We start from the raw sequence: 144,179 nt of genomic DNA, 5'->3' as shown, positions 1-144,179 counted from the left end.
CCTTTAAGAGATCATCTTAATTGGTAGAAGTCCAATGTTCCTGGTAAGGCTGCTTTCACACTTGTGTTGTGCAGCATCCGTTGCAATCCGCCGCCTTGAGGAATTACGGTAACCGTTGCAGGAAGCAGTTTATTCCTCATAGGCTTCTATTAAGGGTGGATTGCAATGGATGGTCTTGCGTTGCATCCGCCTCGCGGCGCATCAATTGTTTTGTCGCTGATCGTCAGTGACCGTCGGGCAGAGGGAACGCTGAATGTAGCGTTTTTTGTTGCTGTAAAAACAAAACGCACTCCGCAGGATTCCATTGGGATCCGTTAAGAGGCATAATGAACGTCTATGGTGCTGGATTCCGTCGCCATGCATTTGGCGACGGATTCCAGTGCAGGATTCCGTCAAGTTCTACTGAGCATGCTCAGCATATCCAGCAGAATGTTCTAAATCGTTTAAAATCACTCCTGGTCTCTCTCTGTCTGTCTTGTCTGTCTGTGTTGGTCGGTCTCTATCTCTCTCTCTCTCTGTCAATGTCGGTCTCTCTCTGTGACTGTCTCCCTCTCTCATACTCACCGATCACTGGCGCGGCTGTCACACTGCTCTGGCGGCTTTTCCTCTTTTGAAAATGGCGGCCGCTCATTATTCCATCTCGTATTCACTGCTTTCCCCGCCCACTGGTGCCTATGATTGGTTGCAGTCAGACACGCCCCCACGCTGAGTGACAGCTGTCTTACTGTAACCAATCACAGCCGCCGGTGGGCGGGTCTATATCGTGCAGTAAAATAAATAATTAAAAAAAAAAAAAAAAAAAGACGTGCGGTCCCCCCCAATTTTGATACTAGCCAAGGTAAAGCCACACGGCTGAAGGCTGGTATTCTCAGGATGGGGAGCTCCACGTTATGGGGAGCCCCCCAGCCTAACAATATCAGCCAGCAGCTGCCCGGAATTGCCGCATCCATTAGATGTGACAGTCCCGGGCCTCTACCCGGCTCATCCCGAATTGCCCTGGTGCAGTGGCAATTGGGGTAATAAGGAGTTAATGGCAGCCCATAGCTGCCACTAAGTCCTAGGTTAATCATGGCAGGCGTCTGAGACACCCCCAATGATTAACCTGTAAGTGAAAGTAAATAAACACATACACCCAAAAAAAATACTTTATTTGGAATAAAAGACAAAAAAAACACCCTGTTTCACCACTTTATTAATCCCCAAATACCCCTCCAGGTCCGGCGTAATTCTCACAAGGTTCCACGATGCTTTCAGCTCTGCTACATGAAACTGACAGGAACCGCCGTGGAACACCGCCGCTCTCTGTCAGCTCCACGCAGCAACTGAAGTGAATCGCACTGTCAGCGGGGATGTCAATCAGGTAGTGCCAGTGTGTACGGTGATGATGGGTGCGGTAGTGCCGGGGTGTGTGCGGTGATGAGGGGGGGGCAGTAGTGCCGGGGTGTGTGCGGGGATGATGGGGGCGGTAGTGCCGGGGTGTGTGCGGGGATGATGGGGGCGGTAGTGCCGGGGTGTGTGCGGGGATGATGGGGGCTCTCGGCTAAAAAAAAACAAAAAAAAAAACTACCGCAACGTGTTATTTCACAGGAATCCGTTGCCTTTATTATTACACTGTTTACAATGCATCCGTCACATGCGTCACACAACGCACTGTGATGGATGCCAAACGACGCAAGTGTGAAAGTAGCCTAAGAAAGAAAAAGGTTCTTACCAGCGTTGGTGATTATAGTTGTATGTGAATAGAGCATGCATCACTGGATGCGATAGTGTTGCTAGGGGAAGTTGCTCAAGTATACCAGTGCCATTAAATAGCCCTGCGTTGTATGTCAGATCCATACTCTGATCCATACAAATGGAATCTGCATTACTGCCATGAACATATGAATCAAGAGAAATTTAGCTACTGAATTGATCAATGCAATAGAGCCCCAACACTACGCCAAAGTATTTCTCTACGTTGGGGTCCCTAGCTTGTGTGTGTCCTCTCATGCAGTTAAAAAACTTACCGTGTATGGGAAGCTGAGACCCAGGCTATTTATGCGTATGATATGGATTGGCAATAGGTGTGGTTGGGGAGGGTTCACAAACGAAAAACTACTAACAAATAAGGAATAACGTTTGGAACACTATTCTAAGTCTGAACTGGGTGCAAAAACCTAAAAAAAAATCACTATTTCGTTTGTGAACCCTCCCCAACCACACTTATTGCCAATCCATATCATACGCATAAATAGCCTGGGTCTCAGCTTCCCATACACGGTAAGTTTTTTTAACTGCATGAGAGGACACACACAAGCTAGGGACCCCAACGTAGAGAAATACTTTGGCGTAGTGTTGGGGCTCTATTGCATTGATCAATTCAGTAGCTAAATTTCTCTTGATTCATATGTTCATGGCAGTAATGCAGATTCCATTTTTCACATTTTCACTCTTACATATAGCTATTGGATTTTTCAAGTCAGTATTCACACAGCAGTTTCTGCTATTTCATGTATTCCCCTTACATAGTCACTGGTGTGCATACCTTATCTCCCCATAGTGATTTTTTTTAGGTTTTTGCACCCAGTTCAGACTTAGAATGGTGTTCCAAACGTTATTCCTTATTTGTTAGATCCATACTCTAGACCAGAAGGGACGTCCGTGGCTGGCAGTGCTACTCGTGGATCAGGCAGCATGTATCAGCTGTCAGGTCCCCTCTATCATTACAATGTTAATGATAAGCTTTCTAGTTCATATGTAAACATTGTTAATGAAAAACTGAGTGGAAAAACTGACTCACTGATAAAAATTAAATTAAAAAAACTGATCAAATGTGTACTTTTTTTTGCATATGAGAAAAATCAATGAATGAGGCCTAAGGCTGCTTTCACACTACGTCTTTTTAACATGCGTCCTGAACGTTTTTTTAACGCAGAAACGGATCCAGTGCAAATGCGTTTTCATTTCAATGCATTTGCAATGGACTCGCGTCAACATGCGTTCACCTGCGTTTGCATGCGTTATAGTGAGGATCCAGCGACTTGCAGTTTAACATCTTTCAAAAACGCTACTTGTAGCGTTTTTGAGCTGCGTCCAACTTCTGCAAATTGCTGGATCCTGACTAAACAGTACGCAAACGCATGTGAACGCTGGCGTGCTGATAGGCAGGATCCTGCTTGCTCTACTGAGCATGCCCAGAAGCCAGCCTCGCGTGATCAGTCCCTCTCTCCTCGTCCCTCCCTCTCTCTCTGTCTCTCCCCCTCCCTCTCCCCCACCTGAGAGCTGCGGACACTCGTAACCAAGGTAAATATCGGGTAACCACTTATCTTAGTTACCCGATGTTTACGTTGGTTACGTGTGCAGGGAGCCCGGCTCCTAGCAGCTGCAGACGCTCGTAACCAAAGTAAATATCAGGTATCCAAGCAAGTATACCCGATGTTTACCTTGGTTACGAGCCTCGCAGCTGTTAGATGCCGGCTCCCAGTCTGGCACGTTTAGTTCTCCTCACTCCCGATCACATGACTCCAATGCCCGCCCCTAAACATCCAGTGACAGGATCCTGCAAAGTAACACATGCGTTAGCATGCGTTTTTTGCTGTAAAAGCAGGATCCGCTTTTGCAGCAAAAAAACGTTCAGGACGCATGTTAAAAAGACGTAGTGTGAAAGCAGCCTTAGCTACATTTCTCATCATCCTGCAAAGAACTTTATTTGCATAAAACCTCATTAATTGTTAATCTGTTGCATATTTTGAGTCCTATTCTTTATAGGGTCACATTATTACAGTTTTTATCTACTCCATCAGATGAATTGTATAGCAGAAGAGGTAAATTTGTCACCCAGTTACATCCATTATTCGGAGCCACTCTACATAAACTGCTTACATTGCATGCTTTGAACTCTGTTGAGCTTTGGTCCTGTCATTTTCAGTCTGTGCTGATGCAGCATTAAGGGCTTATGACTTGATCTGGCTGAGTCATGAGCTCTGAAGCAACTGACCCGGTGACCGGTCTATGGTCTGAGTCAGAGGCAGGTGCCGAACATCCCACCTTACATTAAACGCCGATTAATGTAAAAAGATCATTCCTCCAATGTACAGAGACGAAGCTGTGATTTTATAAGTACCATATTTTTTTGTTTAATAAGACTTACCGGATTATAAGACGCACCCCAAATTTATAGGGAAAAAAGGAAAAAGAAAAATATGGGCTCTGTTTTATAATCTGGTGGTGTCATAACGGGGAAAAGGGGTGACCACAGTCGTGGAGCGGGGGGGGGGGGGGTCACAGGAGGCAGGGGCAGTGCTGGAGTTCGGCAATGCTGTGGGCGGTGCAGAGGGGGGAACTGTCCTGGGGCTGCGAGCACTGCTCTGTGCTGGTGCTCGCTGTAGGTGGTGAGGCACGGTCCATTCTGAAGATGTCTGCTGTGCAGGCTTCAAAGAAATGGCGGCCGAAGTCGGCACGTGCGCAGATTAAGTTATTGGCTCAATGACAAGCTGAGATCTCATTTGCACACGTGTCATCTCCGTGCGCCATTTTCCTTAACCCCTTCAGCCCCCAGCCTGTTTTCACCTTAAAGACCCGCCCATTTTTTGCAATTTTGACCAGTGTCACTTTGACAGGTTATAACTCTGGAACACTTCAACGGATCCTGGCGATTCTGACATTGTTTTTTCGTGACATATTGTACTTCATGTCAGTGGTAAATTTAGGCCGATATGTTTTGCGTTTATTTGTGAAAATTTCGGAAATTTGGCGAAAAGTTTGAAAATTTCGCAATTTTCAAAATTTGAAATTTTATGCCCATAAATCTGAGAGATATGTCACACAAAATAGTTACTAAATAACATTTCCCACACTTGTCTGCTTTACACCAGCGCAATTTTTGAAAAAAAAAAAATTCCGTTAGAAGGGTTCAAAGTTCATCAGCAATTTCTCATTTTTCCAACAAAATTTACAAAAAACTATTTTTTAGGTACCACATCACATTTGGAGTGATTTGAGAAACCTAGGCGAAAGAAAATACCCAAAAGTGACCCCATTCTAAAATCTGCACCCCTCACTCTGCTCAAAACCACATCCAAGAAGTTTATTAACCCTTTAGGAGCTTCACAGCAACCAAAGCAATGTAGAAGAAAAAAATGAAAATTTTACTTTTTTTAACACAAAAATGTTACTTTAGCCATAAATATTAGTATTTTCACAAGGGTATCAGGAAAAATGCATCATAAAATGTATCGTGCATTTTTTCCTGAGTACGCAGATACCTCATATATGGTGGAAATCAAATGTTTGGGCACACGGCAGGACTCGGAAGGCAAGGAGCGCCATTTGAATTTTTGAGTGCAAAATTAGCTGCACTCATTAGCGTATGCCATGTCTGGTTGGAAGACTCCCTGAGGTGCCTAAACAATGGAGCTCCCCCATAAATGACCCCATTTTGGAAACTAAAGCCCTCAAATATTTTTTCTAGATGTTTGATGTGCACTTTGAACCCCTGGGGGCTTCACAGAAGTTTATAATGTTGAGCCGTGAAAAGAAAAAATTTTTTTTACCACAAAACTGTTGCTTCAACCAGGTAGCTTTTTTTATCACAAGGGTATCAGGAAAAAATTCACCATAAAATGTATTGTGCATTTTCTCCTGAGTACTCACATACCTCATATGTGGTGGAAATCAAATGTTTGGGCACACAGCAGGACTCTGAAGACAAGGAGCGCCATTTCACAGCAAAATTGGTTGGAATTATTAGCGGACGCCATGTTGCGTTTGGAGACCCCCTGAGGTGCCTAAACAATGGAGCTCCCCCACATGTGATCCCATTTTGGAAACTAGACCCCCCCCCCATACAAAAAAATTAGTTTGGCAAAATAAAAAATACAGACATCAGTAAACAAAAAAAATGAATAAAAAAGAAAATATGAGCGCCTGCCACTAAGACCAGTGCCAAACGTGAGAGCAATGCATGAGTCTCGCATCGCATCATCCACTCTAGTCTGGAAGCGAGCAACTGCGCTGGATAATGCGATGCGAGAGGGCGGGGCGGCAGATGAGAAAGGGCACAGCGGATGGAAGATGGGAAAGTGCGCAGCGGATGGAGGAGCGGCAGAGGATGGGAAAGGGCGCAGCGGATGGAGGAGCGGCAGAGGATGGGAAAGGGCGCAGTGGATGGAAGATGGGAAAGTGCGCAGCGGATGGAAGATGGGAAAGGGCGCAGCGGATGAAGGAGCGGGAGAGGATGGGAAAGGGCGCAGCGGATGGAAGATGGGAAAGGGCGCAGCGGATGGAGAAGCGGCAGAGGATGGGAAAGGGCGCAGCGGATGGAGGAGTGGCAGAGGATGGGGAAGGGCGCAGCGGATGGAAGATGAGAAAGGACGCAGAGGATGGGAAAGGGCGCAGCGGATGGGAGATGGGAAAGGGCGCAGCGGATGGAGGAGCGGCAGAGGATGGGAAAGGGCGCAGCGGATGGAAGATGGGAAAGGGCGCAGCGGATGAAGGAGCGGCAGAGGATGGGAAAGGGCGCAGCGGATGGAAGATGGGAAAGGGCGCAGCGGATGGAGGAGCGGCAGAGGATGGGAAAGGGCGCAGCGGATGGAGGAGCGGCAGAGGATGGGGAAGGGCGCAGCGGATGGAAGATGAGAAAGGGCGCAGAGGATGGGAAAGGGCGCAGCGGATGGAAGATGGGAAAGGGCGCAGCGGATGGAGGAGCGGCAGAGGATGGGAAAGGGCACAGCGGATGGAAGATGGGAAAGGGCGCAGCGGATGGAGGAGCGGCAGAGGATGGGAAAGGGCGCAGCGGATGGAAGATGGGAAAGGGCGCAGCGGATGGAGGAGCGGCAGAGGATGGGAAAGGGCGCAGCGGATGGAAGATGGGAAAGGGCGCAGCGGATGGAGGAGCGGCAGAGGATGGGAAAGGGCGCAGCGGACGGATGATGGGAAATGGCGCAGCGGATGGAGGAGCGGCGGAGGATGGGGGGGAGGGAGGTGAGATGGGGATACCTACCTTACAGGATGGATCTAGGCAGCAGGATCACAGCAGACAGAAGAGGCAGCAGATGGAGGCAACAGATTGAGGAGTGTGAGAGGGGGCAGTAGATGAAGAGGATGGGAGAGAGCAGGCAGCAGATCGGGGAGGGGGGCAGAGTCTGATGGGAGAGAGAGATGGCATATGGAAGAGGGGGGGCCCCGGGGGGAGGGGGGCCCCCAGAACATGGAGGGGGGAGGGTGGCTTGCAGCACATGTGGGGGGAGGGTGGCTTGCAGCACATGGAGGGGGATGAGGTGTAGTGGCGATGGAGAAGGGGCAGGCGATGGAGGCAGCGGCGGCCGATCGGGAACAGTGGGGGCTGATTCGGGGGCAGCAGCAGCTGAAAAAGGTGGGTGCGACGGCGGCGGGGACAGTGGCGGCGGGGACAGCGGTGGGGCTGGCGGTGGCGATCGGAGACAGCGGTTGGGCTGTCGGTGGCGGGCGGGGCGATCGGAGACAGCAGCGAGGCTGGCGCTGGCGGGCGGGGTGATCGGAGACAGCGGCGGGGCTGGCGGTGGCGGGCGGGGCGATCGTAGACAGCGGCGGGGCTGGCGGTGGCGGGCGGGGCGATAGAAGACAGCGGCCGGGCTGGCAGGGCGATCGGGGACAGGGGCGGGCGGCGGGGGCAGCAACTTACCGATGGGCACCCGTAGAGACCGCTCTCCTCGGCTTTCAGGGACGGACACAGGTCACCGGCACCAGATCCACGGTAATTGGAGAGATCGGTCACAAGACCGGTCTCTCCAATCAGAGCTGGTGGCGGGTGAAGCACCGATCACCCAGCTCCAGCCAATGGCCAGTGCTACAGCAGCACTGATCAGGGCTGGATTTCAATGTTCCAGCCATTTTCTATGGCTGGAACATTACAGTGACTGTAATTGGCTGAGCGGCGTTCGTCAGCCAATCACAGCCTCTGTAGGTTCGGGGAGGAGGCACCACCCCTCCTGAGGTCAGGCAGAGGTCCCCTCCTTCCCGAATCTACAGTTTAATTAAACAAATTTCACTCCCCGGGGCTCCGGGACCCCGATTTCGCCATGACGTACTGGGTACGTCAAAGGTCGGTAAGGGGTTAAGTCCGCTGCTGGGACATCGATGGGCCGGATGCGGCGCATGCACAGATAAGAGCTTGAGCCCATAGCTCCTTCTGCGTACTCTCCTACTCTGGGTCTGGGCACCATTATTTGAAGCCCTCACTGTCGACATCTTCAGAATGGCCCGTGTCTCATCACCCGCCACACAGCAGCGCCCGCAGCACAGCATCACCCCTGCTTCCTGTGACCCCTCTTCACTACCCCCCGGTAAGCTACATTCGGATTTTAAGCCGCACGCCTCATTTTCCTCCCAAATTTTTGGGAGCAAAAGTGCTTCTTATAATCTGTAAAATACAGTAAGTGTGTATTTATACCAGTGACCTCTCTAATAATACGAAGCACTTGTGAGGGAACAAACAAAATTTGACATATTTCTGATCGTTTTATTGCCATAGATTTCTCACATTTTTAGGCTATGTGTCCACGTTGCTTTTTACCTGCTTTTTTGCTGCTTTTTCAACTGCAGCGTTTAATGCCAAAATGGATGTGTTCTGCTTTTCAAGCAAAGTCTATGGGAATTTGGGTTTCTTGTGCCCACTATGCAGTTCAAACTCCAGCCTTTTTCTGGCAGAAATTTGGGCAAAAACTCTGCTTTGCAGTTCAAAACGCAAATGGCAAAAACAATTGACATGTCAATTGTTTTTGCCATTTGGGTTTTGCACTGCAAAGCTGAGTTTTTGACCAAAGTCCTGCAACAAAAAGGCTGCAGTTTGAACTGCATAGTGCGGACAAGAAACCCAAATTCCCATAGACTTTGCTTGAAAAGCAGAACACATCCATTTCGGCATTAAACGCTGCAGTTGAAAAAGCAGCAAAAAAGCAGGTAAAAAGCAACGTGGACACATAGCATAAGGCGGGTTCTTTTTGCATACCAGGGAGCAGTAACACTATGGACAAACATCATGATCTACCTTGATCTACAATATTATTTTGTGTATTTTTTTTTAAGCCTTTAAAAAGGTCCTGACAGTCCATATACTAGAGATTTACCCCATAGCTACATTTAAATAACCATATTTGTGGGCCAAATGAAATCCATGAAAAAAACCTGACAGCACATAGACCAATAATATTCAATAAGGCTGTTCAAAAAGGCAACATTTTTGTATCTGCCGTGTTTTCAATAAAAACTAATTGGAATAAAAAAAGGCAACATTTTTCAATAATGGCAAATTTAATGAGATTTCTGACATTTTATTCACACAATGTGCCCTTTTTACTTGTATTTTTTGACATGTGATGCCTTTTTTTTTCTCTTAAATGCATCCGATCAGTTCTTATTACATTTTGACTGCAGTTTTTCCTATTGAAATCAAAATAGGTTTAGTAAAAATAAATTAAATGCAGCAATAATTAATGAAAAAATACATCTAAACACTTCAAATTTCTACTACAGTTTTCCAGTCATTATCTCTGTATCATAGAGAAGAAAACCTGTGTGAAAATACCCTTAATGGGCGCATGGTGGCTCAGTGGTTAGCAATGCAGTCTTGCAGTGCTGGGGTCCTGGGTTCAAATCCCACCAAGGACAACATCTACAAGGAGTTTGTATGTTCTCCCTGTGTTTGCATGGGTGTCCTCCAGTTTCCTCCCACACTCCAAAGACATACTGATAGGGAATTTAGATTGTGAGCCCCAATGGAGATAGGGTTGTCAATGTATGGAAAGTGCTGTAGAATTAATAGCGCTATATAAATGAATAAATATTATATACACTGGAGATTAAAATTAGACAACAACACACATTTTGCTAAATGTTAAGGTAGTGCTAGGCAAAAGAAATGTCATGCAAATTCTTCATTCATGAATGACCATTCATAAGAATTATTTCTCACCATAGATGGTACCTATCAGAGTGGACAGTTTACATTGAAAAGGATGGTGTTTCATTAGGACAATGAAGATTTAATTTGGTTAAAGGGAATCTGTGAACTAGTTTTTCCTGCCGCATCTGAGAGCAGTATAATAGAGCGACAGCGACCTTCATTCATGCATCATTTACTGGGTTGCTTCCTACAGTTAAGATATAAACCATTTTATCAGTTCTCTGAATGCTGAGCTCTATATAACCCTGCATACATCACTGATTGGCAGCTTACTGTGTGCACTGTGCAGTGGCAGAAAGCTTCCAATAGGTAGTAATACACCTTTTACACTTTAAAAATTATAAAAAGGAAAATGGGTCCATGCAAAAGTTTGGACATCTTTAGAGATTTGTGTGCTCAGATAATTTTAATCAAGGTTTCAGACCATAATTTATCCTGTTGGGGTTATGGCTTGTTGACTATCATCATTAGGAAATGGCAGGTTAGCAAATTTCACAGCTTTATAAAAACCCAGCCTCCTCTAACCTTGTACAAACAAACAGCAACCATGGGTTCTTCTGAGCAGCTGCCTAGCACTCTGAAAATGAAAATGGTGAAGGCCCATTAAGCAGAAGGCGGCTATAAGAATATGGCAAGTGGTTTCAAGTTGCCTTTTCCTCAGCTCGAAATGTAATTAAGAAATGGCAGTTAACAGGAACACTGGGAGTTAAGATAAAGTCTGGAAGACCAAGCAAAATTTCTGTGAGTGCTGCTCATAGTATTGCTAGAGAGGCAAATCAGAACCCCCACTTGAATGTAAAAGACCTTCAGGAAGATTTAGCAGACTCTGGAGTTCTGGTACATTGTTCTACTGTACAGAGACACCTGCACAAATATGGCTTTCATGGAAGAATCATCAGAATAAAACTTCCTGCATCCTCTCCATAAAATTCAGGGTCAGAAGTATACAAGAGCACATCTAAACAAGCCTGATGCATTTTTGAAACAAATCCTGTAGACTAATGACGTTAAAATAGAACTCTCTGGCCACAATGATCAAAGGTATGTGTGGAGAAAAAAAGAATTTCAGGATCGAACATATCACCAACCATTAAGCATGGGGGTGGATTAATCATGCTTTGGGGTTGTGTTGCAGCCAATGGCATGATGAACATTTCACAGGTATAAGGAAGAATGGATTTAATAACATTTTCACAAATTCATGATGCATACACAACACCATCCGTAAAAAAAAAAAAAGCTGAAGTTGAAAAAAGGATGGCTTCTACAAATGGATAATGATCCTAAACATTCGTCAAAATCTTGAAAAGGCGCCAGCGGAAGGTTTTTCACAGTCCCCTGATCGGAACATCATTGAAAATCTGTGGCTAGACCTCAAAAGAGCGGTGCATACAAGACGATCCAGAAATATCCCAAAACTGGAAGACTTTTAAAAGGAAGGATGGATGAAGATCCTTCAAGCAAGAATTGAACGACTCTTGGCTGGCTACAAAATGCGTTTCCAAGCTGTAATACTTGCCAAAGGGGCTGCAAACTACATACTAACCATGCAGAGTGCCCACACTTTTGCATCGGCCTATTTTCTTTTTTTCTTAATTAAAAAATATAAAAGATTAACATAGTTATCATGACAGACACAATTACAATGAAAAGAAACAACTGTATTCATAGTAGAAAATACAGGACCCACCATTGACAATAGACATTTGTCACCGCTCACATTCACCCTGTCATTTCACATTCACTTACCCAGATCAGAAAATGCTTAATTGTTATTTTTATACAATTCAACAGGATCAGATTCAGACTATTGGAACAGGAAGTATGTGTCTTATATTGGGTCTAACAGTCTATTTGAAAATTGAAAATTTGTTTTGTTCTTAAAAAAAATAAACGCACAGACACAGCGGGTGAAATAAGTATTACATCATCAATACATCATCAATTTTCTAAGTAAATATATTCCTAAAGGCGCTATTGACATGAAATTCTCACCAGATGTTGATAACCCAGCCAATCCACACAGCCAAAGAAATCAAACCACAGATCTCCATAAATTTGTGGTTGTGTAATAATGAGAAATGACACAGGGAAAAAGAATTTAATACTGGAGGATAGAGAAGTGCAAAAAGCTGAGAAAATTCTAAATATACTAGATTGTGGCCCGATTTTAGCACATCGAGTATTCTAGAATATGTATGTAGTTTATTTATAAAGATTTAAGAATAATGCAATGAATATACAGGGTAAAATAGATACATTATCATTAAATGTTATTGTTCATAGAACTTAATACAAAAGAACGAAATTATTAAACAGATCATCAAAATATATAAACTATTACATGAATATCTAACTATTTAAATAAATCATTGGACAGAAGAAGTACATGGACACTATAATATATTAGTTAACAATATCAACCTAAAATATTTTTGTACACCACATTTCTTGTGAATACCTTTTGACTATCTATAAGCAACTTTCCTTGTAAAGGGGTATCAAAAACTTGAACCCTGACGTTGGATCTCATTTTAACATTTGAAAATGCAACGTCACGCAGCAATCATTATTTTCCCCTGCATTTGCTAAATTTCCCCTCTCCCCTCCATTTGCTCTCTAAGGCCGGGGCCACACGGGGCACTAGTGCGATGCTCGCATGACACTCGGCTCGCGCTGGCAGTTCAGCAGGAGCCGAGTGTCATGCTAGTATCCCTGCGACTGCGGTCCGACTGTGCGAGCGGACCTCAGCTGCGGAGGGCGGGCTGGCTCTCAGCAGGGGCGGGCCAGCGCTGCGGAGGGGAGAGCTGTTACAGAGGAGGAGAGGGAGGGATTTCTCTCCTTCTCTCCTCCATAGCCGGCTATTCCGATTCTCGCTCTGCACGCATGGTACACCGGTGTCCCGCGAGTGCAATGCGATTTTGCTCTCGACCCGTTTCCTTGAATGAGGGCAAGAGAAATGAGTCTCGCATTACAGACGCAGCATGCTGCGATTTTTTTCTCGGTCCGATTAGGGCTGAGAAAATAATTGCTCATGTGTGCTGATACAGAGGCTAGAATTGGTCCGAGTGGAATGCGATGTTTTATCGCACTCCACTCGCACCGATTTTCTCGCCGTGTGGCTTAGGCCTAACACAGGTTCTTTGACAGTCTGTGCCACTTGGTAAGGACGCAGTTAGGTATCTAAGGGGCCTGCCCGCTCCACTTCCTCAGTAACACACATCCAATCCAGAGGCAGCTGAGCAAAGAGGTGGGCGGGACATGCTGAGGAGGAAATAGGAAGCAGCCGCATCTCCCAGCCTGCAGGGCCAGTGAGGGGAGGGAGAAAGTACTACAGAGTACGAAAAGAGAAAAAACTGCAAGGTGAGTATAATAGTTTTTTGGGTTTTTTTACTGTGTGCTGGAGGCTGCTGCTGGGGTGTATATGCTGGGGTTTATATAGAGGCTTCTGTGTGTGGCGGTGGCGGTGTGCGACGAATCTCAGAAGCGTGGTTCAAATCCCTCGCCAATTCGCAGCCAGACTGCGCCTGTCACTGATTGGTCTCGCCAGCCGCCCGCAACCAATCAGCGACGCAGGATTTCCGTTACACACAGAATTAGACAATTATATATATAGACTAGAAGGTGGCCCGATTCTAACGCATCGGGTATTCTAGAATTTACGTATTGTGTAGTTAATGTATGATTTCTGTTATATATATATATAGATGTTGTTGTGTATAGTTGCCAAGTGTTTGTGTAGGGCGCTGTACATGTTCTGGGTGTGGGGGGGTGTGAGGGCGGTGTTGTTTGTGTGTTGTGTTGTGTGTGTTGCGTTTGTGGAGCGCTGTGTGTCTGCAGTGTTGTCTGTATGTGGTGCTGTGTGTGTTGCGTTGTGTGGGTGTGGCTGTGGGGTGCGTGTGTGTTTTGAGGGGAGGTATGTTTTGTGCAATGTGTATGTGTTGCACGGTATGTGCGTATATTTGTGTATGCCGTGGTGTTTGTGTGTTGGGTGTTGTGTGTGTGTGCGGCGTTGTCTGTGTGTGTGGGTGTCTGTGTGGGGCGGTGTTTGTGGTTCCCAGTGGGTGTGTGGTGTGTTGTGCGGTGTGTGTGTTTTGGGGGGAGGTGTGCACCCCCATCGTGTTCCATCCCCCATGCTGCGCATCCCCCATCGTGCTCCATCCCCCATGCTACGCACCCCCCATCGTGTTCCATCACCCATGCTGCGCACCCCCATCGTGCTCTATCCCCCATGCTGCGCACCCCCCATCGTGCTCCATCCCCCATGCTGCGCACCCCACATCGTACTCCATCCCTCATGCTGCGCACCCCCCGTCGTGCTCCATCCCTCATGCTGCGCACCCCCCGTCGTGCTCCATCCCCCATGCTGCGCACCCCCCATCGTGCTCCATCCCCCATGCTGCGCACCCCCCGTCGTGCTCCATCCCCCATGCTGTGCACCCCCCATCGTGCGCCATCCCCCATGCTGTGCACCCCTCATCGTGCTCCATCCCCCATGCTGCGCACCCCCATTGTGCTCCATCCCCCATGCTGCGCACCCCCCCATCATGCTCCATCCCCCATGCTGCGCACCCCCCATCGTGCTCCATCCCCCATGCTGCGCACCCCCCATCGTGCTCCATCCCCCATGCTATAATAGTCCTCCTATTATACTCAGAGAGGAGTATAATAGGAGGACTATAATAGGAGGATTAGTCCTGGGGAAAGAGGAGTATAATGGGAGGAGTAGTTCTGGGGGGGAGGTGTATAGGTGCCCAACGTGTGCCGGGGGCGGGGGCCGAGCGGGCTAACGTGTGCCGGGGGGGCCGAGCAAGCCAACATGTGCCGGGGCGGGGCCGAGCGGGCCAACATGTGCTGGGGTGGGGCCGAGCGGGCCAACGTGTGCCGTGGGCAAGGCCAAGCGGGCTGCCGGGGGCGGGGCCGAGTGTGCCAATGTGTGGCCGGGTGGGGCCGAGCGGGCGAGGCGTCAGCGTACGCCGGCTCCCTGCACATGTGTACCGGGAGCCGTTGTACGCTGGTAACCATGATACACATCGGGTAACTAAGGGAAGTGCTTCCTATAGTTACCCGATGTGTATCATAGTTACCAGCGTACACCGGCTCCGTCACGATCCCAGCATCGCAAGGTTATGTCTGGGCTGGGTTGCCGGTGTGGACTCCTGGGAGTGCACTGCAGCAGTCACCTGGGAGTCGGGGCTTCGTTTAAATTCGGGGGAAGGGGTGTGGCCGAGCGGGCGATGCGTGCAGAGGGCCGGGGCGAGCGGCCAATCCATGCGGGGGGCGGGGCCAGGCCGAGGCGAGCGGCCAATCCGTGGGGGGGGGCCAGGCCGAGCCCAGCGGCCAATCCGACGGTTGTCACTGTAACGACACTGACACTGTAACGACACAATTTTGGAGCATGACAGACAGACAGACAGAATAAGGCAATTATATGTATAGATAGGTAAAATGAATATCCTTCAAAACTTTAAGGCTATGTGCACATGCTGCAGATTTGTTCCAGAAAATTTCTGCACCAAATCTGCATCTTGTGGCAGAAAAACGTACCAAGAAACATGTTCGATTTTGGTGCGTTTTGTAGCTTTTTTTCGGGTGTGTTTATTTGCACGCAACAAGGAAAAGATTGTCAATAAAGCTATGTTAAGAAAAAATACAGCTTTTGTGATGTCATTTCCGGTTTCAACCGTTCTTTGGTTTAATTTTACATGGTCCTGCTCCTGATGACATCACATCCTGTTTTAGCCATGCGCTTTTTGTGTTAAAAAACACTGCAAACATGGTAAAATGGCAACAAAAACTGAGTGTGTGAACACACCTGCAGATTTGAAGCGGTTTTTTCATCACAACATTGAAGTCAAAGGGTGAAAAAACGCTGCAAATCCGAATCAATAATTGACATGCTGCAGATTATTTCTGCACAAAAATCTGCCCCAAATCTGCAAGGGAAAAAAACGGCAGCATTGGCACAGCACTTCAGAAATCTCATAGACCTTGTTGCCTTCAGGAGAGACATGCAGATTTTGTCAAATACCGCAGTGTGTGCACAAGGGCTAACTGATCAGGCAAAAAAAAAAACACAAAAATTGGACATGGTGCGTAAGGGTTGAAAGAAATCTGAACTGCAAAAAAAATGTTTTTTCTGTCACCATTTGGTGAGCTATATTTTTTTTACTTTTTTTCGTTCATGCAGAAAAAGCTTCAGGGCTTGTCTTTTCACATGGCAAACTGCAGTTTTTATTGATACCATTTTAAGGTACAAATGTTTTGATCCCCTTTTATTTCAATTTAATACACAGAGCTTAATATATGGGTAATTAATGTTATATTTTTGAGAGATTGAGCTTTTATATTTCATTTATTTATTTTACCATGTTTTTAAAATGTGGGTGATTTTAATTTTATGGCTTTTATATATTTTCTTTTTCTTTAAACTCATATTTTTAGGTTCCCTGGGGGAATATATTGTGGGAACATAGCCTAACTGCTATCTCTGATGTTCCCTTTGACTGTGAATGGAGCCGTTTTGTGCATTTTTGATTCCGGGTTCATTTTGGGTTTGACAATTTTTAGTTATTGGAATATTGTAGTGTGTGCATATGTTACATTTGTACCTGGGCACTAGAGCTTGGCCTATGATTGTTGAGGGCCCTGTTGGACATTTTGCATTGGGATACATGAGCATCAAGTAAGCATTAGGCCATTGTGCCCCACCTATCAATTTCTCTGATCTTCAGGTTCTGTTATAATGAAGGAGGCTATGAAAAGTGAGAATTAGGCCTCATTCAGACAGGTTTTTTATTTACATAGGAGAAAAATGGACTGAATTTCAGCAGAGATTTTTATCAGTGTCATCAGCTTTTGGCCTGTTTCACACGTCAGTGTTTCTGGTACGTATGTGCTAGTTTTTATACGTACCAGAATCACTGACATACGCAGACCCATTCTAATCAATGGGTCTGTTCACACATCAGTGATTTTTCACTGAACGTGTCTCCGTGCGGCGTACCCACGTATCCGTGATTGCCGCACGGAGACATGTCCATTTTTTTCTGGCATCACTGATGTCCCACGGACCACGCAGTGGTGTGATCCGTGTGTCATCCGTGAAACACGTGCCAGAAAAAAACGTGCATATAAAATAAAAATCATTTTTACTCACCCGGCTCCAGAGATGCTCTCTGCAGCCTGTTCTCCCTGCTGCTTCTGAGCCGGCTCATTACTGTCGTGCATATTCATGAATGCACGACACAGCCGACCCGGAAGCAGCTGCTGCAGGGGTCAGCGCTGGCAGGATGCTGCACCGTGGGAGCCATCAGCACCATGGAGAGCGGGAGCGCGCACAGGTGAGTTAATCTCTAAGTGCTCTCACGGGCCACGGAGAACGAAGCCCGGATTGCACTTAGACAACCCACGTGTGCCGTGATTCACGGCACACGCAGGGACATGTGCGTGTTTTACACGCCAGTGAAAAACGTCAGTGTTTTTCACTGACGTGTGAAACGGGCCTTAGAAAGAAAAAAAAAAGTTTCTCCACATTGTCTTATCTGTCAGTCCATGAAAACCAAACAGCACACGGATGTCATCTGAATGCTGTGTGATTTTGTTCACAGACCCATAGGCTATGTTCACACACTATCTTTTACTGCGTTTTTGGTGTATTTTTTTTTAGGTCAAATGCATGCCTTTCCTTCCCACAGCAACGTCTAAGATTTCTATTTAGCTGTACACACAGTGCATATTTTTTTTTAAGCTGCATCTTGGCTGTGTTTTTGAAGATGCAGCATGTCAATTCTTTCTGTGTTTTTTCCAACGTTTTTGAGCCCTTCCAGTCAATAGATTTGACTTAAAAAATGCATCGGGCAAAATGCGGTAAAAATACGTCAAAAAAAGCATAGGGTTTTTGCTGCGGGTGCTTTTTTTGGGGCCAAAAATGCTGCTTCTTTATGGTTAAAGCTGGAAACACATCTATGCGAGTAAAATCGGTCCAACTGGGCTGAAAAAAACTCTGCTAATTTTAGTTCACGTTAGGTCCGAGTGCAACGCAAGTGCGATGCTTTTTCTGAATAAATTAATGATTTTACTAGCGTGTTTAATGCGTGTGTAATGCGTATTTTTACTATGTCATCTGCCATCCAGCTCTGCTACATGGCCGCTGACAGCAGACACAGACAGCCATATAGCAGAGCTGAATGGCAGATGACAGCAGACACAGACAGAGCCGCACGATCAGAATGAACTCGGGTGAACTTCACCCGACTTCATTGTGATGCTGTGGCTCTGTCTGTGCCGCGTCCTGATTAGCGGTCACCTGTGAAGGGCTCACCGGTGACCGCTAATCCACTGAGTGACTGAAGTTAGCAGCCCTCTCTCATACTCCCCGATCCCCGGCGCGGCGCTGCACGGCGTTCACACTGCTCCGGCGGCTTTTACTATTTTGAAAAAGCCGGCCGCTTATTAAACAATCTCGTATTCCCTGCTTTCCCCGCCCACAGGTGCCTATGATTGGTTGCAGTGAGACACGCCCCCATGCTGAGTGACAGGTGTCTCACTGCACCCAATCACAGCAGCCGGTGGGCGTGTCTATACTGTGCAGTGAAATAAATAATTAAATAATTTAAAAAAACGGCGTGCGGTCCCCCCCAATTTTAATACCAGCCAGATAAAGCCATACGGCTGAAGGCTGGTATTCTCAGGATGGGGAGCTCCACATTATGGGAAGCCCCCCAGCCTAACAATATCAGTCAGCAGCCGCCCAGAATTGCCGCATACATTAGATGCGACAGTTCTGGAACTGTACCCGGCTCTTCCCGATTTGCCCTGGTGCGTTGGCAAATCGAGGTAATACGGAGTTAATGGCAGCCCATAGCTGCCACTAAATCCTAGATTAATCATGTCAGGCGTCTCCCCGAGATATCTTCCATGATTAATCTGTAAGTTACAGTAAATAAACACACACACCTGAAAAAATAATTTATTAGAAATAAAAAACACTAACAAATTCCCCGGTTCACCAATTTAATAAGCCCCAAAAAGCCCTCCATGTCCGGCGTAATCCAGGATGGTCCAGCGTCGCTTCCAGCTCTGCTGCATGAAGGTGACCGGAGCAACAGAAGACACCGCCGCTCCTGTCAGCTCCACGCAGCAACTGAGGTGAGTAGCGCGATCAGCTGAGCTGTCACTGAGGTTACCCGGTGGCCGCGGATGGGGGCGTGTCTCACTGCAACCAATCATAGGCGCATGTGGGTGGGGAAAGCAGGGAATACGAGATTGTTTAATGAGCGGCCGGCTTTTTCAAAATAGTAAAAGCCGCCAGAGCAGTGTGAATGCCGTGCAGCGCCGCGCCGGGGATCGGTGAGTATGAGAAAGGAGGGGAAAATGACCGACAGACTGTGAGAGAGGGACAGAGATAGTGACGGACCGACAGACTGTGAGAGAGGGACAGAGATAGTGACGGACCGACAGAGAGAGAATAGAGACCGAGAGGGAGAGACCGACTGACAGAGAATAGTGATTGACAGACATTGTGAGACATCACTCGTTTCCAGTGTTTTAGGAAACATGCGAGAAATGAAAATCGCATGTCACTAGGATGGTGTGAGTGCCGTCCCGTGACATCCGATTATTTACACGCTCCCATAGACTTGCATTAGAGAGACTCGCAGTAGAAACTCGCAAAAAAGCAGCATGCTGCGATTTTTTTCTCAGTCCGATTTGGACTGAGAAAAATATCGCCAATGCGAGCTGAATCATTGACTAACATGTGTCCGATTCCAATGCGAGTTTTTCTCGCATTGCTCTACTGCGAGAAACTCGCAAGTGAGAAGCAGCCCTAAGGCTATGTGCCCACGCTGCGGAAAATGCGCGGATTTTGCCGCGGATTTATCGCGGAAAAGCCGCGGATTTCCCGAAAATCTGCAGCTCAGGCACTTCCCAGCCATTTCTATGGCATTTTGGAAATGCTGTGCCCACGCTGCGGATTTTTCCGCAGCGGATTTCGTGCGGATTTTGATCCGGAAAAATCTGCAACATGTCAATTATTGTTGCGGATTTTCATCCGGATTTTGGCTTTAAAATTGGGAAAAAAAAAAAATCCGCACCAAAATCCGCATCAAATCCGCAGCAATTCCGCGGTAAATCCGCGGCAAATCCGCACCTTTGAAAAGGTGCGGATTTTGCGGGAAAGCTGCGGATTTTGATGCAGAAAAATCCGCAGCTACATTCTCCCGTGGACACATAGCCTAAGGCTATGTGCGCACGTTGCGTAATTACATGCAGTTACGCTGCGCTTTGTAGCGCAGCGTAACTGCATGCGTCCTGCGTCCCCTGCATAATCTATGAAGATTATGCAGGAGCCGTGCGCACGTGGCGTCTTAGGCTACTTTCACACATCCGGTTTTTGCTCTGCGGCACAATACGGCGCTCTGCAGAAAAACCGCAACCGTTTTTTTTGCCGCCGGTTGCGGTTTTTCTTGCATAGACTTACATTAGTGCCGTATTGTGCTGCATGGGCTTGGGTTCGGTCCGTTTTTTGCCGCATGCGGCAGATTTAGCCGATGCCGCGGCCGGATGGAACGTTGCCTGCAACGTTTTTTGCTCCGGCAAAAAAAAAACGCATCGCATTTTTCAATGCATGCCTATGGACGCCGGATGCGGCGCGATGCGGAAAAAACGCATTCGGCCACCGCATGCGGTTTCTTCCACTGCGCATGCTCAGTAGCGTGCCACAACCGGAAAAAAACGGACCGGCCGCATGTAAAAACTTATGCAAAGGATGCGGTGTTTTCGCCGCATACGTTGCATAGGTTTCACAGCCGGATTGAGCCGCATGGCTCAAACCGGATGTGTGAAAGTAGCCTTAGAGCGCAGCGCTTCGGCTGCTGCCCGAAGCGCACGTTCTAAGAAGTGACATGTCACTTCTTCCGTGCGCTTTGCCTGCATCCCCCGCTCTGTCTATGGCAGGAGCTGCAGGCAGAGCGCATGGAATCGGCTTTTTTTTTCACTACGGACATTTTCTGCAGCGATTTGAAGCGCACGTGTGCTCTTCAGATCGCTGCAGAAATTTCTGCAGTGACTGTACGCAACGTGCGCACATAGCCTAAGAGAAGAATTAGGTGTATGAACATAGCCATAGACTTTCATTGCAGAGTTTAATCCAACACGCGGATCACTTTTGAACACTGTTATTTTCTGCAATAATCACAGAGGTGTGAACAGCCGCATAGACTTTCAAAAATATGTATGTTAGGGTACTTTCACACTACGTTTTTTTTTAAAAAATGCTTTTGACAGACGTCAAAAAAACGCAAACCGCATATGACTGGATCCTGTTGAACGCATGCAAACACAAGTGATATTTTACAGGATCTTTCACTTTCAGTTTATGGGCGGGCATTGGAGTCATGTGATCTGGAGACAGTGGAACTCGACCTGACAGCCTGCAAATGCACATGCCGCTGTAGAAGAGAGAGAGAGACTCTATGTTCATGCCAGGCTGGTTTCTGGGCATGCTCAGTAGAGCAAACAGGATCCTTTCTATCAGCATACCACCGTTCACATGCGGTTGCATGCGGTACAGTGAGGATCCGGTGACATGCAGTATTTGGATGCAGGTAAAAAAAATACAAGTAGTGTTTTTGAAAAAAGTTAAAATACTGCAACTCACTGGATCCTGACTGTACCGCACGCAACCGCATGTGGATGTGAGTCCATTACAAATGCGTCGAAAGGGAAACGCATTTCTACTGGATCCGTTTTTGCCTAAAAAAAAACCGCTCAGGACGCATGTTAAAAAAACGTAGTGTGAATGTTCCCTTATATGTGGAAAAACTGACCTCTGAATGAGCCCTAAAGGCTGCTTTACACGAGACGACCGATTGTGCGATAGCACGATCGATCGTACCCGCCCCCGTCGTTTTTGCGTCACAGGCAATTAGTTGCCCGTGGCGCACAAACTCATTTAACCCCCGTCACACGTACTTACCTTCCGGACGACCTTGCTGTGGGTGATGAATGTCCACTTCCTGGAGTGGGAGGGACGTTCAGCGTCACAGCGACATCACACGGCAGCCGGCCAATAGAAGTGGAGGGGCGGAGATGAGCGGGATGTAAACATCCCGCCCACCTCCTTCCTTCCATTAAGCCGTCGGGTGCCGCGGGAGGCAGGTAAAGCTGCTGTTCATCGTTCCTGTGGTGTCACACGGAGCAACGTGTGATGCCACAGAAACGATGAACAACCGGCGCCATTTTAATTAAACAATTTTATGAAACCTAGCGACGAGTACACGACTCACGATTTGTGAGCGATACTGCGTCGCTAGGAGGTGTTACACGAAACGCCGTCGTGTACGATGCCGGATGTGCGTCACGAAAACCGTGACCACGACGATGCATCGCACGATCAGTCGTCTCGTGTAAAGCCCGCTTAAGACTTACTGGTAATTTTGTTTCCTTGTATCCAATATGATGGTAAACTTTTTTTTTTTTTTTTTTTTTAAATTTCACATGGTTTATTCTCTTTGTGAATGTGATGTACAAAATAAAGCAAGAAAATAGTTGCTGCATTTTGCCAGGATAGAAAAACACTGGAGGGAGGATGTGGCAGGAACCTTTTAACCTCCCCCTATTTCAGTCATTGTGGAGGTCAAGGGTCAATCTCCAGGTGGCACCATCATGCTGGTCTGGGGAAACCTTATTACCTGTGAGACTAATTTCTCATTGTTGACAATGAGGAATGACAAATGACTCATGACAAACATGCCAAAGGGAAAAAGTCACCAGATTCTCTCTAGAAAACTTTATCTAACACCTAGTGACCGCTCTCTGTAATGAGAGCCACATCTGCATCCACCTCAACCCCTCCCCCCCGCACTGACTGTCAGCTGATCCTCACTCATCTCCTCCAACAAGCCTTTCCATCAAACTTGATGGTTGCTCACTCTCTGCAGTCTCACAAGCTTGTTGCCTTGGAGTAACCCTCGACTCTGTTCTATCCTTCAAGCCACACATCTAACCCCACTTCACCTCATGCAAACTACAACTCAAAAATATATCCTGGATCCGTGCTTTCCTTAACCAAGAATCAGCAAAAACATTAGTGCATCCCTCATCATCTCCCGCCTCGACTATTGCAACCTCCTGCTCTCTGGCCTCCCATCGAACACTCTTGCACCCCTCCAATCTATCCTAAACTCTGCGGCCCGCTTAATCCACCTCTCCCCTCACTATTCCCCAGCCTTGCCACTCTGCCAATCCCTTCACTGGCTTCCCATCACCCAATGACTCCAGTTCAAAACATTAACCATGACATACAAAGCCATCCACAACCTGTCTCTTCCTTACATCTGTGACCTGGTCTCCTGGTACCTACATGCACACAACCTCAGATCTTCACAAGATCTCCTTCTCTACTCCTCTCTCATCTCCTCTTCCCACAATCGCGTACTTGATTTCTCAAGTGCCTCCCCCATACTCTGGAACGCTCTTCCTCAGCATATCAGACTCTCCCCTACCGTGGAAAGCTTCAAGAGGAACCTCAAGACCCATCTCTTCCAACAAGCCTACAACCTACAATAACCCTCAGTCCAGTACACCACTGCGCAACCAGCTCTGTCCTCACCTATTGTACCATCACCCATTCCCTGTAGACTGTGAGCCCTTGCGGGCAGGGTCCTCTCTCCTCCTGTACCAGTCTGTTTGGTACTGTTAATGATTGTTGTACGTATACCCTCTTTCACTTGTAAAGCGCCACGGAATAAATGGCACTATAATAATAAATAATAATAATAATATATAGAACCTGCTGTCAGTCAGTGTGGGAGGTATGGTAAGAGCTGCCGCTCTTAATTCATAGAGCAATTACTGAACCTGTGCTGCTGACACCGCCATAACAAACCTGAAAGCTGCCAGGAGATGTTAATAGCTTTTTTCACGCCACAGGTTACTTTTAAATGTCTGTAAATGGGCATGTAGTGTAATGTAGTGTGAGTGTGTTAGTGCACATGATCAGATTAACCTCTGGTGGTGTCCAGCAAAATGGCGTTAATGGCGGCGCAGGCACAGATTGGAATCGGCTCAATGACGACACCATTTTGCTAGAGAATGTTGGGAGGTGAATGTGTACAAGGGCGACACTACTGTGAAATTTAAAGAGGGAGGCTCATCTTAATGTGGATGTCCCACTGTAGAGCCGAAGACTCTACCCATAGTCCCGCTTTGATGCACAAAAAGGCTATTGTACCAAAACTTCTAACATTTAAACCAGGCTATGGATTTTTTTCACTACAGATGTCCGTTAAATCAGTAAAACAGGGCTATTATGGCCATACCTTTTTCTGTAACAGGTTAAATCATGATGACAGATTGCAGAAAAACCCCCATTTAAGACAAATAACTAATCCACCAGTTTTTACCTTATTTTACTGCATGATTAGTGCTTCTAATCTTATTATTATTTATTAAAGTTCTCTGCACTTAGACTCATACTTACCTACCGTCTCTACCTTCTATCGCCTCCGCTTCCGTCAGTCTCCAGCATGCCGTATCTTTCCAGCGTTTTCTGGAGCGAGTCAGAGGTCAGTTTTCAATGGAAGTCTATGAGCGCTTCATTCTGGTTCTCATAGACTTGCATTGACAGCTTGGCATTGTTACCTCTGACGTCCGGCAGTAAAAGTTGCAGTCACAAGATGGTGCCGTGGGATCGAAGCGCCGATAAAAAGTGTAGACGCCAGCGGGTGAGTATATTACTAAGGTCAGGGTCAGGGACCGTAGATTAGAAACCACTCATCACTGGAAAAAAACCCCACTGGATTGCTGTTTAAAAAAATGACTGAAAGGTGGTGCATGTCGTTTATATATGGAAAATGTGGAGATAGGTTCCCATTAAATAATTCTCTGTCATAGAATACAGTTAATCTCAAATACTTAAATGTCTTGTGGCAGATAGAACGTACCTTAGGTACCACAACTTGGGTATTTGCAGATCATCTTGAAGTTGATGATGTAGGCAGATAATAATAATGTTATATATACAGTATATATATATATATAGGGTCTATGAAGTGCATTAAATATGAGGCTTAATGAAGACACGCACCTGCAGACAAGTGATCAGTGTCTGTGTGCCAGTAACAGCAGTTCCCTTCCTGACCCACTCCACTGCCGGACGTAAGTAAACAGTGGTGCCTTATTCTTTCCTCTAACATCTCGGCTAACGGACAGAGAGCACAGTGTGTGTGTCTTACCCCCAATTACCAGCTCTGGGACAAACATGAAGCGGAGCTTGGAAAAATGAACCAAGTATGTGTGGGTGTGATACTGTCATTACTAATAAACATGCGGTACGGATGTTTTGCAGCATAGTTTCTTACATATAACAAGTATTTGCAAATGTACATTCAGTTTTTGTTTATTATTTACATAATTTAATTTGGCTATGAAAATAGATACGTGATCAAAATGGCAACAAAATTATTATGCTCCCTAAAAAACAAATAACTATCAAAACTACCTTGAAAAAGAAGGACCGCGTTCCTTTAAAACGCGTTGTTTTTCTGGCCGTCCTGGCGCAGCGTAGTCTTCTCTAGTGACGTCACATACCAGGATCATGTATATTCAGCATCTCTGCCGGCCGCAACACTCCGCACACTGTGACAGCCACACAACCGAGAGCTAGGAGGGCATTCTTACAACTTAACCTTCCCTATGGACTGTACTCATGGACATTTTATGTATAACACTTCAACATCAAGGTCTATGTACAACTTTGATGGTGTCACACTTTGTATTAATGCGAAACTATCCACGATTTTTAGTTACATTGTATTCCATGTGCATTTCATTGATATGAGTCCCGTTACTTATGTAGGTAGGCTACTGGTGCCCCAGTCACCGTTCATTGGTTCTCTCCATGCGGCACTAGAGTACTAATAATATCTGAAATGTGGCAGATCTCTTTAATACGCAATCACTATCATCCTTGGCAGGTAACACAGAGAACCAGCCTTCTACTAGTAGTTCAGTTTCTTTATTGCTTATACTTTTTTGGAGAAGCGCCAGTGTTTTCTTTATCCACATATCAAAACTAGGTTATGAAAGTCCACTTCTAGTAGGTCAGATCCATTTTTTTCACCAGCTGAAATTGGATCCATCTCTTCTAAAATCCCAAATTTTCCTTTGACTCCACTGGATATTATCCCAAACGTCTTGGGGGTCATTTTGATGTTTTTGTGGCAAATGTGGTATGAGCTTTTAATTTTTGTGGTCAACAGAGGTTTGCATCCTTCAACTTTCGAGTGGATGCCATTTTTGCTCAGGGTCTTTCTAATTGTGATAATGTGTACTTAAATGTCCATAAGTGAGGTCTGCAGTTCTTTAGCTCTTCTGGGTTATTTTGTAACCTTGTTACCGTACTATACCATCCTGGTGAAATCTTGGTAGGCTGGCCACTCCTGGGAAGGTTCACCACTGTTCCAAAATTTCTCCATGTGTAGATAATGGCTTCCATTGCTGTGGTTTTGTATTGCAGGCTGATTTTTTAGTAGCTAAGGAGACAATTACTTTTTAAGGTATTAAGACTGGACAGCATTTTTCCTTTATTAAATAATTATTTAAAAACTACATTTTGGGATTACTTTATTTCTATGTCAAATATTAAAAGTACTGTAGCTTGACCTGAAACAAGTGTGATAAATATGCAAAAATAGAAGAAATTGTGAAGGGGCAAATATTTTTTTTCCATGGCACTAAAATGCTTAAAAATCCTTGATTAGTTCACCTGACTTAAAATATTCTAGTCTGTTGGTTTCAGGGATTTTACTCCCACGCAGACTTCCTGCAGCCTGGTATGTTAATATTATGGTAAGTGTCCAAACCAGCTGGATGTTCATGCACAGGACTCGGTTAATATCAGATTGGTGACCTAAGAGGAACTTCTTGTCAAAACACATTCATTTTCTATTAAAAGGAATGTATGGCTAGACAATTTTGTTTGTGCCCTAGGCAGATCAGGCAAATTACAGTTCACCCCTCCTCCCCGCCACGTAAAGCCAAAGCTAAACTATCTGATGTGCTAATAAGAGATGTAAGGAATTGACCAGTGAAAACAAGTTATCACTTATCCTTACGATGGGTAATAACTTGCTGATTGATGGATGTCTTATTCAGCATATCACAGTTTTTATCCCAGATGGGAAACTTTTATTCTCATTATAAAATACTATGGTAGGTTAAATGTCCGACCCGCACTCCATTCTTTATGGTGCTGCAAAAAAAGCCGTGTTTAGCACTTGGCAGCCCATTGAATAAATGGAGCATTAGTCGAGCATGTGCAATGCCATTCCAATCTAACAGGATACAACATCAACAAGTGATCACCCATTCTGTGAGTAAGTGATACGTTTCTTCATTGGACAACTCTTATAAGCATACACTACGAATAAATTCTAGTAAAAAAAGTCTTTTTTTTTTTTTTTTTTTTATAAAGCAATTTAATTTACTCCTGAAAAAAAAATTGCAGATTGACCGCTTCATGTCAAAGTCACATGACCCAGTTCATTCAATACTGACAGCAATGTGCTGTACACCCGACACGTGATATTTGCAGCATGTTTTCTTTCTCCATGTACTGTAGGTATTACAGATACGAGGGGCTGCTGATAAGTCTTTGGCTTTGTGATCTTTTTTGTTTCTATGGTAACAAATCTTACATCACATGAAAGCCTTATGTGTCTAATATAGGCTTTCAAAATTTTGTGTTTGCTTCTCGCAACAGTGGTCTACGCAGGAAAACAAAATTGTCGGAGTCTAATTCGATATTCACAGCAACTGAGAGCAGAGGAGTGATAAAATTCTTGTTTCTGCAAGGAAAGTCTGTGAAGGATACTCATGGTGAGATGTCGCAGACATTGGGGGATCAATGCCCTTCATATTCCACCGTTAAGAACTGGATTGCCAAATTTAAAACGGGCCACTTCAGCACCAATGATGAGGAACGTCCTGGACGACCGAGAGTGGTTGCTGGTCCGGAGATCGTCGATGCTGCGCACAACCTCATACTGGAGAATCAACAACTTTCAGCTAAAGCAATAGCAGACATCATGGGGATTTTCAGTGAACGTGTTTGTGTCATTATCCATGAACATTTGGACATGAGGAAGCTATCTGCAAAGTTTGTCCCCAAATGTTTGACAACAGATCAGAGAAGCGTGCGAGTGAAAGCTTCCCAGTCCATTTGTCAGCATTTTCGGACTGATAAGAACTTCCTGGATTGACTGGTCACTATGCATGAGACCTGGAATTATTTGTATGACCCTGAAAACAAGGAGCAGTCAAAAGAGTGGAGGCACAGTGGTTCTCCTCATCCAAAGAAGTTCAGGTTGCAAAAATCAGCCACTGATGGCGTCTGTGTTCTGGGATAAGGAGGGCATGCTGCTAGTGGACTTCCTCCAGAAGGGTTCTAACATCAATGCAAGGTATTACATTGAACTTTTGGACCAATTGAACACAACTCTGAAGGCAAAAAGGGGTGGCAAACTGTCCAAAGGAATCTTGTTCCTGCAAGATAACGCCTCTGCTCACACTGCACAAGCGACCACGGCAAAACTGGCAGAGCTGGGCTTCCAGCTGGTTGACCAGCTACCTTATTCACCAGATCTAGCTCTCTCTGACTACCATCTGTTTCCCAACCTGAAGAAACACCTCATGAGTACCAAATTTCACACCATTTCTGATTCAATGGCTGCTACGGATTCCTGGTTTGAGGCACAATTGACATCCTCCTTTTTGCTAGGCTTACAGAACTTGGAATACCGATGTAAGAAGTGTGATGACATCAGTGAAGAGTATGTGGAATAAATGTAGTTTCATCATCCTATCTCGTTTTCTTTCTGAGTAAAGCCAAAGACTTATCAGCAGCCCCCTGTATTATGGAGTAATAAACTGTATGTGTCATTGGGCCCAGGGTCTACTTCTAGTACTGGCTCTCAGATCACTTGCATGGGTCATGCTCAGTGCTGGACAATGTTAGGGTGTCCATCTGTGTTTGCTGGTACAATTGTGACACATCTAATACTGGTAGTTGTGGATCAAAACATGTGGGACATCCGTAAAGAATAGCTAGAGGCAGGTAAGAAAACCAAATCTGCAGTGGTTGATTTTTTTTTTTTTATTTAATGAAGAAGAAAAAATATTTATAGAGTGTTGTGGGGATTTTCAACGTTGCACAGAAAGGGGAACACTGAAACACCAAATCCCACAGTCAGGGATAGACGTTCAATGCTATTTGAGACAAATGTCTGATACCATACAGACACCAATGTAACCAATACTACAGATGTCCAATGATTATATTGAGGTCTAATGTCAGTTCTATGCAGGAGGTTTGCAATGCTGCAGACTATACAAGTGAAAACAACACTGATATAATCCTATCACAAGCACACAGAGTCCGGGTGATGCTGTTTCTGATTGAATCGGTCACTTCCCTTTCATTGGCCATTTGACCAAGGCAACCATGATAATTGCAGAGTTTTCTACCAAGACATTGTTGTCCGATTCTGAAACTATTCCCATCATTCTTTACCTCTGCCATTCTTCACCTAGCACCAATACTGTACCTGTTTTGTGCCTGCTGCTACCTAAGGTACTGTACTTAATGTGGTATTCTCAAGTTTAGAGGATGTACTATGTCAAGGATTAGGAGATAACTTCCTGATCGTTGATGGTCCAACCACTGGGACCCCAATCAGTCCGAAGAAACGGGGCTCTAAAGAGTTCTGTGTGAGCGAAGAGATTGATGATGTGACACTTATTCTCTATAAAGTGATTCTCAATACTCTCAAATACTATAGACACGGGAATGGTGGTCACATGGCTTCAAGTAAGCGATATGCAGACTGCTGGGCCAGAATCTGACTAGATGAGCCCAGCCTCGCTCAATGCACTGAGCGAGGCCGCTCCTCTCTAGTCGGAATGTGGCTGGGAGTCTGCATGTCGCATAATCGCAGCCATGTTACCACTATTCTTGGCTCTAATGCGGGCGTCACACGAGGCGATCTATCGTGCGATAGATCGTCAGGGTCACGGTTTTCGTGACGCACATCCAGCTTTGTTGGCGACGTCGTCCCGTGTGACACCTACGAGCGATCGCAAATCGGTGAGAAATCGTGTATCGTGTACTCCTCGTTTATTTTTAAAAAATCGTTTTTTTTACTTTGCGCAGGTTGTTCATCGTACCCGGGGTAGCACACATCGCACTGTGTGACACCCCGGGAATGATGAACACAGCTTACCTGCGTCCCGTGGCACCCGCCGGCTATGCGAAAGGAAGGAGGTGGGCGGGATGTTTATGTCCCACTCATCTCCACCCCTCCGCTTCTATTGGCTGGCCGCTGTGTGACGTCGCTGTGACGTCGAACGTCCCACCCCCTTCAGGAAGTGGATGTTCGCCGCCCACAGCGACGTCGCTCAGCACGTAAGTACATGTGACGGGGGTTAAACGACTTTGTGCGACACGGGCAGCGATTTGCCCGTGACGCACAAACGACGGGGTCGGGTGCGATCGCTCGTGCGATCACACGATAGATCGTACCGTGTGAAGCCCGCATAACACTGATGAATCCTCACAATGTGTGCAATGTGAAGATTCAAAAGTCTGCAGCCACATAGTATATAGCAGTATTTTTTAGACTGGACAACACTAGTGATGGGCGAACCCAAACTGTATAGTACACTATTTTGATACCGAGCCAAGATAAAGCAGACAGCTGGGGGCTGGTATTCTCAGGCTGGGGAGGCTCATGGTTATTGGGCCCTCCGCAGCCTAAAAATAGCATGTCACAGCTGCCCCAGAATTGGCAGCAGTCATTGAATGTGCCAATCCTGGCGTTTACCCAGCTCATCATCCCGATTGCACTGGTGCGCTGGCAATCGGCGTAAAATAAGGGGTTAATGACAGCTGTGATTTGTCAAAAAGTCACAGGTGTCATCAAGCTCAAGAATAGTAGTCTATGAGACCACCCCCCATTACTAATCGTTTAAGTAAAAATAAATGCAAAACACAGAGAAAAATCTATTATTTAACACAACAAAAAAAACACCCTCTTTCTCCAATTTATTAACCCCCAAAACACCCCTGAAGGTCTGACATAATCCACAGACATAACAATCCTGACTCTGCTACATCTGAGGTCACCATGCGTGGTCACACTGCAAAATGTGACCGAGCACTGTGGCATGAGGGACACACTGATAGAGCTACAGCTGTGAAAGCGATGATGTCAGTGACCTCAGGTGAACTCACCTCAGGTGAACTCAATGCCTCGGTGGCTTAGGCTAAGTACATATGTTGAGTATTTAGTTGCAGAAAATCTGCATCTCTTAGCAGAAAACCGGAATGTGGTTTTGATGCATTTTTCTGCCTTTTGGTGCAGAAAAACACATCAAAACCGCATTGCATTTTCATAGAATCATAGATTGGTAGAGTTGGAAGGGACCTCAAGAGCTATCGAGTCCAACCCTGTGCGAGTGCAGGTTTTCTGAAATCATAACAGCCATTTGTTTATCCAGTTTCCACTTGAAGATTTCCATTGATGGAGAGCTCACTATCTCCTGCGGTAGCTTGTTCCACTCTGATTGTCCTCACCATGAGAACATTTTTGCTAATGTCTAATCTGAATCTCTTTCCTTTTAATTTCATCCCATTGCTTCTTGTACTTCCTTGAGCTAATGAGAACAGGATAGTTACCTCTGCAATGTGACTCACTTTCAGATATTTGTAGACAGCTATTAAGTCTCCTCTCAGCCTTCTCTTTTGCAAACTAAATGTTCCTAGTTCTTTTAGCCAGTCTTCATATGACATGGTTTGCAGACCTTCTACCATCTTGGTTGCTTTTCTCTGGACTTGCTCTAATATATCGATGTCTTTTTTGAATTGGGGTAACCAGAACTGTACACAGTATTCAAGGTGGGGTCTGACCAGGGCAGAATATTGGGGAATAATTACCTATCTTGATCTAATGCAATTTTCTGCCAGGAGATGCAGATTTTTTTTTGCAACCAAATACTCAACATTCACACGTAGCTTAACCGGGTAATCCGGCATTGAGTTCATAAAGTTCACACCTGAGATGAGTTCATTTAGTTCACATGAGGTCACAGCTGGGATACCATGTGAACTGCCAGCTGTGACCTCAGGTGAACTCCCTGACGTCACGGCTCTCACAGGTGTGGCTTCGTCAGTGTGTCCCTCACGCTGCAATGATCAGTTATGTTTTCTACTGTGACCACGCACTGTGACCTCAAGATGTAGAGGAGCCTGGATCGTCGTTTGCCATTGTGGTGTGGATTGCGTCGGACCTGCAGGGGTGCTTTGGGGGTTAATAAATTGGAGAAAGAGGGTGTTGTTCTTTTAAATAAAGTATTTTTCTCTGTGTTTATTTCTTTTTCCTTACAGAGTTGGAAATAAAGTGGGTCTCATAGACCCCTACCCATTACCAACCTCGAGCTTGAACAAAGCTGTAATTTTTTGACAAATCACAGCTGTCATTAAACTCTGATATTACCTTGGTTGCCACTGCTCAAGGGCAATTGGAATGAGATGAGTAAACATCAGGATTGGTGTATCTGAAGGATGCACCAATTCTGGGGCAGCTGCAGGCTGCTAATTTATGCTGGTCTGGGGAGGGCCCAATAACCAAGGGCTTCGCCAGCCGCAGAATACCATCCCCCAGCTGTCTGCCTTATTGTTATTATACCTTTTTTTTTTTTTAAAGTCCATCTGCAGTTTCGCACATCTCTAGACGACATTTTTAATGTTTTGCTGGAAAATGTCATGTTTTTCATATTGTCTTTGATTCGGGTTTTCTGGTGAAACCACAGGATAGGTGATAATGCTGAATGGTGGGGGACTTGGACTGTTCAGCAGAATGAGATGATGATATCCCTTAAAGGGCACTTTTACTCTCTATGGGGATGTTGATAAAAGCTGAACACAGATCTCAACAGCCCCATAGGAAATGAATGGAGCAGCGGTCAAGCACGTGCGCTGCTGCTCTGTTCTAACGGGGATGAACCTGCCCCCTTCTGCCAACCAATGCATCCCAGTGATAGGAGACACCCACCGATCAGCAAGTTATCACCTGTCTTGTGAATAAGTAATAAACATCCTCCACCAACATTGCAGGACCTACGACGACGTATCACAGATGCTTGTGCAAACGTGTCACCTACCATATTGCACAATGTGCAGCAAGATACAGTATGCTGTCCAGAGTCCAGATGTGCATTGCAGCTGACGGTGGCCATTTTGAGCATCAAAGTTAAATGAGCGCCATATGCGTGACCAGCATTCAATGTTTTTTTTTTGGGGGGGGAAGGGATGGGTTTCATATCATTGCATTTCTGTATCCAAGGTGTCGATTCGTATTGAATTGATGAAGCCCTACAATTTTTTAATTCACTCTTTTTTTTTTTTTTTTTTTATAATTCTTTATTTTGAAAGCCAAACTCATAACAGTACAGGGTATCTCCTGTTCCACACAGGACAACGAATATTCATAATGGCAAGTATTAACATTAACAAAGACATGCATAGTATCTGTCTTCGCCCAGACATCACCCTTGGCCCTGTACCTGCTCGAGTCTGACCCAATTTAACCATTTTATAAACCAACCAAACCAAAAGAAGAGAAAATACGCAGCTGAAAGAGGATAGCAGAGCCAATAAAAGGCTAGAAGCGAGAAAAAGAGAGAGGAGAAAAAAAAAAAAAAAGGGAGGGGAAAAAAGGGGTTGCGGAGGGGGAAGGAAGGAGGGAAAGGGGGACTGGAATGGGGGGAGTGGTGTTTCTCCGGGGACTCACAACCGCCGCGGAGCGGAAAGCAGTCTAGTGTAATCCGCCGAGTTGGTGAACTCTACCCAAGGGAACCAAGTCCTATGGAACTCGTCCTGACGGTCATTGATAGAGGATGTCAGGTCCTCCATGTACATGAGATCGGTCACTTTAGATACCCACTGTGTCAGTGTGGGGGGGGTAGTGGACTTCCAGCCAAGCGGAATACAAGACCTGGCAGCCATGACCAGAAATCTCAGCAAGGAACGCTTGTACTTAGGGGCCGGAAGTTCCGATAACTGTAACAGAAACAGCTCCGGGCCCAATGTAACATTCGAGCCGATCACCAGTCTAATGACCTCCCCCACCTCCGACCAGAACCTCTGTAGAGAAGGACAGGACCAGAAGATATGCACATAGTCTCCCTCACCTGAGCCACATCTCCAACAGCTGGGGTCAGCGGAGGGGAACATCCTATGAAGTCTAGTCGGTACTCTGTACCATCTCGCCAGTAACTTGAAATTGGCCTCCAGCTGTCTGGAACTGATTGAAGTTTTATGCGCCAGCATTAAAATGTTCTTTCTTTGCGAGTCAGATAGCGCGATCCCTAGATCCCTTTCCCACTGCAGTAAGTAGGCCGGGGGGGGCATGTTCCCAGCATCCAATAGCAAGTCGTACGTCAGGGAGAGTGAGTGCCGGACAACCCCCTCCCCCAGACACAACTTCTCAAATCTCGTAAGCGGCCCGGTGTACCGAGTGAAGCAGGGAAGGGAACATATGAAGTGCCTTAACTGCATAGCCCTCCATCTCCCCAGTAGATCAGAAGGCAGGAGGTCACTAATAGCTGACAGAGAAGGCCAACCTCCCTCTCCCCCTAAGTGACAGGCTCTGAATCTCCCCTCCAGAACCCAGTTCCGAAAGACAGGGTCCGAGAGGCCAGGACGGAAATCCGGATCGCCTATTATGGGTGACATGGGGGAAGGCACCGGCAAGAGGAGGCGACGGACCTCACCTCTCGAGCAACATTCCAGAGTGGCGCCAATAGTTGGATGAGATCTCAGAGAGGGCGGGGGCAAACTCGAGAGCCAAGGAGCGGCTGGAAGAGGGATGTCCGAGAAGCTCTGTTCAAGGGCGACCCACGGCTTTAGCCTAGCATGTCGACACCAATCCAGGACCCTGACCATGTGTGTAGCCCAATAATACTTTTTCATGTCTGGCGTCCCCAGGCCACCCCTGCTCTTGGGTCTGCACAAAAGAGAGCGGGAAAGTCTCGCCGGCTTATCCGCCCAGATAAATCTGGTGTGTAATGAGGCCAGTTCCTTGAAGAAGGAGCTCGGAATCTTGATCGGCAGGGACTGAAAAAGGTATAGGAGACGTGGCAATATGTTCATCTTCAATATTGCACATCTCCCAAACCAAGTGAAGAGGCCTCTACCCCAATTTGCACAGTCTGTTCTAATGGATTGCAGGAGGGGGAGATAATTCAGCTTGTATAATTGACTGTTGTCCGCGGCCAGCTGGACCCCTAGGTACTTCAAAGATTGACCAGCCCACCTAAACCCGAACGCAGATTGTAGAGAGATAACCTGCTCCTGGGGGAGCAATACATTCAGAGCCTCCGATTTTGACATGTTGATTTTGAAATTAGAAAGGAGGGAGTATGTTTCTAGCTCTCTCATAAGATTGGGGAGGGAGACCCGGGGGTTAGTAAGAAAGAAAAGTAAGTCATCAGCGTACGCCGCGATTTTGTAGGTGGAATCAGCGGCTTTGGGGCCAGAGATGTTAATGTTGCTTCTGATTCGACTAAGCAAAGGTTCCAAAGTCAGAATGAAGATCAAGGGCGAGAGAGGGCAGCCCTGCCTGGTACCATTAAGAATGGGGAACCTATCTGAGAAAAGACCGTTCACCCTAACCGCGGCCGAGGGATTACTGTACAATGAGCATATCCATTGAAGCATCATCTTCCCCAGTCCCACCGCCCGCAGAACCTCTTCCATAAATACCCAATTGACTCTGTCGAACGCTTTTTCTGCGTCGGTCGACAGGAGCATCAAAGGTAACCCTTCGGATTTAGCCTTGTGTATTAAGTTCAACGCCTTAGTGGTGTTGTCTCTCGCTTCCCTTCCCATCATGAACCCAGCTTGGTCAGGGTGAATGATCCCCCCCAGCAGAGGAGAGAGTCTGTCTGAGAGAATTTTGGTGAAGAGCTTCAAATCTGTGTTAAGAAGGGAGATGGGTCGGTAGCTGGAACAGGCAGTAGGGTCTTTGCCCTCTTTGGGGATAACAACTATGTTAGCCGCCAGAGAGTCCCTCGGCAAGGGAGCCTTTCCGGAAAGGGAGATATTATTAAAGGCTGAGAGAAATGGGGAGATCAGTAAGGAGTTCATCTTTTTGTAATATAGCAAGGGGAACCCATCTGGGCCGGGGGCCTTACCTGAGGGGGAGTTTTTAATCGCTTCCCAGTACTCTTCCTCCGAGATAGGTCTTTCCAAAGCGGCCGCGTCCTCGGGTTTGAGATGTTTCAAGCTTGAGTCCGAAATGTACTTCCGGATCCGTTGGCGCAATTCCGTCCTGGCCCTCTCAGACCGTCCCTCATCTATTGAGTAGAGGGAGGAGTAAAAATCTTTAAAAGCGGAGGCGATATCCTTCGGTAAGGTGGCCCACTTATCCCCTGAGGTTTGTACTCTGGGGACATAGCCTCTCGCTCGTTGTGCCCGCAAGGCTCTAGCCAGGATCCTGCCACTTTTATTGCCAAATTCGTAAAAGTGTCTCCTACACTTAGCCAGAGCTCCCTTAGCCTTATGGTATAATAACGACCGCAGTTCCTCCTTCTTCCTAGCCAGGTTGGCCCCCACTTCCCCGTCCAAAGACCCCTTGTGTGCCGCTTCCAACTCTCTTATGTCTGCCAGGAGAGATGTAACCGCTGCCTCCCGTTCCCTTTTCAACCGGGCCCCATGTTTGATGAACAGTCCCCTCACTACGCATTTATGAGCTTCCCACACAATGTTGGGAGACATCTCCACCCCCACATTCTGATCAAAGTATTCAGTCGCGGCCTCCCTCACTTCCTGCATTGTCACGGGATCATTAAGTAGTGAGGTGTTCAGGATCCACTGACCCTTCCTCTCGATGGGACCGCCGAGAGACAGAGTGATTGTAATCAGGGCGTGATCCGAGAATGATATGCACTCGATCGAAGCATCCATCAGAGAATGTAAGTCCCCGTGCTTGAGGAAGAAGAGGTCCAACCTGGAGTAACAGTTATGAACAGCAGAATAAAAGGAGAAATCTTTGTCTGATGGATGCATCAACCGCCAGGTGTCCACCAGTTGGTGGTCATGTAGTCCCCGTCTCATCCGCCGCAACGTCGAGTGTGGCAGGCTGGACACCCCTTTTGAACTGTCTTTCGCCGGCTCCAGCGCAACATTAAAGTCCCCCCCGAGAACCAAAGTGCCCTCCGCGAATTCCTCTATCTGCTCAAGGTATCGCAGCAAGGTGGGGCATTGACCCGCATTAGGTAGGTAGACTGCCACAAATGTGAATGTCTGAGTTGCGACACGACCCTTGAGCATCAGAAGCCTTCCCTGATCGTCTGACCTAGAATCTAGCAGTTCCCAAGGGAGCATGCTAGCTAGTATGATGCTCGTGTCCCGAGATCTGGAATCAGGTGAGGGTGAGTGATGCACCACGGAGTACCTTCTGTCCGAAAGTTTATAGGGTTTGGCTTCACAATAGTGTGTTTCCTGGAGAAAAGCGACCTGTACTCGATTTTTCCACAGTAAGTTCAACAGGATAGACCGCTTCTCCGGACTATGCAGGCCCTTAACATTTAGGGAGCCCACCCGTAATGCAGCCTGCCTCTGCCCCGCCATTCTCAGTCACGAGATCCCAGAGAAACAATCAGGGGGTGGGAGAGAAGATGCGAGATTGGGGGGAAGGGGAGGAGGTCAGAGGGTAAGGGAAGAGGGGAAAAGGAATGCTAAGGAGAGAGGAAGGAGTAGGGAACCTTTAAAAGGAGAAGGTAAGAGAGGAAAAAAAAAAAAAAAGATCAGAGAAGAGCGCAGGAAAGTGGAATAGCAGCAAGGCTGCTGCACGCAGTACCGGGAACCAGCCCACGGACTGCTCAAGAAAATATAGGGACAAGAACAGACACGCGACCAGAGCGCTGGCCCGCGTCCCGCGTATTGGTACTAATTGACCCCATGCCCCACCTAACCAGGGAGGGACATCCAACTATCCTCCCTCAAACCCCCCCACCCAGGATGACCAAAATAATAGGAAACATACCCCCCCCCCCACCCCCAAGACATTTTCATGAAAATGAAATTTTTCGTTTAGTTAAGGCAATACGCTGAGTTCATGTGTATGAGTCAATAACAAACTGTAACCGAACCACCTGGTTTCTAGATTGGGACACTTGCGTTGGGGACGAGGAGGTACGGGCGACTCCCCCAACTCCCATCTCCTCAGCTCCGACTCAACCCACCAACCCCCCCTCCGGTGCTCGTCTCCAACCCTTTAAGTCCCGCTGTGTGCCTTGCTCCTCAAGTCTCCTCTCCCTGGGTGTGGTGGGCCGCACTCCTCCTCCTCCGCCGCCCCAATGGTGCCTGGGGTTCCCACTCCAGCCAATCCGGAATCGGGCGGTCTGGTATCCCAAGGAAAGCATAGAGATCCGAGAGCTCCGAGTGCCTCCTTAACAGGAACATGGAGTTCCCCTTGCGTACAATCAAGTGAAAGGGGTGACCCCATCTGTAGGAGGCCTGTGATTCTTTGATGCTGAGCAAAAGAGGGTGAAGTAGACGTCGCATGTATAACGTACGGCCAGAGACATCTGGAAAAAGCTTCACCATAACCCCATCCAGCTCCACCGGGCCATGTGACCAAGCCCCCTGTAGGATCCTCTCTCTGTCTCCGTAGTAGTGCAAGCGACACAACACGTCTCTAGAGGAGGAGGCAGATCTGGGGCCCGGCCTTGCGACTCTGTGAATTCTATCAAATAAATAGGTAGCCTCCGGGGGTCTGTCGGTAACCCGGTTGAAGATGGCTAGAACATTAGTGTGCAGAAGATCTTGGGACCAGTCCTCAGGAATTCCCTTCAGCCTGATGTTGTTTCTTCTGCTTCTGTTCTCTTGATCATCTAATAATAGGGCAAGATCTCTAACACGGGCATTAGAAGACTCACAGTCTCTTTCAATCCTCTCCATTCTACTCTCCAAAGACTCCTGAGCCTGTTCCGTAGCCTCAATTCTATCCTCCAGCACAACCATTTCCTCCCTCAGAGTGGATAGCGCCATCTGTTGGGAAGATTCGATTCTGGCTACCACATCCTCCAGGTCTTTTTTGCTGGGGAGGGCCAGGATGAGCCTCCTCAGGGCTTGCATGTCCTCCTGTGGAGGGCCAGAGGTCGGGCTGTATGATAGGGACCGGGAGTCTGTGTGCCCCGAGGGTGGAAGGGTGCTCTGCGTGCAGAGTATGGCAGGCATCCCCAGCTCCACTGCTCCCTCCATGCTCTGAGTCCCTGCTCCATCTACAGCTGCACGCTGTGAGGCAGACTGAGCTGCTCCCCCTCCCCTCCAGCTCTCCATGTCTGGGCCCGCTCCCTCCGGACACACCGCCGACTCTGTCTCCCCCTGCTCACCCGTGCTGTTCTTGGCTGTTGCTTCACGAGCTGAGTGGGAGAGCCGAGCAGCCCCTGGGGGATCCCCAGTCGGAGAACGCCGCGGGCCAGCCGGCGCCATCTTGCTCCGGGCCGACATTGAGGTCTCGGGTCCCGCCGCCGACAGGAACTTTGTGAGGCTTCCCTGTGGCCTCAGGCTTGCCGCCGGGGAGGTAGGAGCGGGTCCGGCACCCGGTTTCTTCTTTGGGGCCATCCTGGGTGAGTGGGGTCCGCGGTAAACACCGTTGCTTGTCTGCGGGCGCGGGAGCTCTGTGTACCAGCGTCCTCACGCCGCCATGTCCAGGACACGCCCCCAATTCACTTTTTTTTTTTTGTCTATCTCATTCCGCTTTCGGGATAAGAATGCTAACTCCGTTGTTTTCTACCAGGTGGCGCTGCAGGTGGTTTCATTGCGTAGTACATGGATGCTTTACTATACCTAGACGCCACTTCTACGCCTATAGCTGCCGCCGTTCTCAAGTTAATGGCAGTGGACAGGATATGGGTGGACACACTGTATAAAACAATAAGATTACTGAGTTCGGGTCTGGAGACTTATGGCCAGTCCATGCTTTGGGGTCCATGATTGGACCGATGTGCACGGACGTCTGAATGAACCATAGACATGTACATTTCGAGCACCCATTTTGATGCTACAGGGGTCTAAAGGCCCTGTCACACACACAGATAAATCTGTGGCAGATCTGTGGTAGATCTGTGGTTGCAGTGAAATTGTGGACAATCAGTGCCAGGTTTGTGGCTGTGTACAAATGGAACAATATGTCCATGATTTCACTGCAACCACAGATCTGCCAAAGATTTATCTCTGTGTGACGGGGGCCTTAAGGACACTGATCTATCTGTTCCAGGCAGCCACTTTTCATAGATTTCCATGGAGAGTTGTTGTGCTTATATGTTTAACTCTCTATTGAAGTCTATGAGACTAAAGGTAGGTTCTCACGACCACTTTCTCCACATCGGAGAAAACCGATTATGCTGATTAGAGTTTGATGACAGTGGGATCAGTTTTTCTCTGAGATGGAGAATGAAAAAAAAAATTACTCCTCCATTCAGTCAATGAAAATTGGACTCGACTCCGATGTTTCCTCGGACCCATAGACTTGCATTGCTGATTTTGAGACAACTTTAAGATCAAAATCGGACCTGTCACCAATTTTGTTATTCGGTCCGTTCAGTCTGGAGCAAAAATCGGACATGTGCACAGCCCCATAGAATAACAGTGGTACGAGCGTGAGCCGTCAAACCCACGGATAGCACCGTGTGCAGGAGGCGTTATCCGTTATGGAAGGAGACAAACAAGACGTGGCTGGATAGGATTAGCCCTGAAAATTAAAATTTATGATTGACGATCTTTCTGTAGGATAGTGGGGGTCCGACACATGGCGCTCCCACTGGTCAGGCCTTTGCGGATGGCGGCCACGTACACAGCGGACCACTGCGGCTTCACACATTATTTTTAGTGGCAGCAGTTTTCCTCCCATTCACATTGGTGTACATGGCTGGAGCCGTCTTCATGCTTTATTTACAGATATTGTGATTTTTCTGCATTTTATTTTTGCATTGACTTCAAAGAAGAAAAGCGCAGAATTGTATTGATTATTGTCCTGTGTGACCCTGGTGTAATGAGGTTTTCCTCAGCACACAGCACCTGAGGGTGAACATCACTAGTCCACACCTTGGGCCGCCCGTCCTCTCCTCGTCCATGTCTCTGAGGGGCGGACATGCCGGGAGGAGGGCGGACATGCCGGGAGGAGGGCGGACATGCCGGGAGGAGGGCGGACATGCCGGGAGGAGGGAGGAGGGCGGACATGCCGGGAGGAGGGCGGACATGCCGGGAGGAGGGAGGAGGGCGGACACGCCGGGAGGAGGGAGGAGGGCGGACATGCCGGGAGGAGGGCGGGCACCGGCGCCCGGGCTGAGGTGCGGAGGGGCCGGCTCTGTGCGGCCATGAATGGAGCCGGGAGGGGCTGTGTTATATGTGGGGAGGGGAGTGTTACCAAGTTTCAAACAGCTGAAGGCACCGATGGGGGTGGGGTGGCACAGACACATCAGATGCCGTGTGTAGCCCTGGGCACTGCGGAGCACAGACATCCCGGGGCATGGCGACACCCTGAGCTGGGCAGCGCCATCCTGGCAGCACGGAGGAGGAGAATGCTAGAAGTGTATGTCCCGTCAGTGGGGCACCAGGTGTACAAGTCTGACAAGACCCACACGGTAGGTGCCAGCCTGTCTGCCCATATCCTCCGCCGGGCATTGTCTGCAGAGCTGGGGACTGCGCACACAATGCCGGACCCCCTCGCCTGGCACAGCTGCTAGTGTGTGGCAGACTCTGGCTGGCATAGCTTTACCCTCCAAGTCAGTTTGCATCACATATTACAGCAGTAATGTTCCACAGTCCCAGATCCATCCCATGCATTGTGCCCTCAGTGACCATACAGGACCCTGCCAGTGCATGGCACAACACTATCAGAGTTTAAAGAGGTGCAAAAATAGAAAGTCCCTTCACCAGTTAGCCATATCTGATATTCGCAGAGCTGATTATTATTATTATTATTATGTATGCATTCTCCTCAGATGCCGCCTCCCTGTGCTGTACCGGGCCCCCTTGGCATTAGGGCTCCTGTTTGCCCCATATAGCATTATTGATGCAGGGATATCTGAGTTTTCCAGTGTTGCGCATTATGTAACCTTCTTGCCACAGATCGCCATGTGTAGACTGTGATCTGTGGCAGTGTGTGGTTTGGAGTCAGTTCCTCTGATGTTCAGTCTCATGTTCTGGTTTATTGCCAATACTGAGAATTTAGGAAATAATGGCTTCTGCTCGGAGCTGAGCCCCATCTATTCCTCACCGGAGAAGAGGATGACAAATATTCCCAAACCTTCCCTTCTGCACCTGACACTGGGGTTATTTTCTAAGCATGTGTCATATTTCGGCTTTTCTGTCTTAGGGCTAAGATCCCATTCTCCACGTTTTTCCCAGATATTCTGGCTGCGGCTCCATTCACTTTTCACTACGGATTAACCTGTAAAATGAGCTGGTCAGGCTCCCCATCAGCCCAAATCACCAGTCTTCATATAAATACCTGGTGCCCTCGTGGGATTGTACCCAAATGCTTCGTTCTAGAATCTGCCATAATGCCCATGACAGCAGAATGCCATCATGTATGTAGACAGATAATCACACTTGTATTTCCAAGGAATGTTTACATCTTGCGCAAGAGTTTACAGTGACGCTGATTTCAGTATTTCCTTTGCCGTTCTGAAAACTCTTGTGGAAAATGGAAACATTTCTTGGAAAGAGACATGGGTCATTCAGCTGTAATAGATATTAAAGCATATGTTATAAAGACACATTTGAATATAATCCCATGAGTGCACCATTTATTTACGGCGCCATTCACACATCTGTGAGACAGACATGTCCTGGTGCTGTCCATGTTCTTCTCAGACATCACGCTGACCCATAGTTCCATTGATCCATTCACACTGCAGGCTCCGTGTGTCCCCGGTCCGTGTGTCCCCGGTCCGTGTGTCCCCGGTCCGTGTGTCCCCGGTCCGTGTGTCCCCGGTCCGTGTGTCCCCGGTCCGTGTGTCCCCGGTCCGTGTGTCCCCGGTCCGTGTGTCCCCGGTCCGTGTGTCCCCGGTCCGTGTGTCCCCGAGCATGCCTATTCTCTTCCGTTTTGTGGATCAGACTCTGCCATTAAAGTCTTTAGGGATCTGTGTAAAACAGATTACACTGAAAACAGACTGTACATCAGAGTTTTATCTGTATTGAACTGATACATTAATGGGGTAGTCCACTACAATGTGACATCAGAGGGCACTGCAGCACGGTTCATTTGATGGGGATGAGCGGACAGCATAGCCACTCACAGGCAGAATGGACAGCAGAGGGGATTTAGAAAAAGCCTTCTGTCACAGCATAGTCATGCTCCCCACTATGCTTTGTAGTCAGCCACCACTGTAATAGGTGATGAGCCAGCACTACTATGCTCGAGTGCTCAGTACTCGTAATTCATATTGTGAATATTAGAATTGAGCAGTGACAATTAGGATGGGCGCTATGTGAAGCATTAATGTAACACAACCGGGCACATTTATGTGTCCTGTAAAATGGTATATCAATATTACATATGCCCCCTGACAAAGCTGGGGAAATGCACCTCTGGCTATACACTGGCATGGCTCCACATTCATTTCATATGTGTTATTACGGTACTAGTGATGAGTGAATGTATGCGTCGCTATTCGCAGAATAGTGGGGTATTCGTTTTATAGCGATGGTGTATTCGCCTTTCTATATTAGGATATCCTGCCTAGCTGTTTTGGCGCCTGACTTGCAGCCACTCAACATGCTGGGCTTCTTAACCAATCACAGTAATGCCGCAGCCATCTTGGTTACGGCATTACTGTGATTGGCTGCCCGCGAGCGTCATAGGGTCTATAAAAGCTGTTCCATCGCCATAGCGTCTCTCTCCAAGCACTTCATACTCACCAATCACCGGTGTGGCGGTCACACCACTCCCACTGCCTCATTCTTCTTCCCTCTACTACTGACCACGAGGCTGCACTCTTGTCCAGGACACAGGTTCCCTATGACCCTTTGAGGGCTGCTTTGCCTTTTGGTAATACTGATGATACCAGCTCAGAACTCTGAGGACAACAGCACCTTGCCTGTATGAATACAGCCCCATGAGATGTCTCTTCCCTCTTCCTAAGCTAGGTGGATCTCATGATTTCCATACCCACACAGATATTGGAAGCAAATAGGACATCTGTGCACACAATCCCTCATAGGGGGATTTCCCTATATTTCGCTATAAAATATAAGTATAAGAAACAGGTCCAGATATAGGACTGGTGACCAGTACATGTCCTTGTATATAATGGTGTTCACTACAACATAGATGCAGGAAACACTTGTCAGTTCCTGGTAACGCAGAGCCCTTACATCTTACACAAGCTTCTAACTATGGAATCCACCTGAGTGCCATTTCTCTGACTTTATAAGACACTGTACACACAGACTCTCCAGATAAGCACCTTGATAAAGGCCCAAAAAGGCTGAAACATTGGTCTCTGGACATCTGTATTATTCTTTTTTTTACGTTTTTTTTTTTTTTGCTTGAAAAATAAAAAGTGGACTTATTGCAAATATCATTCTTTGGACTCCTATTATTTCACCTATGGTGTGCCGAAAATAATCTACCTTTATTCTTCTTCCCTATTGGCTCATTAGGCTCACACATATTCACTGCACCTGGTCATTAGTCTCATACATATTCACTGCTTCTACCGACCACCGGCGTCTGTGATTGGTTGCAGTCAGACCCGCCCCCACACTCTCACAGCTGTCTGACTGCAACAAATCACAGCTGCCATTGGGCAGGTCTATATCGTGCAGTAAATAAATAATTATAAAAAACAAAAAAAGTGCGGTCCCCCTTAATCTGATACCCAACCAAGATAACACCTCACAGCTTTTTAAGTTTAATATTAGACTGTATCATGCACTATATGTCTCCAGATGGTGCTTTGTTGGGGAGGGACATGCAGTAACTGGACTACAGGACCGAGATGCATTATGCCACAAAATAGCATTATATACACAGATTACAACATAGTCATGCTCCCCACATCTTCGGCTATGTGCGCACGTGTGCGCTCTGCACCGCACACAAAAGGTCCGCTTCAGAGCGCAGATGAAAAGCTTTGTTCTAGAGCGCCTGGTGCCTGCAGAATTCGTGTGCTTTGCATGCAGCTCCTGCCATAGACAGCATGAAAGAAGTGACATGTCACTTCTTAGGCCAGAGTCACACTTGCGAGCGCCTCGTGTGTAACTCGCGCGAGTCTCTCATTGAATCACCCGGCATGGACTCTCACTCTCCGGACAGGAGCGTCTCAGCTGCATAGACATACATGCAACCCACCTGCTCCTGTCAGAGTGCAGGTCCGTGGCGGGTGATTCAATGAGAGACTCGCGCGAGAAACACGCGAGGCACTCGCAAGTGTGACTCCGGCCTTAGAACGCACGCTTTGTGCAGCAGCTGAATCGCTGCGTTCTAATACGCCACGTGCGCACATCTCCTGCACAATCTTCATAGATTGTGCTGGGGACGCAGGACGCATGCAGTTACGCTGCAGTGCAATACGTAGCGTAACTGCATGCAAATACGCAACGTGCGTACATAGCCTTCCTGGCAAGTGCAAAAAAAAATGTCCAAGATTAAAAACAAAAAGGTCTAATTCTTGATAAATACAATATTTTGTCATCTTTAACTTGCGATATGGCATTATTAAATGAGATTGCGGATCTTTCAGAACTGAAGTGAGACCGTTCTTCAATTTAAAGCATTTAAAACTCCCAACACTGTTTCTCTCTCATGATCGTTGATTAGCTGGAGTCTAAATAATCAGAAAAGCCACTGGTTCGTTCGTTCACATTTGGTTGGAAAATGTCATTTTTTTCACTTTGCCAAAGATTGAGTCTCAGAAAATAAGAAGTCTACATCTTTTTCAGGTTCACAAAAATACATTCACTAGTTAGAGGTTGTAAAACCTCGCTGAGGAGTAAAAGGAAGAGGCCAGCAAGGAGCAATCAACAAGATGTGGCTAGCCCAAGCTGTTTAGGGCAATTTAGATAAGGATTAGGGCAATGGACTGGAAAGCCCATTTATGACTCTGCTCTAAGTGGCCATTCGTGCAAATCGAATACATTGAACAGAGGTCAGTAGGATTGTACGAAGCCTTCCTTGTTTTTTACACTACTAGAGAAGTATTAGAAGCCAATTCTATTTGTCTCTTTTAGAAAACTCCCAGGGAAGAAATTGAGGGAATGAAAAATCTTACAACTGAAGTATTTGCATATACTGGATCAGATTGTGCTGGTTGTAGCCCCCACTGCTGAAGATCCTATTGATTTACTTTTTGTTTTTTTTTCTCGTGACATTCTCCTGTTCTTGTTTTATCTCATTAACTTGTGACCTATGCATGTGAGCACACAAGTCATTTAGATTGCTTTAATTTTAATGAAGTTAATTTCCAGGAGATTGATTATTGTAACAAAACATACCGGAAACCACAAACATGCCAATTGTAGTGACTAGTGATGAGCGCGAACTACCATGCTCGGGTGCTTGGTACTCGTTAAGAGCAGTTGGATGCTCGGATGGGTGCGACTTGAGAACTTGTGTATAATAGAAGTCAACGGCAAACTTGAGTGTTTTTCCAGGAAATCTTAATGAGTACCTAGCACTGGAGTATGGTAGTACTCGCTCATCAATTGTAGTGACCCATATCGGCATTCAAGGTATAATGGGGATACTGATGGGTAACTGGACCCCTTGCGCAGCAGCTTTATTGTGCCTCGAAAAAAATATACAAAAGAAGTCCAGATCACAATTGCAGTTGTCCGCTTTTTGTTCAGAGCACGGGCAAAGGCTTTGCCATGGCCTGAGTTAAAAATGAGTAAAGCGATAAAGTCCAGCTACAAATTCTTCTTAATTACTTATAAAAATCTTGTACATGAGAGATCAAGTATTTACATGGAAAACGCTATAAAGCGTGAGCAATAGCATCAATGCTTTTCTGATATGTAAAGACCCTTAATCGTGATTATACTGTAAATACTTGATCTCCAGTGTACAAGATTTTTAAAAGTAATAAAGAACTCAAAACAATATATTTCTATTACATAATACTACCATAAAAACCTCAGATGTTTTCTCGACTCTGATTTTTGAAGTGTCTGCACGTTTCTCACAAACCAGAAAACACTTTACGTCAGTGAAGCTCATTCTTGGACCCGGTGATAACTTCTGTAAATGACGTCTGCCCTAGATTAGCTTTATTTTTCCATTATAAAGCTTTTGTTTCCATTTTACTTTGGAGATCATGTATTTCCCGTGTTAAGATCACGTTACCTGTTATTGTAAAGGTGTCTTCCTATCCAATGACTCATGCGCATTATTTGCCATGTGTTAGCCAAGTCACCAATATTGTTATTTTTATGTACTTGGTCTTGTGAAGACCTGTTGTGATGAAGCTGCCACCTGCCACTTCGAGTTACCCATTAGGGCGATGATAAAAATTGAAATTTGTTTAAGTTGAGTGAACAGTAGGAGAAGATTAAGCAAAGAAGTGAATAAAGGAGGCTAGGAAATAGTCATATTTCAGTTAAAATAAACTTGCCACTGGTGAGTAGCTGTAGTAATATCTCCGCTTTTCCTTTGCATGTTCCCTCAAATAAACCCTCTATCATTATAAAGGCAAAAAGAAACAACAAACTAATAAAAAGATAAAGTGGAGAAAATTACATACCGCATTTCCCTGAAAATAAGCCCTAGCAGGAATTTTCAGTATAAGGCTTAAATTTAAGCCCTACCCCAAAAATAAGCCTTTGTTGTGGTTCAATAATAAAGTGTCCATGCAGCTAAAACATTAAAGAATACTGCAGGATACTCCATTAAAGAAAGCAGACACCCCAAAACTGTGAAAACACACCCCGCAATCATACTTGCAAGACCAGGGCACCATGGAACGTGAGGACTTGTGGTGGCATACATACATACACCCACCATACTGCTCCGGTGACTTGGGACACTGTGGAATGCATCAAGGACCTGCGGTGGAACACATCAATGTATTCCACCACAGGTCCTCACGTTCACAGCGTCTCAGGTCACTGTGTCTGCTGGAAATAGTGCAATATTACCGGATGTGTGTGAGAGTGCTGGCCGGCCGGAAGCAGGGTAGGACCGCTGTGGAGAAGACAAGGACATGCAGGGAGTGCCCGCGAAGGACCTGGGAGCGACCCAGATGTCCGGGATCTGGTAAGTATGGCTCTCCTAGGAGGTTCTGCCTTTTTTGAGCTGTAAACTTGCCCCCAACCTGTGTTTTCCCAAAAAATTAGCCCTGCCCTGAAAATAAGCCCTAGTGCATTTTTTCGGGGCAAAAAATAAGACACTGTCTTATTTTGGGGAACACGGTAGTAGAATGGGTAAACAGTCAAAATCCTAAATGTTGTATCCATGAGACTTTGACATTAGAATAAACAAGTGGTGTTTAGAAGTGATATTTGAATTTGTAACAAGCCGCTTTTGTAGATAGTTGTAGTGTAGAGATTCTTCCCTTTATTGGATGATTAGTAACTATATTTCATTTTGATGATAGGGCAATAACCAGAACCCTCCTAATATGTAAAATGTGTCTATGGAAGCAATAAATCTTATAGTCCAAAAAAGTAAAGATTTTTACTGCTTGACTAAAAGACAGAACTGCAGTTATGGGAAACGTGGCTCTGTTATGCCTTGGAGATGACCTAAGTAGACCTCTGGTGTAGATTCTGGTTGGATGTCTGGTCTTCAGAAATCTTACACGCTTTATTGTACAGGACTTGGGTGTGGGGGGTGTTTTTGTTTGTTTGAGAGCCAAAGAATCTGCGTTCAGGTCTGTCACATGATCTGAGCTTAGATCAAATGTCAAAAGTTAGAACAGGCGAGAACATGTCAATTACGCAACTTTCCTGATTGTCACTTAGACACGTCACATCTGTGTAGTAATTAGATTATGATGGTTTTTCTTTTTTTTGGTATTTTACAATATAATATAAGCCATAAGCATGGGGTTCACCACTTTATTTGATCTTTCCTAACAATGACTGCACTGAGAGGGAAGGAGGGTTGTTCCGCAGAAGTGAGTTCGGATATATCAACACAAGCCACCACTTTTCTCTTTTTGTTAAAAACCATATGTGAGGTCTACAACGGAATATGTCTAATAGAGTGGCGGCACAGTGGCTCAGTGGTTAGCACTGCAGCCTTGCAGCGCTGGGGTCCTGGGTTCAAATCCCACCAAGGACACCATCTGCAAGGAGTTTGTATGTTCTCCCCGTGTTTGCATGGGTTTCCTCCGGGTTCTCCGGTTTCCTCCCACACTCCAAAGACATACAGATAGGGACTCTAGATTGTGAGCCCCAATTGGGACAGTATTGCCAATGTATGTAAAGCACTGTGGAATTAATAGCGCTATATAAAGGAATAAAATTATGAATTATTATTATTATTATTATTAATAGCGGTAGCTCAATGATACTTGAGTGAGACATATAAAACCCCGCTTACTCAGCTGGAGAAGTATACCTATTTAGGAATTGGCATGTCATTATTTTATTGGCTGACCTAAGAAGAAAGATGGGTATAGTTTTCATACTAAGATATGAAATTGTGTAACTGATTTATATGTAGGCAACATGGTACTGAACCAAAAGTAACCCTATAGTTCTAGCTCATTTTTGCTTTGCTTAGGTTGTAGCATTCCTTGCCCAGTAGCCCAGCTCCTTTTACTTAATAAATTAGATGTTGTCTATTAGTATACAACATGTGTGGAAATGTGAACGTGAAAACTGCGGGACTGATAGCATTGTGTCTTCATGAATATCCACTGAACTGAACGTCATCATTTATTAGTATGTATGTATGTATGTAAGAGCTGTGTTGTATGTGGCAGCACCTGCAATGACCAGACGAAGTAGTAGCGTGGTAGTGTGCTGCCCTGGCGCAGACCGGGGTGCTCGGATCTGGGGTGGTCGTGACTCGAGGGATCCAAACCCGGGCTCGGCAAACACTCCGATCCTTGAAAGGGGATTATTTACAGGGGAGAAGTTTGTGACGCCACCTGCGGGTTGCGGAAATGGGAGTACTGCCACTGCTGGAAGGAGTACAGGGGCAGATGGTGTGGAGCAGCAAGGCGTCAGTCCCTCCGCAGGTAGGGAAGGCCCCGGCCTCTGGGGTTTTGGTGGATATTTGGGAGCGCAGGGTGCTGGGGACCAAGGTACTCTGGGTAGTTGTGGTGCTGTATGAGGATTATAAAGTAGACACTCACACTGAAGGTAAACCAAAGTCTCTGTACCTCACTGTCACTGTGGGGAGCCCGTCCAGGTATCTGATCCCACCAGTGTCACTTGGTAATCCGGAGCCCATCTCCGTGCACAATTTAGTTGTCTGTTGTGGTCCCTTGGCTTGAAGCTGTTAGGGCCCCGCTCACTATGTATAGTGTAGCTGTGCTCTTGATGGCTGGCACTTGGGATTTCAGTGGGCTGCTTTACTGGAAAACCCTATCCCCCGCAGTGTGCTGACGCCTTCAATCTCTGAGCTCTTAGGGAAGTTCGTGAAGATACTCTTCCCTCCCAGGTTAATTATCAGGACGTTGAATCTGTTCCTGACCTAGGGTCCTGTACCCCGTCGTGCTCGGTACCAGTCAGTTCTTTGGGGTTTCTGATGCCAACAGTCTTCCTAGACTATGTCCGTCGCACCCTTTTCCAATGTCACTGCCACCGGTCCCCGACTCCTCTGGTCCCGGACCACCGTCTGCGACCCAACCTCGGTCTAGCTCCCAGGGAGCTACTACTCCAGCTCCTCACTCTTTGAGGGCTCTCACTACTCCGCTCACTTCCTCCCTCCCACCAATCTGCCTGACCCCTAGGTAAGTGGCCCTATTCCAGCTTGACCAACCCACTAGTGTGTCTGACAGGTCATGATGTGAGATGTTGATTGGGCTTTGTGGTGCTGATGGTAGTGACACCGGTTTCTGGGAACCTGGAACCATGGGGGGTAGGCCTGGCACCCTGAGTTAAAGGATGCAGTTCCCTGTGGCACCATGATATATTCAGGGGCGCCACAGTAGTATATTTGGTTATTACTAGTGATGAGCGAGCAGTAACTATGTGTTCGGATGGTTACTGAATACAAAGTATTGTTCCAGTATTCGTCACAAGATAAATGCTCCGGCTCCTCACTGACTTGCATTAAGTTCATTATTTGTGACGAATACCGGAATAGTACTTTGGGATTCGTTACGATTAATCCAAACACAAATAGTTACTATTCGCCCAGCACTAGTTATTACAGACAACCTGTCAGGTGCTTTACACTGTAAAGGTCCAGTCACACTAAGCAACTTACCAGCGATCCCAACAACGATAGGGATCGCTGGTAAGTTGCTAGGAGGTTGCTGGTGAGATGTCACACTGCGACGCTCCAGCGATCCCACCAGCAACCTGACCTGGCAGGGATCGCTGGAGCGTGGCTACACGAGTTGCTGGTGAGCTCACCAGCAACCAGTGACAAGCCCCCAGCGCCGCGTGGAAGATGCTGCGCTTGGTAACTAAGGTAAATATCGGGTAACCAACCCGATATTTACCTTGGTTACCACCGCACGGAGCTACACGTGCAGAGAGCAGGAAGCAGCGCACACTGAGCGCTGGCTCCTTGCTCTCCTAGTTACAGCACACATCGGGTTAATTACCCGATGTGTGCTGCAGCTAAATGTGCACAGAGCAGGGAGCAGCGCACAATGCTTAGCGCTGGCTCCTTGCTCTCCTAGTTACAGCACACATCGGGTTAATTAACCCGATGTGTGCTGCAGCTACATGTGCACAGAGCAGGAGCCGGCACTGATAGTGAGAGCGGCGGAGGCTGGTATCAAAGGTAAATATCGGGTAACCAAGGACAGGGCTTCTTGGTTACCCGATGTTTACATTGGTTACCAGTGTCCGCAGAAGCCGGCTCCTGCTGCCTGCACATTTAGTTGTTGCTGTCTCGCTGTCACACACAGCGATCTGTGCTTCACAGCAGGACAGCAACAACTAAAAAATGGCCCAGGACATTCAGCAACAACCAACGACCTCACAGCAGGGGCCAGGTTGTTGCTGGATGTCACACACAGCAACATCGCTAGCAACGTCACAAAAGTTGTTCGTTAGCAGCGATGTTGCTAGCGATGTTGCTTAGTGTGACGGGGCCTTTAGGCATTGCAGTGCTTGGCCAGCGAGATATCCAATCTTTGCATGATATACAGGCTCCTTCTAGTTGTTGGTAGTCAGCTGTCTGCATAATGAGAGAATCATTGGAGGTAAGTCAGGGGGAGCCACAATTTATTAATATCAGTGGACTTTTCCTGCATAGCAGACTCCTTGCTGACCTTGTGCTGCAAAGTTTATCATGCACGCTCTATAAAACCGCTTTGTCTTTTATTGTACAATAGAAATCTGAGCTTTTTATTACATACAAATCAAAGTGAATTTAGGCTAAAGGTTATGTCTTTAAGCTAAATCATTGCATTGACTGACTTTATTTTCAGCAGATGGCTAGTAGTCAGTCCTGGAGAATCTGGTGTCTTGTCCATTCCCTGTAAAGGTGGTTATACACATATGATATGTTGGCAACAGCTTTGGTTTTGTTTGTTTTTTCAACCTAATTCTGCCATTAAAAAGACTTTCAGTACCTGAATGACTGTTCAAACCAAGTAAGTGCTTGGTGCCCCTTGGAAAGTGCACTTTCCCACCAACTTGTTTTCCCTCCATCTCCACAATGTCCTCTTTTGCTTATATAGAGAGGTGAAGTTAGTTGGAAAACAAGTAGGTGGGAAAGTGCACTTAAATGTTTGGCCACACCAAGGGTGCACTGAGCGCCTGTACTTGGTTTGAACAGTCATTCATTGCACTGAAAGATTCCTTTTATTGGCGGAGTTGGGTTAAAAAAAAAATATATATATAACAATCCAAAGCCGTTAACAGATATCTTATGAGTATAACCACCTTTACAGGACATGGGCTAGACACCGGATTCTCCAAGACTGAATAGAAATCTGCTGAAAATAAAGTCAAGTCAATGCAATGCCTTAATTTAAAGACCTAACCTTTTAACTTAAATGTAATGTTTTTAAGTAGACATTGAATTTAATATACACACGTTAAAATTCACCCTATGAATTCCTATATAACCCAACATTTGCAGTTAAGGGTGAAAATTACTTTTATTTGTCATCAATTTGAGTAGGGCTTTTTTAAAACCAAATGGTCATGTATTGAGAAGAATCTCGAATTTTACATCCTAGATGCCGATCTGCTGTGTATCTGTCACTTAGAAGTTAGTTTGCTATGTATATGGGGGAGCCAGTTATAGATCTTTTCTTTACATACCCTTTATGTGCTTTTTCTTTGTGTTCTTGTGTATTTGCTTATAATTGAATCTCTTCTTCTTTTAGGTCTTCAAGTTAGATGTCTTATGCAATGGCCGTCGACATACATTGGACCGCCGATATAGTGAATTTTATACACTCCATAAGCTGGTAATTTATTTTTTATCATTTTTTTTTAATTATTTTTTTTTGTATACTTTGAAGACTGTAACTTATAATGTGTGATCCGAATGCTCATGTAGATTCCTCTATTTATGAAATGCTGAATTCCAGGCCTAGCAATGGCAAAAATGTAGGCTATTCCTAAAAGCAAAATCATGACTGCCCAATGCATTTCAGTTTGCACAAATATGCACTGACTATTACATTTCAGAGGGGTTTACTGTCATGTAACCTTATTTTCATGGTCATAAAATAATGTAATTAGCAGCTCTGTTTAAGAGTGTATTTACATTTACCGCCATCGCTGAAACATTTTCGTCCTAATATTTGGATGAAAAATTCAGAGGAATACAGCACCAGCAAGGTGGATGAAACATCAAATCTCATCAACAGAATGTGGAATTTGTCTTCTGAGAAATTGACTGGAAGTTCCCATTTTTGACAGTGCAATGTGCTAATATTTGTCATTGCTTGGTTGTGGATCTTCTCTTTTGATTTCAACACCCTATTTAAGGAATATCCTCAGATCAACACCAAATCTGCATATTCAGAAAAAAATAACACTCGACATTTAAACTAAAAACAAAATACCCTACTATATACACCCATCTGGTGTCCCAATGTTCCTCTTCTCCAATCCCCCATCAGTCTCTTTACCCTTGGCCTCCAGTGATGACAACAATTACATTACCACTGAAGCGCCATGGTCGGCATGTAGGTAATCCAGAGTAGCAAATTGTCAACAAAAATTTACCACTGCGGATTTTCTTGCCAAGTTTTGTGAATTAGTGCTGAGTCCAGCACGGTGACCCAGGGTTTAGGACTGCCTTGCAACAGTCTTATAACACTGGGATCAAATCCCACCAAGGAAAACATCTGCAAGGACTTTGAATTGAATGTTCTCCCTGTGTTTGCGTGGGTTTCCTCTGGGTTCTCCAGTTTCCTCCCACACTTTAAAGACACATTCATTGTGAGCCCCAAATGGGGAGAATGGTGATCACATCTGTAAAGCGCTGTAGAATTAATAGAGCTATATAAGCCAGTAAAATAAATACATAAAATGTTCTACTCTGGATCGCCAGTGTCTGCTGAGGGACATTAAGCCGCAACATGTCTTTCCCACCTGCTTTCTCTAGAACTGTACTTGCACAACTTCGATAGGTAGTGAATACGGTGCAATTTTTAATATATAAAAATATTGCCCTGTGGTGCACACAGTAGGCGTTTCACAATAGGCGTTTCTAGTTCCAAGCCCTCCACACGGATGATGTGTCCTATCATGAGCACCTTAATTCTGTTGCACCCATAAATTTACATGGCTACTGGGTTTTCGAATAACACTGATTAGTTGTCCACAAAGAAACGTTTGGCGCCATACTACATCTGGTCAGTCTGTAGCTGCACAATGCCCGCCACCCTTTTGTAACAGTCAAGCTAACTGTAAAAATAGCAACAAATAGAGGATAATATCCTCCAAAAATTAAGTATTACTCACAACAAGTTGGGCTGCAGTGTGTATATCGCCCAGGCCAAAAACTAGTGCTTTACCAGGATACAGCTAAACCTCCACTAAAGTGGAAGCATCACAGGTGCAGGAGAAGCAAATCACACACAAACCTCCATGGAATGGAGGGGGGCGAATGCTAGATGATAAAACTGCACACTAGTGGCTTGCATAGAGCGCTGTTCACACATGCTGATAACAGTCACAAACCCGCAGCCTATTAGTTGACGCCCATAATATTAGATCAGGCGGGCTGCCAAGCCGTACCCCACCTGTGTATCACGCATGGACAGACTAGTTTTTGGCCTGGGTGATGTACACATTGCAGCCCAACTTGCTGTGAGTAATACTTAATTTTTGGAGGATATTATCCTCTTTTTGTTATTTTTATATTTAGTGTAGGGACCTACAAGCATGAGGTCCCGTGACGAGGGTTGTAGGCTTAAGTTTTATGGCCATAAATACCAACAAAAACCTCCATATTTATTTGTTTGTACAGGATACAGCCAGGCTCCTTTCTGTTGGGCCTTGCATTGTAGAGTGTCTGTCCGTACGTGATACACAGGTGGGGTACGGCTTGGCAGCCCGCCTGATCTAATAGTATGGGCGTCACCTAATAGGCTGCGGGTTTGTGACTGTTATCTTCATGTGTGAACAGCGCTCTATGCAAGCCACTAGTGTGCAGTTTTATCATCTAGCATTCGCCCCCTCCATTCTATGGAGGTGTGTGTGTGATTTGCTTCTCCTGCACCTGTGATGCTTCCACTTTAGTGGAGGTTTAGCTGTATACTGGTAGAGCACTAGTTTTTGGCCTGGGCGATGTACACCCTGCAGCCCAACTTGCTGTGAGTAGTCAAGCTAACTGGGTGAAATTCTTATCGTTTCACAGCTCAAGAAGACATGCAAAGTGCCTGACTTTCCACCTAAACGTGTTCCAAATTGGATGTCCAAGGTCCAAGAGCAAAGGCGGCAAGGACTTGAGGCATACATCCAAGTAAGAAAGTATTTTTTTATTCAGTAATTTTGTTCCTTATTGGCTGTAAAATCAGCGTAAAAACCCAACGCTTCTGATCGCAACTGAATACCCAACCCGTTAGATATCTGGTTTCTATTATGGAACTGACTGGCAGCCCCATAGATAAGATGTTGTTGGTAAGTTCTACCAGATTTGACAATATTCAATATTCACACGTACACACACATTTATAACAATGCTGCGAAGAAACAGTCTGAGGAAGTTTACTACCAATTTACAGAAAGTGATTCATTACGCTCTGTCTTAGATGTGGAAGAAGAAGCGAGTATGTGAAGGGAACTGAAATTGTTGGGATTCACAAACCGCCAGTGGGAAATAACAGATAGATAGATAGAGATATATATATATCTATCTATCTATCCCCAATATCATATATAGATGCCAGATTACATGCATAACATATTGTATTAGAATTACAGCAGAAGACCAACAGTAATGGAGAATTGTTGCACATGGGATCATTGCCTTTGGGCTGCACAAAGATTGATTTAGTGTTTTTAGTTTTAACAATAAATTTGTACAATATATTATTATTATTATAGCGCCATTTATTCCATGACGCTTTACATGTTAAATGGCATATACATAAGTGGGACAAGTACAATAATCATGAACAATACAAGGCACTGACAGGTACAGGAGGACGGAGGTCCTTGCCCGCGAGGGCTCAGTCCACAAATATATCTGGATGTTTATAGCTATCCTAGTATACTATCGAAAAATAACAGCACCATGGAAAAAGTGGGTGCAGGCCCCTTGGCTATTACCACATGTACACTTAATTGACAAAATCCAAAAGCACTCAGCACTGCAAGTCAAAATGCGAAAAAAAAGGCGGTACTTAATTTACCGATATCTATGCAACTACAAGCCTTTGATAATTGAGAATGTTTCATTGTTTGTCAGGAAGCAAAACTTTACACAGATATGGGTCAATAAATTACCTCCACTTTTTTGCATTTTGAATTGGTGATCTGCTACCTGCTTTTTGTTTTTTGGCCATGTATAAAACAAACTGCTTGCATATATAATAAAAACAATTTCTGCATGTATTATCTTATGTTGTGTGAATTAGATCGGATTAAAGAGGAATAAAATATTTCTTGCAAGTAAAATGAGGGGCCACTAACCCTTAAAATGCACACCAAATTTGCAGTGCTTTGAACCCCCCCACCAAACCAAATATATGGGCACGCAGTTCTAACCGTTTTTGTTTTTCCATGCAAATGACGTGTTAGAGCGCACCAATCACTAGGATTTTCCTATATAACCTAAAACCAGTGCTATACTGGCACTTTCAAGCTGATGCTATACATACCTTTACTGGTCAGCGCGTATGTTTTAGGTTTTGAAACACAAGCAAGTAAAGTTTAAGTCAGCAGGTTTTTAAATGACAGCAGCTGATAGATGGGGTGGGTATTCATAGCTATCCCCTCCCCCTGTTACTTATGCTAATTCTATTATAGAATTGATTTACTTTGTGACTAAAAGGACCTGTGCTGATGTCATACCCATGTGACCAGAAGGGGCAGGGCCTCAGTCAACAGAAAAACGTTGCTTCCTGGTATTAGTTTTGTTGGCTGAGGCCCTGTCACATGGGTATGACATCAGCACAGGTCCTTTTAGTCACAAAGTAAATCAATTCTATAATAGAATTAGCATAAATAACAGGGGGAGGGTATAACTATGAATACCCACCCCAGATTTCAGCTGTTGTAGCTGCTGTCATTCAACAAGCTGCTGATTTTATAAACTTTACTTGCTTATGTTTCAAAACCTATACATCCGAGCTGACACCTAGAGGTATGTATAGAATCAGCATGATAGTGCCAGTATAGCACTGGATTTAGGTTATATAGGAAAATCCTGGTGATTGGTACGCTTTAAGTGCTCTGGGCATGAAGGAGCACTTAAGATACCACTGCCTCCCAAGGTTGTTTCACACCTAGCACCAGCCTCTTTAGCATGATTGATACCTCACTATCTGTGTAATGTCAGGCAGGCAAGGAAATGAGACAGTGAGCTATGAAAGAAACTAAAAAAGTTTGTGCTAGGCTTGGAAATAACTTAGGAAGGCAGTGGCTTCTAAAGGGGTAATGTCAAGTTATTAAATTGTTTTCGTTAGCAAGACTGCATCGAAATAAGCAAGTTTGCAGTTGACTTGCTTTTTCTACCTGCTGTCATTCTTCAAGTTTTTTTTTTTTTTTTTAATCTTTCATAGTGTACAGCTGGTTTCCATAAAGCTTGAACACTATATTGCCTGCCCAAACCTGGCCAGGAGTGCTCAACAGTTACGTTCTGGGAGAGGGGTTAACTCCTAACATCCCAGCCACTTCTCCTCAGCCTATTGATTTTTATTCATCAGTTACCTGCTCACCTTCCTCTCAGCTCCTGACAAGATGCTGTTTATAAATCCTGCAAAATTGTCTGCTTTCAAAGCAGATCTCTTAGGCTATGTGCGCACAGTGCGATTTTCGTGGCATTTTAGTGGTGTTTTTGGTCTTAAAACTGCATGACTTTGCTTCCCCAGCAAAGTCTGAGTTTTCATTTTTACTGTCCGCACAGTTTTGTGGGGTTTTTTTTTTTTGGTTTTTTTAAGCTGCATTTTTGAGCTGACAAAGCAACATGTCAATTCTTTTCAGCGTTTTTTCAACCATGCAATGCATTTGAAAAATGCAGTAAAACGCAGGAACAAAAAACGCAGCAAGACGCAGCCAAAAAAGCACCGAAACTTAGTAACTGGTGCATTTGTGCTGCAGGTGCGTTTTCGTGCATTTTTCTGCGGCCAAAAATGCACAAAAACACAGTGTCAAAAAAACGCAGCATGCGCACATAGCCTTAATCACAGCTCTCACTGTCCTGACTTGTTGAAATGCTCTGTTATCTCTATATATGAATATAGTGATAGCAATGTACACTCCAGACCAAACCACTGATAACGTAAAGTGTTAAGGTACCGTCACACTAAGCAACTTACCAGCGATCCCAACAACGATAGGGATCGCTGGTAAGTTGCTAGGAGGTTGCTGGTGAGCTGTCACACTGCGACGCTCCAGCGATCCCACCAGCAACCTGACCTGGCAGGGATCGCTGGAGCGTCGCTACACGAGTTGCTGGTGAGCTCACCAGCAACCAGTGACCAGCCCCCAGCGCCGCGTGGAAGATGCTGCGCTTGGTAACTAAGGTAAATATCGGTAACCAACCCGATATTTACCTTGGTTACCACCACACGGAGCTACACGTGCAGAGAGCAGGGAGCAGCGCACACTGAGCGCTGGCTCCTTGCTCTCCTAGCTACAGCACACATCGGGTTAATTACCCGATGTATGCTGCAGCTAAATGTGCACAGAGCAGGGAGCAGCGCACAATGCTTAGCGCTGGCTCCTTGCTCTCCTAGCTACAGCACACATCGGGTTAATTACCCGATGTATGCTGCAGCTAAATGTGCACAGAGCAGGGAGCGGCGCACAATGCTTAGCGCTGGCTCCTTGCTCTCCTAGCTACAGCACACATCGGGTTAATTACCCCATGTGTGCTGCAGCTAAATGTGCACAGAGCAGGGAGCAGCGCACACTGAGCGCTGGCTCCCTGCTCTCCTACTTACAGCACACATCAGGTTAATTAACCCGATGTGTCCTGCAGCTAGCTACATGTGCACAGAGCAGGAGCCGGCAGCACAGGCAGTGAGAGCGGTGGAGGCTGGTATCGAAGGTAAATATCGGGTAACCAAGGACAGGGCTTCTTGGTTACCCGATGTTTACTGTGGTTACCAGCCTCTGCAGAAGCCGGCTCCTGCTGCCTGCACATTTAGTTGTTGCTGTCTCGCTGTCACACACAGCGATCTGTGCTTCACAGCAGGAGAGCAACAACTAAAAAAATGGCCCAGGACATTCAGCAACAACCAACGACCTCACAGCAGGGGCCAGGTTGTTGCTGGATGTCACACACAGCAACATCGCTAGCAACGTCACAAAAGTTGTTCGTTAGCAGCGATGTTGCTAGCGATGTTGCTTAGTGTGACGGGGCCTTTAAGGCCCAGTCACACTAAACAACTTACCAGCGATCCCAACAACGATACAACCTGATAGGGATCGCTGGTAAGTTGCTAGGAGGTTGCTGGTGAGATGTCACACTGCGACGCTCCAGCGATTCCCACCAGCAACCTGACCTGGCAGGGATCGCTGGAGCGTGGCTACACGAGTTGCTGGTGAGCTCACCAGCAACCAGTGACCAGCCCCCAGCCAGCAGTGACGCGTGGAAGCGATGCTGCGCTTGGTAACTAAGGTAAATATCGGGTAACCAACCCGATATTTACCTTGGTTACCAGCGCACACCGCTTAGCGCTGGCTCCCTGCTCTCCTAGCTACAGTACACATGGGGTTAATTACCCGATGTGTACTGCAGCTACATGTGCACAGAGCAGGGAGCCGCGCACACTGCTTAGCGCTGGCTCCTAGCTCTCCTAGCTACAGTACACATGGGGTTAATTACCTGATGCGTACTGCAGCTACATGTGCACAGAGCAGGAGTCGGCACTGGCAGCTGAGAGCGGCGGACGCTGGTAACGAAGGTAAATATCGGGTAACCAAGGTAAGGGCTTCTTGGTTACCCGATTATTTACTGTGGTTACCAGCCTCCGCAGAAGCCGGCTCCTGCTCCCCTGCACATTTAGTTGTTGCTCTGTCGCTGTCACACACAGCGATGTGCGCTTCACAGCGGGACAGCAACAACTAAAAAATGGCCCAGGACATTCAGCAACAACCAACTACCTCACAGCAGGGGCCGGGTTGTTGCTGGATGTCACACACAGCAACATCACTAGCAACATCGCTGTTACGTCACAAAAGTTGTTCGTTAGCAGCGATGCTGCTAGCGATGTTGTTTAGTGTGACTGGGCCTTTAGGCCGGGGCCACACGGGGCACTAGTGCGATGCTCGCATGACACTCGGCTCACGCTGTCAGCACAGCAGAGCCGGGTCTGATGCTAGTATCCCTGCGACTGAAGTCCAACTGTGCGAACGGACCTCAGCTGCGGGGGGTGCCGGCACTGAGGAAGGGCGGGCCAGTGCTGAGGAGGGGAGGGAGGGATGTATCTCCCTCTCTCCTCAGTAGCTGGCTATTACGATTCTCGCTCTGCACGCACGGTACACCAGTATACCGTGAGTGCAGTGCGATTTTTCTCTCGCCCCATACATTTGAATGGGTGCGAGGAAAAAGAGTCTCGCATTACAATCGCAGCATGCTGCAATTGTTTTCTCGGTCCGATTAGGGCTGAGAAAATAATCGCTCATGTGCGCTGACACACAGGCTAAAATTGGTCCGAGTGGAATGCGATGTTTTATCGCACGCCACTCGCACCGATTTTCTCGCCGTGTGGCTTAGGCCTTATTCAGCAAAACTTGCACTGACTCTTAGGCCTAAGACATACGGGGAGAAAAACGGTGCAAGTGGAGTGTGATAAAACATGGCATTCCACTCGGACCAATATTAGCCTGTGTGTCAGCGCACATGAGCGATTATTTTCTCAGCCCTAATCGGACTGAGAAAACAATCGCAGCATGCTGCAACTGTAATGTGAGACTCTTTCTCTCGCACCCATTCAAGTGTATGGGATGAGAGAAAAATCGCACTGCACTCGCGGTACACCGGTGTACCGCGAGTGCAAGGCGAGAATGGCAATAGCCGGCTACGGAGGAGAGCGAGATAAATCCCTCCCTCCCCTCCTCAGTGCCGGCCCGCCCCCCGCAGCTGAAGTCCGCTTGCACAGTCGGACCTCAGTCGCAGGGACACTATCATGACACTCGGCTCTGCTGTACTGCCAGCATGAGCAGAATGTCATGCGAGGGGATAGCAGTAATCCTTGTGTGGCACCAGCCTTATAGTACTACTAATACTACAGCTCAGTTAAGTACCATAACTATCAATCAAATAAGAGTGCCTGTCCTGATAGAAACCAGAATAACAAGATTGTAAGTAGACTGCATTGCCCAGAACTGCTCAAAGACAACTTGAGAATGAGCCTTTAGTGCTCCACAATGCCCAGAGCACTTACCATAATTCCTCATATTTATATGACTCAAACTGCTAATTACTTGGAAATGCAACAACCATTAGATACACAGGTGACAATGTTGTTTGGGGTGGTTGCTCTTCCTGACAGATTCCCTATAGTGGGGTTTTCTCATCAGAGACCACCTCTAATAATAATATATTTTATTAATATAGCACCAGGATATTCTGCAGCACTTTACAATTAAGCGACAATAAGAAAAACTTTCAGCTCACCCATTCCATGTGCTCAGATTTCCCTTTGCTGCTCGGGCTGCAGGTGCTGTTACCTGAGTATAATGAAGAGGAAAGAGTTCTGCCCAGCGCAAGGAGGAGAAATACGTCAGTAAATTTCCAGGTGCTTTATTTTACTTAGTTTCCAATAAAACGATCATATGAACAGTTAAGACAGTCCTCCGTGGATATTGACACAACAGCGACGTGTTTCGGCTACTGGAGTGTAGCCTTTGTCAAGCTTGACAAAGGCTACACTCCAGTAGCCGAAACGCGTCGCTGTTGTGTCAATATCCACGGAGGACTGTCTTAACTGTTCATATGTTTATATGATCGTTTTATTGGAAACCAAGTAAAATAAAGCACCTGGAGATTTACTGACGTATTTCTCCTCCTTGCGCTGGGCAGAACTCTTTCCTCTTCTTTACAATTAAGCGGGGGCATGAACAAACATTAAAAACAATACAAAGTAACAAACAGTTCAACAATAACAGGAGGAGTGAGGGCCCTGCTTACAGCCCCATTACTGACATGGAGATGGCAGTTGTTACTGATGAGATTCTATTTATCTGCCTCTAGCTCCTCCCTCTGCCTCTAGCTCCTCCCTCCTCCCGTCATCATAGAATCATCAGCAATAACTGCCATCTCCTATCTCCGTAATGGGAAAGTCTTCACTGATTATCAAAATTCTCAATTCTGAGATAAAATCTAATGACTGATCAATTCTTGCAGAGAAAGAAGCGAATTGGACTGATAATATATATTACAAAGTTGCTTATTGTCATGTGTACTATTCATTTATGAAATACAAATAAAAACGACCATTACTTGTTAAAGCTGCTCATCTAATTCAATGTGAGGTGTGCTTACAATGTGGCTAATGTCCAGTATTAGAAGTGAGGTGAATTTTATGGATTTGGGTGCAATATAAAGAAATGTTTCCTCTAGAGCATTGTGTAAAATATGTTGAGTAGACATTCTTTATCAAACTTCTAGATACTTTATCCATATTATGTGCCTCTATTTAACACAAGAATTACATTTGGTTTCACAATTCATATACCGAAATATATATATCAGTCGTAGACTTGTATATAAAAATAAACTGTACAGGAATGGCAACTAGTGTGACCATAATGAGGGCCAGGAGTAGCCCATAAATTGCTTCCATATGCTCACAAGAAGCTGTGGCGTACAAAAGACTGAATGGCTTCATTGTAATTACTGCCATGAATGTATAGGCTGGAAAAAAAACAAAAAGTAGAAACCGCACAACCTTATGTGTTAAAATATATGCTGTACAGTCATGGCCAAACGTGTTGGCACTCTTAACATTGTTCCAGAAAATAAACAATTTCTCTAAGAAAATTATTGCAATTACACATGTTTTGTCATACATGTTTATTTCCAGAAAAAAAGGCAAATTGGACATAATTTCACACACTACACAAAAAATGGGCAGATAAAATTGTTGGTACCCTCAACTTAATATTTATTTGCACAATTTGTGATTTATAAATAACTGCAATCACTCGCTTCCTAGAACGATCAACAAGATTCTTAAGGCCCCGTCACACAGAGATAAATCTTTGGCAGATCTATGGTTGCAGTGAAATCATGGACATATTGTTCCATTTGTACACAGCTACAAACCTGGCACTGATTGTCCACAATTTCACTGCAACCGCAGATTTATCTCTGTGTGACAGGGCCTTTACACCTCTCACCTGGAATTTTGGACCACTCTTCTTTTGTAAACTGCTCCAGGTCTCTCATACTTGAAGGTTGCATCTCCCAACAGCAATTTTAAGATCTCTCCACAGGTGTTCAATGGGATTTAGATCCAGACTCATTGCTGCCACTTCAAAACTCTCCAGCACTTTGCTTCCATCCATTTCTATCCATCCATGGATGTTTCTTCCTGTATGTTTGTGGTCATTGTCCTGCTTGAAGACCAATGACTTAGGATGCAAACCCAGCTTTCTGACACTGGTCACTACAATGAGACCCAAAATCCTTTGGTAATCTTCAGATTTCATTGTGTCTTGCACACAGTCTTGGCACCCACTGCCAGAGGCAGCAAAACAACCTCAAAATATCTTTGAACCTCCACCATCCATGTATAATTGTAGGTACTGTGTTCTTTTGTTTGTAGGTCTCACTCATTTGGCTAACAGTTGAATGATGTGCTTTACCAAAAAGCTCTATTTTGGTCTCATCTGCCCAGAAGACACTTTCCCAGAAGGATTTTGGCTTATTGACATATATTTTGGCAAACTGCACTCAAGTTTTTATATGTCTCTGCATCAGCAGTTTGGTTCCTTCCTGGATCTCCAGCAATAGCATTTCCTTTCAATCAAAAGTCGACCGATACTTCTTCACACTGACACTGCACACTGAGCCTGCAAGACAGCTTGAATTTCTCTGGAACTTGATTAGGCCTGCTAATCCACCATCCAGACTATCCTGTGTTGTAACATTTCATACATTTTTCTGTGCCATCGACATCCAGTGAGATTAACCATATTACCATAGGTTGTGAACGTTTTGATTATGTTGTGCACTGTGGACAAAGTAGCATCAAGATCTCTGGAGATTGGTGATATTTGTCAACAATTTGGTTTTCAAGTCCGCTGTTTTCTTCTTAGTGTGCATGCTTAGTGTGGCACACAGACGCACAATGCTAAGATTGAGTCAACTTCTCCCGTTTTTATTTGGTTTCAGGTGTGATTTTTCATATTGCCCACCCCTGTTACTTGCACAGGTGAGTTTGAATGAGCATCACATGCTTGAAACAAAGTTGTTTACCCACAATTTTGGAAAGTTGCCAACAATTTTGTTCTTCCCATTATGAGGGTTTATGTGAAATTATGTCCAGTTTGCCTTTTTCTTCTGTGATTGTTTTTTTTTTTTTGTTTTTTTTCCTGCTGATTCTTTTCTGTATATTTATTTTATTTTAGGGAGTTTTGTTGTTTAACAAAGAAGTTCCCAAGGATTTGTTAGATTTTCTAAAACTGAAACATTTTCCACAGAGCAAAAAGAACTGCTGCTTAGGGTGAGTATACAACATTACAATGTTTGGAGCTATACAATGTTGACAGAATTTACAGAGCAAAAGAAGATTGGAGAATATGCCCATAGCAGTCCATTCTGTAACAAAATACAGAAGAGACCAGAATTGGTTACTATGAGACATTCCTTAAAGTAAATCTGTCACCAGGGTATTGCCACTTAATCTGCGAGCAGCATAACCACATAAGGGCAGACATCCTGACTCCAGCGGTGTGTCATTTACTGGGCTGCTTAGTGTAGTTTTGATATAATCACTGATTAATCAGCAGTAGATTATCATTAGCGGACTACTTGGCATGCTGCCAGGTAGTCTAGTATATTCATGAGCTCTGTATAACTACTAGATCTACAGCAGAGAAAACATTGATTTTATCATAATGACGGCAAACAGCTCAGTAAGGCTAGTTTCACAACATCCGGCTTTCCGCCGGATTGGGCGGACTCAAGTACAGTGTGATACAGTACAATGACAGCGCAGCAACTTCCGGGTCACATAACAGCATGTGATCAGAGCTTATTGCACTGCCATTGTACTGTATACACTGTACTGGAGTCTGCCGAATCCGGCAAACCGGAGAAAAGCCGGATGTGTGAAACTAGCCTAAGTGACACATCGCTGCGCTGGAATCAGGGTCTCTGTCTCTACATTATGCTGCCTGGTGACAGATTCCCTTTAATTGGAGATAAAGGGGGGTTTAATACCAGTATAAAAAATATTGTTAATCTTCGGGCATATGCACATGTTCAGTATTTGCAGCATAAAAATCTGCAGGAAAATTACTGCTTAAAGTACATGCATGTTAAATGAATAGAAAAAAACCCAAAACATTAAAGTAGGTGAAAAATGCTGAAACAATTCACCTGCTGCTGATGTTAAGCTGGTTCAAATCTGCAAGAAAAAAATAAGCCTCATGAGGTTTGAAAAATCCCATCCACTGCTGTCAAATTGGAGGTCGTTTTGCAGAAAAAAAAATGTAATGTGTAAATATAGCCTTAGCCAGAAGTTCCCAACCTTTTCAAATATAACATACATGAGTAAACCGGCAGCATTGTACAGTCATATGAAAAAGTTTGGGCACCCCTATTAATGTTAACCTTTTTTTCTTTATAACAATTTGGGTTTTTATCTAATATAAAGCTAATGGCACCGAATACAAAATCTCCAACGGTGCCCCCCAACTAACATTATTATTATTTATTATTATAGCGCCATTTATTCCATGGCGCTTTACAAGTGAAAGGGTATACGTACAACAGTACATAACAGACTGGTATAGGAGGAGAGAGGACCCTGCCCGCGAGGGCTTACAGTCTACAGGGAATGGGTGATGGTACAATAGGTAAGGACAGAGCTGGTTGCACAGTGGTGTACTGGACTGAGGGTTAATGTAGATTGTAGGCTTGTTGGAAGAGGTGGGTCTTGAGGTTCCTCTGGAAGCTTTCCACGGTAGGGGAGAGTCTGATGTGCTGAGGTAGAGCATTCCAGAGTATGGGGGATGCACGGGAGAAATCTTGTACGCGATTGTGGGAAGAGGAGATAAGGGAGGAGCAGAGAAGGAGATCTTGTGAGGATCTGAGGTTGCCTGCAGGTAGGTACCGGGAGACTAGGTCACAGATGTAGGGAGGAGATAGGTTGTGCATGGCTTTGTATGTCATGGTTAGTGTTTTGAACTGGAGTCGTTGCAAAAAGTCGAGGCAAAAGTGAGCTCTGACACCCCCCCCCCTCCCAAGGGCTGAAATATAACTGCATCCCCTGCTCCCGACATACCGTAGTTACATCCCTGAAAAAGGTATAAAAAGGTATATCCTGATCACACTACTTTAGGATTTATCACAGGTTAAATGTTTAAAAAACACCTTGCTAAACCTGAACTTTGACCCTACCCATCACACCGTACTGCCGTGTCCTAGCTTCCATTTTGTATTTTTCATTCTAGTATTAAGGCCTTGTAAAGCCATGACATCTCCTGATGCAAATCAGTAAGAGAGGCTGCCAGCAGCACGAGTAGCCATACTTTGGGTCTTTTAAGGTTGGTGCCCATGTCAGGATTTTCAGACATACAGAATAGGTCAAGCATAATGGCAAAACATGATGTGAAAAGAGCCCAAGTGAATTCACATGCACTAGATTTGTTGCAGACATTCCTGTAACAAATATTCTGCATATACCGAAAGGGAAGGCATTGATGGGAGATTTCTATTATCACTTGGAAGTATCATAAAGGCACGTGTTGGCCTATGCACGTTATCTTGGAAAGTGGAAAATAAGTTTGTAAATTTTCACTACTGAATCTAAATATGTAACAATAACTAGTTGATTCTGGTAATTACCCTATAAAGACAAATGGCCCATAAATCCGAATTTAATTTTATTTTTGCTGCAAAACAAAATTGTGTATGTACGGAGAACCATAAGGGTACGTGGCCATGATGATTTACTCGCGGTTTTGATGTTTCATATTTTCGTTGCATCAAAAACGCAGCATTTTACAGTAGACAGCAAAGCGGATGGGATTAATAGAAATCTTATGTCCCCTGTGCTTCTTTTTTATGCTGCGTAAACTCGGCTGCGGTGCATTTTTTCCAGTCCACAGCACGTCAATTTCTCTTGCAGGTGCACTGAGTTTTCTGCGGTGTGTAATTAATTTTCCCACAGGCTAACATTAGATGTGGAAATTTCTCAGGTAAAAAAACGCACATGTGGTTTTGATGCGTTTATGTTGTGGAAACACCATAAAACAGCATGTAATCCACATCTGTCAACATCCGGAAGTTTAAAAAAAAAACGCTTTTATTTAAAGTATGACACACCAAACAGGAAAAAAAAAAACGCCATAAAAATGCAGCATGAAAAAGTGCACACAAGCAAAATAAAAAAAAAAAAATACAAGTAAACGAAGGTGCGGAGATGGTGCAGAACTCTCTGCATACTGATGGTGGGAATGTAGCCTGAAACTAGTCAGTTTACTAATGGTCATGTACAATGTTTCTTTCCAGCAGACTCTTGAACATCACTGCAGGAGAGAACAGGTAGTCTTTTGCATCATTCACTAAATGCTTTACCAATTTTTCAAGTTGTTTTTTGTTTTTTTTTCATTATGACATTAGTAACTTGTATTTGTTATTACAAAAACCATTTAATAGCAGTGAAGCGAAGGTTTTTCTCAAAGGGACATAGATTTATACCTCCTAATATCTACTTAAGTGTTAACTGTATTTACATGATTTGCAAATATTAGCTTAATTTTTATTTAAAAAGGTTGTCCACTTTTTCATTTTTGTATATTTTCCCCCAACAAAAAACCTACACCTATACTCACCGCACGTGCTGTTCCGGCAGTGTCAGCATGGCCTCTGGAGGGAGCGGCTCGCTTGATATTGGCCGCAGTGATTGTCACGCAATCAGCTTTGTCTTTGTTCTCCCCCCCTATTGGAAAAATAAATACATCTGGAGGAAGTGAGAGAGGAGTTCTCATTTCACTTCCTCTGGATGTCTTGATTCCCCCTCAATGAGGTGGAGAGTGAAGACCGCACTGATTGGACACAGAAATAGTGACCTAACAATGTTATGCAATCCCTGGGAGAGGCATTTATTTTTCTAGGGGAAAGCATAGTGCAAAAGGGCTTGTCCGAGTAGTGGACAACTCATTTACCAACATAACGACCAAACGCCGTAAATTTATGGCACATGGTTAAAAGTCCTGAAATCTTGCCAGAGTAGGTCTGTGTCTCCACAGCTGGGGACCCAGAAGACAGATGCAGTTTATCACCTTTCTCTCTTCTATTTTGCTGGCTACATAGCACTCAATGAGCTCTGTGGTGATGCTTCTGTAGGGCCTGACAATCACATGATCGTAGTGTTGAACTGAGGTACCAGGGGCCTACCAGTAGCAATGACTCTAAAAGCCCACTGTTCAATTACATACATATATTACAATGCCGTAATTCACATACAGTACTTATGGTTCTATGAGATTCTGCCTTTGTACATAGTGAATCAAGTGTACTGTGCCAACAGATGCTCATATTGTGGGGTGGATAGTTACTACTGCCAAGTGGTCTACTAGGGAAATTCGCCTGTTCCTCTGCAGGCCAGTCAGCCTGCATGATCATTGGTTATCTTCCGGCATAGCAGAACTGCTAAGTCCTGGCAGACATATCAGTTCTGCCAGTTACTTTTATCACTCCATTGGGCTATTTTCCACTGTAACTGGGGCTGCGATGGAAGCCCAAGTTACAGTAGAAAAGTAAAATGTTGCCCAGAAATCTTGTATGATCTCTTGAGGCACAAATTATGTAAAATCTAAACACATTACCATCTGCAAAAATAAAAATATAAAGTAATAAATTGACACTGAAAAAAAAAATAGTAGTACATCCATGGAAAAAAAACTATAAAAATTATACTGTACCACTCATATTAGGTATCCACATAACTGCTTTAACCTGGAAAACTAATAAAAAAAAAATATGCTTTGCTTTTATATTTACATTGCAAAAAAAAAGATATACAGTGGATTAAATAGTAGTTTAAATGTACCCCAAAATAGTATACAATTTATCAGTCAAAAAATAGAGACTCATGTAAGTGAAGAAATAAAAGTAAAAATCTAATTTAAGGCCTTTTCTGGTTTGGTCATTCTAAGTCTCTGTTTACACTATTCTCATGCCTTCTGATTTTCTTCCCACAATTACAATATTTTTCACAAAGCTCAGTAAATACAGAATTAGAAATGGTGTGAATCAACGTGTAGGACCCAGTCCATTGGCCAGCTCTGTATTCTCTGTCCGCTGGACCAGTGGAATGATAACTGCCTCCAACATCTGCGGCTCTTCTTTTGATAAACTGGCCTAATACAAAATTACATAACTAACAAAAAGACTGCTGGAAATGCAAATGTGAACAGGGTGCTAGCTAAAAAATATGCAATCTATATAAAGTAACATTTGGTTAAGGACCCCATAAATAAGAGATTACCGTGAAGCGGTTATGGGGCAGTAATGAATTGATCAATACATTAGCTAAATATCTTTTTTTTTTTTTCTTTTTTTTTTTCTTCAAATAATCCTCAGCAGTTATGCAATGTCATATTTAAATTTTATCTATTTTTCATATGGCTAATTGTATTTTTCATTCCTTATCTATATATATAATTGCCTTATTCTGTCTGTCTGTCTCCAAAGTTCTGTCCTTACAACGACAAGCGTCTCATTGGCCGCTCGCATCGGCTCTGCCCCCCCGCACTGATTGGCCGCTCGCCCAGGCTCTGCCCCCCACACGGATTGGCCGCTCGCCCCGGCCCCCTGCACGCATTGGCAACTCGGCCACGCCCCGCCCCCCTCACGCATTGCACGCTCACTCTGGCCCCGCCCCCGCACGCATTCCCCGAATCGACACGTAGCCCCGACTCCCAGGTGAGTGCTGTACCCCCGGGAGCCCACATCAGCGTACGCCGGCAACCCAGCCGACACATACCCTCGCATTGCTGGGGTTGCCGGTGTACGCTGGTGTGGGCTCCCATGCGAGCAGGGGGGCAGGGTACGCTGGTAACCATGGTACACATCGAGTAATATTGTGTAGCATGGTTACCAGCGTACACCGGCTCCCAGGTGAGCGCATCAAGGTCCTGCACTGAACAAAAACACACACACACACACACACACACACACACACACACACACACACACACACCAGATCGCATCCACACACTCACAACTTCCAGTGATATCGCTTGCTTCTCAGCGGCGATACTGTGCGTGCAGTGACCTTCCAGGACCTGCCAGAAGATCACATGGCCAAAAGCATGTGGCATCTCCGGATGTTGAGTGTGAGCGCGTATGTGCAATATCGTCAATGTGTGTATGCGATCGGGTGTGTGCGGAAGGCAGAGGAGCACTGCGTGCAGCACAGCTGCCAGTGCCCTCCTGTGTGCGGTCCCAGCAGACGTGGGGTGTGAGTGTATGCGATCACATGTGTGCGTGTATACTGTCTGATGTGTGACTGTGGAGCACGATGGGGGGGTGCACAGCATGGGGGATGGAGCACAATGGGGAGTGCGCAGCATGGGGGATGGAGCACGTTTGGGAGTGCGCAGCATGGGGGATGGAGAACGTTTGGGGGTGCGCAGCATGGGGGATGGAGCATGTTTGGGGGTGCGCAGCATGAGGGATGGAGCACGATCGGGGGTGCGCAGCATGGGGGATGGAGCACGATCGGGGGTGCGCAGCATGGGGGATGGAGCACGATGGGGGGTGCACACCTTACCCCAAAACACACACACCGCCACACACACTGGGAACCACAAACGTCGCTCTACACACACCCGCACACACACAACACCCAACACACACAGACAACGCCGCACACACACAACACCCAACACACAACACCCAACGCCGAACACAAACACCCAACACACACAGACAACGCCGCACACACACAACACCCAACACACACACACACACACACAACGCCGCACACACACAAATATACGCACATACCGCACAACACACACATTGCACAAAACCTACCTCCCCCCAAAACACACACACGCACCCCACACCCACACAAACCGTGCAACACACACACACAACGCTAGACACACAGCGCTCCGCAAACAACGCAACACACACAACGCAACACACAAACAATACCGCTCTCACCCCCCGCCACACCCAGACAACACCCAGAACATGTACAGCGCCTACACAAACGCTTGGTAACTACACACATCGATTTTATTTATATATATATATACATATATATATATATATATATAATATAACAAAAATCATACATGAACTACACAATACGTAAATTCTAGAATACCCGATGCGTAGAATCGGGTCACCTTCTAGTGTATTATAAAGCAGTTATGCTTGTTCATATTTCTCTGAATTTGGTACAAAATTACATGTATGTAACACCATAACAATTACGCAAATATAGACTGGCTAATCAAATGCAAAGTTGTGGATGCTGGAAGGTGGTAGGTCGGAGGTTGTGCTCATCCATGATAACTAACCTGTTATCATTGCTTTTTTTTTTTTTTTACTAAATATCATAAAACTATTTTATTAGTATGTGTCAGTTTCTCTCCACTATCTAATACTGCAGATAGCCCATTGACACATAATATAATCATGTATCATTTAGTGCAGATGAGCTGATTAATTTTAAATCTCCGCATTCTGTAATAATAATTTTCCAGCTTTATGGGACTTCATATCTTTCATATAAATAACTATTTTGCTTAGAAATATCTGTTTTGTGAGCATTAATTATCACTAGTTTTATGGTGTGTGGTGATAATTTGCTTAATTCAGTCTGCCATCTAGTGGTCACCTGTGCAATTTCAAATATTTTGAGCACCGCAAGTATCTAGAATGGAGGATGTGTGCGCCCCCCTCCCCCCATGATAAAATATCACTGTAGCGTGAACATTTTACATATATTTCACCCAAGAACCAAATATCCATTTTGTGAGTAGTTTATATAGTGAGATAGGGGAGAGTCTAACTTGAGTCTCCGTTAAACTACTCAGTATAATTTTTATTTTGCCACTGAATCAAATTCACCTTGTTCTTCAGAAATGTGTTTTGGATCATGTTGGAAAAGTGCATGTCTACCAAGGGCACAGAGGACCATTTACAGTGTTCTATGCAACAGAGTGGTAGTGTATCTGTAACAACTAACAGCATACGAATGGTTTGTGTTCCGTGCGTTCTTTTTCTCACCTCCATTGACTTGCATTGGTGAGGCTCAGCCTTCATGCGACCATAGACAGCATACTGTGGGGGTTTGTTCTCTTCCCCCTCCCCCCCCCTTTTCCCTGGCCAAAAAAAAGCTGAGGGGGGAAAAAAATAGATCAACATGGCCTTATTTAACATAGGAGTGAGTGCAATATGATTTTTTTTTTTTAATCTGATTGCACTCAGCGTATTTTATACGCAGATGTAAGTGAACTCTTCTTAAGCTGCAGATTTTGTAATGAAAGTTGTATTATTAACCATGTTGTGGGCTAAAAAAAAAATGTTCTCTGAAAATGTCATGAAAAGGTTTTTAAATTGTTCTTGTATTCTGTGAGATATTAATTAAAATGTTACTTTTAAGGGGACGTACTCAATTATCCTGAGCTTTATCTATACACCTAGGTATATTTGTTTTCTGAAAAAGGTATATTTTAGTTTCCCAGGTGACAACAATCTTTTACTAAAAGGAAATCTGTCAACTATTGTTTTTTTTTTTTTTTGCTACCCCATCTTAGAACAGCATGATGGTGAGGCAGAGACCCTGATTCCAGCAATATATCAATTACAGAGTTCCTTTTTGTAGTTTTCATAAAATTGTTTTATCTGCTGCAGATCCACCAATTCTCTGAATGTGGTGTGGGTGGTTACACAGAGCTAAGCAGATTGGCAGCTTTCTTCGGCAGCTTGGTGCCTTTGCACAGTGTACAATCGGAGTTGGGGGTGGGATTATACAGCTCATGAATGAGTACTACATTGCAGGTTCACTTGTCCTCTAGTGATAGCTCCTGCTAACAAACTACAGCAAGCAGCTCATTAAGTGACATATCGTTACAATTAGGGTACTTTCACACTTGCGTTCAGCGGAGTCCGTCACTATGGAGGATAGCGCAGTCTGCAACGCACTGCGCTATTCTCCATAGACTTGTATGGACAACGCACTGTAACGCAAGTGTCAACGTTGCATCCGCTGGACGACGCAGCCTCGTTATTTTGACGCTGCGTCGGGGGACGAAACGCAGCATGTAACGTTTTTTTGAGCAGCACAATCTGTAGGATGTCACTGCACATGCTTTTTTTTTTTAAATCAAAACTTTATTTTGTCTCTCGGTAGCCAAACGTTCAGCTGAGTGAACGGCCGCCAGCTATTGAGAGCGATCAGGTGATCGTTTACAATAGTCTGCGGTCGGTAAAAACTGTAATGAAGAAAAAAAAAAAAAGCTTTGTACGATCCGTAGCATCAGTTGTGCCACTATATGCAACGCATCCGTTACACAACGCAATGCTACGGAAGCCGTCCAACACAAGTGTGAAAGTAGCCTTAGGGCTCTTCTCCACTGGCGTGTAAAAAATCAAAATGTGAGTAGAGTGTCCTGCGTGTGGTCTGCGTACGGTGTGTGGTTTTTTTTTTTCCCCCTCACATAGCATCCGTATGACATGTGAGCATCATGCGAGTGCTATGTGAGTTTTTAGGTAAGCAGCGTAGGACTGGCTACGGGAGAAATCTCCTGTAAAACCAGTCCTGGCCGTGGTTACCTGCACTGAGCTCCGGAGCTGTTACCTGAGCTTCAGAGATCTGCCTGATCTGTTTGCAGCTGTGCTGACCTGAACATCAATCACTCGGTGCTCGCTGTTCAGGCTGCACTCTGGAGCTCAGGTGACAGCTCCGGGGTTCAGTGCATGTAACGGCGGCCAGGACTGGTTTTACAGGAGATTTCTCCCGTAGCCAGTCTGACGCGGTATGCAAGTGTCATGATCCGTGAGACATGCGTATGCCACCTGGATTCTGACTTTTTTTTTCTCACCCCCATAGGATTGTATGAGGGTGAGAGAGCTGAGAATCACATCAAATCGCAGCATGCTGCGATTTTAAGGAGAGCCCGTGTAGAGTCTGAAAAAACGGGGACATGGAGACTGCATCATATGAAACCCTTTGACAGATTCCAATCAGTTTTTCCATGCGATGGAATTTGGAGAAAAAAACACGCCAGTGAAGAGCCCTTAGGGTCTCTGTCTCCACAGCATACTGCGCTTAGACTAGATGACAAAAACCTGGTGCCAGATTCCCTTTAGGCCTCCTTCACACATCCTTGTTTCCAGTACATGTGGTATCTGATATAGTGTGTAGCCATTATAACCTATAGGGCTGCTCACATGCCTGCGTTTTTACATGGGCTGTGTGTCTGTGCAGAACATGGAGAAGTGTCTATTTTTTGAGGCAGCACAGATGACATTGGTCAGTACAAGGCTATGGGACCGTGAAAAACACGTACAGCACACGGTTAGTATTTGTGTGCCATCCATTTGCCGGCCGTATGTAGTGTTTAACCTCAAAGTATAGGAGAAGCCATGTTTAGTTCTTTAGCCAACCGAGAAAACCACTGATGACATGGGTACCATTTTGTCACGTATGTAGTTTAAGAAGGCTTTAGAGGTCCTAAGAAAATAAAAATAAGATACACCACAGCTGCAATGTCTGTTCAGTCAGAACTCAATTTGGCAAAATATTAACATTTATCCCGATTTCCTTTTGCAGTTCACAATTGGCGCACAAGGCAGTGGTAGGATTCTACAAGGATCTGTACATTTTACCCCCAGATACAAGTAAGACATGTACTATTATTAAAGAATATTCTGTTATTCTTCAATCATTCAGCAGGAGAAATCCTTTGTGTACCGCAAATTCCCATCTTTTCTCATGAACAAAAATGGCATCTTCAGTTTGCTGCCTATACTTAATGTTAAAGTACATCAAACATGTACAAAAATAGAATACCCCCTTAATTCCGGTCTTACTTTTTTTTTTTTATTCTAATTTTGTTTTTACAATTCAAACTGATAAATATTTGGCTAACCTACATTCCCCTCCAATAAAGCCACCCAACATTTTCAGAAAGATCTGACATACCTACAATGAAAAGTGTTGTAAGGCTCTGTTTTAAATTAGAATTTCAAAGTACAGTACATTGGATATAAAAGTCTACATACCCCTGTTAAAATGCCACATTTGTCATGTAAAAAACCAAACCATACCAAGCAGAATTTTTCTACCTTTAAAGGGAACCTGTCAGGGCCTGTATGAACCCAGAACCACGAGCAGTTCTTGGTGCATATTGCTAATCCCTGCCTAACTGTCCTAGCCTATGGTAGTATACATAAAGATATCTTTAGAAAAAGTATTTCTAAAGATCCTTTTTATATGTTAATGAGCGTAGTGACTAGTCGCAAGGGCATTATTTCCCTTGGCTAGTTGGCCCCCTTAGCATGTAAGCACGCCCCTGTGGGCATGCTAACTTGCTAATGAATGCGCAGTCAAACATGGTCGCTCTCACTACTCTGCTGCCACCGCTGTTTAATGGCTCAGTGCACATAGATTAGCAGTCCCCGAACGTCCGGTTATGTGCACTACACCAGTTTGAAGCCAGGACGCATACACCCAGCTTCATAGTGCACATGACCGCAAGTCTGGGGACTTCTGATCAAGCACACTGAGCCAAAAACCAGAGTCAGGCGCAGAGGCAGCAGAGTGGCGAGAGCAAACATACCTCTGATGCTGTGCATTCATTAGCATGTTAGCCCACCCACAGGCATGCTTACATGCTAAGGGGGCCGACTAGCCAAGGGAAATAACGCCCTTACATCATTAGCATATCAAACGATCTTTAGAAATACTTTTTCTAAAGATCTCTTTATGTATGCTTCGATGAGGGGGGTGGGGGTTGGATACAACTAAAATGTGTCCAGAATTAGCCATGTAAATTTTCTCATCAGAAAGTAAGAGGACAAACTCTAGTGTCACCTTTTGGAAGTAGCAATCCTAAAAGTCAATATCACCCCTTTAATGAACCTTGTCATATGACTTAGGATAAAGTCCAATCCAAAAACTCGATTTTCAGACTGTTTTTGGTATTGCCCCTTGTCAGTGCAAAGTATGAGATTAGATTTGGCTAAGTGAATTAAAGTCCTCTTCCTCTCTAAGGAGAATATTTATCTTTATTTAATTTCCCAGAGGAGCATTGGAAGGCATTTGACATGCCAGCATGAGGAGACTCTCCACAAGGAAAGTCCTTACCCCTTAGATTCTAGAATTAGCCAATCACATTTAGAGTCTGTGCACACTGGGAAATTTGCTTTTCTTAAGAAACATCCGCACCCTCTGGCGAACTATTCACCCGCAGCAAAAACCACACCAAAAACGCACCCCGAATCCATATGCAGTTTTACTACGGTTTTGGTGCGTTTGTTCCACGGGTTGGACCCTGCGGTTTTTTTACAGTTATCTATGGCAAAACCGCAGGTACCTGCAGAAAAGGGACATGCTACTTTGTTTGCTGCAGAAATTGTGCAGAAAAACCTATAGGAAAAAAAAAACGCAGTGTGCATAGTATTTTAGATTTCTCATAGATTTTGCTGGAGAAGGACTGCAGAAAGGTTATGAACAAAAACCGCACCTTTTCTTCAGCAAAAACTGCAGCATATACGCGGCAAAAAAAGTGTGCACACAGGGCCTTAAACTCATGTGTCATACTAATCAGTACACAACTACCATCATTTAAAGCTTAAAATGTTCTAGTAGGAATTTTCTGAGATTATCATGGTCCACAAACAGCTTATAAACAGCAAAGGCTCTCATTGTTGCAAGTTATTAGTCAAGAAAAGGGGTACAAAAAAATAAACCTTCCAAGCAGGTATACCATGGAATACTGTGAAAGACATAAAGAAGTGGTTTAAATTTGGCACAACATAAACATTACCTAAAACTGGACATTCCTCACAGTGATGAAAATACAAGCATAAACTGCCAAGAAGAGGCATACTGCAACATTAAAGAAGCTGCAGGTGTTTTTTTGCAAGAATTAGTTGTGTACTGCACGTGACAACACTCTCTGTATTATCCATGTGTGGCCTATGGGGTAGGGTGGCAAGACCAAAACCTTTTCTTTAAAAATCCAAACCTGGCTTTTGATGTAAGTTTTGGCAAAAAAAAAGTCTGCCAGAAGCATGTTGGGGAAACGTGTTATGGTCTGAGAAGACAAACTTTTTTTTGGAAAACCAGCAGTGTCCATGACAAAGAATACTAATAGGGGATGTGCGCACGTGTGCGTATTGCATGCAGTTACACTGCGTTCTGCGTCCCCTGCACAATTTATGAAGATTGTGCAGGAGCCGTGCGCACGTGGCACTTTAGAACGCAGCGATTCGGCTGCTGCCCGAATCGCTGCGTTCTAAGAAGTGACATGTCACTTCTTTCGTGCGGTTTGCATGCTGTCTATAGGGAGATGCAGCATGCAGAGCGCATGTTCTCTGCCGGCACCATGCGCTTCAGAATGGAGCTTTTCAGCTGCGCTCTGAAGCGCACCTTTTAGGTGCGGTGCAGAGTGCACACGTGCGCACATAGCCTTACCCACAGTGAAGCATGGTGGAGGCACCATTTTGCTTTGGGGTTAATTTTTTGGCAGCTGGAAACACAGCTTTTAGTCAAGGTAAAGGGTATTATGAACAGTTTGAAATATCAGTCAATTTTTAAATCAAAACCTTCATATGCCTCTGCTAAATAGCTGAAGATAAATTTAACCTTTCAGAATGACAACACTAAGCAGAACACCAAATCAACAAAATAGGTTTGACAGAGGATCAAAGTTTTGGAATAGTCTAGACCTGAATCCAATTGAACATTTGTGGGTGACCTGAAAAGGGTTGTACACAGGAGATGTCTTCACAAACTGACAGATTAGGAGCGCTACAGAAAGAACGGGCAAAGATTGCCAGTTCTAGACATACCATGCTGAGACGCTTACTCAAAAAGACTGAATATTGTCAAATTAAAAAAGGGTACTTCAATAAAAGGTTTAGTTTAACCAAATTCACGACCAATGACTTACTGGTAAGTCACTGGTCGCCTCCCTCCCTTACCGTGGGCTCAGGCAGCGAGCCCGGTATAATCCTCGCACATCACGTGCATCGGAGATCTGCCTGCACCTGTTAAAACTTTAGATAGTGTTGTCAAATACTGACAGTGTGATTTAAACTGCCACGGCGAGGATCGTGACTTAATCACAGGGCGCCAATGATGTCCCCTGATGCTACCATGACAAACTTCCTGTGAGTGTAAGGTTATGTGCCCACGGGAACTCGCACCTGCGGATATAGCCGCAGGTTTCCCGCAACAGATCCCCGGAATCCGCAGCTATACATAACTGCGGGATTTCAGCGAAATAGCTGCGGAAAACCTGCGGACATTCATGCGACTTACCTGCGGAAGTCCCGGCCTCTATCTCCATGGTGGAGGGCCGGGATTTCCGCAGGTAATTCCGCAGGAATAATTGACATGCAGCTGCGGAACATACCGCAGCATCGACACAGGCACTCCATGTCCCATAGGATAACATGGGAGTGTCTGTACTTGCTAAAACCTGCAGATTTATCCAGAAAATCCAGATAAATCCGCAGGTTTTCCGCGGTAAGTTCTGCGGTTACAGACTCCCATCTCCCATGGGCACATAGCCTTAGGCGGGCTTTGCACGTTGCGACATCGGTATGTGTGCTGCCGCAGGAGCGAGAAACAAAATCTTATCTGTCGCACCATCGGCATTATGGAAATGTCGTTTGATGCAGCGATGATACGATGAACGAGCGCAAAAGCGTCGTTATCGTATCAAAAAGGTTTTACACGTTGCGATATAGACTGCGACGCCGGATGTGCGTCACTTTCGATTTGGCCCCATCGACATCGCATGTGCAATGTCGCAACGTGGAATGATGCATTTCTGCTGATCAGAGACATGCTACTCTGATCAGCAGAAATGAACAGGCGATTGGACTATGCAGTCATAAAGTCCCCTGGAGGGACTAGTAAAAGAAATAAATGTAAACACCCCCCCCCCCCCCCCAAAAAAAAAAAACCAACCACGTTCAATGAAAATGTGTTAAAGAAGACACACATTTGATATTGCAGAGTTCAGAAAGGCCCTATTAAATATAAAATCAATTAATGTGATCGGTGCGCGGCGAGTGAAAAATTCCAAAAAAGTTTTGGCTGCTGCAAAAAATTTTTTAGAATGTAATAACGGGCGATCAAAAGGTAGCATCTGCACAAAAATGGTACAATTTAAAAATGTCAGCTCAAGAAGACTTTTTTTTTCCCCATTTCAATACACTTGGAATTTTTTCCCCCCAGTTTCCTAGTACACTATATGGCAAAACTAATGATTTTATTCAAAAGTACAACGCGTCCCGCAAAAACAAGCCCTCATAAGTTTGGACAGACTAATTAATAAATAAATAAAAATTATGGCTGTCTGAAGAAGGGGGGAGGAAAAAAGGAAAAAAAATGAAAAACTGAAAATCACCCGTGGGTGCATGGGTTAAGGATGTGGACATTTATGCAACCATATTTTATTTTTACACTCTGTTTTTCAAATTTGTACATATTATAGGAGACATTAAAAGGTGGATACATTTCTGAAGTTATTCTCCAAGGGTATCCCGGAGATTCAGCACTGATGGGGGTGGAAGCACACTCGGCAAACAGGAGAACAAGGGACTGGATCCAGCTAGTTACTCCAGATTATTCAGGCAAGATAATTTTTCATTTTCAATAAAATATAAAAAACTTTTAATATAGTTGCTTATTAAGGTTAGCCACAATACACACTGTCAGCAAGCAGTGTATAGCGGTCAATAACAGACAATGCATTTAAGCGCACAATGAGTCTTCATCATGGTCGTATACTAGGACCATGATGAAGGTGCATTGTACACTGAAACACGTTGTTACTGACAGTTATATGTGTAACTGCTTGCTGACAATGTGTATTGTGGCTAACTTTTAAAGCAAGTATATTACGTTATATTTTATTGAAAATGAAAAGTCACCTTGCCTGAATAATCTGGAGTGACTACCTGGATCGAGTCCCTTGTTCACCTATATTTTTTTTTATTACAGATCAGTCTGTTCTTTGAAGAGGAATATTCATACTTTCTTTATCCACTGTGTCTCTACCCCTCATCTTTAATGGGCTATCCCAAGAACTTCATTCATTATGCAGTGTTTCTGCAGTGATTTGCAGTATTTGTTAAAAAAAAAAAAATGATTTCATGCACTATGGCTGCTGCCCCCACCATAGACAGAGTGGGAGCTGCATCCATAGCGCACAAATAATGACATGCTGCTTTTATGAACGCATGGATTTGGGTCAAAATTTTAGCATCCAAATCGCTGCGTTCAAAAAAAAAAAAAAAAAAATGCAACGTGCGCACGTATCATGCACAATCTACATAGATTATGCATTTATGTTGCAGTGCAATACGCAGCTTAAATGCATACAAGTACGCAACATGCGCACGAGCCCTAAGGGCTGTATGGTTTTTTTTTTTTTTAACAGTCCCCGTCCCAGGATCTGTGATATGATTAGACCATGTCTCTGTACGGGACAGATCCAGTACATAGTATATAGCAGGCACACAAGATTCTCAGCACAGGAATTTTTTTTTTTTTTTAAACATCAATTGTGGAAGTTATTTTAAATTTAATTGATTAAAATAAACTTTTAAAATGGGTTTTCCCATGAAGTAGTTCAGTCTGCCATTTTTGACCACAAGAACAATACACTTATGGCAGTTTATGAAATAGCGATAACAAAATCCTGACAGTCCCTAATCAGCACTGGGGTCCATTGGTGAACATTCAAAATGGATCTAGTATAGGTCATCTCATTTGCACCCAGAAGCCATGACTGTAGTGTGGAAAGTGTTGATCCCACAAGCAGGCCTATTTTAATGTATTTTTTTTTCCCCATTCAGATATGCTTGAGGATGTCGTGTTACAAGGAGTAATTCAAGGACTATACCAGCAGACTCTCAAGAATCCTCCTATAGCCAAACAAAAGTTACCAAGTGACCCTGTTCCATGACTGTCAGAAAACCGAAAAGAACATCTCTCCATTTGGATTAGTGAAGTCTGTACTTTCTGCTGGCACCATAAGTGGATAAAACTCATATTGAGAAAGATTGATCCAGTATTTAAGGGAAGAAAGTACCAATATTCCAACAAGAACCTGCAGAACTGGTCTTTACCACCGAACCCACCCCTGTATCACGGACTGGAACATTGGAGGAGCATTATTATTATTAATTATTGCATTAATAGATTATTTTCAGTACCATGTTGTACAGAACAGTGGAAAGGTCTCCACACTGACATTTGTGGACTAAATTTAGGTTCAAGGTTTTTGTTTAAAAAAAAAAAAAGTCAATTCCAATTAGAGAGGTGACAAAGGACCATCATATGGCGCTTCACTCGTAAATGTACATTTTTCAGACAAAGGAGTCTCCACCAGACAGGGATTTCTCCTGAAAACACCAGTACTCTATCAAGTGAAGAGCCTATTGGACTAAAGCTCAGGGTGCTGACGTCTAGGATCTGGTGCACTGTGAAGCTGCACTGTAGCCTATGGATTACAGATTGTGCACGAGAAAGCCAAACACTATAGTAAAGCAGGAATCTTATGTGCAGATTTATTTTTCTTTTATGGCCATAATGTGAAACTGACAACACTTATGTACTTTGACTGGCAACGTGTATTTTAATAGATTATGTTCTGAGGACCATTTACAGTAACTTCATTTTCCCCTAGGGCTTGCTCACACCACTGTAACACACCTGAGTGCTATCCGATGCATACGCTGCAATGTTACACTATGGTGCAGTGCCAATCATTGACTTCTCATGTTGAATCGGCATGAGAAAGATGGAGAAAAAAAAAGTGTTTTTGGTTAGCAACGTATATTAGATCATGCGCACCTATACAAGTCTATGGGTGTGTGTGAAACACCGGACTGCACTGATTTCATCCAACTGCAGTCAGATCTATGCACACACAAGCAATGGAGAGAGTAATCTTTCCTTCTTTGCATCTGTGCTCAGATTCTTGCATGAATTGAAGCAGAGTAGATGACACTCGGCTCACGCTCGCAGAAGGGTTTGAGCTGAGTGTCATTTCATAGCCGATTCGCTCACATCTGATGCTATACGCCAATGTGACCTTTGACTTGTCCATGAACAAAATAGAGGTACCAGTAAGTGTTTGCTAGAGTACATTAATATTGGGGTAAAATACTTGGTGACTGATGGGAAAAGTTTTTAAGATCTCTGTACTGTAATGAGTTTTGCCCTAGTGTCCTTCAACTACAAACTAACCACCGAGCAAATACAACATTAATATTAAATCATAACCAATTGTTTTTGTAAAACCAGTTTATTTCAAGGAATTGTACACAATTGTAATGTTTTCCTCAACCCAATTTGGACACATTAAACACGAGGTGGGTGGAATGTGTAAGTCAGTATACTGGAGCTCCAACAGTGTTGGGCAGCATTTTGTTTTGGTCACTTATAGATCAATTCTGAGCTACACAGACGTCCCTGTATAGATGGCAAAGAGCTTTCTGCCCGTCGCAGATCAAAAGGCAACTGGTTAAATATTTCGTCAAGCTCCAACTGATCCAGTGATGGAAGAGCGATTTCTGGTATAGTTGGCACTGCTATAAAAGTTTACTCTTTAGCAATTCCAAATGGCTTTTCCACATCAATCTTCCCACAGTTTACAATAACCACGTCTTTAAGAGGCTTGTCTCGTGAATCTGTCTTGGTGGATTCAATTTGCCTCACCACATCCTGCAATTAAACAACAGAGGATATTGTACAGAAATGAAAACCTGAAGGTCACAGAAGGACTGTACTATTTGAAAGGGAATCAGTCAGGAAGTTTTTGCTATGTAATCTATAGACAGCATTATGTAGGGGTTAATACAGATTTTAATGATGCGTCTCTTTTCACACTGTGCGGAATTTACCCGCTATGGGTTTTGGTTTTTTTTAAGCTTCAGAAGATTAGCATTGCCGGACTAGGTCAGCTAGTCCGGCATGTCACCTGCTCTGATTAGCATCTCACTATCTGTAGACATTGTTTATACAGAGCCTGGTGTGGGCGAAGGCAGCTTTCTGAACTCTACTACATGCTAAATCTAAAAATGTCAGAACCGCTGCACCCAATAATCTAAGTAATACATCATTGTATTTAGGGTCTCTCTACCTATATTATGCTGCTCAGATGAGGTAGCGAAAACCTGCTGACAGATTCCCTTTAGTGTTTGTTTAATGAATTAACCATGATATAATGCATTTCCTAGAGTTACACACAATTACTATACAAATTAACAGGGACTATGAAATACAAAGGTCATGCTAGAAGTGCTCTGGCTAATAGTAAAGGGTCCCATGCTAGGTTGTATAGACAGGTATAGTCCTACCGGAATAACAGCTTTAAGAAGAGATTAACAGTATTTTATATTTTCCGTTTCATTATTACGTTCTTGATGGTTATGTAGCCTCAACACATTTCATAGCGCTCAGACTGTACAAAGAATGGTAGAGAATAATGTACATGTATACAGCGTAGATGCTTCAGCGGGCCACCATTATGGCTGAGCTATAAGGCCTGTACAGTAAGGGACGTGAGAACTGCCGGGAGGACTAATAGAGCATCTCTGTAGGATTAGCAGGTACTACAATACATGAGCCCTGTTTTTTTATTTAATAAAAGTTGTTTTAGTATTCATTTAATACCCATTGGAGGAGCTTTAAAATGTGAGGGAGGGAAGTCCAAAAATGCACCCCAAAAAGTGTATGGAAACTGAAAGTAGCTGCAAATATGACAATCTATCCTCCTACATTACTGATCAAATGAGTTATTGAATCAACATCTTACCACTCCTTCCAGAACTTTGCCGAATACCACATGTCTTCCATCCAACCATGTAGTTTTAACCGTTGTGATGAAAAACTGGGAACCATTTGTGTCTTTTCCAGCATTGGCCATGCTCACCCAGAATGCACCATAGTGTTTTAGCTTGAAGTTTTCATCAGGGAATCTATCGCCATAAATGCTTTTTCCTATATTAGAAGATGAAGATTTATGCAAAATAAAGGACTTGTCAAGAAGACCACAATTACTATGTTCCAAAAATAGTGTCCCACGTCTATAGGTTGGTTGTGGTAACTCAACTATCAAATGATAAGTAATTACTTTACTAAGGAAGCAAATGGACCAAGTGTCATTTGAAAAAAAATGTCTACATCAGTGATCCCCAATATTTACCTTGAGAGCAACATTCAGCTCTGAAAGAGGGTCACGAGCCACATCCAACCCCGACTAGTCACCTCCACACCCTTTTGCCTACCAACACCAACCCCAAGTCCCTCCTTCCCAATCAACGTAGTGAAATACGGCTGCTGCTCTCACTCACAAATTACAGCTTTGCACTAATTACACTGCATGATTTGTACACTATTTCTTAGACGTATTTCCCCAGCAAACATTTGTGCCATATTCCAGGATAAGTCAAATGAGTATGAGACAAGGAACTAACTCTTCAAAACAACCCCTTAATGGAGGACAGGAGACCACCGTCTCCAGGCAAGGAAAGAACGATAGGTATTATAGAAAATATATAGTATTTTTCCGGTTTACTGACCTCCTGTACCATCTCCTCGTGTAAAATCGCCTCCCTGAATCATGAAGTCTTTGATCACTCGGTGGAACTTGCTGTCCTTAAAGCCAAACCCTTTCTATAAAGAAAATAAGCCAAGAAAATACTTTAGATTTAAGTTTTTAATTCAGCTTTTGGATGTAAGTTCTAGAGCACACCTTAAATGGAATAAGTGGGTTTTTGCTATTCAGTTTGAGAGCAGCATAATATAGGGAACAAGAGCCTGTTAGGCCATGTGCGCACGTTGCGTCGTGTCACTGCAGAAATTTCTGCAGTGATTTGACAGTTCATGCGCACTTCAAATCGCTGCAGAAACACTGCATAATGGATGCAGTGTTTCTGCAGAAAAAAAAAACAAAACAGATTTCATGCGCTCGGGATGCTGCCTCTCCCATAGACAGCAGGAGCTGCATCCAAAGCGCAAGGTATACGTGACATGCTGCTTTTTTAAACGCAGTGATTTTGTCAAATTTTTGACTCTGAAAACGCTGCGTTCAAAAAAGCATCATGCACGAGGATTATGCACAATCTTCATTGGGCAGGGGATGCAAGATGCAGCGAGTCTTGATCATGTGCACATATCCTGATGCTGCTCTCAGATTATAAAGCAAAAACCTGCTCACAGATTCCCTTTAAAAAGGAAAGGTATATAAATATGAAGAAAAATATCTGAGTAAATAAAGATGTATTTTAGTTACAGTAAAAATGTTTGATATTGGTAAATATTTCTAGAATATGGAAAAAGTACAGTTTTCCTATCCTCTATGAAAGGGGTTGTCCACTACTTGGATCAAGTTGTATAAACCTCATAAAATGGCTAGAGATGATGGTACTGGGTCTCCCGTGATGTTCTGTCATGTGAGCCCTGCACTATATAGAGAAGGGCTGCACACCAGTGAGTGCAAGGGGAATAAATGTAAAGCAGGAACTGCTATATGAATACTGGCATGAAAGAAGGGAATTTTGTTTACTTACCGTAAATTCCTTTTCTTCTAGCTCCTATTGGGAGACCCAGACAATTGGGTGTATAGCTTCTGCCTCCGGAGGCCACACAAAGCATTACACTTTAAAAAGTGTAACCCCTCCCCTCTGCCTATACACCCTCCCGTGCATCACGGGCCCATCAGTTTTGGTGCCAAAGCAGGAAGGAGGAAACTTATAAATTGGTCTAAGGTAAACTCAATCCGAAGGATGTTCGGAGAACTGAAACCATGAACCAAAGAACAATTCAACATGAACAACATGTGTACACAAAAGAACAAACAGCCCGAAGGGAACAGGGGCGGGTTGCTGGGTCTCCCAATAGGAGCTAGAAGAAAAGGAATTTACGGTAAGTAAACAAAATTCCCTTCTTCTTTGTCGCTCCATTGGGAGACCCAGACAATTGGGACGTCCAAAAGCAGTCCCTGGGTGGGTAAAAGAATACCTTGAATAAAGAGAGCCGTAAAACGGCCCCTTCCTACAGGTGGGCAACCGCCGCCTGAAGGACTCGCCTACCTAGGCTGGCATCTGCCGAAGCATAGGTATGCACCTGATAGTGTTTTGTGAAAGTGTGCAGACTAGACCAGGTAGCCGCCTGACACACCTGCTGAGCCGTAGCCTGGTGCCGCAATGCCCAGGACACACCCACGGCTCTGGTAGAATGGGCTTTCAGCCCTGAAGGGACCGGAAGCCCAGACGAACGGTAGGCTTCAAGAATCGGTTCCTTGATCCACCGAGCCAAGGTTGACTTGGAAGCCTGTGACCCTTTACGCTGGCCAGCGAGAAGGACAAAGAGCGCATCAGAACGGCGCAGGGGCGCCGTGCGAGAAATGTAGAGTCTGAGTGCTCTCACAAGATCTAACAAGTGCAAATCCTTTTCACATTGGTGAACTAGATTAGGACAAAAGGAAGGTAAGGAGATATCCTGATTGAGATGAAAAGGAGATACCACCTTAGGGAGAAAATCCGGGACCGGACGCAGAACCACCTTATCCTGGTGAAACACCAGGAAGGGGGCTTTGCATGACAGCGCTGCTAGCTCAGACACTCTCCGAAGTGATGTGACTGCCACTAGGAAGACCACCTTCTGCGAAAGACGTGAAAGAGAAACATCCCTCATCGGCTCGAAGGGTAGTTTCTGAAGAGCCGTTAGCACCCTGTTAAGATCCCAGGGTTCTAGTGGACGCTTGTAAGGAGGGACTATGTGGCAAACCCCCTGCAGGAACGTGCGTACCTGCGGAAGCCTGGCTAGACGCTTTTGAAAAAACACGGAAAGCGCCGATACTTGTCCCTTGAGAGAGCCGAGAGACAAACCCTTGTCCATTCCGGATTGAAGGAATGACAAAAAAGTGGGCAAAGCAAACGGCCAGGGAGTAAAACCCTGATCAGAACACCAGGATAAGAAGATCCTCCACGTCCTGTGGTAGATCTTGGCGGACGTTGGTTTCCTGGCCTGTCTCATAGTGGCAATGACCGCTTGAGATAACCCTGAAGACGCTAGGATCCAGGACTCAATGGCCACACAGTCAGGTTGAGGGCCGCAGAATTCAGATGGAAAAATGGCCCTTGAGACAGCAAGTCTGGTCGGTCTGGCAGTGTCCACGGTTGACCCACCGTGAGATGCCACAGATCCGGGTACCACGACCTCCTCGGCCAGTCTGGGGCGATGAGGATAGCGCGGCGGCAGTCGGCCCTGATCTTGTGTAACACTCTGGGCAGTAGTGCCAGAGGAGGAAATACATAAGGCAGTCGAAACTGCGACCAATCCTGAACTAATGCGTCTGCCGCCAGAGCTCTGATCTTGAGACCGTGCCATGAATGCCGGGACCTTGTTGTTGTGCCGGGACGCCATTAGGTCGACGTCTGGCGTTCCCCAGCGGCAACAAATCTCTTGAAACACGTCCGGGTGAAGAGACCATTCCCCTGCGTCCATGCCCTGGCGACTGAGAAAGTCTGCTTCCCAGTTTTCTACGCCCGGGATGTGAACTGCGGAGATGGTGGAGGCTGTGGCTTCCACTCACAGCAGAATCCGCCGAACTTCTTGGAAGGCCTGACGACTGCGTGTGCCGCCTTGGTGATTGATGTACGCCACCGCCGTGGCGTTGTCCGACGGAATTCGGATCTGCCTGCCTTCCAGCCACGGCTGGAACGCCTTTAGGGCTAGATACACTGCCCTTATCTCCAGAACATTGATCTGAAGGGAGGACTCTGGCTGAGTCCAGGTGCCCTGAGCCCTGTGGTGGAGAAAAACCGCTCCCCACCCTGACAGACTCGCGTCCGTCGTGACCACAGCCCAGGATGGGGGCAGGAAGGATTTTCCCTTCGACAGAGAAGTGGGAAGAAGCCACCACTGAAGAGAGACTTTGGCTGCCCGAGAAAGGGAGACGTTCCTGTCGAGGGACGTCGACCTCCTGTCCCATTTGCGGAGAATGTCCCATTGGAGTGGACGCAGATGAAACTGCGCAAATGGAACTGCCTCCATTGCTGCCACCATCTTCCCTAGGAAGTGCATGAGGCGCCTCAAGGGGTGTGACTGGGCTTGAAGGAGAGATTGCACCCCTGTCTGTAGTGAATGCTGTTTGTCCAGCGGGAGCTTCACTATCGCTGAGAGAGTATGAAACTCCATCCCGAGGTAAGTTAGCGATTGGGTCGGAGTCAATTGTGACTTTGGGAAATTGATGATCCACCCGAACCTCTGGAGAGTCTCCAGAGCAGTATTCAGGCTGTGTTGGCATGCTACCCGGGAGGGTGCCCTGACTAGAAGATCGTCTAAGTAAGGGATCACCGAGTGTCCCTGAGAGTGTAGAACTGCCACCACTGATGCCATGATCTTGGTGAAGACCCGTGGGGCTGTCGCCAGGCCGAAAGGCAGAGCCACGAACTGAAGGTGTTCGTCTCCGATGGCGAAACGCAGGAAGCGCTGATGCTCTGGTGCAATCGGCACGTGGAGTTAAGCATCCCTGATGTCGATTGATGCTAGAAAGTCTCCTTGGGACATCGAGGCGATGACAGAGCGGAGAGATTCCATCCGGAACCGTCTGGTTTTCACGTGTCTGTTGAGCAGTTTGAGGTCCAGAACGGGACGGAATGATCCGTCCTTTTTTGGCACCACAAACAAGTTGGAGTAAAAACCGCGACCACGTTCCTGAAGGGGAACGGGGATCACAACTCCTTCTGTCTGCAGAGTGTTCACCGCCTGAAAAAGAGCATCGGCTCGCTCGGGGGGCGGAGATGTTCTGAAGAAACGAGTCGGAGGACGAGAGCTGAGCTCTATCATTTAACCGTGAGACAAAATGTCTCTCACCCATCGGTCTTGGACATGTGGCAGCCAGGCGTCGCAAAAGCGGGAGAGCCTGCCACCGACAGAGGATGTGGTTAGGGGAGGCCGAAAGTCATGAGGCCGCCTTGGGGGCGGTTCCTCCGGCGGTCTTTTTAGGACGTGACTTAGACCGCCATGAATCAGAGTTCCTCTGGCCCTTCTGTGGCCTGTTGGACGTGGAGAATTGAGACCTGGCTGAGGGCCGAAAGGACCGAAACCTCGGTTGTATCTTCCGTTGCTGAGGTCTGTTTGGTTTGGACTGGGGTAAGGACGAGTCCTTTCCCTTGGATTGTTTAATGATTTTATCCAATTGCTCGCCAAACAGACGGTCGCCAGAAAATGGGAAACCGGTTAAGAACTTCTTGGAAGCAGAGTCTGCCTTCCATTCGCGTAGCCACATGGCCCTGCGGACTGCCACTGAATTGGCGGATGCTACCGCTGTACGGCTCGCAGAGTCCAGGACGGCGTTCATGGCGTAGGACGAAAAAGCCGACGCCTGAGAGGTTAAAGACACCACCTGCGGAGTAGAGGCACGTGTGACTGCATTAATCTCAGACAGACAAGCTGAGATAGCTTGGAGTGCCCATACGGCTGCGAATGCCGGAGCAAAAGACGCGCCTATGGCTTCATAGATGGATTTCATCAGGAGCTCTATTTGCCTGTCAGTGGCATCCTTGAGCGATGAACCATCTGCCACTGCTACTATGGATCTAGCCGCCAGTCTAGAGACTGGAGGATCCACCTTGGGACACTGAGCCCAACCCTTAACTACGTCAGTGGGGAAGGGGTAACGTGTGTCATTAAGGCGCTTAGTAAAGCGCTTGTCCGGAAAAGCTCGGTGTTTCTGGACTGTATCTCTGAAGTTGGAGTGATCGAAAAACGCACTCCGTGTACGTTTGGGAAAACGAAATTGGAATTTCTCCTGCTGAGAAGCTGACTCCTCAATCGGAGGAGCTGGAGGAGAAAGTTCTAGCACCTGGTTGATGGACGCTATAAGGTCATTTACTATGGCGTCCCCTTCAGGTGTATCAAGATTGAGAGCAGCGTCAGGGTCAGAGCCCTGATCTGCCACCTCCGCTTCATCCTCCAGAGAGTCCTCATGCTGAGACCCTGAGCAGTGTGATGAAGTCGAGGGAAGCTCCCAGCGAGCCCGCTTAGCCGGTCTGGGACTGCGGTCCGTGTCGGAGTCCTCACCGTGGGACCTAGGAGTCACCCCAGGAGCACTTTGCTGCTCCGACCGAGGGGGGCCTGGGGGCAATGATTCAACAGTGCCCGGGGCCTGTGTTACCGGTCTGTGCTGCAAAGCTTCAAGTATCTTAGCAGACCATCTATCCATAGACTGAGCCATGGATTGAGAAAGTGACTCAGAAAGTTTCTCAGCCAACACTGCAAACTCTGTCCCTGCCACCTGGACAGTGGTAGCCAGTGGTTCTACCTGGGCCGAGGGTCCCACCAGTGGCTGAGGCTCCGGCTGAGTGAGTGTCACAGGGGCCGAGCATTGCACACAATGAGGGTAGGTGGAACCTGCAGGTAACATAGCCGCACAAGAGGTACAGGTTGCAAAAAAAGCCTGTGCCTTGGCACCCTTGCTTTTTGCGGACGACATGCTGTTGTCTCCTCTTAGAGCAAACAGTGAGGGTATATAGCCAAAAGCAATTAATGCGGCCGAACAGAGTAAATGTATACACTATAAGTAATGTATGTATGTATGTATGTATGTATGTATGTATGTATGTATGTATGTATGTATGTATGTATGTATGTATGTATGTATGTATGTATGTATGTATGTATGTATGTATGTATGTATGTATATATATATATATATATATATATATATATATATATATATATATATATATATATATTATACACACACACACACACATATACACACACACACACACACACATACATATACATACATACACATACATATACATACATACACACACATACATACGCATACACACATACATACGCATACACACATACATACATACATACATACATACATACATACATACATACATACATACATACATACATACATACATACATACATACATACATACATACATACATACATACATATATATATATATATATATATATATATATACACACACACACACTTCGGCACCCAGGGGGGCCAGCACCTAGTAACAGGTGCGGCTTACCGACCGCCCTCAGCGGTTGTGTGTCCACCAGATTCCCTGCCTGGGCCTCCCAGAGCTGTGGAGCTCGGTCCTGAAGTTCTCCACCTGCAGAAGTGCTGATAGCAATGGCTGCCGGCATTCTGAGAGGAGGAGGGAGCCGTGGGCGTGCCTCAGAAAGTGCGGGAATCTGGTGCCCCGCAGTGCTCAGTGAGGGGGGAGGAGGATACCTAAGTATGCTCCAGCCCTCACCGCTGACGTCTAGTCAAGCGTCCCGCCCTTACCCCTGACTGGCAGGCCCGGGGGCGGGAGTATGCGGTACTAGGCCGCAAAAGCCGGGGACTAAAGTTAGTAACGTGGCCGGGAAACAAGCGCGGTCGGCGCGGTAGTCTCCAACACAAAGCAAAAAACTGATGGGCCCGTGATGCACGGGAGGGTGTATAGGCAGAGGGGAGGGGTTACACTTTTTAAAGTGTAATGCTTTGTGTGGCCTCCGGAGGCAGAAGCTATACACCCAATTGTCTGGGTCTCCCAATGGAGCGACAAAGAAAATCCAATAGCTATATGTGAGAATTAAAATATGACAATGGAATCTGCATTACTGCCATGAACCTAAGAATAAAGAGAAATTAAGCTATTGAATTGATCAATACAACAGTCTCACTGCCTTTGGGCGAAGAAGCTAGAGCTGCTGCTCTCTGGCAGAGAAGGATAATATAGGTTGTTACTTTATGAGGAATAGGTTGAGAAAGTTGTGCGAGTAGTGGACAAGCCCTTTAATTCCTTTCAAGCCCTCTGCTTGCAGTCATTCAAAAGGAACCTTCACAAATTTCCAAAGGAAAAGCTTAGCTTATGTTTAGCCATTACAGTTTTCAGAGACATCTTTTTAAAGAGTACCCATCATTTTAAAAAGCAGAAGTTTGATTTCTGCTGGTCAGGGTATTGAGACACTACTTGATCACTAGATTAAAGGAGCAGAAGCAAATATAACTGAAGGGGTTACTGGAGCAAGTCTGCACCTTCAGTTTTCAAAAGACAGATACGGTTTACAAAATCTATAGACTTATCTGCACATAATTGTCTCAGTTTCTTTCAGTAGCATCTGCCATTAATGTGTACGACCACGTCAGATGGTTAGCAAAATCTCACCAAATGTAGCAGAGCAACTAATGCTCTGCAGCCAAATAGCTCACGGCCACAATGATCTCAAAAGTGAGAGAAGTGGATAAGAATCTTGTTGGTATATTACTGCCAGTATGCAATCAGCCAGAGAACCGCCTGCTGGATTTTGCAAGAGGGGAATCCCAACAGTGTACGTAATGCGCACTGTCAGGATTTATCAATATGTTGTCACTAGTGATGAGCGAGCACTACCATGCTCGGGTTCTCGGTACTCTTAAGCAGTTGGTGGTCAGATGGGCGTGACTTGAGTACCTGAGTATAAGGGAAGTCAATGGGGAACTCAAGCATTTTTCTGGAAATCTTCTGGAAAAATGCTCAAGTCCCCAACTTCCATTATACTTGGGTTCACGAGTCGTGCCCATCCGACCATTAACTGCTTGTTAAGAGTACAGAGAACCAGAGCATAGTAGTGTCCACTCATCACTAGTAGTCACTTCAAGTGACTGCAGAAATTTACCTTTAGCCTGGAAAATCCCTTTAAGAAGTTCATTTGCAGTTTGGTGCTACAATCCTTTTTTGCAATATTTATGCATTTATCTATATATATAATTGCCTTATTCTGTCTGTCTGTCATGCTTCAAAATTGTGTCCTTCCGGTGACATTGTGTCCTTACGGTGACACAAAGCTGATTGGCCGCTGGGCTCGCCATGGCCCCGCCCCCCCACACGGATTGGCCTCTCGCCCCGGCTCTCTGCAGGCCCCGCTCCCCTCACGCAATGCACGCTCGCTCTGGCCCAACTGACACGGAGCTCCGATTCCCAGGTGAGTACACACACACACATCAGATCACACTCACTCTCACACACACCTCACACATCACAACATCCTGGGATATCGCTTGCTTCTACACCGGCTCCGTCAGGATCCCAGCAGCGCCAGACAGAACCTTGCGATGCTGGGATCTTGACGGAGGCCGTGAAAGCTGGTAACCATTATACACATCGGGTAACTAAGGTCCCTTAGTTACCCGATGTGTATCATAGTTACCAGTGTACACCGGCTCACACTCACTCTCACACACACCTCACACACACATCACATCGCATCCACACATCAAGGTCCTGCAGCGGCGGAACATACACACACGCACACACATAACAGCACACACACACACATACACACAAATCAGATCACACTCTCACACACACCTCACACACACATCACATCGCATCCACATACTCACAACATCCTGGGATATCGCTTGCTTCTCGGCGGCGATACTGTGCTGTGAGCTTCCAGGACCTGCCGGAGGATCACATGGCCAGAAGCATGTGGTATCTCCGGATGTTGTGAGTTTGAGCGCGTATGTGCAATATCGTCAGTGTGTGTGTGCGTGAGTGTATGCGATCGGGTGTGTGTGAGTGTATGTGATCGGGTGTGTGTGAGTGTATGCGATCGGGTGTGTGTGTGTGTGGGTGTGGGTGTGTGTGTGTGTGTGTGTGTGGGTGGGTGTGAGTGTATGCGATCGGATCTGTGAGTGTCAGCAGAGGAGCACGGCGTGCTGGAGGAGGCTGGGAGGAGAGAGGCTGATCCTGGGGAAGGCTGGGATGGGGAGGCTGATGCTGGAGACAGAGAGGCTGATGCTGGGGACAGAGAGGCTGATGCTGGAGACAGAGAGGCTGATGCTGGAGACAGAGAGGCTGATGCTGGGGACAGAGAGGCTGATGCTGGACACGGAGAGGCTGATGCTGGAGACAGAGAGGCTGATGCTGGAGACAGAGAGGCTGATGCTGGAGACAGAGAGGCTGATGCTGGGGACAGAGAGGCTGATGCTGGGGACAGAGAGGCTGATGCTGGAGACAGAGAGGCTGATGCTGGAGACAGAGAGGCTGATGCTGGAGACAGAGAGGCTGATGCTGGAGACAGAGAGGCTGAGGCTGGGATGAGAGAGGCTGATGCTGGGGACAGAGAGGCTGATGCTGGAGACAGAGAGGCTGATGCTGGGGACAGAGAGGCTGATGCTGGAGACAGAGAGGCTGATGCTGGGGACAGAGAGGCTGATGCTGGAGACAGAGAGGCTGATGCTGGAGACAGAGAGGCTGATGCTGCGGACAGAGAGGCTGATGCTGGAGACAGAGAGGCTGATGCTGGGGACAGAGAGGCTGATGCTGGAGACAGAGAGGCTGATGCTGGGGACAGAGAGGCTGATGCTGGAGACAGAGAGGCTGATGCTGGAGACAGAGAGGCTGATGCTGGAGACAGAGAGGCTGATGCTGGAGACAGAGAGGCTGATGCTGGAGACAGAGAGGCTGATGCTGGGGACAGAGAGGCTGATGCTGGAGACAGAGAGGCTGATGCTGGAGACAGAGAGGCTGATGCAGGGGACAGAGAGGCTGATGCTGGGGACAGAGAGGCTGATGCTGGGGACAGAGAGGCTGATGCTGGAGACAGAGAGGCTGATGCTGGGGACAGAGAGGCTGATGCTGGGGACAGAGAGGCTGATGCTGGGGACAGAGAGGCTGATGCTGGAGACAGAGAGGCTGATGCTGGAGACAGAGAGGCTGATGCTGGGGACAGAGAGGCTGATGCTGGGGACAGAGAGGCTGATGCTGGGGACAGAGAGGCTGATGCTGGAGACAGAGAGGCTGATGCTGGAGACAGAGAGGCTGATGCTGGAGACAGAGAGGCTGATGCTGGAGACAGAGAGGCTGATGCTGGGGACAGAGAGGCTGATGCTGGAGACAGAGAGGCTGATGCTGGGGACAGAGAGGCTGATGCTGGGGACAGAGAGGCTGATGCTGGAGACAGAGAGGCTGATGCTGGAGACAGAGAGGCTGATGCTGGGGACAGAGAGGCTGATGCTGGAGACAGAGAGGCTGATGCTGGGGACAGAGAGGCTGATGCTGGGATGAGAGAGGCTGATGCTGGGGACAGAGAGGCTGATGCTGGAGACAGAGAGGCTGATGCTGGGGACAGAGAGGCTGATGCTGGGGACAGAGAGGCTGATGCTGGAGACAGAGAGGCTGATGCTGGATACAGAGAGGCTGATGCTGGGGACAGAGAGGCTGATGCTGGAGACAGAGAGGCTGATGCTGGGGACAGAGAGGCTGATGCTGGGGACAGAGGCTGATGCTGGGGACAGAGAGGCTGATGCTGGGGACAGAGAGGCTGATGCTGGGGACAGAGAGGTTGATGCTGGGGACAGAGAGGCTGATGCTGGGGACAGAGAGGCTGATGCTGGGGACAGAGAGGCTGATGCTGGAGACAGAGAGGCTGGTGCTGGGGACAGAGAGGCTGATACTGGGGACAGAGAGGCTGATGCTGGGGACAGAGAGGCTGATGCTGGGAGGAGAGAGGCTGATGCTGGAGACAGAGAGGCTGGAGACAGAGAGGCTGATGCTGGGGACAGAGAGGCTGATGCTGGGGACAGAGAGGCTGATGCTGGCGCAGCATGGCGGATGGAGCACATTTGGGAGTGCGCAGCATGGCGGATGGAGCACGTTTGGGAGTGCGCAGCATGGCGGATGGAGCACGTTTGGGAGTGCGCAGCATGGCGGATGGAGCACGTTTGGGAGTGCGCAGCATGGCGGATGGAGCACGTTTGGGAGTGCGCAGCATGGCGGATGGAGCACGTTTGGGAGTGTGCAGCATGGCGGATGGAGCACGTTTGGGAGTGCGCAGCATGGCGGCTGGAGCACGTTTGGGAGTGCGCAGCATGGCGGATGGAGCACGTTTGGGAGTGCGCAGCATGGGGTATGCAGCACGATGGGGAGTGCGGAGTATGGCGGATGGAGCACGTTTGGGAGTGCGCAGCATGGCGGATGGACCACGTTTGGGAGTGCGCAGCATGGCGAATGGAGCACGTTTGGGAGTGCGCAGCATGGCGAATGGAGCACGTTTGGGAGTGCGCAGGATGGGAGATGGAGCACGATGGGGGGTGCGCAGCATAGGGGATGGAGCACGTTTGGGAGTGCGCAGCATGGCGGATGGAGCACGTTTGGGAGTGCGCAGCATGGCGGATGGAGCACGTTTGGGAGTGCGCAGCATGGCGAATGGAGCACGTTTGGGAGTGCGCAGGATGGGAGATGGAGCACGATGGGGGGTGCGCAGCATAGGGGATGGAGCACGTTTGGGAGTGCGCAGCATGGCGGATGGAGCACGTTTGGGAGTGCGCAGCATGGCGGATGGAGCACGTTTGGGAGTGCGCAGCATGGCGGATGGAGCACGTTTGGGAGTGCGCAGCATGGGAGATGGAGCACGATGGGGAGTGCGCAGCATGGGGGATGGAGCACGATGGGGAGTGCGCAGCATGGCGGATGGAGCACGTTTGGGAGTGCGCAGCATGGCGAATGGAGCACGTTTGGGAGTGCGCAGCATGGCGAATGGAGCACGTTTGGGAGTGCGCAGGATGGGAGATGGAGCACGATGGGGGGTGCGCAGCATAGGGGATGGAGCACGTTTGGGAGTGCGCAGCATGGCGGATGGAGCACGTTTGGGAGTGCGCAGCATGGGGGATGCAGCACGATGGGGAGTGCGGAGTATGGCGGATGGAGCACGTTTGGGAGTGCGCAGCATGGCGGATGGACCATGTTTGGGAGTGCGCAGCATGGCGGATGGAGCACGTTTGAGAGTGCGCAGCATGGGAGATGGAGCACGATGGGGGGTGCGCAGCATAGGGGATGGAGCACGATGGGGAGTGCGCGGCATGGGGTATGGAGCACGATGGGGAGTGCGGAGTATGGCGGATGGAGCACGTTTGGGAGTGCGCAGCATGGCGGATGGACCACGTTTGGGAGTGCGCAGCATGGCGGATGGAGCACGTTTGGGAGTGCGCAGCATGGGAGATGGAGCATGATGGGGAGTGCGCAGCATGGCGGATGGAGCACGTTTGGGAGTGCGCAGCATGGGGGATGGAGCACGATGGGGAGTGCGCAGCATGGCGAAAGGAGCACGTTTGGGAGTGCGCAGCATGGCGGATGGAGCACGTTTGGGAGTGCGCAGCATGGCAGATGGAGCACGTTTGGGAGTGCGCAGGATGGGAGATGGAGCACGATGGGGGGTGCGCAGCATGGGGGATGGAGCACGTTTGGGAGTGCGCAGGATGGGAGATGGAGCACGATGGGGAGTGCGCTGCATGGGGGATGGAGCACGATGGGAAGTGCACACCTCTCCCCAACACACACACACACGCGCGCGCGCACTGCACAACACACCACACACACACACTGGGAACCACAAACAACTGCCCTACACAGACACCCACACACACAGACAACGCTGCACACACAAATATACGCACATACCGCACAACACACACATTGCACAAAACATACCTCCCCCCAAAACACACCACACACACACAAACCGCGCAACACACACACAACGCTACAGACACACAGCGCTCCACAAACAACGCAACACACAAACAACACCCCTCTCACCCCCCATCACACCCAGACAACACCCAGAACATGTACAGCGCCCTACACAAACACTTGGTAACTACACACAACAACATATATATATATATATATATATATATATATATATATATATATATATATATATATATAACAAAAATCATACATGAACTACACAATACGTAAATTCTAGAATACCCGATGCGTAGAATCGGGCCACCTTCTAGTTATAAATAATCATCTAGATGGTGTGAATCCAATACATGTTCTTTTTGCATTTCTCACAGATAGAACTTGTACCTATACATCTGTGGTGTCAATATGATCACTGCACCCCTAGATTAATTCATTGAGAGGTGTAGTGTAGTTTGTAAAGTTAATCACCTGGAAAGGGGGGGGGGGGGCATTCTGCTGTTCTGGTGGCTCTGCCAATGTGACATGGACCACAAACCATTCCAGCAAAATTTCAACCCCAATATGGCGTGTCTTCCCTTCTGACGTGTGCACTATGCCTCAAAAGTAGTTTGACCACATATGGGGTAGTGACATACTCAGGAGAAACTGCGTAACAAATTTTACAATTTGTTTTCTATTAGCCCTTTTAAAAATTTAAAGCTTGCGGCCAAAGCAACATTTTATTGTGGGGGGGGAATTCTAATTTACTCAACCCAATTATACTATTCTGTGAATCGCCTGAGGGTGAAAAAAAGGGAATTTTGTTTACTTACCGTAAATTCCTTTTCTTCTAGCTCCTATTGGGAGACCCAGACAATTGGGTGTATAGCTTCTGCCTCTGGAGGCCACACAAAGTATTACACTTTAAAAAGTGTAACCCCTCCCCTCTGCCTATACACCCTCCCGTGGACCACGGGCTCTTCAGTTTTGGTGCAAAAAGCAGGAAGGAGAAAACTTATAAATTGGTCTAGGGTAAATTCAATCCGAAGGATGTTCGGAAAACTGAAACCATGAACCAAAAGAACAATTCAACATGAACAACATGTGTACACAAAAGAACAACCAGCCCGAAGGGAACAGGGGCGGGTGCTGGGTCTCCCAATAGGAGCTAGAAGAAAAGGAATTTACGGTAAGTAAACAAAATTCCCTTTTTCTTTGTCGCTCCATTTGGAGACCCAGACAGTTGGGACGTCCAAGAACATTCCCTGGGTGGGTAAAAGAATACCTCAATAAAAAGAGCCGAAAACGGCCCCCTCTTACAGGTGGGCAACCGCCGCCTGAAGGACTCGCCTACCTAGACTGGCGTCTGCCGAAGCATAGGTATGCACTTGATAGTGTTTCGTGAAAGTGTGCAGACTAGACCACGTCGCTGCCTGACACACCTGCTGAGCCGTAGCCCGGTGCCGCAATGCCCAAGACGCAGCCACGGCTCTGGTAGAATGGGCTTTCAGCCCTGAAGGGAGCGGAAGCCCGGAAGAACGGTAGGCCTCTAGAATTGGTTCCTTGATCCACCGAGCCAAGGCTGACTTGGAGGCCTGAGAGCCCTTACGCTGGCCAGCGACAAGGACAAAGAGCGCATCTGAACGGCGCAGGGGCGCCGTGCGAGACACGTAGAACCAGAGTGCTCTCACTAGATCCAAAGAGTGCAAATCCTTTTCACACTGGTGAATTGGATTATTCACACTGGTGAATTGGATTAGGGCAAAAGGAAGGCAAGGAGATATCCTGATTTAGATGAAAAGGGGATACCACCTTAGGGAGAAATTCCGGGACAGGACGCAGAACCACCTTATCCTGGTGAAAAACCAGGAAGGGGGCTTTGCATGACAGCACTGCAAGCTCAGACACTCTCCGAAGTGATGTGACTGCCACCAGGAAGGCCACCTTCTGCGAAAGACGTGAGAGAGACATCCTGCAGTGGCTCAAAAGGTGGTTTTTGAAGAGCCGTCAGGACCCTGTTATGATCCCAGGGTTCCAACGGACGTTTGTAAGGTGGGACCATGTGGCAGACCCCCTGCAGGAACGTGCGGACCTGCGGAAGCCTGGCTAGACGCTTTTGAAAAAACACGGAGAGCGCAGATACTTGGCCCTTGAGAGAGCCGAGGGACAAACCCTTGTCCATTCCAGATTGTAGGAATGAAAGAAAAGTGGGTAAGGCAAACTGCCATGGAGGAAAACCGTTATCAGCGCACCAGGATGAAGGGAATTTTGTTACTTACCGTAAATTCCTTTTCTTCTAGCTCTTATTGGGAGACCCAGACGATTGGGTGTATAGCACTGCCTCCGGAGGCCACACAAAGCAATTACACTAAAAAGTGTAAGGCCCCTCCCCTTCTGGCTATACACCCCCAGTGGGATCACTGGCTCACCAGTTTTAGTGCAAAAGCAAGAAGGAGGAAAGCCAATAACTGGTTTAAACAAATTCTCTCCGAGTAACATCGGAGAACTGAAAACCGTTCAACATGAACAACATGTGTACCCGCAAACAAACCAAAAATCCCGAAGGACAACAGGGCGGGTGCTGGGTCTCCCAATAAGAGCTAGAAGAAAAGGAATTTACGGTAAGTAACAAAATTCCCTTCTTCTTCAGCGCTCTATTGGGAGACCCAGACGATTGGGACGTCCAAAAGCTGTCCCTGGGTGGGTAAAGAAATACCTCATGTTAGAGCTGCAAGACAGCCCTCCCCTACGGGGAGGCAACTGCCGCCTGCAGGACTCTTCTACCTAGGCTGGCGTCCGCCGAAGCATAGGTATGCACCTGATAATGTTTGGTGAAAGTGTGCAGACTCGACCAGGTAGCTGCCTGGCACACCTGTTGAGCCGTAGCCTGGTGTCGTAATGCCCAGGATGCACCCACGGCTCTGGTAGAATGGGCCTTCAGCCCTGATGGAACCGGAAGCCCAGCAGAACGGTAGGCTTCAAGAATTGGTTCTTTGATCCATCGAGCCAGGGTGGCCTTAGAAGCCTGCGACCCTTTGCGCTTACCAGCGACAAGGACAAAGAGTGCATCCGAACGGCGCAAGGGCGCCGTGCGGGAAATGTAGATTCTGAGTGCTCTCACCAGATCTAACAAATGTAAATCTTTCTCATACCGATGAACTGCATGAGGACAAAACGAAGGCAAAGAGATATCCTGATTAAGATGAAAAGAGGATACCACCTTCGGGAGAAACTCCTGAATGGGGCGCAGCACAACCTTGTCCTGGTGGAAGACCAGGAAGGGAGCCTTGGATGATAGTGCTGCCAGCTCAGACACTCTCCGAAGAGATGTGATCGCTACCAGAAAAGCCACTTTCTGTGATAGTCTAGAAAGTGAAACCTCCCTCAGAGGCTCGAAGGGCGGCTTCTGGAGGGCAACTAGTACCCTGTTCAGATCCCATGGATCTAACGGCCGCTTGTACGGGGGTACGATATGGCAAACCCCCTGTAGGAACGTGCGCACCTTAGGAAGGCGTGCCAAACGCCTCTGAAAAAAGACGGATAGCGCCGAGACCTGACCTTTAAGGGAGCCGAGCGACAAACCTTTTTCTAACCCAGATTGCAGGAAAGAAAGAAAGGTAGGCAATGCAAATGGCCAGGGAGACACTCCCTGAGCAGAGGACCAGGATAAGAATATCCTCCACGTTCTGTGGTAGATCTTAGCGGACGTGGGCTTCCTAGCCTGTCTCATGGTGGCAACGACCCCTTGGGACAATCCTGAAGACGCTAGGATCCAGGACTCAATGGCCACACAGTCAGGTTCAGGGCCGCAGAATTCCGATGGAAAAACGGCCCTTGGGACAGTAAGTCTGGTCGGTCTGGGAGTGCCCACGGTTGGCCGACCGTGAGCTGCCACAGATCCGGATACCACGCTCTCCTCGGCCAGTCTGGGGCGACAAGTATGACGCGGCTGCAATCGGATCTGATCTTGCGTAGCACTCTGGGCAAGAGTGCCAGAGGTGGAAACACATAAGGGAGCCGGAACTGCGACCAATCTTGCACTAGGGCGTCTGCCGCCAGCACTCTTTGATCGCGAGACCGTGCCATGAAGGTTGGGACCTTGTTATTGTGCCGTGACGCCATTAGGTCGACGTCCGGCACCCCCCAGCGGCGACAGATTTCCTGAAACACGTCTGGGTGAAGGGACCATTCCCCTGCGTCCATGCCCTGGCGACTGAGGAAGTCTGCTTCCCAGTTTTCTACGCCGGGGATGTGAACTGCGGATATGGTGGAGGCTGTGGCTTCCACCCACATCAGAATCCGCCGGACTTCCTGGAAGGCTTGCCGACTGCGTGTCCCCCCCTTGGTGGTTGATGTATGCCACCGCTGTGGAGTTGTCCGACTGAATTCGGATCTGCCTTCCTTCCAGCCACTGCTGGAAGGCTAGTAGGGCAAGATACACTGCTCTGATTTCCAGAACATTGATCTGAAGGGTGGACTCCTGCCGAGTCCACGTACCCTGAGCCCTGTGGTGGAGAAAGACTGCTCCCCACCCTGACAGACTCGCGTCTGTCGTGACCACCGCCCAAGACGGTGGTAGGAAGGATCTTCCCTGTGATAATGAGGTGGGAAGAAGCCACCACTGCAGAGAGTCTTTGGCCGTCTGGGAAAGGGAAACTTTCCTGTCCAGGGATGTTGACTTCCCGTCCCATTGGCGGAGAAGGTCCCATTGAAGTGGACGCAGATGAAACTGCGCAAACGGAACCGCCTCTATTGCCGCCACCATCTTCCCGAGGAAGTGCATGAGGCGTCTTAAGGAGTGCGACTGACTTTGAAGGAGAGCCTGCACCCCAGTCTGTAGAGACCGCTGCTTGTCCAGCGGAAGCTTCACTATCGCTGAGAGAGTATGAAACTCCATGCCAAGATACGTTAGTGATTGGGTCGGTGACAGATTTGACTTTGGGAAGTTGATGATCCACCCGAACGCCTGGAGAGTCTCCAGTGCAACATTCAGGCTGAGTTGGCATGCCTCCTGAGAGGGTGCCTTGACCAGTAGATCGTCCAAGTAAGGGATCACAGAGTGTCCGTGAGAGTGCAAGACTGCTACCACTGCCGCCATGATCTTGGTGAACACCCGAGGGGCTGTCGCCAGACCAAATGGCAGAGCTACGAACTGAAGATGGTCGTCTCCTATCACGAAGCGTAGAAAGCGTTGGTGCTCTGTAGCAATCGGCACGTGGAGATAAGCATCTTTGATGTCTATTGATGCTAGGAAATCTCCTTGAGACATTGAGGCAATGACTGAGCGGAGGGATTCCATCCGGAACCGCCTGGCGTTCACATGCTTGTTGAGCAGTTTTAGGTCCAGAACAGGACGGAAGGAGCCGTCCTTTTTTGGAACCACAAAGAGATTGGAGTAAAATCCTCGCCCCCGTTCCTGAGGGGGGACAGGGATCACGACTCCTTCTGCTCTTAGAGAGTCCACCGCCTGCAGCAGGGCATCTGCTCGGTTGGGGTGTGGGGAGGTTCTGAAGAACCGAAGTGGAGGCCGAGAACTGAACTCGATTCTGTACCCGCGAGACAAAATGTCTGTTACCCACCGGTCTTTGACCTGTGACAGCCAAATGTCGCAAATGCGGGAGAGCCTGCCACCGACCGAGGATGCGGAGGGAGGAGGCCGAAAGTCATGAGGTAGCCGCTTTGGAAGCGGTTCCTCCATTTGCTTTCCTGGGGCGTGAGTGAGCCCGCCAGGAATCTGAGCTCCCTTGTTCTTTCTGAGTCCTTTTGGACGAGGAGAATTTGGCCTTGCCCGAGCCTCGAAAGGACCGAAACCTCGACTGCCACTTTTTCTGTTGAGGTTTACTTGCTCTGGGCTGTGGTAAGGAAGAGTCCTTACCCTTGGACTGTTTTATGATTTCAGCCAATGGCTCACCAAACAGTCTGTCTCTAGATAATGGCAAGCTGGTTAAGCATTTTTTGGAACCAGCATCTGCTTTCCAGTCCTTTAACCACAAGGCTCTGCGCAAAACCACAGAATTGGCGGACGCCATAGCGGTACGGCTCGTAGATTCTAGGACAGCATTGATAGCATAGGTCGCAAACGCAGACATTTGCGAAGTTAGGGACGCCACTTGCGGCACTGCTGGATGTATGATAGCATCCACCTGTGCTAAACCAGCTGAAATAGCTTGGAGTGCCCACACGGCCGCGAATGCTGGAGCAAACGACGCGCTGATAGCTTCATAGACAGATTTCAACCAAAGGTCCATCTGTCTGTCGTTGGTATCTTTAAGTGAAGCGCCATCCTCTACTGCGACTATGGATCTAGCCGCAAGCTTGGAAATTGGGGGATCCACCTTTGGACACTGGGTCCAGCGTTTGGCCACCTCAGAGGGAAAAGGATAACGGGTATCCTTAGAACGTTTAGAGAAACGCTTGTCTGGATGAGCGTCGTGTTTCTGGATCGATTCTCTGAAGTCAGAGTGGTCCAAAAAAGCACTTAATTTACGCTTGGGATACAGGAAATGGAACGTCTCCTGCTGTGCAGCTGCCTCCTCTGCAGAAGGGGCTGGGGGAGAAATATCCAACAGTCTATTAATTGCCGATATAAGGTCATTAACCATGGCGTCACCATCAGGGGCATCCAGATTGAGAGGGGCCTCAGGATTAGAATCCTGATCACCGTCCTCAGTCTCATCACAGAGAGACTCTTCTCGCTGAGACCCTGAGCAGTGTGATGACGTGGAGGGTCTTTCCCAGCGAGCTCGCTTAGGCTGCCTGGGACTGTCATCTGAGTCAGAGACTTCAGCCTGTGATGCTTGAGACCCCCTTGAAGTACGGATTAGTTCCAACTGAGGGGGACCGGAGAGCATAGACACAGCAGTGTCCATGGTCTGAGTAACTGGCCTGGACTGCAAGGTCTCCAGGATTTTTGACATAGTCACAGACATTTTATCAGCAAAAACTGCAAAGTCTGTCCCCGTCACCGGGGCAGGGTTCACAGGCGTCTCTGCCTGGGCCACTACCACCATAGGCTCTGGCTGACGAAGTGCCACTGGGACTGAACATTGCACACAATGTGAGTCATTGGAGCCTGCCGGTAGATCAGCCCCCACATGCAGTACAAACAGTGTACACAGCCTGTGCCTTGGCACCCTTGCGTTTTGCGGATGACATGTTGCTGCCTCCTCAGAGCAGTACAGGGTGTCCAGCCAAGAAACGACCTTACAGTGCAACTATATATATATATGGTACTAAGAAAAAAGTACACTAATATAACACTGAGGCACTAGTGGGGCCAGCACTAAAGTGCAGCTTACCGCCCGCTTAGGAGCGGGTGTGTGGTCGCCGAAATCCCTTTAGTCTGGGTCTCCCAGAGCCTGCTGCCTTTCCCCAGCCAGACCGCATGTGTAATGGCTGCCGGCGTCCTTGTGGAGAGGGGGGGGCGGGCCCTGGGCGTATACAGACGAAGAGCGGGAAGCTTGCTTCCCACTGTGCCTAGTGAGAGGGCTGGAGCATGTAAATAAAGCTCCAGCCCTCGGCGCTGCCAATTGAGCAGCGTCTCTCCCCTACCCTGATTGACAGGGTGGGGGCGGGAACGAAGCGGCGCTAGGCCGCAGAAGCCGGGGGCTAAAGTTAGAAGCGCCGCCGCCGTAAAAGCGCGGTCGGCGCAAAGTCCCCCGGCGCACTACAAGTCGCAGCTGCGCCGCCGCTCCAGTAGCGGTCGGCGCAGTAGTTCCCAACATGTAACGTCACTCAGCAAAGCTGCAGTGACCTAACCCCAGCGCACAGCGCTACTGTCCTCGGCGCACTATAACGCTCAGCAAGCCTTGAGAGTGTCCGTGCCTGCCGGGGACACAGAGTACCTGAAAGTTGCAGGGCCTTGTCCCTGAACGGCACTCCCGCTCCAAATCCAGCAGGTTCTCTGGGTCTGTGGATGGAGCCCGGCCTCAGGGCTTGGGGGCCGGCAAGATCCCACTTCCACAGAGCCCTCCAGGGGATGTGGAAGGAAAACAGCATGTGGGCTCCAGCCTCTGTACCAGCAATAGGTACCTCAACCTTACAAGCACCACCGCGGGTGAGAAGGGAGCATGCTGGGGGCCCCATATGGGCCCTCTTTTCTTCCATCCGATATAGCCAGCAGCTACTGCTGACTACAAACAGTGGAGCTATGCGTGGATGTCTGACCTCCTTCGCACAAAGCAGAAAACTGGTGAGCCAGTGATCCCACTGGGGGTGTATAGCCAGAAGGGGAGGGGCCTTACACTTTTTAGTGTAATTGCTTTGTGTGGCCTCCGGAGGCAGTGCTATACACCCAATCGTCTGGGTCTCCCAATAGAGCGCTGAAGAAAGGAAGATTTGCCAAGACCTGTAATAGATCTTGGCGGACGTTTGCTTCCTGGCTTGTCTCATGGTGGCAATGACATCCTGAGATAACCCTGAAGACGCTAAGAGCCAGGACTCAATGGCCACACAGTTAGGTTGAGGGCCACAGAATTCAGATGGAAAAACGGCCCTTGTGACAGCAAGTCTGGGCGGTCTGGAAGTGCCCACGGTTGACCCACCGTGAGATGCCACAGATCCGGATACCACGACCGCCTCGGCCAGTCTGGAGCGACGAGAATGGCGCGACGGCAGTCGGACCTGATCTTGCGTAGTACTCTGGGCAGCAACGCCAGAGGGGGAAACACATAAGGCAGTCGAAACTGCGACCAATCCTGGACTAAAGCGTCCGCTGCCAGAGCTCTGTGATCCTGAGACCGTGCCATGAAGGCCGGGACCTTGTTGTTGTGCCGTGACGCCATGAGATCGACGTCCGGCGTTCCCCAGCGGCGACAGATCTCTCGAAACACGTCTGGGTGCAGAGACCATTCCCCTGCGTCCATGCCCTGACGACTGAGAAAATCTGCTTCCCAGTTTTCTACGCCCGGGATGTGAACTGCGGAGATGGTGGAGCCTGTGGCTTCCACCCACTGCAGAATCCGCCGGACTTCCTGGAAGGCTTGACGACTGCGAGTGCCGCCTTGGTGGTTGATGTAGGCGACGGCAGTGGCGTTGTCCGACTGTATTCGGATCTGCCTGCCCTCCAGCCACTGATGGAAAGCCAATAGGGCTAGATATACTGCCCTTATCTCCAGGATATTGATCTGAAGGGACGATTCTATCGGAGTCCAGGTTCCTTGAGCCCTGTGGTGGAGAAAAACCGCTCCCCAACCTGACAGGCTCGCGACAAAGCATAAAACTGAGGAGCCCGTGGTCCACGGGAGGGTGTATAGGCAGAGGGGAGGGGTTACACTTTTTAAAGTGTAATACTTTGTGTGGCCTCCAGAGGCAGAAGCTATACACCCCAATTGTCTGGGTCTCCCAAGGGAGCGACAAAGAAATCATCACTAGAACCCTAGATAAATTCTTCGAGGTTTCCAAAATGGGGTCACGTGTCAAGATTTCTGAAGTTTTGGCATGAAAGGGGCTCTTCAAATGTGACATGGTGCCCGCAATCTATTGCAGCCAATATGGTGCTTCAAAATTCAAATAGTGCTCCTTCCCTTCGGAGCACCGTCATGCACCCAAACAGTAGTTTTCCAGCCTTCCAGTGATGTTAGCAATTAATATGACACTGGGTAGAATTGTAACAACGCTTGTAATGGTTAGGAAGGTGAAAACAGGTTGGGGGGGTGAAAGGGGGTTTATATCTCAGATTGCCAATTACATGATGATAAATTGAAGGCTCTCAGCATCGTGTCTATATAACCGCAAGCTATATACATTATATAAATGTAATAAATAGTATTTTATTACATGTGTATCACATCTCCTGGCACAGTTGAAGATGATCTTAGGGATGTTTATTTTATATAACACTTTGCTTATTTATTTTTGTGTGACAGCAGACCTTGCTTATAGATCCTTATAGGATGGAGCATGGCTACCATATCTGAGGATAGACGTGTATAGGATGGAGCATGGCTACCATATGTGAGGATACACGTGTATAGGATGGAGCATGGCTACCATATGTGAGGATACACGTTTATAGGATGGAGCATGGCTACCATGTGAGGATACACGTGTATAGGATGGAGCATGGCTACCATGTGAGGATACACGTGTATAGGATGGAGCATGGCTACCATGTGAGGATACACGTATATAATCTTTCCTTCAAGTCTCACCTCTCCAGTTGCAAGTGCAACAAAGTTATCGACAGTCTTGGGAACAGTTTTGCCAAAAAGTCCAATGACTACACGTCCAACCTCTTCATCTCCGATGTGGACATCAAAGAACACCTTTAGAGAGAAGGTCAGGAAAATAAGTCACATTTATCAGGAGGTGCGAAAAGAAAACACTTGATAATATTGATCCAGACCTGACATTTACAGCCTACAATTTAGTCTACTTATTGTTAGCAACTAAACCCTTTCTTCACAGATATAGAACAATCATACAGTGTCACTTCCATCATACTTATCTTAATCTGCTAATAAGACCAGGTTCCTTGTACAACCTTAACCTTTAGGACTTTAAAAAAAGGACATGTAAATAGTTTTTCCGGACAGTGCATTAAGATTCTGGCCTGATAGAAAATCCTGCAATTAAAGCAAATTATTAAAAAAAAAAAAAAAAAAAGGATAGAAATAAAGGTCAGAACGTGTTACGTGCCTCCATTTATCATAGAAGCCAAAAACCCAATATGTTGTGAATGGAAACATGGGGAGCCGGAGCCCTTATTTATGGCACTAGTGTGGATCACTGTCTCACATCTTGTTTTGTGACATATCTAATAGATATGTCGTAGTATCAATATCGGAGAACACTTATGTATTGTCCAATCGTCTGTAACTAACCCTGGTTATATACAGGGCTGTGGAGTCGGAGTTGGAGCTCATTTTGGTGGAGTCGGAGTCTGTATAAAATGCACCGACTCCGACAATTTATAATAAATTGGGGACAGTAGTGCAATGCAGAATGTGCTGAATATTTTACTAAATAATAACATTTAGTATAATGCTTATATTTAAGTGAAAAATTTATTGTAGTACAATGTGAACATCAGACATTTAATTATTTTTATGATACAATAATCAAGATATTTGGAATAGAACATAAAATATTTATTGGAATACATATACATACACATACATATACATATACATATACATATACATATATATATATATATTTATTAGTGCTGGCCAAAAGTATTGGCACCCCTGCAATTCTGTCAGATAATGCACAGTTTCTTCCTGAAAATGATTGCAATCATACATTTTTTTGGTATTATTATCCTCATTTATTTTGCTTGCAAAAATCATTGATCATTTCACATAAAACTCCAAAAATGGCCCGGACAAAAGTATTGGCACCCTCAGCCTAATACTTGGCTGCACAACCTTTAGCCAAAATAACTACGAACAACCGCTTCCGGTAACCATCAAGGAGTTTCTTACAATGCTCTGCAGAAATTTTAGACCATTCTTCTTTGGCAAACTGCTCCAGGTCCCTGAGATTTGAAGGCTGCCTTCTCCAAACTGCCATTTTGAGATCTCTCCACAGGTGTTCTATGGGATTCAGGTCTGGACTCATTGCTGGCCACTTTAGTAGTCTCCAGTGCTTTCTCTCAAACCATTTTCTAGTGCTTTTTGCAGTGTGTTTTGGGTCATTGTCCTGCTGGAAGACCCATGACCTCTGAGGGAGACCCAGCTTTCTCACACTGGGCCCTACATTATGCTGCAAAACTTGTTGGTAGTTTTCAGACTTCATAATGCCATGCACACGGTCAAGCAGTCCAGTGCCAGAGGCAGCAAAGCAACCCCAAAACATCAGGGAACCTCCGCCATGTTTGACTTTAGGGACAGTGTTCTTTTCTTTGAATGCCTCTTTTTTTCCTGTAAACTCTATGTTGATGCCTTTTCCCAAAAAAGCCAGGCTGGAGTTTGCCAAAACTTACCTGAGAAAGCCTAAAACGTTTTGGAAGAATGTTCTCTGGTCAGATGAGACAAAAGTAGAGCTTTTTGGGAAAAGGCATCAACATAAGCGTTTACAGGAAAAAAAAGGCATTCAAAGAAAAGAACACAGTCCCTACAGTCAAACATAGCGGAGGTTCCCTGATGTTTTGGGTTGCTTTGCTGCCTCTGGCACTGGACTGCTTGACCGTGTGCATGGCATTATGAATCTGGAGACTACCAACAAATTTTGCAGCATAATGTAGGGCCCAGTGTGAGAAAGCTGGGTCTCCCTCAGAGGTCATGCGTCTTCCAGCAGGACAATGATCCAAAACACACTTCAAAAAGCACTAGAAAATGGTTTGAGAGAAAGCACTAGAGACTTCTAAAGTGGCCAGCAATGAGTCCAGACCTGAACACCTGTGGAGAGATCTCAAAATGGCAGTTTGGAGAAGGCCCCCTTCAAATCTCAGGGACCTGGAACAATTTGCCAAAGAAGAATGGTCTAAAATTCCTGCAGAGCATTGTAAGAAGCTCATTGATGGTTACCGGAAGCTGTTGTTCGCAGTTATTTTGGTTAAAGGTTGTGCAACCAAGTATTAGGCTGAGGGTGCCAATACTTTTTTCCGGGCCATTTTTGGAGTTTTATGTGAAATGATCAATGATTTGATTTTTGATTCATTCTTTTTTTGTGGTTTTTCATTGCAAGCAAAATAAATGAGGATAATAATACCAAAAAATTTGTGATTGCAATCATTTTCAATAAGAAACTGAGTATTATCTGACAGAATTGCAGGGGTGCCAATACTTTTGGGCAGCACTGTATATACACACACAAGATATATATGTAATCTACTGTATATTACATAGTGTATTACATATTTACAATTTATTACAGTTTTTTGTGTTCTAAAGTTGTATCCAATAAATATATTTTATGTTCTATTCAAATATCTTGATTATTGTATCATAACAATTATTAAGTGTCTGATGGTGACATACACATGTTCATGTACTAAAATAAATTTTTCACCTAACTATAAGCAATATATGTCGGAGTCGGTGCAAGAGAAATTGAGGAGTCGGAGTCGAAGGTTTGGCTTACCGACTCCACAGCCCTGGTTATATATTTAAAATGGCTGTGCTGTCCCAGCAGTCCAGTACTAGATCAGTGGGGGGGTCTAACCCATCGCTCCCCACAATCAGCCGTTATCAGCTTTCATCATTGTATAGCTGAATGAACATCACATAACCCCATCTCCAATAACATTGCATATATTGGCTTACAGGGTGCAATAAAGGTGTATTAGCACCAATTAATGGTGGACTACACTGCTCTGGTTTTCCATATTCCTAACCAGAAGAAGTCCTTCCATAATGGGTTTTTTTTCATAAAAAAAAACCTTCCGCCTCTTAAACTAATATTTTGGAACTTAAAGCCCAACTCCAACATTTATCATTATTTCCCAGCTGGAGTGGTGCTTTACATGACATGTTAATCCCCTGCCCCCCCCCCCCCCCCCCCCCCCCCCCCCCCCCCCGTCTTATACTCTCCTGCTGCTGTCTTAATCTATTCTCAGCGTTGCTCCGGTCAGGCTCTAATGATTTGTGACCTACGAGCTCCTCCAGTGTTTCATGGAGTGCGGCGGAGGTGACAACTCAACGGGAGTCTATGAGACCCTTGTTCTGGCTCTCATAGTTGCATTAGAGCACACGTGAAGTAACGTCTGACCATTTAAAAGTTATGGCGCAAGATGGCGCCGCAGAGCCAGAGCGGTGCCAAAAGAGGATGAAAAGGCAGGAGGGCGAATATAGGACGGGGCAGAGGACTTCAATTTAAAGCTCCACTGCACCCCTGACAGAGTGGTCCATTAACACTTTCCTAATAAAATGGTATTATTTAAGACTGTAGATATTTGCTGCCGTAAAGTTTTGGCTATTTTTCAATTGCTGGTTATAAAAAAGATTTTATTGCTGACCAATAAAAAAAAATTTAAAAAAAAAAAAAGTCCAGTTGAAAAGTCCCATTGGCTCCCAATCTGTAGTCATAGGTAGGAGGGACCCTGCTGTTAGTGTTATTCACCCGCTAGAGAGAATGTCATGTCCCCTGGAATAAACCTACAGCGGTTTACACACTATATTCATCTGTCTTCCTGGAAAGAAGAATTAAAGCATGGCGTTTCCTGCAGCCTTACTAATTATTTAGCTGCTGATGGAACAACAGTGATTCCTTATAAAGATGACATTTCACATCATTGGGCACTGGGACGTTTTCTAAACCAGACACCCCCTTCTCAGACCCATGTCTTGTCATGTCCCCCCAGCTCAGCTATTAGAATAAGTAGTCATAATACAGGGCACTTTGAAATGAAGGGTCTCTAGGATTCAATTTAAATAAAAAGATAAATGTTTCTTGGGTTTGTTTTTTTTAACTCTACCTTTGTCCATGGGCTGTGACCGTTTAGTCCTAGCCATTCCAAGAGGTGTAATACCAAACAGAGCCCATGATGTGGGTGGACCTGTCCTTAGAGAAGGTAGAACCATTTTTCTGATCACCCCCATGCCTCTTTCCTCGTAAATCCCCAGAGAATTATGGTTGGTCTAACTAAGCTCTATGACCGGCTTGGTTTTATTCTATCTGCATAAAATGAAGTTGTGATAATGCATTAGTGTGCAGATAGCATAATTGTAGAATATTGCCAGTGGTAGTAATCTAAAGATACATGGATATTTGATTCCGGCGCACTCTGCAGCCTCGCACGCTCTCTGTGGACTTCACTGCTGAGATAGCACTTCAGGGAACCTGCTTAAGGAATGTTCACATTGAGTTTAGAATTGGATCTGCTTCAAATCCACCTCCAAGAGCCCTGTGTGAACATTAGTGTGATTATACCGGTCCTCTGGCAGGATTTAAGTGACGGTAACTGGACACCTGTAAGTCAGGCATTACAGCAATGTGGAGGAAGCCCTGACATGCCTGAACGTTTTGGTGCAGTGTGAGGTTTCCAGTCCTCGCCTGCAGACACAACCATCAGTAATGCCAGCCAGGGGACAGCCTTTGGAATCCTTTGCGTATATATATGCGACAGGATTGTTGTGTGAATGTGGTCCCAGTGTAAGGCTATGTGCGCACTAGAAATGAGAAGTTTCTCAAGAAACTTTCTCGAGAAACTTCTGGGAGTGAAAGATTTCCGGACCTCCGGAAAAAATCCGCACCAAATCCGCATGCGGATTTGACGCGGATTTGCCGCGATTTTCCCGCGGGTGGTTCCCTGCGGATTTCTGTAGGCTATACTGCCGAAATCCGCAGGGTACCTGCGGAAATAATGGAGATGTTCATTTTCTCAAGAAAGTTTCTCGAGAAATTCTTCTCGCGGAAATTTCTTGAGAAAAATCCGCACCAGTGCGCACAGCTTTTTTTTTTTTTCCATAGAATTTCATGGGAAATGTCTGCACAAAGATTGCAGACATTTCTCAAGAAATTTCCGCGGCAAATCCGCGGGTAAAAAGCTCTAGTGCGCACATAGCCTAAAACAGTCAGCACTGCCCATTAGAGCTAATGCACATATTCTCGCATGGGCAGTCAATCTGGGCAGAGAAAATTGCAGCATGCAGCTTGGCCGAGTGCACACAGACAAAACAATTCACCTTGGATACAAAATCATCCATTTTTTGTAAATCACACAAAAGTGAAATGCGCAGTAAAATTCCACAGAAGGAATTCACACTCTGCAGAACAAAACTCCACATTGCACTGTTGATGTCAATGCAGACATTTATTTGCAGTGTGTGGGTAACAGATGTTAAAATCACAACCAGTTTGGTGTTAGGGTGGTGTCACACACAGCGACGACAACGACGTCGCTGCTACGTCACCATTTTCTGTGACGTTGCAGCGACGTCCCGTCGCTGTCACTGTGTGTGACATCCAGCAACGAGCTGGCCCCTGCTGTGAGGTCGTCGGTCATTGCTGAATGTCCAGCTTCATTTTTTGGTCGTCGCTCTCCCGCTGCGACGCACACATCGCTGTGTGACAGCGAGAGAGCGACGAAATGAAGCAAGCAGGGAGCCGGCGTCTGGCAACTGCGGTAAGCTGTAACCAGGGAAAACATCGGGTAACCAAGGGAAGACCTTTCCCTGGTTACCCGATATTTACCTTCGTTACCAGCGTCCACCGCTCTCGCTGCCAGCGCCGGCTCCCTGCTCTGCATATGTAGCTGCAGTACACATCGGGTAATTACCCGATGTGTACTGTAGCTAGGAGTGCAGGGAGCCAGCGCTAAGCAGTGTGCGCGGCTCCCTGCTCTCTGCACATGTAGCACAGCGACGCGTGTCGTTATGATCGCTGCTGCATCTGACAGCTAAGCAGCGATCATAACAGCGACTTACAAGGTCGCTGTTGCGTCACAGAAAATGGTGACGTAACAGCGACGTCGTTGTCGCTATGTGTGAACCCAGCTTTATTGTATTGCACTGTGAATCTTAATCTTGAAAACCTGAACAGGAAATCTGCAGCAAAGTGTGAACATGCCCTTAGGCTATGTTCACACACTGCATCTTTTTTCTGTGTGCATCTTTTTCCTGTGGTCACAGAAAACGCAGCTTGTGGCCCAAAAAAAAATGCATGGCGTTTGGCTGCGTTTTTGCTAATGCGTTTTTTAAGAAAGAAACAAAAAATAGGATAGGATAATTGATAGAATAACTAGAAAAAAAAAGAACATATAGAATAGATAATAAGAAAGAATAGATAGAAAGAAATAACTGAATAGCTTGATGGAAGGATAGCTAGCTTGGCCAACTGACAATTTTTTGGTAAAAAAATGACAAGTGGTCACCCCCAATTTTCATATCCAGCACAGGAACAGCAGCAGCTGCAACCCTCAGCTCTCTGCTGTACCTTGACTGGTCATGAAAAATAGAGGGGATCCCATGTTTTCTTTTGAGGGCTTTTTTTTAATTTGATTAAAAAAAAAAAGTGGGTCCCCAGCATTTTTTTTTTAAACCAGCCAAAGTACAGCAGACAACTGGGGGCCGATTTTATTAGGGTGGAAGGGGCCATGGTTATTTTGCCCTTTCCAGCCTAACAATAGCAGCCCACAGCTGCCCCAGAAGTGGCGCATCCATTAGACGAGCCAATTCTGGCGCTGGACCCAGCTCTTCTCGATTACCCTGGTGCAGTGGCAGTCAAGGTATTAAGAATTTAATAGAAGTGCACAGCTGCCACTGAACCCTAGATTAGTTATGGGGGGGAGGGGGGGGCAAGGTCTATGAGAACCCCATCGGTAATCTATAAGTGAAAAGCAATAAACACTGAAATAATGCTTTTTTTAATAAAAGACAAAAAAGCCACTCTTTTACCACTTTTTTAACCCCCAAAACACCCCTACAGGTTCAGCATAATTCACACGAGGTCCCACAACGCTTCCAGCACTTCTACATCTGAAACTTACAGCGACCGCCATAGAACATGACTACCCGCTGTGAGCTCCACGCAGAGACTAAAGTGAGATGCGCGATCAGCTGTGACATCACTCAGGTTAGCCACAGCTTGAGTCCTCCACCTGTGACTGCAAATAACCCAAGTGACGTCATTGCTGATCCCGTGGCTCACTTCAGTCACTCGGGTGATTTGCAGACTCAGGTGGAGGACGCCAGCTGTTGCTATGGCTAACCTGAATGGCGTCACCGCTGATCGCGGCTCAAACGTTGCCTGAACCTCACAGCGGGCAGTCATGTTCTATGGTGTTCGCTGTGAGCTTCAGATGTAGCAGTGCTGGAAGCGTCGTGGGACCTCGTGTGAATTATGCTGTTTTGGGTGTTAATAAAGTGGTGAAAGAAAGTGGCTTTTTTGTCTTTAATTAAAAAAAAAAAAAAAAAAAAAAAAAAAAAAAAAAAAAAAAGCATTATTTCAGTGTTTGTGTTTATTGCTTTTCACTTACAGATTAGCGATGGGGGGCTCTCATAGACACCTCCCCCCATCACTAGTCTAGGATTTAGTGGCAGCTGTGGGCTTCTTTTAAACCCTTATTACCCTGATTTCCGCTGGTGCAGTGGCATCGAGAAGAGCTGGGTCCAGCACCAGAATTGGCTCATCTCAGATACTCCACTTCTGGGGCGGCTGTGGGATGCTATTGTTAGGCTGGAAAGGGGACAAATAACCATGACCATTCCCACCCTAATTATATCAGCCCCCAGTTGTCTGCTGTACCTTGCCTGGTTTTAGAAAAAGGGGGGGGGGGGTAGGGGGGACCCTACATGATATTTATAAAAAAAAAAAAAAAAAAAAAGGATCCCCTATATTTTCCATAACCAGCCACGGTGCAGCACACAGCTGAGGGTTGCAGCCCACAGCTGCTGCTATTCCTGTGCTGAATAGGAAAAATAGGGGGGACCACAGGTCATTTTTTTTTTTTTTTACTAAAAATAGTTTAAAAAAAAAAAAACAGCTGGCCTATTGCTCTATCGAAGTATTCTGTTATTTCTATCTATTCTAGCTATCAAGTATGCTATCCTTGCATATTTTATTTCTTCTTTAAAAACGCAGCAAAAGTCATGCATTTTTTGGGCCACAAGCTGCGTTTTCTTTGACCACTGGAAAAAGATGCACGCAGAAAAAAAGATAGTGTGCGAACATAGCCTTATACTTCAGCCTCATTCAGATGAGACAGTCAACATTTATTTTTACAACATATAAACTCACTAATCAATCAACAGGCTGTATCATCCGGTCATTACACATGGTGACCCACGAGAGCACCAACTTATCAACCACGCAGTCAACCGCGCCATTTACCTTGCTATAGGGACATTTACGGGTTACATTTCAGCAGCAGAGATGTTACCACATACATCAAGAACTAGGAAATAATCCATAATATACACAATGCATGGAGAAGATGAATGGGGTGTAGGGAAGGGAACACAGCACACACACTATATATATATATATATATATATATATAACGGGTGCAATAGTTACAACACACTGCACTATTACACACTGTATACACATACAAAATTACACACACTATATATATATATATATATATATATATATATATATATATATATATATATATATCTCTGCTGCCAGCGCTGCCCATTGCACTATAGTGCAGGGCTCTGCTATCGGGCACAGGACTGGTCGCCCGTGTGGGCAGGGGGCTCCCTCCGGCCCTGCCACGTCTGCTCACGTCTCGTGCACCCCAATGGCCGCAGTGTCTGCCGTGTGCGGCCGCCGCGCTCCCTCATTACCTTCACGGTGACCTTGGGCCCCTTCTTCTTCTCATCGGCCTCGGAGCCACCAGGGAAGAGCAGGAAGATGACGGAGCCCACAATGAGGGCAACAACAAACAGCAGCTTCATGTTTCTCTCCAGCAGCCGCAGCATCAGAGGAGCGCAGGCCTCGGAGAGCGAGAAAAATGATCTCTGGCCGGTGTGACGTCAGCGCGCTAGGAGCATACCATGCAGCACCATGTGGGGGGGTGTACAGTGTGGGAGTTCAGCGCTCATCGCGCATGAGTTCGGAAGGGGCGGTAATCAGCGCTTTTCAGGGACAACGTTTCAGGGATTAGTTCTACACTCAGGAGATTAGAAGCCTCGTTAAATACACAACGAACGGGTTTAGCCACATCTACGTATTATAAGTAATGACTTCATAGTACTTTTTTTTTTTCTGATCTACTTGTTTCCTAAGGTCACTCTTGTTCCATCTGTTCTGACGTGTGGTTTGACCTCCCGTTATCATTACTAATAGAATTAGACTAGGACGATACCATATTTCTGCCACCCCCTTGTTGGCTCAAGTGAAGTGTGCCACGTTATGAGTTTATTATTGGGTATCAAAGCAGCCAATCAGAGGCGGACATGCCAGACAACTCAGCCAATAGAAAAGGACGCCGTACTAATGTGCGGGAAGCATCTCCCGAGGATAGCGCTCATTTGTGTAGAATGTAGCGTGGTTCTCGTTGATGGCTGTGGTGTGGTGTGGTGTGGTGTGGTGTGGTGTGGTGTGGTGGTGGTGTGGTTTGTGGTGTGTGGTGTGTGGTGGTGGTGTGGTGTGGTGTGGTGTGGACGGCGGCTGCAGCTTTTATCCCACTGCGTTATGCTAGACATGGCTATGCAATGTCAGGCGAGAAGCCAGCCCTGCGGCAGCCATACCATGTCTCATCAGAGGGAATCGGACAATCCGAGAGCAGCACAAGGGCGGAGCAGAGACCTTGATCCCAGCAATGTGACACTGGACGATTTTGAGTGTTTTTTTTAAATAAAAATCATTGTTTTATCAGTAGGAAATTATCACTAGAAGACCAGTAACCTGCAGCCCGACAGTGCTACACATTCATGAGCTCTGTATAACCCCGCCCCCTGCACTGATTGGCAACTTTGTGGTGCCGCAGTTCAAGTTCCCTGGGCTCAGGTGACATCACGTGAGCCCCTCATCCAATCACTGCTGCCGTCAGTTACAGGAAGTGAGCGGCAGCCGCAGGAAGCAAAGGAAAAAAAAATCAATAGACGCCAGAAAGTGCAGTGAGGAGAGGATAGAAACATTTTATGTAGCCATATTAGCAATTAGTATTGTTTAGGGCAAGGACTAGGGATTTAGGTGAAAATGAATTCAGCCTTCGCACCACCCCTTTAATATCAATATAGACAGTATGAGTCCACGCACAGCCCACCATATACCATATGAGCCCACACACAGCCCACTATACACAGTATGAGCCACATAGCCCTCTATACACATTATGAACCCACACAGCCCCTATGTAAAGTATAATCCCTCACATAGCTCCCTACATACAGGATGGGCCCAATCACAGTCCCCTATATACAGTATGAGTCTACAGACAGCCCCCTATATACAAAATAAGCCCCCCACATAGCCCTCTATACACATTATGAACCCACACAGCCCCTATGTAAAGTATAATCCCTCACATAGCTCCCTACATACAGGATGGGCCCAATCACAGTCCCCTATATACAGTATGAGTCTACAGACAGCCCCCTATATACAAAATAAGCCCCCCACATAGCCCTCTATATACAGTATGAACCCACACAGCCCCTATGTAAAGTATAATCCCTCACATAGCTTCCTACATACAGGATAGGCCCATTCACAGCCCCCTATATACAGTATGAGTCCACAGACAGCCCCCTATATACAAGATAAGCCCCCCACATACCCTCCTATATACAGTATGAGCCCTCACATAGTCTCAATATATAGTATGAGCCCACACATAGCCCCCAATATACAGGACACGTCACAAAGCAGCTTCCTATATACAGTATGAGCCCCCATATAGCTTCCTATATACAGTATGAGCCCCCATATAGCTTCCTATATACAGTATGAGCCCCCATATAGCTTCCTATATACATTATGAGCCCTCACATAGCCTAAACACAGCATCCTATATACAGTATGAGTCCACAGACAGCCTCCTATATACAGTATAAGCCCTCATACACTGACGAGCAAAAGGGTAATAATGTTTTGAACTTCTGACTTCAGGCTCCATATCTCACCATCTTTGAACGTCAGACTACCTTCATTTTATAAACAATCATCTTGGCTATCTCATATATATTTGACTTGCAGCTACTTAGCATATGATTAGTTATACACAGTATATATACACACACACACAGACACACACACACACAGACACACACACACAGAAAGACACATGCACACACAGAGACACACACAGCCACACACACAGAGAAACACACACGCACACACAGAGACACAGACACACAGACAGACACACAGAGACAAACACACACACAGACACGCACAAAGACACACACACACGCACAGATAGAAACACACAGAGATACAGACAGACACACACACAGACAGACACACCCACAGACACACCCACACACAGACACACATGTAGACAGACACAGAGAGACACCCACGCACACAAACACACACAAAGACGCACATAAACAGAGACACACACACAGACACAGACAGACAGACACACACACATACATAGACAGACACACACACACAGAAAGACACACACATACACACAGAGACACACACAGAGAAAAACAGACACACACAAAGACACACACAGAGACAGACAGATAGAAACACACAGACACACACAGATACACACATATACACAAAGACAAACAAACAGAGAGAGACAGAGACACACACACAGACACACACACACAGACACACATAGACACAGAGACAGAGATAGAAACACAGAGACACGCACAGAGACAGACACACGTAGATAGACACACACACACACACAGAGACAGACACACACATACATAGACACAGACACATACAGTCAGTCAAAAACATAGACACACACACAGACACGCACACAGAGACAGACACAAACAGACACACACAGACAGACATATACAGAGACAGGCACGCACAGACAGACACACACACAGATACACACAGACACACAGAAAGGCACATACACACAGAGACAGAGATAGAAACACACAGACACACACAGAGAGACAGACACAAACAGACAGACACACAGAGAAAGACACACACAGAGACAGACACACACACAGACAGACATATACAGAGACACACAGACACAGAGAAACACTCACACATACACACACACAGAGACAGACACACAGAGAAACACTCACACATACACACACACAGAGACAGACAGACACACACACACACACAGACAGACAAAGACACACAAAGACACACACAGACACACACACAGACAGACACACACAGACACGCACAAAGACACACACACACACAGACAGACACACACACATACATACACAGACACACATACAGAGACACAGACAGACAGAAACACACACAGAGACACAGACACACACGCACAGACACACCCACCCACACACACACAGATAAACACACACACACAGACACACACAGAAATATAGACAGACACACACACAGAGACACACACGCACACACACAGAAAGGCACATATACACACACACACAGAGACAGGCACACACAAAGACGCACACACACAGAGACACACACACACAGACACACACAGAGACAGACACACACACATACATAGACACACACACACAGAGCGACACACACGTACACAGAGACACACACAGAAAGACAGACACACACAAAGACACACACATACAAACACACAGAACCAGACAGATAGAAACACACAGACACACACAAACACACACAGAGACAGACACATACACAAAGACACACAAACAGAGACAGACACAGACACAGAGAGACACACAGACAGACACACACAGACACACACAGACACACAGAAACAGAAACACACACACAGACACAGACAGACACACAGAGGCAGACACACATACAGAGACACAGACACACACACAAACACACTCACAGACAGATAGAAACACAGAGACACACACACAGACACACCCACACACAGACACACACACAGACCAATAGAAACACACAGACACACCCACACAGACATACACAGACAGACACACACACAGAGACAGAGATAGAAACACACAGACACACAGAGACAGACACACACACATACATAGACAGACACACAGACACACACAGTCAGTCATACACATAGACACACACAGACAGACACACACACAGAGACAGACACAAACACAAGACACACAGAGACACACACACAGAGACAGACACAGACATATACAGAGACAGACACACACACAGAGACAGACACACACAGTCAGTCATACACAGACACACACACACACACACAGAGACAGACACACAGATAGACACACATACAGACATAAACCGACAGACACACACAGACATATACAGAGACAGACACACTGAAAGATACACACACACAAAGACACACACAGAGACACACACAGAAACAGACACACATACACACACAGACAGATAGAAACACACAGACACACACACAGAGACAGACACACACATACAGGTACAGACAGACACACAAAGACAGACACACACACACACGCACACACACACACACAGACACACACACACATACATTGACAGACACACACACACACACACACAGAAAGACACAGATACACAGACACACAGAGTCAGACAGACACAAAGACACACACACACACACAAACACAGACAGACACACACAGAGACACAGACACACACAGAGACAGATACACACACAGACACACACACACACACACACACAGACAGACAGAAACAGACCCACACACACACACACACAGACAGAAATACACAGAGACAGACACACACAGACAGACACAACCACACAGACACACAGAGACAGACACACACACACAGAGACACACACACACACAGACAGATAGAAACATAGAGACACACACAGAGGCAGACACACACAGAGACAGAGAGAGAGACAAACACACACACGCAGACACACAGAGACAGACAGACACACACACACACACACAAAAGGACACACACAGAGACACACACAGATACACACAAACACAGAGACAGACACACACAGACTGACACACACAGGGACAGACACACAGAGAGACACACATATACAAAGAGACAGACACACAGACATACACATACACACGTAGACAGACACACACACACACACACACAAACATAGACAAACTCAGAGAGAGACACAAACGCACACAGACACACAGAGAAAGACACACACACACAGACACACACAGACACACAAAGACACACACAAACATAGAGACACACACAGAGACAGACACACACATACACAAAGAGACAGACACACACAGACACACACATACATAAGACACACATAAACAAACAGACACACACACAGACAGACACACACACACACACAGAGACAGACAGACAGACACTCAGAGACAAACACACACTCAGAGACAGACACACAAACAGACACACACACATACATACACAGACAGACACACAGACACACACTCACAGACAGATACACACACAGAGTCAATCACACACACACACACAAAGACACGCACAGGCACACACACAGAGACAGACACACAGACACACACAGAGACAGACAGACACAAACAGACAGACACAAAGACAGACACACAGACACAGAGACAGACATGCACAGACAGACACACACAGACATACACACACACACACAGACACACACACACAGACACACGCACACACAGAGACAGACACACACAAAGAGAGATACACACAGAGACATACACACAGATAGAGACATACAAAGATAGACAGATACACACACAGACACACACAAACACAGACAGAAACACAGACACACACAGACAGACACGCACAGGCACACACAGAAACAGACACACACAGAGACAGACAGACACACACACAGACAGATACACACTCACAGACAGACACACACACACAGTCAGTCACACACACAATCAGTCACACACATATACACACACAGGTAGACACGCACAGGCACACACACACATAGAGACAGACACACACACAGAGACAGACAGACACAAACAGACACACACACGTAGACAGACAGACACACACACACATACATAGACACACACACACACAGAGACACACACGCACACAGACACACACAAAGACACACATACACACACACAGACACTAACACAGAGACACACACAGAGACAGACACACATACAAAGACACACACAGACACCCACACACAGAGACACACTCACCCACACACACAGACACACCCACAGACACACACACACACACACAAACACACACGTAGACAGACACACACAGAGAGACACACACGTACACACACACACAGACACACACGTAGACAGACACACACAGAGAGAGACAAACACAGAGACACACAGAGACAGACAAACACACACACACAAGGACACACACAGAGACACACACACAGATACACACAAACACAGAGACAGACACACACAGACTGACACACACAAGGACAGACACACAGAGAGACACACATATACAAAGAGACAGACACACACAGACATACACATATACACGTAGACAGACAGACACACACACACACACAACCATAGACAAACACAGAGAGAGACACAAACGCACACAGACACACAGAGAAAGACACACATACACACACACACACAGACACACACAAAGACACACACAGAGACAGACAGACACGCAAAGACACACACACAAACACAGAGACACACACACACAGAGACAGACACACAGACACACACATACACAAAGAGACAGACACACACATACATAAGACACACAAACACAAACAGACACACACACATACATACACAGACAGACACACACTCACAGACAGATATACACACAGAGTCAATCACACACACACACACACACACAAAGACACGCACAGGCACACAAACAGAGACAGAAACACGGAGACACACACAGAGATAGACACACACAGAGACATACACACACAGAGACATACACACACATATACATAGACACACAGACACATACAGTTAGTCAAAAACATAGACACACACAGACAGACAGGCACACAGAGACAGACACAAACAGACACACACACACAGACAGACATATACAGAGACAGACACGCACAGACAGACACACACACAGACACACAGAAAGGCACATACACACAGAGACAGAGATAGAAACACACAGACACACACACAGAGACAGACACAAACAGACAGACACACAGAGACAGACAGACACACACAGACAGACATATACACAGACACACAGAGAAACACTCACACATACACACACACAGAGACAGACGCACACACACACACACACAGAGACAGACAAAGACACACACAGACACACACACAGACACGCACAAAGACACACACACACACAGAGACAGACACACACATACATAGACACACACACAGAGACAGACAGACAGAAACACACACAGAGAGACAGACACACACGCACAGACACACCCACCCACACACACACACACACAGATAAACACACACACAGACACACACACACACACACAGACAGACACACACAGAAACATAGACAGACACACACACAGAGACACACACACACACACAGAAAGGCACATATACACAAACACACAGAGACAGACACACACAAAGACGCACACACACACAGAGACACACACACAGACACACACAGACAGATACACACACATACATAGACACACACACACAGAGCCACACACACACACACACACACACACAGAGACACACACAGAAAGACAGACACACACAAAGACACACACACATACACACACACAGAACCAGACAGATAGAAACACACAGACACACACACACACAGAGACAGACACATACACACAAAGACACACAAACAGAGACAGACACAGAGACACACACAGACACACATACACACACACAGAGACAGAGATAGAAACACACAGACACACAGATAGACACACAGAGACAGACACACACACATATATAGACACACGCAGTCAGTCATACACATAGACCACACAGACACACACACACAGAGACAGACACAGACAGACACACAGAGACACACACACAGAGACAGACATATACAGAGACAGACACGCACAGACAAACACAGACACACACAGACACACACACAGATAGACACACATACAGACATAAACCGACAGACACACAGAGACAGACACACACACAGACACACACACATACACAGAAAGACACATACACACACACAAACACACAGACACACACAGAGAAAGACACACATACACACACACACACAGACACACACAGAGACACACACAGAAACAGACAGACACACATACAAAGACACACACACACACACAGAGGCACAGACACAGAGACAGATACACACACACAGACAGACACAGAGACAGACAAAGAGAGAGACACACACACATACATAGACAGACACACAGACACATACAGTCAGTCACACATAGACACACACAGACAGACACGCACACAGAGACAGACACAAACAGACACTTACACACACAGACACACAGACAGACATATACAAAGACAGACACACACATACAGACACACACACAGACAAACACACAGAAAGGCACATACACACAGAGACAGAGATAGAAACACACAGATACACACAAAGACAGACACAAACAGACAGACACACACAGACACACACACAAGGAAACAGAAACACACACACAGAGACACAGACAGACACACACAGAGACAGACACACATACAGAGACACAGACACACACACAAACACATATACAGACAGAAACACAGAGACACACACAGAGACACACACAGACACACCCACACACACACACACACACACACACACACACACAGACAGATAGAAACACACAGACACAGACAGACACACCCACACAGACACACACACACACACACACACACACACAGACACACCCACAGAGACAGAGATAGAAACACACAGACACACACACAGAGACAGAGATAGAAACACACAGACACACAGAGATAGACACACAGAGACAGACACACACACACATACATAGACACACAGACACACACAGTCAGTCAGTCAGTCATACACATAGACACACACAGACAGAGACAGACACAGACAGACACACAGAGACACACACAGAGACAGAGACAGACACGCACAGACAAACACAGACACACATAGAGACAGACACACACAGTCAGTCACACACAGAGACACACACACACACACACACACACACACACAGGCACACACAGAGACAAACACACAGATAGACACACATACAGACATAAACCGACAGACACACAGAGACAGACAGACACACAGACATATACAGAGACAGACACACTGAAAGATACACACACACAAAGACACACACAGAGACACTCACAGAGACACACACACAGACAGACACACATACACACACACACAGACAGATAGAAACAGACACACACACAGAGACAGACACACACATACAGACACACAGAGACAGACAGACACACAAACACAAAGACAGACACACACACAGACACACACGCGCACACACACACACACACACACAGACACAGACACACACATACATAGACACACACACACAGAAAGACACACATACACACACACAAACACACAGAGTCAGACACAAAGACACACACACAGACACACAAACACACACACAAACAAACAGACACACACATAGACACAGACACACACAGAGACAGATACACACACAGACACACACAGACATCAACACAGACACACACACAGAGACACACAGAGACACACATACAGACACACAGACACACCCAAACACACACACACACACACACACACACCCACACACACAGACAGACAGATTGAAACAGACACACACACAGACCCACACACACACAGAGACACACACACACAGACATACACAGAGACAGACACACACAGACAGACACACACACAGGGACAGACAAACAGAGAGACACACACATATACAAAGAGACAGACACACAGACACACACACACACAGACATACACATACACACGTAGACAGACAGACACACACACACAGACACACAAACATAGATAAACACAGAGAGAGAGAGACACAAACGCACACAGACACACAGAGAAAGACACACATACACACACACACACACACACACACACACAGACACTACCACAGAGACACACAGAGACGGACAGACACACAAAGACACAGACACACACACAGAGAGACACACACTCACAGACAGACACACAAAGAGTCAGTCACGCACATAGACACACACAGACAGACATGCACAGGCACACACAGAGACAGACACACACAGACAAACACACACAGAGAGACAGACACCAAAAACACAGAGACAGACACACAGACACACACAGACACCCACAAAGACACAAGCACACACAGAGACACACACAGAGACAGACACACACACACAGACTGACACACAAAGACAGGCACGCAAAGAGACAGGCACACACAAGAGACATACATACACAGATACAGACATACACACAAAGATAAACACACACAGACACACAAACACACACAAACACAGAGAAAGAAACACAGACAGATACAGTACAGAGACAGACATACACAGAGACAGACACACACACACACAGAGACAGACACACAGACAGACACACAGATAGAGGCACACACAGAGACACAGACAGATACAGAGATATACACATAAATACAGACACACACAGATGGGCACACACAAACACAGACAGACACATACACACAGACACACACACAGAGACAGACACAAACACACACACACACAGGGAAAGACACAAACACACACATAAACAGAAAAACACACAGATACACACACATACAGAGACAGACACACACACAGAGACAGACACACACACACACACACAGACAAAAACACAGACACACACACAGAGACAGACACAGACATACACACAAAGACAGACACACACAGAGACAGACACATACAGAGACAGACAAAGACAGACAGACACACAGAGACACACACACAGGGACAGACACACAGACACAAACACAGAAAAACACACACATACACACACAAGCACACACACAGACACACACACACTCACAGACACACAGAGACAGACACACACTCAGACAGACAGACACGCACAGGCACACACACACAGACACACACAGACAGACAGACACAGAGACAGACACACACAGAGACAGACACACACATACACACACAGACACATACTGAAACAGACATACACAGAGACAGACACACGCACAGACACATAGACACACATAAAGAGACAGACACAGACACACACAGAGACTGACACACACGCACACAGAGAAATACACACACACACACAAAGAGACAGACACACAAAAACAGACACACAAACACAGAGACAGACACACACAGACACACAGACAGACACACACAGAAAGACACACATACACAGACACACATACACACACACACACAGATAGTAACACACAGACACACACAGAGACAGACACACACGGAGACAGACACACACACAGAGACAGACACACATACAGAGACAGACACACACACACACAGAGACACACACACAAACACACACAGAGAAAGACACACATACACACACACACAGAGACAGACAGACACATACAAAGACACACACACACACAGAGGCACACACACACACATACACAGACACACAGAGACAGATACACACACACAGAGACAGACACACACACAAACACACACAGAGACAAACAGACAGACACACACACAGACAGAGACAGACAAAGAGACAGACACACACACATACATAGACAGACACACAGACACATACAGTTAGTCAAACACATAGACACACACAGACACGCACACAGAGACAGACACAGACACAAACACACACACAGACATACAGACATATACAGAGACAGACACGCACAGACACAGACACACACACAAACACACAGAAAGGCACATACACACAGAGACAGTGATAGAAACACACAGACACACACAGAGACAGACACACACAGACAGACATATACAGAGACACACACACACACAGAGACAGACACACACACACAAAGACACACACAGACACAGACATAGACACAGACACACACACACAGACACGCAAAAAGACACAAACACACACCCAGAGACAGACACACACACAAACATAGACAGACACACACAGACAGACAGAAACACACACACAGAGAGACAGACACACACGCACAGACACACAGACACACCCACACACACAGACAGATAAACACAGACACACACACAAACATAGACAGACACACACAGACACACACGCACACACACACAGACATAGAAAGACACACATACACACACAGAGACAGACACACACAAAGATGCACACACACACAGACACACACAGAGACACATACAGAGACAAACAGACACACATACAAAGACACACACAGAGGCACACACACAGACACACAGAGACAGATACACACACACAGACAGACACACAAACACACACACACAGAGACAAACAGACAGACACACACACACACACATACAGACACAGAGACAGACAAAGAGACAGACACACACACACACACATACATAGACAGACACACGGACATATACAGTCAGTCACACATAGAGACACACAGACAGACACGCACACAGAGACAGACACAAACAGACACTTACACACAGACAGACACACACACAGACACACACAAAGGCACATACACACAGAGACAGAGATAGAAACACACAGATACACACAAAGACAGACTCAAACAGACACACACACACACACACAGAGACACACACACAGACAGACATATACAGAGACACACAGAGAAACACTCACACACACACACACACAGACAGACACACACACAGAAACAAAGACACACAAAACACACACAGACACACACACAGACATAGACACAGACACACACAGACAAACACACAGACACGCAAAAAGACACACACACAAATACACACACAGAGACAGACACACACATACATAGACAGACACACACAGAGACACACACACACACACACAGACATACACAGACAGACACACACACAGAGAGACAGACCCACATGCACAGACACACCCACACACATACACACACACAAAGACAGACAAACACAGACACACACAGACAGACACACACACACAAACATAGACAGACACACACACAGAGACACACACACAGAAAGACACACAAAGACGCACACACACACAGACACACACAGACAAACAGACACACACAGAGACACACACACATACATAGACAGACACACACACACAGAGAGACACACACGCACACAGACACACACAGAGACACACACAGAAAGACAGACACACAAAGACACACAGACACACACACACACACGCACACAGAACCAGACAGATAGAAACACACAGACACACATAGACACACACACATGGACACACACACACACACACACAGACAGACACATACACAAAGACACACAAACAGAGACAGACACAGAGAGACACACACACAGACAAACACAAACACACACACAGACACACACACACGGAAACAGAAACACACACACCGAGACACACACAGACAGATACACACAGAGAGAGACACACATACAGACAAAGACACACACACAAATACACACAGACAGAAAGAAACACAGAGACACACACACAGACACACACACGGACACACACACAGACAGACACACCCACACACAGACACACACAGACACACCGATAGAAACACACACAGACACACCCACACAGACACACACAGACACACACAGAGACAGAGATAGAAACACACAGACACACACAGAGACAGACACACAGACAGACACACACACATACATAGACACACACAGACAGACACGCACACAGAGACAGACACAGACAGACATCTACAGAGACAGACACGTACAGACAGACACACACACAGACACACACAGACAGACGCATACACAAAGACACACAAACAGAGACAGACACAGAGAAACACACACACAGACAAACATAGACAGACACACAGACACACACACACGGAAACAGAAACACACACACCGAGACACACACAGACAGATACACACAGAGGGAGACACACATACAGAGACAAAGACACACACACAAACACACACAGACAGAAAGAAACACAGAGACACACACACACAGACACACACATGGACACACACACAGACAGACACACCGATAGAAACACACAGAGACACACACAGACACACCCACACAGACACACACAGACAGACACACACAGACACACATAGAGATAGAAACACACAGACACACACAGAGACAGACACACAGAGACAGACACATACATAGATAGACACACACAGTCAGTTATACACGTAGACACACACAGACAGACACGCACACAGAGACAGACACAGACAGACATATACAGAGACAGACACGCACAGACAAACAGACACACACACACAGACACACACAGACATACAAAGTCAGTCACACACAGACACACACACACACAGGCACACACAGAGACAGACACACACAGACAGACACAGACACAAACAGACAGACACACAGAGACAGACGCACACACAGACACACAAAGACACAGACATATACAGAGACAGACACACTGAAAGATACACACACACACACAAAGACACACACAGAGAGACACACAGAGACACTCACAGAGACACACAGAGACACACACAGAGACAGACACACATACACACAGAGACACACACACAGAGACACACACACACACAGATAGAAACACACAGACACATACACAGAGACAGACACACACATACATAGAGAGACACACATGCACACACAAAGACACACAGACAGACACACACAAACACAGAGACAGACACACACACACAAACATACACACACAGAGACAGACACACACAGAGAGAGAGACACACACACACACACACACACAAAGACACACACAGAGACAGACAGACACACACACACACACACACAGAGACAGACACACTTACAGAGACAGACACACACAGAGAGACACACACGCACACAGACAAACACAGAGAAAGACACACATACACACAGACAGACACACACACAGAGACACACACACAAAGACAGACAGACACACATACAAAGACACACAAACATACACACACAGAGGCACACACACAGACACACAGATACACAAACACACACAGAGACAAACAGACACACACACACACACAGACACAGAGACAGACAAAGAGACAGACACACACATACACACACGTAGACAGACAGATAGAAACACAGAGGCACACACACACACACACAGACACACAGAGACAGATACACACACACACACACAGAGGCACACACACACAGAGACAGATACACACACACAGAGACAGACACACAGACACAGACAGACACACAAACACACACACACAGAGACAAACAGACACACACACACACACACACACACACACACAGACAGAGACAAACAAAGTGACAGACACACACATACATAGACAGACACACAGACACATACAGTCAGTCAAACACATAGACACACACAGACACGCACACAGAGACAGACACAAACAGACACACACACACAGACAGACATATACAGAGACAGACACGCACAGACACACACACAGACACACACACAAACACTCAGAAAGGCATATACACACAGACAGTGATAGAAACACACAGACACACACAGAGACAGACACAAACAGAGACAGACACACACATAGACAGACACACACAGACAGACATATACAGAGACACACAGACACACAGAGAAACACACACACACGCACACACAGAGACAGACACACACACACACACACAAAGACACACAAAGACACACACAGACATAGACACAGTCACACAGACACGCAAAAAGACACACACACAAACACACACAGAGAGACAGACACACACACATACATAGACAGACACACACAGACAGACAGAAACACACAGACACACACACACACACACAGAGACATACAAAGACAGACACACACACAAAGAGACAGACACACACGCACAGACACACAGACACACCCACACACACAGACAGATAAACACAGACACACACGTAGACAGACACACAGACACACACATAGACAGACACACACAGAGACACACACGCACACACACACAGACATAGAAAGACACACATACACACACAGAGACAGACACACACAAAGACGCACACACACACACAGACACACAGAGAAAGACACACACACACACACACAGACACACACAGAGACACACACAGAGACAGACACACATACAAAGACACACACACACACACAGAGGCACACACACAGACACACAGAGACAGATACACACACACACAGACAGACACAGAAACACACACAGAGACAAACAGACAGACACACACACACACACACACATACATAGACAGACAGACACACATACAGTCAGTCACACATAGACACACACAGACACACACACAGAGACAGACACAAACAGACACTTACACACACAGACACACATATACAGAGACAGACACGCACAGACACACACACACAGACACACATACAGACACACACACACACAGACACACACAAAGGCACATACACACAGAGACAGAGATAGAAACACACAGATACACACAAAGACAGACACAAACAGACACACAGAGACAGACACACACACAGACACACACAGACAGACATATACAGAGACACACAGAGAAACACTCACACACACACAGAGACAGACACACAGACAAAGACGCACAAAGACACACACACAGACAGACACAGACACACACAGACACACACACAGACACGCAAAAAGACACACACACAAACACACAGACACACACACACAGACATACACAGACAGACACACACAGAGACAGACACACATGCACAGACACACCCACCCACACACACACACACAGACAGATAAACACAGACACACACAGACACAGACAGACACACACACAAACATAGACAGACACACACACAGACACACACGCACACACACAGAAAGACACACACAAAGACGCACACACACACGCAGACACACACACATACATAGACAGACACACAGAGAGAGAGAGACACACACACACGCACACACACAGACACACACAGAGACACACACAGAAAGACAAACACACAAAGACACACACTCACAGACAGACACACACACAGAGTCAGTCACATACACACACACACACAGACAGACAGACACGCACAGGCACACACACAGAGACAGACAGACACAGAGACAGACAGACACAAACAGACAGACACACAAAGACAGACACACACACAGACACAGAGACAGACATGCACAGACAGACACACACAGACACACACACACACAGAGACAGACACACACAAAAAGGACACACACAGATAGACACTCACAGATACACACACAGACACACACAAACACAGACAGACACGCACAGGCACACACACACACATACAGACACACACACAGACAGACAGACACACAGACAGATACACACTCACAGACAGACACACACACAGTCAGTCACACACACATAGACACACACAGGTAGACACGCACAGGCACACACACTCACAGACACACACAGACACACACACACAGACAGACACATACACAGAGACAGACACACAAACACACAGACACACATACATAGACACACACAGAGAGACACACACGCACACAGACACACACAGAGAAAGACACACATACACACACACACACAAAGACAGACACACACAGACAGATACAGTACAGAGACAGACATACACAGAGACACACACAGACACACATACATAGACACACACATACACACACACACACACACACAGATAGACAGATACACACAGATACAGTACAGAGACAGACATACACAGAGACACACAGAGACAGACACACAGACAGACACACATACACACAGATACAGACACACAGAGACACACACATAAAGACAGACACACACACACACAGACACACAGACACAGAGACAGACATGCACAGACAGACACACACAGACACACACACACACACACACAGACACACGCACATTCAGAGACAGACACACACAAAGAGAGAGACACACACACAGAGACATACACACAGATAGAGACATACAAAGATAGACACACACAGATACACACACACAGACACACACAAACACAGACAGAAACACACACACCGGCAGACACACACAAACACACAGACACACACACACAGAGAAACAGACAAACACAGACACACAGAGACAGACAGACACACACAGACAGATACACACTCACAGACAGACACACACAGTCAGTCACACACACATAGACACACACAGGTAAACACGCACAGGCACACACACTCACAGACACACACAGACAGACACGCACAGGCGCACACACACATAGAGACAGACACACACACAGAGACAGACAGACACAAACAGACACATACATAAAGACAGACACACACACAGAGACAGACAGACACAAACAGACACATACACAGAGACAGACACACACACAAAAACACATAGACACACACAGACACACACACATAGACAGACAGACACACACACAGACACACATACATAGACACACACACACACAGAGACACACATGCACACAGACACACACAGAGAAAGACACAGATACACACACAGACACACACACAGAGACACACAGAGACAGACAGACACACATACAAAGACACACACACAGACAAACACACAGAGACACACACTCACAGACAGACATACACAGAGTCAGTCACACACATAGACACACACAGACAGACACGCACAGGCACACACAGAGACAGACACACACAGACAGACACACACACAGAGACAGACACCAACAGACACACAGAGACAGACACAGACACCCACAAAGACACACGCACCCACAGAGACACACACACAGACTGACACACAAAGACAGACACGCAAAGAGACAGACAAACACAAAGAGACATACACACACAGATACAGACATACACACAAAGATAGTCACACACAGATACACACACAGACACACAAACACAGAGAAAGAAACACAGACAGACACACAGAGACAGACACACACACTCACACACACAAAGACAGACACACACAGACACAGTACAGAGACAGACATAAACAGAGACACACACACACACACACACAGACATACACACACAGACACACACAGATACAGTATAGAGACAGACATACATAGAGACACACAGAGACAGACACAAATACACACAGATACAGACACACACAGAGACACACACATAAAGACAGACACACACAGACAGCCACACACAAACACAGACACACAGACAGACACACACACACACACACACAGACACAAACACACACACACACACACACACACACACAGGGAAAGACACAAACACACACATAAACAGAAACACACACACAGATACACACACATACACAAACATACAGAGACAGACACACACACAGAGACAGACACACACTCAGCCAAACACACAGACACCCACAGAGACAGACATTCTCACAAAGACAGACACACACAGAGACAGACACACACAAACAGAGACAGACAAACCCAGACAGACACACACACAGAGACAGACACACACACAGGGACAGAGACAAAGACACAAACACAGAAAAACACACACACATACACACACTCACAGACACACACAGAGACAGACACGCACACCCACACAGACAGACACACACACACACACAGACAGACACAAACAGACAGACACAGAGACAGACAGACACACACAGAGACAGACACAAACAGACACATACTGAGACAGACATGCACAGAGACAGACACAAACAGACAGACAGAGACAGACAGACACACACAGAGACAGACACACACAGGCACATACTGAGACAGACATGCACAGAGACAGACACACAGACACATAGACACACACAGACACACATACAGAGACAGACAAAGACAGAGACTGACACACATGCACACAGAGACACACACACACACACAGAGACACACACAGACACACACACACACACAGAACCAGACAGATAGAAACACACAGACACACACAGACACACACACACAGACACACATACACACAGAGACAGACAGACAGACACACACACACAGAAACACACACAGAGACAGACACACACACACATAGAGACACACACACAGAGACACACACAGGCAGACAAACACACACACACACACACACACACAGACAGATAGTAACACACAGACACACACACAGAGACAGACACACACAGAGACAGACAGACACACAATCAGAGACAGACACACATACAGAGACACACACGCTCACACAGACACACACAGAAAGACACACACACAGACAGACACAGAGACACACACAGAGACAGACACACACAAAGACACACAAACATAGATACAGACACACACAGACACATACACAGAGACACACTGACACAAACACACACAGAGAGACAGACACAGACACACACTCAGAGACAGACACACACAGATACAGAGATAGACATACACAGACAACATACACAGACAGACACATACAGACAGACAAACACTCACAGACACAGAGACCGACACACTCACAGACAGAAACACACACATTCAGACACACAGACACACACAGGCACACACACACACAGACAGACACACAGACAGATACACACAGAGAGACACACAAAGAGACAGACACACACAGACACCCACACAGACAGACACACACAGAGACAGACACGCACACAGACACACACAGACAGACACACAACCAGACACACACACACACATACAGAGACTGACACACACATACACACACACACACACACGCAGACAACACAGACACACACAGAGACAGACACACACAGACACAGAGACAGACACACACAGACACACACAAACACAGAGACAGACACACAGACATACACAGACACACACAGAGACACACACAGAAACACACACACAGACACATAAACAAAGACACACAAACAGAGACAGACACAGAGAGACACACACACAGAGACACACACACAGAGAGACACAAACGCACACAGACACACACAGACACGCATACAGAGACACAGAGACAAACACAGACAGACACACAGACAGATACAGAGACAGACATACACACACACAGAGAAAGACACAACCACACAGAGACAGACACACAAACACAGAGACAGACACACAGACACACACACACACAGATACAGAGACAGACATACACACAAAGATATACACACACAGACACACACAAAAACACACAGAGACAACCACACACAGACAGAGACAGAAAGACACACACAGACAGACACACACAGACACACGCACACACAGAAAGAGACAGACACACACAGAGACAGACACAGAGAGACAGACACACACATACACACAGACACACAAAGAGACAGACACACAGACGCACACACAGAGACAGACACACACAGAGACAGACACACACAGAGACCGCCGCACATACACACACAAATACACACGCAGAGACAGACACACACAGTCAGATTTAGAGACAGACATACACACAAAGACAAACACATACAGAGACAGACAGACACAAACAGACACACACAAATGCAGAGACAGACACACACAGACACAGGGACAGACACACAGACAAACACAAAAATACACAAACACACACAGAAAGACACACACATACACAAATAGAAAGACACACACACAGACGCACACAGAGACAGACATACACAAACACAGAGACAGACACACACAGACACACACACAGAGACACACACAAACACACAGAGACAGACACACACAGAGACAGAGAAAGTCATATACACAAAGACACACAGAGACACACACAGACACGCAAACTTAGAGACAGACAGACACACAGACAGACACACAGACAAACACAGAGACAGACACAAACACACACACGCACAGGGACATACACAAACACACAGACATGCACAAAGAGACACACACAGAGACAGACAGACACAGACAGTCAGACGCACACACACACAGAGAGGCACACACACAGAGACAGATACACACACAGAGAGACAGACACACAGAGACAGACACAGACAGACACACAAACACACACAGAGACAAACAGACAGACACACACACACACGGACAGACACCGAGACAGACACACACATACACACAAACACACAAAGAGACAGACACACAGACACACACACAGAGACAGACACACAGACACACACAGAGACAGACATACACAGAGACCGCCGCGCACACACACACACACACAAATACACAAACACACACAGAGACAGACACACAGTGAGATTTAGAGACAGACATACACAGACATACACAAAAAGACAAACACATACAGAGACAGACAGACACAAACAGAAACACACAAATGCAGAGACAGACACACACAGACACAGGGACAGACACACAAACACAAAAATACACAAACACACACAGAAAGACACACACATACACAAATAGAAAGACACACACACAGACTCACACAGAGACAGACATAAACAAACACAGAGACAGACACACACAGACACACACACACAGAGACAGACACACACGGAGACAGACAGACACACACACAGAGACAGACACACATACAGAGACAGACACACAGAGAGACACACACGCACACACAGACACACACAGAGAAAGACACACACACAGACAGACACACAGAGACACACACACAGACAGACACACAGAGACACACACAGAGACACACACAAAGACACACACATAGACACAGAAAAATAGATAAAGACACATACACAGAGACACACTGACACAAACACACACAGAGACAGACACAGACACACACACACACACTCAGAGACAGACACACACAGACAGATACAGAGATAGACATACACAGACAGATACAGAGATAGACATACACAGACAGACATACACACACAGACAGACACATACAGACAGACACACAGAGAAAGACACACACACACACAGACAGACACACAGAGACAGACAAACACTCACAGACACAGAGACCGACACACTCACAGACAGAAACACACACATTCAGACACACACAGACACACACAGGCACACACACACAGACAGATACACAGACAGATACACACAGAGAGACACACAAAGAGACAGACACACAGACACCCACACAGACAGACACACACAGACAGACACGCACACAGACAGACACACACAAACAGACACACAACCAGACACACACACACACACAGATACAGAGACTGACACACACATACACACACGCAGACACGCACAGAGACAGACACACACAAACACAGAGACAGACACACACAGACACACACAAACACAGAGACAGACACACAGACATACACAGACACACACAGAGACAGACACACAGACATACACAGACACACACAGAGACACACACACACATAAACAAAGACACACAAACAGTGACAGACACAGAGAGACACACACACAGAGACACACACACAGAGACAGATAGTAACACACAGACACACACACACAGACAGACACACACACAGAGACAGACACACATATACAGAGACAGACACACACACAGAGAGACACACACGCACACAGACACACACAGACACACGCATACAGAGACACAGAGACAAACACAGACAGACACACAGACAGATACAGAGACAGACATACACACGCACAGAGAAAGACACAACCACACAGAGACAGACACACAAACAGAGACAGACACACACACACAGACATACACACACAGATACAGAGACAGACATACACACAAAGATATACACACACAGACACACACAGACACACACAAACACACACAGAGACAACCACACACAGACAAACAGAGACAGAAAGACACACACAGACAGACACACACAGACACACGCACACACAGAAAGAGACAGACTCACACACAGACACACACAGAGACAGACACAGAGAGACAGACACACACATACACACAGACAGACACACAGACACACAAAGAGACAGACACACAGAGACAGACACACACAGAGACAGACACACACAAATACACAAACACACACAGAGACAGACACACACAGTCAGATTTAGAGACAGACATACACACAAAGACAAACACATACAGAGACAGACAGACAAAAACAGACACACACAAATGCAGAGACAGACACACACAGACACAGGGACAGACACACAGACAAACACAAAAATACACAAACACACACAGAAAGACACACACATACACAAATAGAAAGACACAGACGCACACAGAGACAGACATACACAAACACAGAGACAGACACACATACAGAGACACACACAAACACACATAGAGACAGACACACACACAGAGACAGAGAAAGACATACACACAAAGACACACACAGACACGCAAACTTAGAGACAGACAGACACACAGACAGACACACAGACAAACACAGAGACAGACACAAACACACACATGCACAGGGACAGACACAAACACACAGACATGCACAAAGAGACACACACAGAGACAGACAGACACAGACAGTCAGACGCACACATACACAGAGAGGCGCACACACACAGAGACAGATACACACACAGAGAGACAGACACACAGAGACACAGAGACAGACACAGACAGACACACAAACACACAGAGACAAACAGACAGACACACACACACACACAGACACCGAGACAGACACACACACACACACAGACTCGCACAGACACACACAGACAGGTACAGACAGACACACACAAACACACACACTAACACACACAGACAGACACAAACAGAGAAAGACACACACAGACAGACAGACAGACACACACACACGGACAGAACACACAGACACAGAGATAGACACAGACAGACACACAAACACACACAGAGACAAACAGACAGACAGACACACACACACACACAGAGACAGACACACACACAGAGACAGACACACACAGACAGGCACAGACAGACACACAAACACACACAGACACACACAGAGAAAGACACTCACAGACACACACACACGGACAGAGACACACAGAGACAGACACACACGCACAGACACACAGACACACCCACACACATACACACACACACACAGACTGATAAACACAGACACACACGTAGACAGACACACAGAGACAGACACACACACAAATATAGACAGACACACAAACAGAGACACACACGCACACACACACACACACATAGACAGACACACACAGAGACATACACACACAAAGACGCACACACATACACAGAGACACACATACACAGAGACACACACACACAGACACACACAGAGACACACACACAGACAGACACACACACATACATAGACAGACACACACACAGAGTGAGACAAACACGCACACAGACTCACACAGAAAGACAGACACACACAAAGACACACACACACAGACACACACACAGAACCAGACAGATAGAAACACACAGACACACACAGACACACATAGACACACACACAGACACACAGACACACACACACTTAAACAAAGACACACAAACAGAGACCGACACAGAGAGACACACACACAGACAGACACACACAGACACACACAGACACACACACGGAAACAGAAACACACACATAGAGACACAGACAGAGACAGACACACATACAGAGACACAGACACACACACAAACACACACACAGACAGATAGAAACACATAGACACACACACAGACACACACAGAGACACACACACAGACACACCCACACACAGACAAACACAGAAACACCGATAGAAACACACAGAGACACACAGACACACACACCCACACAGACACACACAGAGATAGAAACACACAGACACACACACAGAGACAGAGATAGAAATACACAGACACACACACAGAGACAGACACACACACACATACATAGACAGACACACACAGTCAGTCATGCACATAGACACACACAGACAGACACGCACACAGAGACAGACACAAACATAGAGACACACACACACAGAGACAGACACAGACAGACATATACAGAGACAGACACGCACAGACAAACACAGACACACACAGTCAGTCACACACAGACACACACACACACACACACACACAGGGACAGACACACACAGACACAAACAGACAGACACACACAGGGACAGACACACACACAGACACACACAGACATATACAGAGAGACACACTGAAAGATAAACAAACACAAAGACACCCACAGAGACACCCACAGAGACACTCACAGAGACACACACAAAGACAGA

At 46.3% G+C, this 144,179-nt stretch overlaps 2 protein-coding genes across 4 annotated transcripts; one reads left to right on the top strand and one right to left on the bottom strand.

Moving 5' to 3' along the window:
* The first annotated feature begins 41,410 nt into the window (after positions 1-41,410).
* On the top strand, positions 41,411-85,137 carry SNX22 (sorting nexin 22). 3 transcript variants are annotated; one of them, XM_075345640.1, is made up of 7 exons: positions 41,411-41,632; positions 53,462-53,545; positions 55,951-56,055; positions 65,340-65,434; positions 68,452-68,481; positions 75,737-75,804; positions 82,003-85,137. In XM_075345640.1, exons 1-7 carry the CDS (start codon positions 41,471-41,473, stop codon positions 82,110-82,112), a joined length of 654 nt encoding a protein of 217 aa, XP_075201755.1. In that variant the 5' UTR covers positions 41,411-41,470; the 3' UTR covers positions 82,113-85,137. The 3 variants fall into 3 exon arrangements, with proteins under 3 accessions (XP_075201755.1, XP_075201754.1, XP_075201756.1); XM_075345639.1 differs by having other exon boundaries at positions 68,449-68,481; XM_075345641.1 differs by lacking the exon at positions 68,452-68,481.
* On the bottom strand, positions 83,438-118,006 carry PPIB (peptidylprolyl isomerase B). The gene is made up of 5 exons (XM_075345642.1): positions 117,819-118,006; positions 108,795-108,908; positions 85,735-85,828; positions 84,969-85,153; positions 83,438-83,875 (listed from the first exon to the last, which is right to left on the bottom strand). The coding sequence occupies exons 1-5, from the start codon at positions 117,951-117,953 to the stop codon at positions 83,753-83,755; spliced, it is 651 nt and encodes a 216-aa protein (XP_075201757.1). The 5' UTR covers positions 117,954-118,006; the 3' UTR covers positions 83,438-83,752.
* Between the last annotated feature and the right edge of the window lie 26,173 nt (positions 118,007-144,179).

Source organism: Anomaloglossus baeobatrachus, chromosome 4 (assembly GCF_048569485.1).
Source record: "Anomaloglossus baeobatrachus isolate aAnoBae1 chromosome 4, aAnoBae1.hap1, whole genome shotgun sequence".
NCBI classification, from domain to species: Eukaryota; Metazoa; Chordata; class Amphibia; order Anura; family Aromobatidae; genus Anomaloglossus; species Anomaloglossus baeobatrachus.
The sequence above is the reverse complement of the archived record's forward strand: the minus strand, read 5'-3'. Positions and strand labels throughout refer to the sequence as shown.

What these genes read in the sequence shown, in the direction of transcription:
- SNX22 (XM_075345639.1), top strand. Translation starts at nt 41,471, where the DNA reads ATGCCGTGTGTAGCCCTGGGCACTGCGGAGCACAGACATCCCGGGGCA. An exon ending in AGTCTGACAAGACCCACACG is followed by an intron (nt 41,633 to 53,461) that starts GTAGGTGCCAGC and finishes TTCTTCTTTTAG; the next exon opens with GTCTTCAAGTTAGATGTCTT. An exon ending in AAAAAGAACTGCTGCTTAGG is followed by an intron (nt 65,435 to 68,448) that starts GTGAGTATACAA and finishes GTTTCTTTCCAG; the next exon opens with CAGACTCTTGAACATCACTG.
- PPIB (XM_075345642.1), bottom strand. Translation starts at nt 117,953, where the DNA reads ATGCTGCGGCTGCTGGAGAGAAACATGAAGCTGCTGTTTGTTGTTGCC. An exon ending in TTGCACTTGCAACTGGAGAG is followed by an intron (nt 85,829 to 108,794) that starts GTGAGACTTGAA and finishes TTTTCTTTATAG; the next exon opens with AAAGGGTTTGGCTTTAAGGA. An exon ending in ACGAGGAGATGGTACAGGAG is followed by an intron (nt 85,154 to 85,734) that starts GTCAGTAAACCG and finishes CTTCTAATATAG; the next exon opens with GAAAAAGCATTTATGGCGAT.